Raw genomic sequence first — 123,640 nt, forward strand, 5'->3', positions numbered from 1 at the left:
TCGGTCTCATCTTTTGCAGATCCGAAGATGGTAATGGAGAACTGCCGAAACAGGTTATCTATATGAATAAATGATTTTAGCGATCTTGAAAATTTATTCAGTGTTCATAATACCGCAGATCGTCCGTCCCCCAAGCTGACGATGTCCGAAGCGTACAATGATTTTTCTGTAACTATTTGACACGTTTGTTGTCCACACTGCTAGGAGTAGAGAGCTCCCCCATTTTTCTGCAGCCTGCCCAGAGCTGCTGCGAGCTGGGTCGGCTATCTGGAGTTATCCAATCTTTCCGTGTTACTATCTCTAGAAGTGTGTTATCTAACAGAAATCGTCTCTTCTGGTGTTTACTCGAGGCTGTGGGCAAAGAATAAACTTCCGAGAAGTGTCAGTTACAGGGAACGCTTTCACCTGCTCCGAGGTCAGTTCGTGAACGGAGCGACAGATGCTCGTGTGAGCGTACCGGCGACAATGCGTCTGTGTTGTTGCTGCAGGAGAAATTCTGACGAAGTCGACAAGGGCTCTGCTATCGAGCTCCGTGTTGGACCAGAGGTTGAAGAAATTCCGCTGCGGTCTAGTAATGAATCGCACGTGAGTATATGTCTTTAAAATTTTTTCCGATAATGTTAAGTACCAGAGAAATTTCGATGGTGTTCAGTACATTAAATTGTGAACCTTATTTACGTAATTTTTTGTTTGGCCAATAGCATCCCTCTTGTACACTAGTTGCGGGACAAAAAGTGATCTGTAGTTTAACTATACTGGTTATTTTACATTAACAAATTTTTAAAACCTTTTACTATTCATAGAGACTTTGTAGAGATAATTGGTGAACATAAACGCTACACTTAGGGCATAGTTGTATGGCAGCAAGACTAAAGATTCTATGAACCCTACTCTGCAATTAGTGTCCTGTCACAAAAAAAAGGAGAATGTAGTTTTCTTTCCAAGTAATACGTACTTTTATTGAAAAAATGCGTAGCAGTAGTATGTAGTTTGTATCCATATCCGGGATACCCCACCCGACCCTGGCATCTTTCAGAATCTTGGTCATTTTGATGTGACAGGGAATTGGTTGATACACAACCGAAAAACCGATTGACTAATATAATTTAAAAAACAGCAATTAAAAATTAAAGTACGGTCTGCTAATTTTTTCTATCAGAAAAACATCAGACGAGTCATTTACTTGGTTAATCAGTTACTGAGTTACTTGTGTCATAGATTATACGTATCACAAACACCATTATGACACCAAACATGTCCCCCATATATATATATATATATATATATATATATATATAGGGTGAGTCACCTAACATGACCGCTGGATATATTTCGTAAACCACATCAAATACTGACGAACCGATTCCACAGACCGAACGTGAGGAGAAGGGCTAGTGTAATTGATTAATACAAACCATACAAAAATGCACGGAAGTATGTTTTTTAACACAAACCTACGTTTTTTTTAAAATAGAATCCCGTTAGTTTTGTTAGCACATCTGAACATATAAACAAATACGTAATCAGTGCCGTTTGTTGCATTGTAAAATGTTAATTACATCCGGAGATATTGTAACCTAAATTTGACGCTTGAGAACCACTCCTCCGCTGTTCGATCGTGTGTATCGGAGAGCCCTGCAACATACATCGCGTTTCTACAGAATGTTCTGCCAACGTCACCCGAAAATGTCCCACTGGAAACGCGTCGACGTATGTGGTATCAGCATGATGGTGCACCTGCACATTCCGCAATTAACACTAGGCTGACCCTTGACAGGATGTTCGACGGGCGTTTCATAGGACGTGGAGGACGCATAAATTGGCCAGCCCGTTCTCCTGATCTTACACCTCTGGACTTCTTTCTGTGGGGTACGTTAAAGGAGAATGTGTACCGTGATGTGCCTACAACACCAGAGGATATGAAACAACGTATTGTGGCAGCCTGCGGCGGCATTACACCAGATCTACTGCGACGTGTACGACATTCATTACGCCAGAGATTGTAATTGTGTGCAGCAAATGATGGCCACCACATTGAACATCTATTGGCCTGACATGTCGGGACACACTCTATTCCACTCCGTAATTGAAAACGGAAACCACGTGTGTATGTGTACCTCACCCCTCATGGTAATGTACATGTGCGTCAGTGAAAAAGACCAATAAAAAGGTGTTAGAATGTGGACGTAATGTGCTGTTCCAGTCTCTTCTGTACCTAAGGTCCATCACCGTTCCCTTTGGATCCTTACGTAATTGGGTGGTCTCCGATACACACGATCGAACAGTGGAGAAGTGGTACTCAAGCGTCAACTTTAGGTTACAATATCTCCGGATGTAATTAACATTTTACAATGCAACAAACGGCACTGATTACGTATTTGTTTATATTTTCAGATGTGCTAACAAAACTAACGGGGTTACATTTAAAAAAACGTAGATTTGTGTTAAGAAACATACTTCCGTGCATTTTTGTATGGTTTGTATTAAACAATTACACTAGCCCCTCTCTTCACGTTCGGTCTGTGGAATCGGTTCGTCAGTATTTGATGTGGTTTACGAAATATGTCCAGCTGTCACGTTAGGTGACTCTCCCTATATATATATATATATATATATATATATATATATATATATATATATACTGCTGGCCACCGTAAATGCAACACCCTGAAGGAAGCATCCGAATCAAGTGAAAATTACACCATGAGTTTGCAGCGATGAGATATGCAACTGATTAGAATTTCAGCACAGACGCACATCACGCGCGCCTGTGGCGCCACCTCATAGCGCCATTTAAGGCTTGGCGATTTCGACGAGTGTACGTTCGGCACGTGGGTTTACCTTGTGGTTGTTTCACAAGACGATCAGTTATGCCTCGTAGACAACAGCGAACATCTTTTGATCAAGTATCCGAGTTCGACAGAGGAAGGATAGTGGCTTACCGAGATTGTGGATTATCATACAGAGAAATCGCTAGGCGTGTTGGACGAAACCAAACAACTGTAATGCGGATATGTGACCGTTGGATGCAGGAGGGTACGACGGACCGACGTGGTCGATCGCATTCACCTCGGTGCACCACTGCACGTGCTGATAGGAAAATTGTGCGAATGGCAGTGACGGATCGCTCAGTGACATCCCGAACCATAGCACAGCACATTGCGTCTGTAACGCATCATCCAGTGTCTGCGCGTACCATTCGACGCCGTTTACAGCAGAGTGGTCTGTCCGCAAGACGTCCATTGCTTCGTCTACCATTGACGCAGAACTACAGACGTCTCCGTCGCCAATGGTGTGATGACAGACGGATGTGGACGGCAGAATGGAATGACGTTGTCTTTACTGACGAGGCACGCTTCTGTCTGCAGCACCACGATGGTCGGATTCGAGTGTGGAGACACCGTGGAGAGAGGATGCTGGACAGCTGCATTATGCACCGCCACACTGGTCTTGCACCGGGTATTATGGTATGGGGCGGTATTGCATATTACTCTCGCACGCCTCTAGTACGCATTGCCGGTACTTTAAATAGCCGGCGCTACATATCCGAGGTGCTGGAGCCAGTTGTCCTTCCTTACCTTCAGGGCTCGGCCACAGCCATATTTCAACAGGATAATGCGCGACCACACGTGGCACGCATTGTCCAAAGGTTCTTCGTCAATAACCAGATTGAATTGCTTCCCTGGCCGGCTCGCTCTCCGGATCTTTCACCGATAGAAAACATGTGGTCCATGGTTGCTGAACGAGTGACCAAGATTACATCCCCAGCTGCCACACCAGATGATCTTTGGCAACGTGTGGAAGCTGCTTGGGCTGCTGTACCCCAGGAACACATCCAACGTCTCTTTGACTCAATGCCGAGACGTGTGGCAGCGGTGATCTCCAACAATGGCGGCTACTCTGGCTACTGATTCTGGCAGGAACCACATGTCACAGACGTCTGTGAACGTAATCATTTGATACTTGGTCAACATGTTATCTACAAAATAAATTTTGTTGTGCTACCTCTTATCTTTCTTGGTGTTGGATTTACGGTGACCAGCAGTATATATATATATATATATATATATATATATATATATATATATATATATATATATATATGTGTGTGTGTGTGTGTGTCTGTGTGTGTAGTTTGGTTCTTATTAACGTTAAAAACCTTCAAAGCGACGAAGGTGACGCTGAAACAATTAATTTAACATTAGGCAAATGAGACCGCAAATATCGGGAAATTCCCCAAAAATGAATGACAAACGTTGACCATGTGACGTCACTAGATGACGCACCTCGTCGCACATGCAGCGATTGGGCTTGGGAGTGGGGTGTGAAAGATTCAGCGATGCAATAGTTGGATTCATACAAACTGCACAAATTGCGAACAACTTTTGTAAATGTGTCATGCTGTGAACGTAAAAGCTACATAATTGTAGTCCTCGCTGTAACCAAGTAAAAGCGGTTGTTATTTTGTATTAGTTTCCTTTTGACCCTTCTTCTTTTGCTTACAGACGCTGTTTAGTAATGAAAAGGCGGGTCATTTACTGGTAATGACCCAGTTCCGAAGCTTATCCTCATTTACTTGTGAGGTAATACGGTAGGTTTTTGTTGTTGTGTAGTTTGCAATAAATCACAGGAGACCGATCAATACAATAATGAATATTACCTCAGGGTAAGCACATATTTGTCGAACGCAATGAAAAACGTACTGCCTGCCAGACGCAAGATTCGAACCCTGAGCCCTACGCGCAGGTGGGACCAGAGCCACACCGACGTAGATGGTTGCGATGATCAGGTGTCACAGAACAATAGACTCAGCTTTCGCACGGTACGTCAGCTGATGACGCCACATGCGCAACATTTGTCATCCACTTTTGGAATGTTTCCCGACATTTGCGGCCCGAAGTGTCTTAGATTAAATTACTTGTCTCAGTGTCATTTACGTCGCTTCGGAGGCTGTTAAACGTTAATAGGAATCGTCCGATATATATGGGGTATCCCATTTGACTTTACAAAAAGGTACGGCCACACTTTCAGGAAACATTCCTCTCACACAAAGAAAGAAAATATGTTATGTGGACATGTGTCCGGAAACGCGTACTTTCCATGTTAGAGCTCATTTTATTACTTCTCTTCAAATCACATTAATCATGGAATGGAAACACACAGCAACAGAACGTACCAGCGTGACTTCAAACACTTCGTTACAGGAAATGTTCAAAATGTCCTCCGTTAGCGAGGATACATGCATCCACCTTCCGTAGCATGGAATCCCTGATGCGCTGATGCAGCCATGGAGAATGGCGTATTGTATCACAGCCGTCCACAATACGAGCACGAAGAGTCTCTACATTTGGTACCGGGGTTGCGTAGACAAGAGCTTTCAAATGCCTCTATAAATGAAAGTCAAGAGGGTTGAGGTCAGGAGAGCGTGGAGGCCATGGAATTGGTCCGCCTCTACCAATCCATCGGTCACCGAATCTGTTGTTGAGATCGTGCGAACACTTTGACAGAAATGTTCAGGAGCTCCATCGTGCATGAACCACATGTTGTGTCGTACTTGTAAAGGCACATGTTCCAGCAGCACAGGTAGAGTATCCCGTACGAAATCGTGATAACGTGCTCCACTCAGCGTAGATGGAAGAACATGGGGCCCAATAGAGACATCACCAGCAATGCCTGCCCAAACGTTCACAGAAAATCTGTGTTGATGACGTGATTGCACAATTGCGTGTGGATTCTCGTCAGCCTGCATGGGGGCTTAATTAAAATGAAATGCAAATAATTTTAATTTTTTGCTTTAGTAGCTGTCTGTCCGTTTACGAAGTCTCGTAACGGTTGGCCCTGACTAGTATTATTACGCTATCTGACTGCATAGAACAACAACAAAGAATGAAATGGAAATTTTCATTAACACAATTAATTAATTAAGTCCCCAGCAACTATAAAACCTACGAAACCAAAGCACAAGTGTAACTGTTCTGCGTGTGGAAGTATGACTCAACGTACGCATCTGGCACGGTTCTTCTTCAATAACACAAGAAATTTTAAATATCATTTATACTGAATTAATTAAAGAAAATAAAAATACCATAATTACTCAAGAAAACCAGAAGTACACTCTAATACAAGAACACAAGCCAGATGCTTTGTTGACTGAACCTGTAATGACGCATTATTTAAAACATGGAAATAATGAAAAATAAATCAAGTTTCGTTACCTTCATATATTGACCAAAATCACTCTAATCATTACAATATATCTCCACACCGACTCGCTATTACCACATCTCAACAAGAACTTTTCAGTATCACATCTCAGCAAGCACTCCCTACTAGCACATCTGAACACGAACTGACTACTACGAGTCCTCGACAAGCACTGCCCACTACGAGTTCTCAATAATCACTGCCAGTGGAGGCGGCGGAACAATACTCTCTAGCGCGATCTCTGGCGCTGTGGCTCAGTGTAGCCACCTTTCATATGCCCTTCCTCCACGGGCTAGAATTTGATGGTATTTTTGCCAGCATTGGTGGTGAAAATACCACCAAATTCGTCAAAAAAATACAGACAAAAATAAAAGATAATATTAATACGTAAATATCACATACTAGATAAAATTTTGGCTTTGCACTGACCTTTCAATAAGCTAATATATAGAATACAGTAAGCAATACAAATTCTTTCATACATGTGACTTTACATAATAGTTTACACAAGTATTATGTGGTTAAACAGTTCAATCAATAGCGTCAGCAATGACGAATACGTGCAGGTAAGAGTCTCATAACTTTTCACAAACAGTAATACACAAAAAATCAGTTGATACAAATATTCACATAAACGCTTTCCATAGCTCAAGAATAAGCAGTTGACAGTTCCAGCAGTAGCACCCAGCAGTGGTCAACAGGTGCAAATACCAACAAGTAACATTATTTCAATAGAAGCAGTCCATCAGTGGCACCCAGCAATGTTAAACAGGTGCAGACACCAACAAGTAACACCATTTCAGTATAAGCAGTTCCATTAGTGGCACCAGCAATGTTGAATGGGTGCAGATATCAACAGGTGACATCTTTTCAGTAGAAGCAATCCATCAGTGGCACCCAGCAATGTAGAGCAGCTGCAGACACCAACAAGTGACACCATTTCAGTAGAAGCAGTCCATCAGTGGCACCCAGCAATGTTGAATAGGTGCAGACACCAACAAGTAACACCATTTCGGTAGAAGCAGTCCATCAGTGGCACCCAGCAATGTTGAGCAGGTGCAGACACCAACAGGTGACATCTTTTCAGTAGAAGCAGTCCATCAGTGGCACCAGCAATGTTGAACAGGTGCAGATATCAACAGGTGACATCTTTTCAGTAGAAGCAGTCCATCAGTGGCACCCAGCAATGTTGAGCAGGTACACACAGCAACAAGTCACATTTCTCAGCAGAAGCAGTTCCATAAAATTCACTATCACTGATCACACTGTTCATCAGAGTTTATAAGCAGAAATTAAACATGTCCTAGTGGCACCAATCATGTAGAAAAGGTACAAGTAACAGTCCATAATTTTTACAATCACTGATCACACAGTTCATCAGCAGAAATTAAACATGACTAAATGTCACACATCATGTTGAAAAGTGCAGCAACATCACTAATCAGACAGTTCAGGCATGAACAATAGTTTGAATACACATACAATGCTTTTACACTAAACATACAAATCATAACAAACACACAAATGATATCAGATAATTGTCCTATTAACTATTACAATACACAAATACCAGTAAACCTATAACATTTATGGGTGTCAGTGCAAGCCACTACCAACAAATAAAATAATATTTAGGAGATAGGTGGGTAGGATTAGGAAAGGAAAACACACAAAACACACTCACTCATCTTTCATCCACATTAAGTACTACTGTGTAATTGAATAGTGTTAACTGTGTAAATGTAGCTCTGTCCAAGATTTGATGTTCATCATGTGTACCAAGTAGTAGTGGCAGCAATGTATAACAGTCAATAATAGTTAAGTCAACGTCATAGTCATCATGTCAAGACCAATGTTTGCCAAGCCAGATCAAAATGTACGGTTGCTGAACAACTGTCAGTGTACCAAGATATGCAAATGCTTCCTCTCTCAAAAAAAAAGTATATACTGCTTAGTGATTTGACAAAGTGTGTGTGTAGACAATCTTCCTGCTACTTTAGTGTTCTAGTCTGCCATCTTTATCCTCCTTGTTCCATATAGACCAACGAAAAAAAAAATATGCTCCTCACTTACTTCACCTCTTATCCACCAAAACTCCAATAATCATCAGCATCACATAATCTCAATACTTCAATAATACCTCTTCAATACGTCGATCATCAATATCATTTACCTTACCTCTTGTCCACGAAAACTCCAATAATCATCAACTTCACATAATCTCAATACCTCTATAATACCTCTTCAATACGTTGATACATATAAACCTCAGCACCAATATCATGTCACTTCCATAAGAACTCTTTCCCCTAGTCAGTCTCCTCGAACAAGTACAGACAAAATCCTAGTGCAAACTTTAATTCAGCATCCCATACAATCCGCAGACACAGTGTCCACACACAACCTCTGTGTAATCCATCTGACCCAAATTTTCTACTCATTATAAATTATAAGATACATTTTGGTTCCTTGTCCATCATTAAATAAAAGAAATGCATACATGACCTCTAACAGCCTTTAGTTTGAATAACTTTCAGTAAGTAAGTACGATTACGAAGTGTTAATGATCATAATATTTCACAGTGTGTACACCACTTCAAGAATTATGGCAAACAGAAGCAAACATGTGGAGTATTTCTTGTGTCAAGTGTCACTTCCTATTTCAATTACTCACGAAAAATGCAGTGTAATAACTGTCAATGGTCTAACCTAGTGTTGGTATGTCATGTCGTTAGCTTCCTTCCTATTAGCATAAATTTATACAGCTTCCATAAAACCTCCATTTCATGTGACTTCTATGAAGTTTCTTGTACTAATGTCGTTCGTAGCATTATAGCAGTTCATTTTCTTATCTTAAAAATATCAGGCACTGAGCGTAAGCAAAACATGCAATAGCGAGTAAATATACCAGTAGAGAACAGAATGTCAACAAATGGATACAGCACAATTCCTACAACGAGGCTCTGCCAAGCGAACAATCTATAATTAATACCACAGTGTAACCTAAACTCTATGTACGTACACAGTATATCAGCATTGCTATATTCTAAATTGAAGAGTAGTTGTGACAACAAACAGAAGTGTGTAAATATGCAATCCATACGCACAGCAGCAAACATATATCTTACGTAATAAACAAGTCATTAGCATCATATCAGCATAAGCAAATAAATGTTCATATGTAATCTTAATAAGTAAACATGAAGGCGCAAGCAGATAAATCACAAAGTATAACTTACATACGTAACCATATCAGCACAATTAATCAGGTGACAATTAAAATGTAAATAAATAAGCACAGCAGGCACATAATAAAAAAATATGACATCAGTGAAAAAGGCATAGCAGCCAAGCGATGCATAATATACATAAGTAATAACACTGTTCATTAATAAAACATTGTCAAAATCAGTTAATGTACGCAAGCACGTCGCTTCACAGGTAAATTCATAGAACATGAAATTTAGCACAAAGTATGAGTCACGTAATCGCAAGCAGCAAATTACGTCTAAAGTACGTACCTAAGTGGAAATATGTTACCTGAAAAATAAACTCAATTAACAGTTACCTTTTTTAGTTTATTACTTTTTTCTTCGAAATTACATTCTTCCTGAAATTTTCTCCATAGCAAGTCGTCTTAACGTCGAACACGCACAGAATTTACCTGAAGGTCTTAAATATTTTACACAACCGTATCCTGAAAAATACTGAACGTTAATAACATAATTTATAAAGTCACCATAGCTTTATACTGAATTTAATGCGAGAAATTAGACTGTGTATTTGTTTACGTCTGTCAGTGCATTCGCACTGAGCGCTCGATCAGCTGTAGGCGCGTGACGTAGAAGGTGATTGTTTGCGGTCAACGACAGCTTTGTGCGGCGCGCAGACTGACTGTTGCTTTGAGTATGTGCCGCCGCCAAAACACAGCGCGGTATCCTTGTACTCTCCGCATGTTTACATGTAGCTGTTGATTTCTCAAAAGTATGTCATTCCACAAAAATTTTAACGTTGCCTGTTGACATAATTTGCATTTGGCAAGAACAGATCGAATACGTTTTTCCATATTACTGAAGTAGCAATTTTCTCGTAATTTATAAAAGCATTTTCTGGGACCAAAGTGTGCATAACTGAAATGTATAAACGAGGTGTGGCCAAATCATTCAATCTAACAAAGCGTCTAAGAAAATTACAGACACCAAGGAAACTACGAACATCACGTTTTGTGGTAGGAACAACATAATTACGAATAGCATCTAGTTTCTCTGGATCGGGAAGAATACCTTCTGTAGAAATAATGTGACCGAGAAATTTCACCTGAGAACGACCAAATTCAGATTTTTCCAAGTTCACTGTCATGCCAACTCGTGCAAAAATACGTAATAATGAATGCAAAATTTTGTTATGCTCACTCCAAGAACGTTTAGCAATAAGAATATCGTCAACATATGAAGTAATATTGTCACGAAGATAATCAAATAAAATTTCGTTTAAATTACGAATGAATGCTGCAGAAAATATAGTAAGTCCAAACGGTAATTTCCAAAGTCACTTTTGGGTAAAACAGTCAATTCCGGTTATTCTTTACCTACTGTCTAGATAGATGGATAGTAGAAGAATTGTTTTTATAGATGCAAAGAATAGTGAAAGAGTCGGCAGCGGTGCAGAAAACTAAAAGGGAAATAGCACCACTACAGCTCGGGGCCCTGTGAACGCTACGGCACATATTCACTTAGTGTAGTGAATCCCCTGAGGACTTTAATAACTGCACATAAATTTCAGTTTGTGACTTATTGGCAAACTTGACGGAAGTGCGTACGTAAATTGATCTAACCATGCACATGGATGTATGTCATTCTTAGAATTGCGAAATATCTTAATCTTCCGAACAGTCAAGAAGTGTTTATAGTCAAAGTTTTCGCCTCGTGGCGACAAAGACCTACCGCGTCTGTCCCAGTCACAATGACGATTATTGTCAAGTTCCCGCGCCTGGCGCTCTCTTGTTACATCCCGTAAATGAAACAAATTACTTTCTTCAAAGCCCTCTGCTATCTGTGATACTAAAATTCGTCTGCTGTCTTTTCCTGCGATTTCGCTTTCAATATATTTGTCTTGCTTTTGTAATGCCTCAGATTCCCTTCATTAACTTTTCCCTGATTTTCAACATGCTTATTTATGTTCTGGTACTCTTCGGTTTCTGCAAATGGCAATGGTGCTGTATCATCTGAATCTCTGCCCCCATGTAAACTAAGACTTGTCAATTTATCTGGAATCTCCTCAACTCTTTCCGATAAGTTTACGTCTTCCGTCAGTGTCGCAACTCGGGTTTCGGTATTGTCACATTTAGTAGTTGACTGTTCACACTGTTGCGTTAAGTCATTTGTTACGGATTCCTCGATTCTCTCAAATATTTCTTCCTTATCATGTGCAAGTTGTAAATTTAACTCTGAAAATTTTTGAACTATCACGCAATCTTTTTCTTCCCGTTCTCTGTCCTGTTCCTCTTGTCTGATTTCTGTTGAAATTAAGCTATTATTGTGAGCATTCAAAACCAGTTGTACTTCTTCTCTAATTTCTTTGTTTGATTCATCATTCGTATTTTTGAAACATGTCCCTATTCGTGAGTCTAACCGTGTTGTCATTGCTTTCATCTCAGTTTTTAATTCAGATCTCAAAGTTCCCATCTCTGTTTTTAATTCTGATCCTAAATGTGATCCCAGTGAGTCTAACCGTGTTTCCATTGTTCCCATCTCAGTTGTAATTGTTCCTATCTCTGTTTTAATTGTTCCTATTTGTGAGTCTAACCGTGTTGCCAAAGTTCCAATCTCTGTTTTTAATTCAGATCGTAACTGTGATCCCATTGTTCCCATCTCAGTTTTAAATTCAGATCGAAAATTTAATATTGCACTCATCAACTGCTCCATATTAACTTGTTCGAAATTCTTTTCGCCCCTAACATTTCCCGCAAAACCAGTTTCCTTCGTCATAGCTGTAAAGCTATCTGTGTTCGATACTATTCCAGAATCTTCTATCGTTAATCTCGTATTCTGTGAATTTTCTGATTGAGAAAAATTTTGAAATGGTTCCGGACTATTTTCCCGACTTATTACATTGTTTTCAACCCCATTATTCATCATACTGTTGTCCTGTGTTGGCGAGTTCGCCATGTCAACAATTTCGTCATTCTCACTGTCCATCATTTTTGCCTTTTTCATTGATCGCGTAATCATTTACAAAACATACAAAACTCGTCACTATACGGAAATTATACACAATGACTCTTTATCTCCAACAATACCATTCACTCGAAATGTTTCCCTCAAACACGATTAACGAACAATTGAAATAATTGCACTAAATCGTCAAACGCGTATACAAGACAACAAATCAAATTCAGAGAAAAAAATACCATTAGAAGAATGACAATTACCAAATCTACACATGCAAAATAGACTACAATTACTAAACTACAAATTACTACAACAATACTACTGTCTACTATTTTTACAATCAGAAGAATTCCAAGGGACGATCCGAAGCAGCGGTCGCCACGTGCATGGGAGCTTAATTATAATAAAATGCAAATAATTTTAATTTTTTGCTTTAGTAGCTGTCTGTCCGTTTACGAAGTCTCGTAACGGTTGGCCCTGACTAGTATTATTACGCTATCTGACTGCATAGAACAACAACAAAGAATGAAATGGAAATTTTCATTAACACAATTAATTAATTAAGTCCCCAGCAACTATAAAACCTACGAAACCAAAGCACAAGTGTAACTGTTCTGCGTGTGGAAGTATGACTCAACGTACGCATCTGGCACGGTTCTTCTTCAATAACACAAGAAATTTTAAATATCATTTATACTGAATTAATTAAAGAAAATGAAAATACCATAATTACTCAAGAAAACCAGAAGTACACTCTAATACAAGAACACAAGCCAGATGCTTTGTTGACTGAACCTGTAATGACGCATTATTTAAAACATGGAAATAATGAAAAATAAATCAAGTTTCGTTACCTTCATATATTGACCAAAATCACTCTAATCATTACAATATATCTCCACACCGACTCGCTATTACCACATCTCAACAAGAACTTTTCAGTATCACATCTCAGCAAGCACTCCCTACTAGCACATCTGAACACGAACTGACTACTACGAGTCCTCGACAAGCACTGCCCACTACGAGTTCTCAATAATCACTGCCAGTGGAGGCGGCGGAACAATACTCTCTAGCGCGATCTCTGGCGCTGTGGCTCAGTGTAGCCACCTTTCAAGCCCACACATGTTGATTGTGAAAATTTATAATTTGGTCACGTGAATCGAGGAAGTACAGTACATACTGATGAAAGTCAGTTAAAACTAGTTTGAACTAGGCAAAACTCATTTTGACGAAGTGGCTCAGTAAAAACTAGTTTTAACTAGTAAGAACGCGTTCTAAATAAAAACGGGTTTTGACTGTAATATATATGCTCTGAAGTTTTGAGAGAGCAATTGAGCTTGAGTAGTCATGATTTCTTCTTCTTTCTTCATTCTACCCAGATTCTCTTCATACATTCACTGTGTTCTCTCTTGCATTCTTCCGACCATCTTTTTCCCATTCTGTTCTCCGTATGTTGTTGTTAAGCGTGTGTTTCTGTATGATGTTTCTAAAGTGTTCTCTATTGTTTATGTTGTCTTGTGTGATCCCCAGTTCTTTAATGTCTTCTTCTGCTTCAGTGACCCACTTTGTCTTGTGTTTGCTCTTGTTTACTATCTCAAAGATTTGTCTTGTGAGCCTGCTTTCATTCATCCTGCTGATATGTCCATAAAAATTCTTCTCATTCTAATATGTGTCTGTTATTGTTTTATGTCTTTGCAAATTTCTCTAGTTGGTCCCTTCATCCAAATTCCTTCCCGAAACACAGGTCTATACATTTTCCTCAGAATTTTTCTTTCCTGCTTTTCAATCTCTCTGATTTTCATATGGCCATGAATCACTGTAGTTTCTGCAACATACACTCCTGGAAATGGAAAAAAGAACACATTGACACCGGTGTGTCAGACCCACCATACTTGCTCCGGACACTGCGAGAGGGCTAGGGCTGTACAAGCAATGATCACACGCACGGCACAGCGGACACACCAGGAACCGCGTTGTTGGCCGTCGAATGGCGCTAGCTGCGCAGCATTTGTGTACCGCCGCCGTCAGTGTCAGCCAGTTTTCCGTGGCATACGGAGCTCCATCGCAGTCTTTAACACTGGTAGCATGCCGCGACAGCGTGGACGTGAACCGTATGTGCAGTTGACGGACTTTGAGCGAGGGCGTATAGCGGGCATGCGGGAGGCCGGGTGGACGTACCGCCGAATTGCTCAACACGTGGGGCGTGAGGTCTCTACAGTACATCGATGTTGTCTCCAGTGGTCGGCGGAAGGTGCACGTGCCCGTCGACCTGGGACCGGACCGCAGCGACGCACGGATGCACGCCAAGACCGTAGGATCCTACGCAGTGCCGTAGAGGACCGCACCGCCACTTCCCAGCAAATTAGGGACACTGTTGCTCCTGGGGTATCGGCGAGGACCATTCGCAACCATCTCCATGAAGCTGGGCTACGGTCCCGCACACCGTTAGGCCGTCTTCCGCTCACGCCCCAACATCGTGCAGCCCGCCTCCAGTGGTGTCGCGACAGGCGTGAATGGAGGGACGAATGGGGACGTGTCGTCTTCAGCGATGAGAGTCGCTTCTGCCTTGGTGCCAATGATGGTCGTATGCGTGTTTGGCGCCGTGCAGGTGAGCGCCACAATCAGGACTGCATACGACCGAGGCACACAGGGCCAACACCCGGCATCATGGTGTGGGGAGCGATCTCCTACACTGGCCGTACACCACTGGTGATCGTCGAGGGGACACTGAATAGTGCACGGTACATCCAAACCGTCATCGAACCCATCGTTCTACCATTCCTAGACCGGCGAGGGAACTTGCTGTTCCAACAGGACAATGCACGTCCGCATGTATCCCGTGCCACCCAACGTGCTCTAGAAGGTGTAAGTCAACTACCCTGGCCAGCAAGATCTCCGGATCTGTCCCCCATTGAGCATGTTTGGGACTGGATGAAGCGTCGTCTCACGCGGTCTGCACGTCCAGCACGAACGCTGGTCCAACTGAGGCGCCAGGTGGAAGTGGCATGGCAAGCCGTTCCACAGGACTACATCCAGCATCTCTACTTCGTCTCCATGGGAGAATAGCAGCCTGCATTGCTGCGAAAGGTGGATATACACTGTACTAGTGCCGACATTGTGCATGCTCTGTTGCCTGTGTCTATGTGCCTGTGGTTCTGTCAGTGTGATCATGTGATGTATCTGACCCCAGGAATGTGTCAATAAAGTTTCCCCTTCCTGGGACAATGAATTCACGGTGTTCTTATTTCAATTTCCAGGAGTGTATATATATATAAGTTATAACCTACGTATATATCAACACTGCTGTGGAGACACTATGATATGGAATCTACTATTGTCGCTGATAGCACACGTTGTTGTCATTCCTACCTTACCTCCTAGCAAATGGACTCGCCCGTCCAACATCACCGGCGTGCACACAATCGAGGGAAAAACAGGCACTTGTGAGAGAGCGGTCTGACTTAACGGTGTCACCATGTTTTTGAAACAGGAACAACGGAGGTGGATCGAGATTGAATGTGCCACAGGTCGTACAGCACGACAGTGTCATCAAGGGGCACGGGGAATTGGCATTGCTGTATAGCACAGTGGCACTTTGGGTAAAAGCCTTCAACGAAGGTCGGAAAACTGTGGCAGACATGCATCGGCAGGTTGTCCTAGCGTCTCTGAAGAAGAAGTGCATGCTGTTGCCGCGTTAGTGGACAGTGATCGACGCCACACGGGTCGTGAGCTCGCCCTCGAAACCGGATTAGCACATACGACTGTGCTTCGCATCCTGAAGGAACGCCTGGGCATGTGAAAAATTGCATCACGATGGGTTCCGCATGAAATTCAGAAAAGGATGCGTTGCGACGCTGCTCAGACGCACTTGGAGCGCTATGAGAGCGAAGGACAGGCTTTCTTACGCCGTAACGTGATACTGGATGAGACATGGGCCACATTGAAAGAGCCAAAACTGAAACGGCAGTCCAACGAATGGCGTCATTATGGGTCGGAAGTGCGTCAGAGCCCCAGTATGGTGGAAGTTATGGTGATTCTCGTGTACGACTGTGATGGTGTTGTCCTATCGCATTACGTTCCTCCACGGCAGACCGCCAAAGCGCAATATTACTGTTAGTTTTTGGAGCATCACCTGCAACCAGCTTTGCGAAAGAAGCGGCGACACTTTCTGCGCAACCGACCCATCATTTTGCACGACAATGCGCGGGGGCATACAGCGCAAGCTGTGGCTGCTCTGTTCGGTCGATGGCACTGGGAAGTTCTGTACCATCCACCATACTCCCAGAGCTTAGGTGCTTGTGACTTTGATTTGATTCGGAAGATGAAGGTACCAGTTCGTGGCATTCGCTTCAGAACTGTTCCAGAGATTCGACAGGCAGTAGACCGCTCCAGTCGCACCATCAACAGAACAGGCTCTGTTAACGGTATACTACGCCTTCCACATCGCTGGCAACGGGTCCTACACAACGCTGGTGACTACTTTGAAGGACAGTAACAGGTGCAAACATGTAACTCTTTTCTATCGGTCATGAATAAGTAACTGCCACTATGTAAGTTCCAACTCTCATATATGTTGTTGTGATCTTTAGTACAGAGACTGGTTTGATGCAGCTCACCAAGCTATCCTATCCTGTGTGTAAGTAACTACTGCAACCTACATCCTTCTGAATCTGTTTAGTATATTCATCTCTTGCTCTCCCTCTACGATTTTTACCGTCCACGCTGCCCTCCAATACTAAATTGGTGATCCCTGGATGCCTCAGAATATTGCCTACCAAGTGATCACTTCTCCTAGTCAAGTTGTGCCTCCAATTTCTCTACTCCCAGATTCTATTCAATACCTCCTCATTAGTTATATGATCTACCCATCTAATCTTCAGCATTCTTCTGTAGCACCACATTTCGAAAGCTTCTATTCTCTTCTTGTCCAAACAATTTATCGTACACGTTTCACTTCCATACATGGCTACACTCCATACAAATACTTTCAGAAGCGACTTCCTGACGCTTAAATCTATACTCGGACTTCATGAGAGAATTTAACCCTGCCGGCCGCTGTGGTCGAGCGGCGCGGAGAGGCTTTCTTACGCCGTATCGTAACCCGTTGCCAGCGATGTGGAAGGCGTAGTATACCGTTAACAGAGCGTCTTCTGTTGATGGTGCGAATGGAGCGGTCTACTGCCGGTTCTAGGCGCTTCAGTCCGGAACCACGCAGCTGCTACGATCGCAGGTTCGACTCCCGCCTCGGGCACGTACGTGTGCGATGTCGTCAGGTTAGTTAGGTTTGGGTAGTTCTATGGGACTGATGACCTCAGATTTAAGTCCCATAGTGATTAGAGCCATTTGAACCGTTTTGAACCATTTAACCCGCGATTAATAATCTTCATAAGTGATCAGAGGTATGCCACTTCACTGAAAGGCGTACTGTAGTCTCTATAGTGTCTAGCATACTATTGATACTTTGGTAACCAATTCTAGGACGACAAGACTGCAAGTCGAATTACCTCCTAACGAAGCAAATTCCTGTGCACTCTGACGTGTAGTTTGTGAATCTCACAGACGTGCCTCTTATCTGGCTAATATTTGATGTGTTATCAGTATGGTCTGAGAAAAGACAGCAAGTATAGATAAGATAATACCAAAAGCGCCTGCTGCACTGGGAAAACGTACCGGTAGAGCTATACTTACAAATGCCGTACTTTTTACGGATTTTTGAGGCCATATTTTAATGGCAACAGTTAGCATGCAGAGGAGCCACAGTTTGAATCACACACTGGTGACGCAGAGGTTATGTAGGAGGGATTAACACAACCATCACGATGATAAAGGTGATTGGATGAGGTCATATCTGATTACGGGACGCTACATTTCGTTATGTTACTTCAGAACTATGTCATTTACAACTCAAGCAGTCTCACGGGGAGCGTGCAAGGGATAAGTTCCTGCAGACGCACTATCCTCTGTGCCCGCGGTGGCTCAGATGGATAGAGCATCTGCCATGTAAGCAGGAGGTCCCGGGTTAGAGTCCCGGTCGGGGCACACATTTTCAACATGTACCCAATAAAGTGTATCAACGCCTGCTTGCAGCTAGGGTGTCTATTTAATTATCATTTCATTTCGAGCAAAGCTGCATGGTCATCGACGGTAACTGTTCTTTCGGGAACAGATACTACCGTCATATAAAGTTAAAAATATGGGTTCCCGGCCTTTGACCTTCTTGTGCGAACGCACACGCTATGCCCGAACTCGTACGGGACTTGGTAGATTAATCTGCCACGAGTAATGAGTATGATGGGCAAACATCTATTAAGCGCACTACAAATGTAGTGTTGTGGACATGTTGGGAATGTGGATCTCACGGGGAGCGTGCAAGGGATAAGTCCCTGCAGACGCACTATCCTCTGTGCCCGCGGTGGCTCAGATGGATAGAGCGTCTGCCATGTAAGCAGGAGATCCCGGGTTCGAGTCCCGGTCGGGGCACACATTTTCAACATGTCCCCAATGAAGTGTATCAACGCCTGCTTGCAGCTAGGGTGTCTATTTAATTATCATTTCATTTCAAGCAGTTTGTACGATTTGAACTTCCACTGCTATGAGTGTCAATCCTGAATCCATCCTGGTCATGCTAACCAAGTTTTATGAATTTATGTGTAAAAGTATAGACTGTGCTAATTTAAATGCCCTATGGTGCCTCTCCTGCTCGAAGTGGGCCCGTTTGACATCCTACCCCCCTCCTCCCCTAAATGTGTATAAATATATAAATTAAAATTACACCATTCCTTGACTACCGCGGTGGAAATGGTACAGAAAACGTAATAGATTTTTAAACAAACATCTTTGGATATAATGAAGCGTATCTTTAAATGAGCTTGCCACCTACGTTACACTACTGGCCATTAAAATTGCTACACCAAGAAGAAATGCAGATGATAAACGGGCATTCATTGGACAAATATATTATACTAGAACTGACATGTGATTACATTTTCACCCACTTTGGGTGCATAGATCCTGAGAAATCAGTATCCAGAACAACCACCTCTGGCAGTAATAACGGCCTTGATACGCCTGGGCATTGAGTCAAACAGAGCTTGGATGGCGTGTACAGGTACAGCTGCCCATGCAGCTTCAACGCGATACCACAGTTCATCAAGAGTAGTGACTGGCGTATTGTGATGAGCCAGTTGCTCGGCCACCATTAACCAGACGCTTTCAATTGGTGGGAGATCTGGAGAATGTGCTGGCCAGGGCAGCAGTCGAACATTTTCTGTATCCAGAAAGGCCCATACACGACCTGCAACATGCGGTCGTGCATTATCCTGCTGAAATGTAGGATTTCGCAGGGATCGAATGAAGGGTAGAGCCACGAGTCGTAACACATCTGAAATGTAACGTCCTCTGTTCAAAGTGCCGTCAATGCGAACAAGAGGTGACCGAGATGTGTAACCAATCGCACCCCATACCACCACGCAAGGTGATACGCCAGTACGACGATGGCGAATACACGCTTCCAATGTGCGTTCACCGCGATGTCGCCAAACACGGATGCGACCATCATGATGCTGTAAACAGAACCTGGATTCATCCGAAAAAAAAAAATGACGTTTTGCCATTCGTGTACCGAGGTTCGTCGTTGAGTACACCATCGCAGGCGCTCCTGTCTGTGATGCGGCGTCAACGGTAACCGCAGCCACGGCCTCCGAGCTGCACGATCCGTTACAGCCATGAGGATAAGATGCCTGTCATCTCGACTGCTAGTGATACGAGGCCGTTTGGGTCCAGCACGGCTTTCCGTATTACCCTCCTAAACCCACCGATTCCATATTCTGCTAACAGTCATTGGATCTCGACCAACGCGAGCAGCAATGTCGCGATATGATAAACCACAACCACAATCGCGATAGGCTACAATCCGACCATTATCAAAGTCGGAAACGTGATGGTACGTATTTCTCCTCCTTACATGAGGCATCATAACAACGTTTCACCAGGAAACGCCGGTCAACTGCTGTTTGTCTATGAGAAATCGGTTGGAAACTTTCCTCATGTCAGTACGTTGTAGGTGTCGCCACCGGCGCCAACCTTGTGTGAATGCTCTGAAAAGCTAATCATTTGCATATCACAGCATCTTCTTCCTATCGGTTAAATTTCGCGTCTGTAGCACGTCATCTTTGTGGTGTAGTAATTTTAACGGCCTGCAGTGTACTTACTGAATATTTTTGTTTAAGCCTTAGAAATCGGCTAGTTAAGTTGTAGCGCGCCACCTGCTGAGATTTTCCTCCATAAAGCTCCACGGGACTTCGCCACTTGCTTGCCAGTCTAATTGTTGGCATGAGAGGATGTGCTCAAAGTGTTACAAACAGGCCCGATTTGTGTTCACGGGGCGGTTTCTTCATGGGTAAGTTATTATCGTTACTGTCATTTTTCCGGTTTAACGTTGCTTATGGCCCCCTTGCTTCACATGTTACTAAATTTTTTTTGCTGTTTTTCTGTCATTAGAGTCCACTCACTTTCCAAAGGCGTATCAGCCTAGCCATTACATGGGTGTATTTTGCACTTTCTGCTCACTGAATTTTACCATTTTCCAAAGTTAGGTAACCCTTGGTCACCTTAGGAGCTTTCTTCTTCCTACTGACATTACCACCTGTAACGGTTACACCGACCACGTCAAACGGCAATCGATGCTAACGTTAAACATCTGCGAGGAATTTTTGAGAAGTTGTGGCCGTGAGATAACCTAATGGAAACATAACGATCAAACCGGGATTCGTTTCCGTAACACTTGTAATATTAGCAATTTTCGCCTCACAAACGTTAATATACGCTCAATAGTAAACGCCTGATGGCCTAAAGTTATCGAACAATTGTAAAGTACAAGAAATGAACCATCGCATAGCAGCGACAGAATCTATTATTCTGTATCTTTGCCGTTCTTGCGCGGTGCCTGTAAATCTCTATGTACATGTATCGATTTATGATATAAAAAGAATTCTGTTGTTTAAAGACAAATGAGGCATTGGGCGCCTCACCTTTTACTGTTTGTATTCCATGAAAGGCGGACGCGGACTTGCTGCGTTCTGCATCGGTATTTTATATTTTATGTGAAAATATTCAGTAAATATGTTAATTATTTTTACAATCAGAAAACATGTAGTTACTTGTAATTGATTACGAACAGACAGCATCAAGAGGACATTTTGACTGTTATGTATAAAGTATTTAACCACAATGGTCATCTATTGTAATTTAATATGAAAGGGTCGTAGCATTAAAAAACGTATGTTAAAGATAAGTGTGCTTATTTTAGTAAATTAACCTTGATGATTTCCATCGCCTCATTTACTTGAATGTTAATTATTTTGTGTTAGGTCATCACCAGAAACTGCAATCACGCTGATGGGCCGAACGCAACATGAAGCAGAAGGAACATTATCATTTTCCTATTATTTCTGAATCAGCTCTTTTTTTAATTGTGTAGTAATGCATTTCTTTTAAAGTCTATAAATCTTCTGGTCCCGTAGTATTGTTCCGGGTATGACGACATCGCGACTATAAAAATGCACAGAAATGATAATGTTTCTTCCGAACGGTCTCAAATAAATCAATCTGGTGCTCTTGCTCAAAATATGCCAACCAGGTATTTAATGCCCAACGTATGTTATTATAATAGAGTAATCAATCCCTGATTCTGTTGCCAAGTGACCCACCAAAATATTCACTTTTTCGACATTTTTCACAAAATATAAAATAACAATTATTTTACTTTTCGCCCCCCAAGAGCAACGCTACACACTTCGTCAGAGTATGACTAACACTAACTAAGTGGGTCAGGGAACAAACGTTCTCCCAGAACGCCGGCCGCTGTGGCCGAGCGGTTCTACGCGCTTCAGTCCAGAACCGCGCTGCTGCCACAGTCGCAGGTTCGAATCGTGCTTCGGGCATGGATGTGTGTGATGTCCTTAGGTTAGTTGGGGTTAAGTAGTTCTAAGTTCTACGTGACTGATGACCTCAGATGTTAAGTCCCATAGTGCTTAGAGCCATTTGAACCATTTTTTCTCCCAGCACAAGTTGTAACATCGCATATTAATAACGGTCGCCAGCCTGATTACGCATTCTTGTGTCAAGCAATGTAATAAAGCAGAAAGCAGTGCTGTGGCTAACCTAACCTTCCTTGACACACACTTAAGTCTTTCTTATATCTGTTCACACTACAACACAGTAACCTATCCTTATAGATAAATGTGCTACTAAATAGTAAGTCAGACAAATGGCCAATAAGATAGCAAACAGTAACATATGCCTCTCAACAATATGTAACTTGAATGAACTATGTGCAGCAGCTTACAGAACCAATCGTCAACCCGCCTGAAAACAACTAGCAATACTAAAGAGGGAAAAGTATGAAATGATTTAAATCAGGAGATCTGTTAATGATCATACTATATAACTTCATTGCTTAGTACACAGTCTCTATACCTGTGCATTAACCAACTTAGAATAGAATAGCTAACACAGTAAATATTTCTTTTTTAAACTCGGTTTCAACCAATTAAACAGAATACAAATCTAACTACAGTGGCTCTGACGGAAGCTTTGCATTGCTTCATTGCCTAACTAGCCTAGTAAATTTAATTACATTAAAATCGCTCAAAAGAGGAAAGGTCGCTGGACCTGATGGGATACCAGTTCGATTTTACACAGAGTACGCGAAGGAACTTGCCCCCCTTCTTACAGCGGTGTACCGTAGGTCTCTAGAAGAGCGTAGCGTTCCAAAAGATTGGAAAAGGGCACAGGTCATCCCCGTTTTCAAGAAGGGACGTCGAACAGATGTGCAGAACTATAGACCTATATCTCTAACGTCGATCAGATGTAGAATTTTGGAACACGTTTTATGTTCGAGTATAATGACTTTTCTGGAGACTAGAAATCTACTCTGTAGGAATCAGCATGGGTTTCGAAAAAGACGATCGTGTGAAACCCAGCTCGCGCTATTCGTCCACGAGACTCAGAGGGCCATAGACACGGGTTCCCATGTAGATGCTGTGTTTCTTGACTTCCGCAGGGCATTCGATACAGTTCCCCACAGTCGTTTAATGAACAAAGTAAGAGCATATGGACTATCAGACCAATTGTATGATTGGATTGAAGAGTTCCTAGAGAAAAGAACGCAGCATGTCATTCTCAATGGAGAGAAGTCTTCCGAAGTAAGAATGATTTCAGGTGTGCCGCAGGGGAGTGTCGTAGGACCGTTGCTATTCACAGCATATATAAATGACCTTTTGGATAGCATCGGAAGTTCACTGAGGCTTTTTGCGGATGATGCTGTAGTATATCGAGAGGTTGTATCAATGGAACATTGTACTGAAATGCAGGAGGATCTGCAACGAATTGACGCATGGTTCAGGGAATGGCAGTTGAATCTCAATTTAGACAAGTGTAATGTGCTGCGAATACATAGAAAGAAAGATCCTTTATCAATTAATACGTGAGCAAATGGAAGCAGTTAATTCCATAAATTATCTGAGAGTAGGCATTAGGAGTGATTTAAAATAGAACGACCATATAAAGTTGATGGTCGGTAAAGCAGATGCCAGACTGAGATTCAATGGAAGACACCTAAGGAAATGCAGTCCGAAAACAAAGGAAGTAGGTTACAGTTCACTTGTTCGCCCACTGCTTGAATACTGCTCAGCAGTGTGGGATCCGTACCAGATAGTGTTGATAGAAGAGATAGAGAAGATCCAACGGAGAGCAGCGCGCTTCGTTACAGGATCATTTAGTAATCGCGAAAGCGTTACGGAGATGATGGATAAACTCCAGTGGAAGACTCTGCAAGAGAGACGCTCAGTAGCTCGGTACGGGCTTTTGTTGAAGTTTCAACATTCCTTCACCGAGGAGTCAAGCAGTATATTGCTCCCTCCTACATATATCTCGCGAAGAGACCATGAGGATAAAATCAGAGGGATTATACCCGACACAGAGGCATACCGACATTCTTTCTTTCCACGAACAATACGAGACTGGAATAGAAGGGAGAACCGATAGAGGTACTCAAGGTACCCTCCGCCACACACCGTCGGGTGGCTTGCGGAGTATGGATGTAGATATAGAGGTAGATGTACATGAGGACCCTTAAACTTTCATGGTTTGAAGAACCATGTTCATTAAGAAAACTACACAAGTATGTAAGAGGAATGGTAAGTATTCTCATCAATAATTGTTAATTAAGTAAACTACAAAAAACTATAACCCTTTAAATTACAAATGTGCTTTGATAAGCAGTCTTTTAATATACGCAAAACATAATTTGATGTGCAAATGGCAACACAACACTAAATTCAATTCCAAATACTTCCTCATGAAATGAATGCTGATAAAACTTCGCAATTCTGATCAAAGTGCATAAATGCAACAGTTAAAATCGTTTAAGGAAATAACTACCGACTGGCTTAAAAATGCACTGGAAGTGGAGTATTTCCCAAACTATAAAACTGAACTGTATAACTGCACACAACAGAAAGCTATCACAACTATTTCTACAGCTGCCGAATAAGTCTTTTCATAATAATTTATGACACTCGCAATTACATTCGCTAGGATAGAACTCCTGTCCAAGTTCGTGAATTGGGATAATCATGGATGCAAGACAGAGTTCTTAGCTAACCGCAATTATTATAAAAATTAACAAAATTTCACAAATACCGGGTCCATTTACAGTGTGGCAAATGTAAACAATTTAGTGGAAGTCAGGTGGTACTGGGGGCGTAATTTGCAGTGGCTGTTAGCCTGGTGGCGTTGCAACCATGGCAGTGCTGTTGGGCTCGCCATGTTACAGTTCTTATAGGCGTTGGAATTACATTTTTACAAGGCGAAAAACCATTCCAGGCTAATAATATCATCAAATACAGAATCCAACGCCCGTAAATACTCCTCTCAAGCTCTTCTGGCCTCAAAACTCCACGAATATGAGCCACAACGAACCACTGCTGATAGGGAGATGTTAACCACAGCACTGCTCAGCCCAGCCTCCTTACCCGTCACAAAGGACGAGTTTCCACTTGCGCGCCAAACACACCTTTTCCACTCCACCAGGCTACTTCCGTAACTGCTGGGCTTCCCTACATCTTTTACATTTAACGCCACTTCCCCTAACTATGGACTAAGTCATTTATACACTCCTGGAAATGGAAAAAATAACACATTGACACCGGTGTGTCAGACCCACCATACTTGCTCCGGACACTGCGAGAGGGCTGTACAAGCAATGATCACACGCACGGCACAGCGGACACACCAGGACCCGCGGTGTTGGCCGTCGAATGGCGCTAGCTGCGCAGCATTTGTGCACCGCCGCCGTCAGTGTCAGCCAGTTTGCCGTGGCATACGGAGCTCCATCGCAGTCTTTAACACTGGTAGCATGCCGCGACAGCGTGGACGTGAACCGTATGTGCAGTTGACGGACTTTGAGCGAGGGCGTGTAGTGGGCATGCGGAAGGCCGGGTGGACGTACCGCCGAATTGCTCAACACGTGGGGCGTGAGGTCTCCACAGTACATCGATGTTGTCGCCAGTGGTCGGCGGAAGGTGCACGTGCCCGTCGACCTGGGACCGGACCGCAGCGACGCACGGATGCACGCCAAGACCGTAGGATCCTACGCAGTGCCGTAGGGGACCGCACCGCCACTTCCCAGCAAATTAGGGACACTGTTGCTCCTGGGGTATCGGCGAGGACCATTCGCAACCGTCTCCATGAAGCTGGGCTACGGTCCTGCACACCGTTAGGCCGTCTTCCGCTCACGCCCCAACATCGTGCAGCCCGCCTCCAGTGGTGTCGCGACAGGCGTGAATGGAGGGACGAATGGAGACGTGTCGCCTTCAGCGATGAGAGTCGCTTCTGCCTTGGTGCCAATGATGGTCGTATGCGTGTTTGGCGCCACAATCAGGACTGCATACGACCGAGGCACACAGGGCCAACACCCGGCATCATGGTGTGGGGAGCGATCTCCTACACTGGCTGTACACCACTGGTGATCGTCGAGGGGACACTGAATAGTGCACGGTACATCCAAACCGTCATCGAACCCATCGTTCTACCATTCCTAGACCGGCAAGGGAACTTGCTGTTCCAACAGGACAATGCACGTCCGCATGTATCCCGTGCCACCCAACGTGCTCTAGAAGGTGTAAGTCAACTACCCTGGCCAACAAGATCTCCGGATCTGTCCGCCATTGAGCATGTTTGGGACTGGATGAAGCGTCGTCTCACGCGGTCTGCACGTCCAGCACGAACGCTGGTCCAACTGAGGCGCCAGGTGGAAATGGCATGGCAAGCCGTTCCACAGGACTACATCCAGCATCTCTACGATCGTCTCCATGGGAGAATAGCAGCCTGCATTGCTGCGAAAGGTGGATATACACTGTACTAGTGCCGACATTGTGCATGCTCTGTTGCCTGTGTCTATGTGCCTGTGGTTCTGTCAGTGTGATCATGTGATGTATCTGACCCCAGGAATGTGTCAATAAAGTTTCCCCATCCTGGGACAATGAATTCACGGTGTTCTTATTTCAATTTCCAGGAGTGTAGTACATTATATACTAATCATCGCAGTAGTTATTTAAACCCGCAGGCATAATTTAAACAACATAGTTCAAAAGTTCACATAACTGAATACATAGTCAAAGAATTTCCATGCTAGATACAACATTCTGTATAAGCAACGCTACGAATTGACGTAGAAATATCGATACAGATAGAAAAATAAGTCGAAAATAGATGTTACACATCGAGCGAAGTGGTGCAGTCGTTAGCACACTGGACTCGCATTCGCGAGGTCGACGGTTCAAACCCGCGTCCGGCCATCTTGATTTAGGTTTTTCGTGATTTCCCTGAATGGTTTCGGGCAAATGCTGGGATCGTTCCTTTGACAGAGCACGGTCTACTTCCTTCCCCATCTTTCCCTAATCCTATGGGACCTTTGGAGAAAAGAGAACCACTTGCATGAATATCAAAAGCTCAGATAGAAACCCAGTTCTAAGCAAAGAAGGGAAAGCAGAAAGGTGGAAGGAGTATATAGACGGTCTATAAAAGGGCGATGTTCTTGAGGACAATTTTATGGAACTGGAAAAGAATGTAGATGAAGATAAAATAAGAGATATGATTCTGCGTGAAGAGTTTGACAGAGCACTCAAAGACCTAAGTCGAAACAAGGCCCCAGGAGTAGACAACATTCCATTAGACCTACTGAAAGCCTTGGCAGAGCCAGGCCTAACAAAACTCTACCATCTGGTGAGCAAGATGTATGAGACAGGCGAAATACCCTCAGACTTCAAGAAGAATATAATAATTCCAATCCCAAAGAAAGCAGACGCTGACAGATGTGAAAATTACCAAACTATCAGTTTAATAAGTCACAGCTGCAAAATACTAACGCGAATCATTTACAGAGGAATCGAAAAACTCGTAGAATCCCTTATGGAAGATGAGTTTGGATTCCGGAGAAATACAGGAACACGCGAGGCAATAATGACCCTACGACTTCTCACTGAAGACAGGTCAAGGAAAGGCAAACCAACGTTTATAGCATCTGTAGACTTAGAGAAAGCTTTTGACAATGTTGAATGGAAAACTCTCTTTCAAATTCTAAAGGTGACAGGGGTAAAATACAGGGAGCAAACGGCTACTTACAATTTGTACAGAAACAAGAGGGCAGTTATAAGAGTCGAGGGGCACGAAAGGGAAGCAGTGGTTGAGAAGGGAGTAAGACACGGTTGTAGCCTATCTCCCATGTTATTCAATCTGTATATTGAGCAAGCAGTAAAGGAAACAAAAGAAAAATTTGGAGTAGGGTTTAAAATCCATGGAGAAGAAATAAAATCTTTGAGGTTTGCCAATGACATTCTAATTCTGTCAGAGACAGCAAAGGATCTAGAACAGCAGCTGAACGGAATGGACAGTGTCCTGAAGGGAGGATCTAAGATGAACACTAACAAAAGCAAAACGAGGATAATGGAATTTAATAGAATTAAATCAGATGACGCTGAGGGAATTAGATTAGGAAATGAGACACTTAAAGTAGTAGAGGATATTGCTATTTGGGGAGCAAAATAACTGATGATGGTCGAAGTAGAGAGGATATAAAATGTAGACTGGCAATGGCAAGGCAAGCGTTTCTGAAGAAGGCAAATTTGTTAATATCGAGTATAGATTTAAGTGTCAGGAAGTCTTTTCAAAAAGTATTTGTATGGAGTGTAGCCATGTATGGAAGTGAACCGTGGACGATAAATAGTTTAGACAAGAAGAGAATAGAAGCTTTCGAAATGTGGTGCTACAGAAGAATGCTGAAGATTAAATGGGTAGATCACATAACTAATGAGGAGGTACTGAATGGAATTGAAGAGAAATTTGTGGCACAACTTGACAAGAAGAAGGGATCGGTTGGTGGGGCATATTTTGAGGCATCAAGGGATCACCAATTTGGTATTGGAGAGCAGCGTGGAGGGTAAAAATCGTAGAGGGAAACCAAGAGATGAATACACTAAACAGATTCAGAAGAATGTAGGTTGCAGTAGGTACTGGGAGATGAAGAAGCTTGCACAGGATACAGTAGCATGAAGAGTTGCATCAAACCAGTCTCCGGACTGAAGACCACAATAACAATAACAATGGGATTGGTGACCTCGCTGTTTGGTCCCCTCCCCGCAAATCAACCAACCAACTGTCACGACCCTTTATTTATGCTGCTTCTAGGTAATATAAAGAAGCATTGGCAGTGGTTATCTGGCTGTTTTCTCCCAGTTCTTTGGGACTTTCAACCACGTTCGACGCCTCGAGTATGAATAGGAAGAATTGTATCGGTGGTGTAATGAAGCATCGACTGCGGCTACCTGGCTGCCACCTCCCGATTCTACGGGACTTTTAATCACTTTTGACGCCTCGATCACATTAGCAAGAGGTTTCATTATTCGGTAAGCTCAGTCGTGGCGGAATACTTTATGAGTGGAAATTTATATCCCTCACTACTCCCTGAAACACTGATGTGACCCTGTACTCTATTTTCCAATGGATGTTTATCTTCCTGCTGTTATTTTTAACCTATTCATTTACACTACTGGCTGTTAAAATTGATACACCAAGAAGAAATGCAGACGATAAACGGGTATTCATTGGACAAATATATTATACTAGATCTGATATGTGATTACATTTTCTCGCAATTTGGGAGCATAGACCCTGAGAAATCAGTACCCAGAACAACAACCTCTGGCCGTAATAACGGCCTTGATACGCCTGGGCATTGAGTCAAACAGAGCTTGGATGGCGTGCACAGGTAGAGCTGCCCAAGCAGGCTCAACACGATACCACAGTTCATCAAGAGTAGTGACTGGCGTATTGTGACGAGCCAGTTGCTCGGCCACCATTGACCAGACGTTTTCAGTTCGTGAGAGATCTGGAGAATGTGCTGGCCAGGGCAGCAGTCGTACATTTTCTGTATCCAGAAAGGCCCGTACAGAACCTGCAACATGCGGTCGTGCATTATCCTGCTGAAATGTAAGGTTTCGCAGGGATCTAATGAAGGGTAGAGCTACGGGTCGTAACACATCTGAAATGTAACGTCCACTGTTCAAAGTGCCGTCAATGCGAACAAGAGGTGACCGAGACATGTAGCCAATGACACCCCATACCATCACGCCTGGTGATACGCCAGTATGGCGATGACGAATACACGCTTCCAATATGCGTTCACCGCGATGTCGCCAAACACGGATGCGACCATCACGACGCTGTAAACAGGACCTGGATTCATCCGAAAAAATGACGTTTTGCCATTCGTGCACCCAGGTTCGTCGCCGAGTACACTATCGCAGGCGCTCCTGTGATGCAACGTCAAGGGTAACCGCAGCCACGGTCTCCGAGCTGATAGTCCGTGCTGCTGCAAACGTCGTCGAACTTTCGTGAAGACGGTTGTTGTCTTGCAAACGTCCCCGATTGCTGACTCAGGGATCGAGACGTGGCTGCACGATCCGTTACAGCCATGCGGATAAGATGCCTGTCATCTCGACTGCTAGTGATACGAGGCCCTTGGGATCGAGCACGGCGTTCCGTCTTACCCTCCTGAACCCACCGATTCCATATTCTGCTAACAGTGATTGGATCTCGACCACCGCGAGCAGCAATGTCGCGATACGATAAACAGCAATCGCGATAGGCTACAATCCGATCTTTATCAAAGTCGGAAACGTGATGGTACGCATTTCTCCTCCTTACACTAGGATTCACAACAACGTTTCACCAGGCAACGACAGTCAACTGCTGTTTGTGTATGAGAATTCCGTTGGAAACTTTCCTCATGTCAGCACGTTGTACGTGTCGCCACCGGCGCCATGTGTGAATGCTCTGAAAAGCCAATCATTTACATATCACATCTTTTTCCTGTCGGTTAAATTTCGCGTCTGTACCACGTCATCTTCGTGGTGTAGCAATTTTAATGGCCAGTAATGTAATTTGCGTAACATCTGAGACTGCATTACTGTACAGTACTGTACAGTGTCACCTATGTGTGATTGGATTGAAGAGTTCCTAGATAACAGAACGCAGCATGTCATTCTCAATGGAGGGAAGTCTTCCGAAGTAAGAGTGATTTCAGGTGTGCCGCAGGGGAGTGTCATAGGACCGTTGCTATTCACAATATACATAAATGACCTTGTGGATGATGCTGTGGTATATCGAGAGGTTGTAACAATGGAAAATTGTACTGAAATGCAGGAGGATCTGCAGCGAATTGACGCGTGGTGCAGGGAATGGCAATTGAACCTCAATGTAGACAAGTGTAATGTGCTGCGAATACATAGAAAGATAGATCCCTTATCATTTAGCTACAAAATAGCAGGTCAGCAACTGGAAGCAGTTAATTCCATAAATTATCTATGAGTACGCATTAGGAGTGATTTAAAATGGAATGATCATATAAAGTTGATCGTCGGTAAAGCAGATGCCAGACTGAGATTCATTGGAAGAATCCTAAGGGAATGCAATCCGAAAACAAAGGAAGTAGTTTACAGTACGCTTGTTCGCCCACTGCTTGAATACTGCTCCGCAGTGAGGGATCCGTACCAGATAGGGTTGATAGAAGAGATAGAGAAGATCCAACGGAGAGCAGCGTGCTTCGTTACAGGATCATTTAGTAATCGCGAAAGCGTTACAGAGATGATAGATAGACTCCAGTGGAAGACTCTGCAGGAGAGACGCTCAGTAGCTCGGTACTGGCTTTTGTTGAAGTTTCGAGAACATACCTTCGCCGAGGAGTCAAGGAGTATATGGTTCAAATGGCTCTGAGCACTATGGGACTCAACTGCTGTGGTCATAAGTCCCCTAGAACTTAGAACTACTTAAACCTAACTAAGCTAAGGACATCACACACATCCATGCCCGAGGCAGGATTCGAACCTGCGACCGTAGCGGTCGTGCGGTTCCAGACTTCAAGGAGTATATTGCTCCCTCCTACGTATATCTCGCGAAGAGACCATGAGGATAAAATCAGAGAGATTAGAGCCCACACAGAGGCATATCGACAATCCTTCTTTTCACGAACAATACGAGACTGAAATAGAAGGGAGAACCGATCGAGGTACTCAAAGCACCCTCCGCGACACATAGGTGGCTCGTGGAGTATGGATGTAGATGTAGATGTATGAAAGCAGTTTATTTACTAGAGACTATGTGCGCGACAATGCAGGTACTTGTATGCCGCCGATAGGATTTTAATTTCGACAGCTCGCGTTCATACTATTGAGAATATCGACCACCCCCCAGAAATGTGAAAAGCAAAGGGATTGTAGTAGAAGAGGTTTGTTTCACAGTGTCAATGATGAAGTGCTCATACCTCTTAAGCATCTTAGAGTCCATATTTACTAGCTGTGGACATAAAAAATAGACTAGCACACGAAAGAGGGCATTCTTGGCCAAGAAAAGTCTACTACTGTGAAACATCGGTCTTCATCTGAGGAAATAATTTGTGAGAATGCACTTTTGCAGTACATCCTTGAATGGAGGTGAAATACAGATTGTGTGAAAACTGGTAAAGCAGGGAATCGAAGAGTTTTCAATGTAATGTTACAGAAAAATGTTGGAAGATTGGTGGATTGATAAGGAGTGAGAAGGTCCCCCGCAGTATCAGCGAAGGGAGAAATATGTGGAAAAAAGATTGAAAACAGGAAGGGGCAGGATAATAGGACATGTGTCAAAGCATCACGGAATTACTTTCAGGGTACCGGAGGGAGCTGTAGGGGTTAGAAAGTGTAGAGGGAGACAGAGATTTGAATACATCAAGCAAATAATTGAGAACATTAGGCGCAAGTGCTACTCTGAGATGTCTACACAGGTGAGGAAGACGTGGTGTGCAGTATCAAGCCCCTGGGAAGACAGTTGACCTACCTACTCCCTCCTCCCTCCCTCTGCCCCAAAAAAGAACTCAGTGCAGGACAACACCCAACTGGCTTGATGGTCGAGAACCTGGAACTTTAGAACACCATCCAACTAGAGTGTTCACGTCGAGTGGCGATTGAAAGTGAGTGGAACGTTCTAGATGCAAAGACTGTGTGTAATTTCGCAGTTTTTCAGTCATCGGTTCAACAACCAAAATTAATTTTGTATCTACAGAGCGTCCAGAAAAGGGCTCCCTGATTTTAAAATTAAATATCTCGAAAACAAAGATCGATAGAGGAATGCAGTAAACGGTATGTTTATTGTGAAAGCTGTAAGAAGTTTATACAGCAGTTTGAAATAATAGTTACAAAAGCTGCGAACAGATGGCGCTGTACGCTGTACAGCTCATATCATCATGCATAAGTGAAATAATCGTATAAAAACAATCTTTGCAAACAATCACATCACAATGTTTTCAAAATGTTTACCTTTGGCACTACAGAGGTGGCGCAAACGAAGAATGAAATTCGCCATCACTTTTCGTAGTGTCTCAACCGAAATGGATTCACATGCCACAGAGATCGCCGATTCAATCTCGTCCAGCGAGCCGGGATGCTTCGGGTAGACCATGTCTTTCTCTGTGTCCCACAAAAAAAAGTCACAGGGAGTCAAATCCGGCGAATATGGAGGCCAATCCATTCCTGCACCAGTAAATTTGGGATATTCCAAAGCAATGACTCGATTCCCGAAGTATTCCTCAAGAAAGCGAAACACTTGTTCGGTCCGATGTGGTCGGGCTCCATCTTGCATAAACCATTCAGTACCTGGCCGATCCTCTAACGCTTGCTGTGTCGCGACAAATTGTTCCAAAATTGCAACGTAACGTGCACCAGTGACCGTTTCTCGAATGAAAAAAGGGCCAATAATGCCTCTGCTGCATACTGCATCCCACACAGTAACTTTAGGAGAATACAGGGGTTTCGCTTCGCACCAATATGGCTTTTCGGAACCCCAAAATCGCCAGTTCTGCTTATTCACGTATCCATTCAGGTGGAAGTGTGCTTCATCTGTAAACCAGATGCAGCCAACATCAAATCCTTCACTATCAATCATTGTGAGCATCTGATTAGCAAAGGCAACCCTTTGTTGCACAGCTCGTGCGGGTATGGCCTGGTGCGTTTGAATTTTGAGTGGAAACATGTGTAGGCTCTTTCTCAATATTTTCTGCGTGCTGGAACGCTTCAAACCAGTCTCAGATGCAGTTCTACGGACGGATGACATTGGATTTCGCTGAATAATTCCAGAAACTGTGGCGATATTTTCAGGCGTAACTGCGGTTTGCTTCCGGCCAACATGCCCCACTAGATCATCAGTTACGCTGCCTGTTCGTTGAAATTTTGCGAAGAGCGTACGAATGGTTTTCGCATCGGGTCCTTTTGGAACATTAAATCGTGCTTGAAAACTTCGCCTTGTTGCCGTAGGACTCTCGTCTAACCTGTGGTACTCTAGCACCAGAAAAACGCGTTGTTCAATGGAGTACATGGTTTTAATCTCTTCTTTCGGTACGCTAACCACCTTTCACGTTTCAATAGTAGAGCTTATCGCTGTGGGCTTCGGATCACTATTTATACTAGGCATTACGTATGGCGATTACAGCACCATCTGTTAGCAGCTTTTGTAACTATTGTTTCAAACTGCTGTATAAACTTCTTACAGCTTTCAAAATAAACATACCGTTTACTGCATTCCTCTATCGATATTCGTTTTCGAGGTATTTAATTTTGAAATCAGGGAGTCCTTTTCTGGACATCCTGTAAGATTGCTGAAGGTGTAAGAGATGAAATACAGACAGCGAAAAGTTATCTGCAACTTATGTAGAGAGCAGGCAGCAGTTACAACAGTTGAAGGGTCCGCAGCTCGTGGTCTCGCGGTAGCGTTCTCGCTTCCCGAGCACGGGGTCCCGGGTTCGATTCCCGGCGGGGTCAGGGATTTTCTCTGCCTCGTGATGACTGGGTGTTGTGTGTTGTCCTTAGGTTAGTTAGGTTTAAGTAGTTCTAAGTTCTAGGGGACTGATGACCATAGCTGTTAAGTCCCATAGTGCTCAGAGCCATTTGAACCAACAGTTGAAGGATGTGGAAGGGAAGCAGTAGTTGAGAAGGCAGTGATACTGTCCCCTGTGTTATACGCTCTGTATTGTTTGTTGGTGGTAGAGCAAACCAGGAGCAAACGGGAAAGGGTGTTCAACTGCAGGGAGAAGGAACATTAAGATTCAGGTTTGCCGATGCTACTGTAAGTCTGTTAGAGGTGGCAAAGGATTTTGAAGATCAGTTAGTCCACGAACCCATGCGAATTGTAAATGGTTGCGAAAACACACTTGATCTCTTAGAGAGCACCATGACTGATACAGGGATTAGTGATCACAAGGTCGTTGTAGCTAGGCTCAATACCGTTTCTTCCAAATCCACCAGAAACAAACGCAACATAATTTTATTTAAAAATGCGGATAAAGTGTCACTAGAAGCCTTCCTAAGAGACAATCTCCATTCCTTCCGAATTGACTATGCAAATGTAGACGAGATGTGGCTGAAATTCAAAGATATAGTAGCAACAGCAATTGAGAGATTCATACCTCATACATTGGTAAGAGATGGAACCGATCCCCTATGGTACACAAAACAGGTCCGAACGCTGTTGCAGAGGCAACGGAAAAAGCATGTGAAGTTCAGAAGAACTCTAAATCCCGAAGATTGGCTAAAATTTACAGGCGCGCGAAATTTGGCACGGACTTCAATGCGAGATGCCTTTAATAGATTCCACAACGAAACATTGTCTGGAAATTTGGTAGAAAATCCGAAGAAATTCTGGTCGTATGTAAAGTACACAAGCGGCAAGACGCAGTCAATACCTTCGCTGCGCAGTGCCGATGGTACTGTTACCGACGACTGTAAGGGACTAATGACCTCAGCAGTTGAGTCCCATAGTGCTCAGAACCATTTGAACCGACGACTGTGCCGCTAAAGCGGAGTTATTGAACGCAGTTTTCCGAAATTCCTTCACCAGGGAAGACGAATGGAATATTCCAGAATTTGAAACACGAACAGCTGATACGGGCAAGTCTTCAGGTCCAGATTGTATACCGATTAGGTTCCTTTCAGATTACGCTGATACAATAGCTCCCTACTTAGCACTCATATACAACCGCTCGCTCACCGACAGATCTGTACCTACAGATTGGAAAATTGCGCAAGTCGCACCAGTGATTAAGAAAGGTAGTAGGAGTAATCCATCGAACTACAGACCTATATCATTGACGTCGGTTTGCAGTAGGGTTTTGGAGCATATACTGTATTCAAACATTATGAATCACCTCGAAGGGAACGATCTATTGATACGTAATCAGCATGGTTTCAGAAAACATCGTTCTTGTGCAACGCAGCTAGCTCTTTATTCGCACGAAGTAATGGCCGCTATCGACAGGGGATCTCAAGTTGATTCCGTATTTCTAGATTACCGGAAAGCTTTTGACACCGTTCCTCACAAGCGACTTCTAATCAAGCTCCGGGCCTATGGGGTATCGTCTCAGTTGTGCGACTGGATTCGTGATTTCCTGTCAGGAAGGTCGCAGTTCGTAGTAATAGACGGCAAATCATCGAGTAAAACTGAAGTGATATCAGGTGTTCCCCAGGGAAGCGTCCCGGGACCTCTGCTGTACCTGACCTATATAAATGACCTGGCTGACAATCTGAGCAGTTCTCTTAGGTTGTTCGCAGATGATGCTGTAATTTACCGTCCAGTAAGGTCATCCGAAGACCAGTATCAGCTGCAAAGCGATTTAGAAAAGATTGCTGTATGGTGTGGCAGGTGGCAGTTGACGCTAAATAACGAAAAGTGTGAGGTGATACACATGAGTTCCAAAAGAAATCCGTTGGATTTCGATTACTCGATAAATAGTACAATTCTCAAGGCTGTCAATTCAACTAAGTACCTGGGTGTTAAAATTGCGAACAACTTCAGTTGGAAAGACCACATAGATAATATTGTGGGGAAGGCGAGCCAAAGGTTGCGTTTCATTGGCAGAACACTTAGAAGATGCAACAAGTCCACTAAAGAGACAGCTTACATTACACTCGTTCGTCCTCTGTTAGAATATTGCTGCGCGATGTGGGATCCTTACCAGGTGGGATTGACGGAGGACATCGAAAGGGTGCAAAAAAGAGCAGCTCGTTTTGTATTATCACGTAATAGGGGAGAGAGTGTGGCAGATATGATACGCGAGTTGGGATGGAAGTCATTACAGCAAAGACGTTTTTCGTCGCGGCGAGATCTATTTACGAAATTTCCGTCACCAACTTTCTCTTCCGAATGCGAAAATATTTTGTTGAGCCCAACCTACATAGGTAGGAATGATCATCAAAATAAAATAAGATAAATCAGAGCGCGAACAGAAAGGTTTAGGTGTTCGTTTTTCCCGCGTGCTGTTCGAGAGTGGGATGGTAGAGAGATAGTATGATTGTGGTTCGATGAACCCTCTGCCAAGCACTTAAATGTGAATTGCAGAGTAATGATGTAGATGTAGATGTAGATGTAGTGAACAATGCCTTGGAAAAATGTTACAAGATGAATATCAGCAGGAATAAAACAAGTGGGATCTAGTCGAACTAAATTAGGTGATACTCAAGAAAAAAGGTTAGGAAATGAGATATTAAACGTACTAGGTGGTTTTCGCTATTTGGTCAGGAAGATAGCTCACAGTTTATGAAATAGAGAGATTATGATATATATGGATTGGCAGTACAATGAAAAGCATTACCAAAATAGTAATTTGTTAACATCGAAGATAAATGTAAGTCATTACTAAAGCTATTGTCTGAAGTGTACAGAAGTGAAACGTCTACAGTAAATACGAGGGCTATCCACAAAGTACATTACGTTTTCGTTTGTGTCCCTTAGGGGCGGGGCTAGCGCGGCCATCTTGGTGTCATGGCATTCCGCCGCTCAGTCGGCATCCTGCCGTGCTAGTGAGAGGTTCGTGCTGTACTCCGTTGAGATCCTGTGACAGTTTGAAATGTCAGCGTTAATTGAAAATGCCGCGAAGTTTGAAGTGCGTGCTGTAATAAGGTTTCTGACTGCAAAAAACTGTACACCGATAGAAATCTATCGGCAGCTTTGTGAAGTGTATGGGGACAACATAATCACTGAAGGTGGAGTGCGTCAATGGGTCATAAAATTTAAAAATGGCCGAACTAACGCTCACGACGAAGAGCCAAGTGGAAGACCCAGCATAGTGACTGCCGAACTTGTCGAAAAAGTCGATGCCCCAGTCCGTCAAAACCGTAATTTCACAATAACGGAACTCTCTACGAGTTTTCCACAAATTTCACGAAGTTTGTTGCACGAAATCATTACCGAAAAGCTAGGTTACCCCAAGTTTTGTGCAAGATGGATACCAAAAATCTTGACAGAGATTCACAAAAATCAGCGAATGGCTGCAGCGTTAACGTTTTTGGACGCTTACGAGAAAGATGGCGACTCATTACTCGATCGCATCGTTACTGGTGACGAAACATGGGTTAAGCATGTGATCTGCGAGACAAAATTGCAGTGAATGCAGTGGGGGCACACAAATTCCCTCCGAAAACCCAAGAAATGCATGCAGACAATGTCGGCAAGGAAGGTGATGGCGACTGTCTTTTGGGACAAAAAAGGTGTGATTTTTGTGGATTTCCTGGAAAGAGACACTACAATAAACTCTCAAAGGTATTGCCAAACTCTGCACAACCTCAGAAAAGCAATACAAAACAAGCGCAGGGGAAAGTTGGGCTCAAAGATCTTGCTGATTCACGACAACGCCTGGGCTCACACGGCAAATGCCACTCGTGGAGTTCTCGAATCTTTTCAGTGGGAGTTGTTTCCCAATCCGCTGTACATTGCCGACCTGGCACCGAGCGACTTCCTTTTATTCCCAGCAATGAAGAAGTGGTTGGCTATGCAGCTTCAAGAAGAGGTAACCACGTGGTTGAAGGCGCAGGCGGCCGAATTTTACGACGAAGGAATTTCCAAGCTCGTCCATCGCTACGATAAGTGCCTTAATTTAAATGGCAACTATGTAGAAAAGTAGTATTTAAGTGTGGCTTTCATCTGTATATAATAAAAAAAATTTCCAATACTTTATTTATTTTTAATTCCAAAACATAATGTGCTTTGAGGATAGCCCTCGTAGTTCAGGAAGAGAACATAAGCTTTTGATATGTGGTGCTGTAAAAGAACGCTGAAGATTAGGTGGGTGTATGGAATAAATAATGAGGAGGTACTGAATCGAATAGGGGAAAAAAGAAATTTGTGGTACAACTTTACTAAAAAAAAGGATCAGTAAACAGGACATGTCATGACGCATCGAAGAATCTTCAGTTTGTTAATGGAAGGTGGCGGGGTGGTGGGGGTGGGGAGTGCGAAGAGCAGAGTTAAAAATTGTACATGGGTACCAATGTGCGAATACAGTAAGCAGTACAAATGGGTGTAGGTTGCAGTAGATATGTAAGATAAAGAGGCTTGCAAGGGATAGAATAGCATGGAGAGCTGCACCAAGCCAGAAGACCACAACAACAGCAATAAGCGACAGCGTAGCGGATGTGAAACACGTAAAAGAAATTAATTGTGCACAGTTGGAGTACATTTAATTACATAGTATCTTTTTCTTTTTTGGGCTTAGTATGCAAATAGCTGCGGTTATTAATGCCCAACTATTGACTGAGTGATGGTTCTTTTGTAGTTATCTAAATTAATCTTCGTTGCTAGGATTGCGTACCTCAATCGATTAAAAACGGACCCCTTATACGATCAATTTGTTATATGTCTGTCTGTCTGTCTCTCATGCTTTTCAGAACACTTTTTCTCATGAACAGCTTGACGTACCAAATTGAAATTTGTGTCACGTACTAAGGTCTATGGTCCGTTGGTGGTAAAATAAACATTAGGTTCAAAGTCACTTCACTCAAAAGATACGGCCATTTATGGCACATTTTTACTAATTGATTCATCAAAAACTGTAGGGTTATGTTGTGTGATGTTAACCAGGGACCTAGAAACGACGGAGAGGCTCCGTCCCCGCTGCAGCCGAAGTGGTCCAGAACCCCACGACGACTACCGCAGTCCACTTCACCCCTCCTCCGTCCCACACTGAAACCAGGGTTATTGTGCGGTTCGGCTCCCGATGGACCCACCAGGGAACACCAGACGAGTGTAACCCTTATGTCTGCGTGGTAGAGTAATGGCGGTGTACGCGTACGTGGAGAATTTGTTTGCACAGTGTTGTGTACATAGTTCCGCGTAGTCAGCGCGTACACAACTTTCCCACTAGAGCGCGCCCCGCTAAGCACAACAGTGCAGTCGCAGCGCTCGTCTGTCTCCGCACTACGAGATGGCGCTGTCTTAGAGACGGGCCAAATTCTGCTTCCACTGATCCGCGTATTAATATGTAACGCAGCCAATGAGATTGCTGCTAACATAGAACCTTTTCTACTCGCGGATCACTCTCCCTCAGTGATACCTGAACGCGCGAGGTATTATAACGAGTGTACAGTCCTCCGATCAGTCAGTCTGCATCAGTCTGCACTAGTCTGTAGTCAAGTTTCAGTCTGCGCCTAATAAGATCATCATATTCCTGTACATAGCCAAGAAGAGAAATGTATAGACACTTTGTCAAGTATCAGAGATATGTGAGAATGAGATTAATGTACCAAGACCAAACGAACTACAGATTGTCAGTTGTAAATAGCATCCAGAATCAAGTTAAGTAAGGTCTATTCTTTTTATTATTTTTAATAAATGTGTGTGAAAATCAATCAAGTTCTGTTTATAGTTGGTCACCTTCAATCTGCTACTGTAAGCGTGCAAGTGGTATTTCTATCGTCTGACCTAATGGCAGAAGATAGACACGCCACGATAAGACCACGAGACATATTGCTGACACTCGCCTACTTCGTTAGAGCGACAAGTCAAATAATCTGATGGTGTGTGTACCAAAGGTCTTACAGCACGCACACCACACACAGCAATCACCGACATAGTGTAGCTGAGACGGAATAAGGGGAACCAGCCCGCATTTGCGGAGGCAGATGAAAAACCGCCTAAAAACAATCCACAGACTGGTCGGCTCACCGTACCTCGACACAAATCCGCCGGGTGGATTCGTGCCGGGGCCAGGCGCTCCTTCCCGCCCGGAAAGCCATGCGTTAGACCGCACGACCAACCGGGCGGGCCAACTGTATGGTACTCTCCGTTAGTCTAGAACCTTGAAATTTACCACGAAGCAAAGTTTTATTCTGTAAAGAAACTGAAACACCCTAAAAATGTAAATTTGTAATTATATCCCATGCAAAAAAAATGTCATTTGCTGACTGACTGTTTGTGCAAGCAGAGGATCCAGTCTGTTTCATGTAGACGCAGCCCACACCATTATGGAGCCACCACAAGCTTGCACAGTGCCTTGTTTGCAACTCCGGTTCGTGGCTTCTCGGGCTCACTGACAACTCTACGCAAACGCCACTGCTCTCGGTCGTTACGTAAAGGCCGTAGGCCATTGCCTTTTCCACAGTGAGAGGTTGTTGTTGTTGTGGTCTTCAGTCCTGAGACTGGTTTGATGCAGCTCTCCATGCTACTGTGCAAGCTTCTTCATCTCCCAGTAACTACTGCAACCTACATCCTTCTGAATCTGCTTAGTGTATTCATCTCTTGGTCTGCCTCTACGATTTTTACCCTCCACGCTGCCCTCCAATACTAAATTGGTGATCCCTTGATGCCTCAGAACATGTCCTACCAACCGATCCCTTCTTCTAGTCAAGTTCCACAACTTTCTCTTCTCCCCAATCCTATTCAATACCTCCTCATTAGTTATGTGATCTACCCATCTAATCTTCAGCACTCTTCTGTAGCACCACATTTCAAGAGCTTCTATTCTCTTCTTGTTCAACAGTGAGAGGTAATGCCTGAAATTTAATATTCTCGGCGCACACTCCTGTCATTGTGTATCCCGGAATATTGAATTCCCTAATGATTTCCGAAATGGCATGTCCCATGCATCTACTTCCAACTACTATTCTGCATTCAAAGTCTTAATTCCCATCGTCTAGCCATAATCAGATCAGAAACGTTTCCACATGAGTCACCTGAGTAGAAATGACAGCTTTGCAAATGCACGGCCCTTTTATTCTTACTGTACCTATACTCTCGCCATCTGTATATGTGCATATCGTTATCACATCACTTCTGTAACCTCAGTGTTAAAAACCAATTCGACAATTATAACCGTTAGAAAGTACTTGCATACGTCAGAATATCTGATAACTCCTGACCAAAAGTAATTCTGGAGACGAAACTGTGAACAATATTTTTACAACGAACTGTCTGTGTAGCGTGCTGTTCGCATGGATTAGATTCTATTCTATAATTTAACGTTAGAAGTGGACCAGCAATCAAGGCCGGCAGTCGTTCACTAGAATAGTCAAGCTCCTGCGCTGAACCGCCGATCCTGTCGCAGCAACTCAGCAACGATGTCTGCAGCAGGGGAAAGAAAGGCAATCTACAAGGTGTTTCAAAAATGACCGGTATATTTGAAACGGCAATAAAAACTAAACGAGCAGCGATAGAAATACACCGTTTGTTGCAATATGCTTGGGACAACAGTACATTTTCAGGCGGACAAACTTTCGAAATTACAGTAGTTACAATTTTCAACAACAGATGGCGCTGCGGTCTGGGAAACTCTATAGTACGATATTTTCCACATATCCACCATGCGTAGCAATAATATGGCGTAGTCTCTGAATGAAATTACCCGAAACCTTTGACAACGTGTCTGGCGGAATGGCTTCACATGCAGATGAGATGTACTGCTTCAGCTGTTCAATTGTTTCTGGATTCTGGCGGTACACCTGGTCTTTCAAGTGTCCCCACAGAAAGAAGTCACAGGGGTTCATGTCTGGCGAATAGGGAGGCCAATCCACGCCGCCTCCTGTATGTTTCGGATAGCCCAAAGCAATCACACGATCATCGAAATATTCATTCAGGAAATTAAAGACGTCGGCCGTGCGATGTGGCCGGGCACCGTCTTGCATAAACCACGAGGTGTTCGCAGTGTCGTCTAAGGCAGTTTGTACCGCCACAAATTCACGAAGAATGTCCAGATAGCGTGATGCAGTAATCGTTTCGGATCTGAAAAATGGGCCAATGATTCCTTTGGAAGACATGGCGGCCCAGACCAGTACTTTTTGAGGATGCAGGGACGATGGGACTGCAACATGGGGCTTTTCGGTTGCCCATATGCGCCAGTTCTGTTTATTGACGAAGCCGTCCAGGTAAAAGTAAGCTTCGTCAGTAAACCAAATGCTGCCCACATGCATATCGCCGTCATCAATCCTGTGCACTATATCATTAGCGAATGTCTCTCGTGCAGCAATGGTAGCGGCGCTGAGGGGTTGCCGCGTTTGAATTTTGTATGGATAGAGGTGTAAAGTCTGGCGCATGAGACGATACGTGGACGTTGGCGTCATTTGGACCGCAGCTGCAACACGGCGAACGGAAACCCGAGGCCGCTGTTGGATCACCTGCTGCACTAGCTGCGCATTGCCCTCTGTGGTTGCCGTACGCGGTCGCCCTACCTTTCCAGCACGTTCATCCGTCACGTTCCCAGTCTGTTGAAATTTTTCAAACAGATCCTTTATTGTATCGCTTTTCGGTCCTTTGGTTACATTAAACCTCCGTTGAAAACTTCGTGTTGTTGCAACAACACTGTGTTCTAGGCGGTGGAATTCCAACACCAGAAAAATCCTCTGTTCTAAGGAATAAACCATGTTGTCTACAGCACACTTGCACGTTGTGAACAGCACACGCTTACAGCAGAAAGACGACGTACAGAATGGCGCACCCACAGACTGCGTTGTCTTCTATATCTTTCACATCACTTGCAGCGCCATCTGTTGTTGAAAATTGTAACTACTGTAATTTCGAAAGTTTGTCCGCCTGAAAATGTACTGTTGTCGCAAGCATATTGCAACAAACGGTGTATTTCTATCGCTGCTCGTTTAGTTTTTATTGCCGTTTCAAATATACCGGTCATTTTTGAAACACCCTGTACAAACCAACACGCTTCACAACAGCCTAACCGTGTACCCAATATCGACGGTCCGCCGCAGATCAAATTACAAGTTCTTTTCCGAGTTACTTGAAAAATCCATAAAGAAGAACGTTAAGCTGTAGCAGATTCAACCTAGAAGATAAGGATAGACGCAGAAAAATTCACCAGTCCCTGTTGTAGAAAGGTTTTATCGTAAAAAAATTGACAGTTCCACAAAGTCACAGAGTTTCTATATGTTCGTTGTGCGGTCTGACACTCCTTGATAACTTTTCCAGAATAAATTGAAATTCTCCTGATTTTTCCTTAAATAATTAATTAATGTCACTAAAGAATCAATCTTGTTCTCATTTAACGAAACATTCCACTTTAAAACCGATCTCCTTGACCGCAATCGCCGATAAAGTTTTAAAACATAATTTTAATACACTTCACAGTATCGATTACTTTCAAAATGTCAATACGTGTCGACTTCTCATTAATAAAACCACAGTCTAACATAACAGTCGCGACACTCACTGCTGTAAAAGTTGTTGCCGTTTGACAGTTGGAGCGACACTAGCGCTTCAAGCGGCAGGTAAGGTGAACGTCAGACGCGTCGTATGCATAATGTGTGTTTGCATCCATTTCCTACGTAATTTCCGAATTATTCGAGTTAGTTTCTTGCCTCCAAGAGTTTGTGTAGTATCAGAAAGCATATATGTTTCTAAAACTGATTCTAAAATAAGCACAAGTATGGACAAAAACCATGAATAGAGTGACAAGCTACAACACATTCGTGAAGAAACACTTGTGACATTGGACAGAATTGCAGCTTACCACGTTGATATCAAAAGAATACAAACACACAGATTCACATGTAAGAAGCACGGACGTGTACCTCTACATGCAAAAGCGATGGACAGCTCGTTTATCGTTCTGTAGGCCTACTGTGTTTGTCACTGTCGCTTGTTGCCACAAGTACGACCTTCATCTTTATATTATTCTAAGTAGGACAAGCAACTGACAAATAGTGGAAGAAATATGCTGAAAACATTATAATGAGCTGATTACATTACATTTCACGAAAAACCAAATATTTGAATAATTTTCAAACAATCTGCCTGTAGGAACTTTCCTTGTCCCATAATAGTTTCGCTCGATCTGAACGTTCTGACACTTCACACGCTTTTGTAAGACACGAACAGCTGCACATAATCTAACCACTTCATCGTCAAAGCAGGTCTGTGTTGATGATTCTCACGAATCTGGCACTAATACATGGAGAGTTGAACTGGCTGCTTCTGTGTCATAGGACTGTTTTACACCTTTAGATTGACTGTCGAATCTTTGTGGCAGTTTCCTCTTCGTCAGTTGAGGTGGCTTATTTGGAATGTCAAACAGTGTGGGTACTGCATTCCACACGAGTTTTTATTGTCTGCGTTCATGAACTGGTTTTGTTCGAAATGTAGCGAACAAAACCTAATATTATTATACAGGTAAACCGGGTCTTTCTTCAAAAGGTCTTCTCTTCTGCTATTAACTAGCCATTATTTTGCTCCTAAAACGAAACATTCATCATTTATACACATACATTTGCAAGTGAATCCTGACGATACAGTTTAGTAACATGCTGGTATATACCTCTCAGGATCCTTAGGAAACCTAAAAAAGACAGCTGTGGTGTCTTCTTCCTATTGCTGCTGCAATTTATTGCGCTACAAACGCTCCCGATGGTAAAAACCATTGTATAAATCAAAATAAACACTCACTATTCGCTTTCACGATCGCGCCGAACTCACAGTTCAACCTACCGGCCGCTTGGAGCGCTGCTGGCGCTGAAGGCAACAAAATCGAGGCGAAGTGTCGCGACTGTTATGTTAGACTGTGATAAAACTCTAAACTAGTTAATTATTGAAGTCTGAATTTTAATAAAATTTGCAAATTTCACACGTAAGTAATATTTACTATGTATGTCGTAACAACAGAGTCAACTGACTGTTTTAACTTCCAACTCGAAGTTTATTTAACAGTCGATAACCAATTGATTAGGTAAAAATCGTAGAGGGAGACCAAGAGATGAATACACTAAGCAGATTCAGAACGATATAGGTTACAGTAGGTACTGGGAGATGAAGAAGCTTGCACAGGATAGAGTAGCATGGAGAGCTGCATCAAACCAGTCTCAGGACTGAAGACCACAACAACACAACAACAACCAATTGACATCCAATTACAGACTTTATCATTCCACATTCAACATTGAACTCCTTTTCATTTTATAAAAAAAAACAGAAAACATATTTCAATAATGGTTAGCATGATGTTTCAACGGTTCTTCCAGCCGCCGGCCGTCGACTACGATGCAGTAGTGGATAGCTCTCGTCGTCTGCCGCGTCTGGAGTCCCCACTCGATCATCCTGCTGCTACGCTCGAAATGAAAGAAAAGAAACAAAATCTTTTTTAAATAACAAGTCTCCACTTAACATACTATATATATATATATATATATATATATATATATATATATATATATATATATATATAACTTCTAACCTGGCGTCGCTCAAGCGGTAAAGAAACGCGATGTTTCCTGATTAGACTATTGAAACACCACACTCCATAGCGTCTAAGATTATGGTCCTTGTTTTCCATGGTATAAAACAGATTCTTCTTCCTTATTGCCTTGCAGTGAAAGAACGACTATTTTATTTAATCATACGTTTTTCGTTCTTCCACTCCATTGCCAATATCCAGCTTGAAGTTATTGTCACATAAAAAATGTACATGAAAAATATTTCGAGTCCAGTGAAGATGGCAGAGCAGATGTAGATGGCTGTTTTCCAGACTTCCCAACATAGCATCTCACTGGAAAACATGTTGGACTTCTTTGGTTAAACTAACAGGAGACTACATAAAAAAGTACTAACATTTTTCATCTAGAAGCACAGTTATGCACTGACAGCTTCAAATTTTTGGTTAAAGTTTGCAAAGAAACTTTCCTGGCTATTTGACGTATGAGCACCTCCATTCTTTTAATGTGTAAGGTTTCGTTTGTCTGAAACCTTGCTACGCTACCTTGGACAGACTATGATGCAATAGTGGCATCTGAATTACACGGAACTCAGTATGAAAACAATAGGACACAGTATTAAACGCCGTGCCATGCCAGTGGAAGGTAGTCTCTTAGACCGCATTGCACGGAACTGAGTATGAACACAATAGGACACAGAATGAGATTTTCACTCTGCAGCGGAGTGTGCCCCGATATGAAACTTTCTGGTAGATTAAAACTGTGTGCCGGACCGAGACTCGAGACTTTTGCCTTTTGCGGGCAAGTGCTCTGTCAACTGAGCTACCCAAGCACGACTCACGCCCCGTCCTCACAGCTTTACTTCTGCCAGTACCTCGTCTCCTACCTTCCAAACTTTACAGAAGCTGTCCTGTGAACCTTGCAGAAGTTTTATGAAGTTATTTCTATTTTTTAAATTTTAAATTTTCATGGTCATACTATCATTAATGGTATATGAACGAAACTAACTTTTGTGAATGTCGGTAGCTTTATTTTCTAACTTGGAAGCGATGGATTTAATCATATGGGGGAGATGTAAATTCATACTGTCAAATCGAAAAGATGTATTATACATTCATATTTTTAATACAAAACATATAGTTTGGATGTACACTGACGGAAAAAAGAGCAACACCAAAAAATATTTAATGTAGAATAATGAAATTCCAGGAATGGATTTGTCTACGTAACATACGAGGGTTCCCCATAAAGTCACGCAACGAATGGGAAACGTTACCTATGTATTATTTGATGTCTCCTGAGTGAACGCGCCAAGTTTCCGCCACTTCCGACAGATAGCGCAGCTGCAGGACAGTTTCAAAATGGCGTCTGTAGGTGATGTACGTTACAAGCAACGTGCCGTCATTGAATTTCCCACTGCAGAGAAAGGAACTGTGGGGAAGATTCATATACGCTTCTGGAAAGGCTAAGGAGCATCTGCTGTTGACGGAAGTACAGTTAGTCTCTGGGCACGGAGGGTGAGGTCATCAGAAGGCGGTTCGGCGCAGCTCCAAGATTTTCAGCAGTCTGGGAGAGCATCCACGGCTTTCACAAATGACATGTTGCTGCCATTAAAGGAAGCCATTAGTGGAAGACATTTTGAGGACGATAAGCAGGTGATTCTCACAGTGAAGCATTGGCTCCGCCACCAGGAATAGGACTGTTACTGACGGTGCATACACGCCCTTGTTTCGCGTTGAGGAAGGCCATACAACGGGATGGAGGTTATGTGGAAATATAGGGTGTGTAGATAAAACACCATTCTTTTGTGTGTGTAATTCTCATTACGTTCAATAAAGAATTGTTGAAGAGAAAAACGCGGTGCTTGACTTTCTGGGCAACCCTCGTATTTAAGTGATTAACATTGCAAGATTATAGGTTAATAAACTACTGGCCATTACAATTGCTACACCACGAAGATGACGTGCTACAGACGCGAAAATTAAATGACAGGCAGAAAATGCTGTGATATGCAAATGATTAGCTTTTCAGAGCATTCACACAAGGTTGGCGCCAATGGTGACATGTACAACGTGCTGACATGAGGAAAGTTTCCGACCCATATCTCATACGCAAACAGCAGTTGACCGGCGTTGCCTGGTGAAACGTTGTTGTGATGCCTCGTGTAAGGAGGAGAAATGCGTGCCATCACGTTTCCGACTTTGATAAAGGTCGGATTGTAGCCTATCGCGATTTCGGTTTATCGTATCGCGACATTGCTGCTCGCGTTGGTCGACATCCAATGACTGTTAGTAGAATATGGAATCGGTGGGTTCAGGAGGGTAATACGGAACTCCGTGCTGGATCCCAACGGCCTCGTATCACTAGCATTCGAAATGTCAGGCATCTTATATGCATGACTGTAAAGGATAGTGCAGCCACGTCTCGATCCCTGAGTCAACAGATGGGGACGTTTGCAAGACAACAACCATCTGCACGAACAGTTCGAGGACGTTTGCAGCAGCATGGACTGTCAGCTCGGAGACCGTGGCTGCGATTACCCTTGACGCTGCATCACAGGCTGGAGCGCCTATGATGCTGTTCTCAACGACGAACCTGGGTGCACGAATGGAAAAACGTCATTTTTTCGGATGAATCCAGGTTCTGTTTACAGCATCGTGACGGTCACATCCGTGTTTGGCGACATCACGGTGAACGCACATTGGAAGCGTGTATTCCTCATCGCCATACTGGCGTATCACCCGGCGTGATGGTATGGGGTGCCATTGGTTACACGTCTTGGTCAACTCTTGTTCGCATTGACAGCACTTTAAACAGTGGACGTTACATTTCAGATGTGTTACGACCAGTGGCTCTACCCTTCATTCGATCCCTGTGAAATCCTACATTTCAGCGGGATAATGCATGTTGCAGGTCCTGTACGGGCCTGTCAGAATACAGAAAATGTTCGACTGCTGCCCTGGTCAGCACATTCTCCAAATCTCCCACCAATTGAAAACGTCTGGTCAATGGTGGCCGAGCAACTGGCTCGTCACAATACGCCAGTCACTACTCTTGATGAACTGTGGTATCGTGTTGAAGTTGTATGGGCAGCTGTACCTGTACACGCCATCCAAGTTCTGCTTGACTCAATGCCCAGACGTATCAAGGCCGTTATTAAGGTCAGAGGTGGTTGTTCTGGGTACTGATTTCTCAGGATCTATGCACCCAAATTTCGTGAAAATGTAATGTCAGTTCTAGTATAATATATTTGTCCAATGAATACCCGTTTATCATCTGCATTTCTTCATGGTGTAGCAATTTTAATGGCCAGTGCTGTATAAGTTGCATATGCGGAATGCTGGTACGTTTAAGACTTAAGTAACCAACCGAATGCTGAATGCAAGCATGCAAACCAACATGCACTGTGTTGTACAGGTGCTGAATGTCAGTTTGTAGGATGGAGTTTCCTGATTTTGCTTTTGGACTGTTTGTGGATGACACCAGAGTTGTCGTCCGATGATGTCCCATATGTGCTCGATTGTTGACAGATTGGTGATTGAGCAGGCCAAGGCAACATGTCGACACTTAGCAGGACAACTCCAGTATGTGGGCGAGCGTTATCCTGTTGGAAAACAAAAAATTGTCAAATGTGTATGAAATCTTACGGGATTTAACTGCTAATGTCATCAGTCCGTAAGCCTACACACTACTTAACCTAAATTATCCGAAGAACAAACACACGCATCCATGCCTGAGGGAGGACTCGAACCTCCGCTGGGATCAACAGCACAATCCATGACTTCAGCGCCTTAGACCGCTCGGTTAACAGCGCGCGGCTGTTGGAAAACACCCCAGAATGCTGTTCATGAATGGCAGCGCAGATTTAATCATGAGACTGAAGTACAAATTTGCACTCAGGGACGTGGGTTGACCACGCGATCGCTACGGTCGCAGGTTCGAATCCTGCCTCAGGCATGGATGTGTGTGATGGCTTTAGCTTAGTTAGGTTTAAGTAGTTCTAAGTTCTAGGGGACTGATGACCTCAGATGTTAAGTCCCATAGTGCTCAGAGCCATTTGAACCATTTTTGGCGTGGGTTAATCACAGGAGTGTTCCTTCTGACATATGAAATCGTGCTGGAGACTATAACTCCAGGTGTAGGTCCAGTCCGTCTTGTAAGCAGACAGGTTGTTGGCAGGCCCTCAGTTGACCCTAAACAGACCTCCACCCTGTCCTCCAGTGAGCTCCTGGTTGACACTGCTAATGTCACAAATGGTGGTGACCTGGGGTCAGTGTAATGTACACTACAGGACGTCTGGCTCGGAGCTGTCCTTGAAGTAGAGGATTTGTAACAGTTCTTTGTGTCTCTGTGGTACCAACTGCTGGTCAGATTGCTGGTGCAGCTGCAGTATGATGCACCTGGCCATACGCCGAACACGATGGTGTTCTGTCTCGGTAGTGCCACGTGGTCGTCGAGAGCTCAGTCGTCTTGCACCTGAACGTTCTCCTGACCACCTCTCCAGCAATCATGTACAGCGGATACATTCAGGCCAAGTCTTCCTGGAATATTGCACAAGGAGCTTGCACCTTCTTGTAGTCCTGTTACAAGAGCCAATCCTAGGTCAGTGAGTCGTTTACACTGGCATCTTTAACGCCTTAAAATGATTGTTCTAATATCAACGCACCACGTCGATTCCCAAAGGTAGCTAGCGCTCACGACCGTTGCAGTTTTCATTTAAAGCAAACATGACTTGCTTCGTCACAGTGGCGATACTAGTGCAACTCTAACACAGCTGGCGCGAAATCTGAATAGACAGCATCTTTCAGATATAGAAACACACCTACCAACATTCGTTTATCTGGCACAGCTCCTTCTTCATATTACGATTTCTGTTCCATCAGTGTGTTAACGATTTATGCTTACTTTTTAGGGATCAAAGTAATCTACCTTCAAAAACCATTGAGCTGAAACTAGCAATGGTTTGACTCAAATACGTTTAGTATCCTTTCTGTCAGATTTGGTTCTGAAACTAAATGGGTTAAATGAAACATGGCAATTTTGGAATGCCCCCCCCCCCGCCCCCCCCCCGAGATGAATTGCTGCGGAACCCTCTAAAATAATGCAGGGATCTACATAATTGAAACACATTGGATAAAAAAATAATGTGTGGATGCCATACTGAAACCTGTGGTACTGCAGTAGGATTGCCTACAGCAGAAAGGAGATTCCACAGACCAATAGACAGAGATAATAATGTGTGGACACAACACTGAAACCTGTGGTACTCCAGAAGGTCTGTTTGCCACAGGGGGGAGATTCCTCATAACAATCAATAGAGAAAATAACGTGTGGACGCAAAACTGAGTCCTGTGGTACAACAGTGGCAGATTAAAAGTGTGTGCCGGGCCGAGACTCGAACTCGGCTGGTCCTTTTATATCAGCGCACACTCTGCTGCAGAGTGAAAATCTCATTCTGGAAACATCCCCCAGGCTGTGGCTGAGCCATGTGTCCGCTATATCCTTTCTTTCAGGAGTGCTAGTCCTGCAAGGTTAGCAGGAGAGCTCCTGTGAAGTTTGAAAGGTAGGAGACGAGATACAGGCAGAAGTAAAGCTGTAAGGACGGGGTGTGAGTCGTGCTTGGGTAGCTCAGTTGGTAGAGCACTTGCCTGCGAAAGGCAAAGGTCCCGAGTTCGAGTCTTGGTCCGGCACACAGTTTTAATCTGCCAGGAAGTTTCATATCAGAGCACATTCCGCTGCAGAGTGAAAATCTCATCCTGGAAACATCCCCCAGGCTGTGGCTAAGCCATGTCTCCGCAATATCCTTTCTTTCAGGAGTGCTAGTTCTGCAAGGTTAGTAGGAGAGCTCCTGTAAAGTTTGTAAGGTAGGAGACGAGGTACTGGCAGAAGTAAAACTATGAGGACGGGGCGTGAGTCGTGCTTGGGTAGCTCAGTTGGTAGAGCACTTGCCCATGAAGGGCAAAGGTCCCGAGTTCGAGTCTCTGTCCGGCACACAGTTTTAATCTGCCAGGAAGTTTTCCTCCGATAGTTTCGTCTGCAGCAGGAAGGAGGTCCCATATCCCAATCGGTAAAGATAATAATGTGTGGACAGAACACTGAACCCTGTGGTACTCCAGTAAGTGAGTGTGCAGCAGGAAGGGGGTTCCACATTCCAGTTGATGGAGATGAATTTGCTGTTTTCTGCCAGTGCGATGTATAGCGAAAAAGTGTTGGTGTCGCTTTGTAGACTGGTGTGTTTTTCTCCCACAGGTGGAGGAGGATCTACAAGGGAAGCTGTGGTACCACGGAAGGCTGACCCGCGAGCTGGCGGAGCCGTTGCTCTGTGCAGACGGCGACTTCCTGGTGAGGGAGTCGTCCGTCAAGAACACGCCCCGACTCACTCTGTCCGTGCGGTGGCAGCGGGAAGTCAAGCACATCATACTGCTGCGCAGCCACGAGGTGAGTGCAAAGGCTGCACTCTGTGCAAATGGGATTGTTGGTTAGTTGATTGGTTGGTTTATTTGGGGGGGGGGGTACCAAACAGAGAGGTCATTGGTCCCATCGGATTAGGGAAGGATACGGCATGAAGTCGGCCATGCCTTTTCAAAGGAACCATCCTGGCATTTGCCTGAAGTGATTTAGGGAAAGCATTGAAAAACTGAATCAGGATGACCTGATGCGGGTTTGAACAGCCACCATCCCGAATGTGAGTCCAGTGTGCTAACCACTGCTGTAGCTCGCTCGGTTTGGGGCTGTCGTGTACGACTTTGTACACAGTGCTAAGGAGAGGTAGGCTACATAGTGGTGCGGGAACCGTCCTTTCAGGGAAGCCAGACGGAAGCAACAATGGTTAGTGAACAAGTAACGAAAAACAGAAGATTTACTTATATTTCTCCAAGCGTGCGAAGACTCATTACAAATAATGCAGCAAGAAATGGAGCCCAGTTCACAAAGTCAACTTAGCCGTGGTAAATTTGCTGTTTTGAAGAGCGCACAGCAGCGCGTAGTGTAAAGCAGTCGCCCTCCGTTTCTGGCAGTGTCGCCACTGTGGCAATCGCAGCTTTGGTGTCTCCCTCTGGTGGGAAAGGGGAAGAGTTGCCTGTTCACGTGCATTTAAGGGCTGCTATGAGCTCGCCAAGGTCAGTTTGTCACTCTCGGCGAGTCTGGTCAGTTGGTCAGCCAGGTCAGTGTGGGGCAGTCATTGCCTGTCTGTCGTCCGGAGTGCTAGTATGTGTTAGGCCGCCAGTCTGATCGAGTTCGTTCAGGCAATGGTCATTGGCAGTTGGATCGATCGGTTGGTCGGTCGCGCACCGAGACACAAGATGACTTGTCCGTCTTGAGCGTCGGCGCATGTGAGGTCGCCACGTGAGTCCAGTGGGCCGCGCCGTACAGCGACAGGTAGTGGCTTCGCGGCCGACACGAGAGTAACAGGAGTCAACCCACGACATCGGTCTGGCCGGGGCGAGCTGCGACGCCGTGAGACGGGAGATCGGCGCGCCTTCCTGCGTCCGTTGAAGCGGCTGGCAGCGGACGGTTCGGGAGAGCGTTTTCGGGGTGCTGCGCCAGGTTTTCGCCAGACATCGCAGTTTACTGAAAGTTAAGTGATTCGTGATATGTTGTTTGATTTACTCTTGTTAAATTCTACTTCTGTTCTTGGTCAGTCTCTCGTCTCCAGCTTGCTCGTCTGTGTTTCGGCCGCATTTGTTAGGCAGTTAGTGTCTATCTGTCGGTCTGCCGTACGTTAATAGATGCCTGTTATCTTTGTCGGATTCGGTGTTAATGAATTTATTGCTTAAGGTGTAAAGACCGAATTCCTGAAATATGTTTTTATCTTGCCTATCATCTTGCGAGGTGGTATACGTGTAATGTAGAGCATGTTGTACATTTTATGTAAGTCTGAATTTCGTGATTTTTTATTTAAATTGTCATTTTAGTATAGATATTTTTCCACCCTTCCACCGTAAGAGTTCTTTTAAAAACAAGTTGCACTTTCGGTGGCAAATAATTTTTTTTATATTTTTAAATCCTTATCGAAATGACTTTGGTTATCATTTTTGTTCAATTAATTGATTTAAAAGTAATTTCTTATAGCCACTCGTTTGTCACATTTTGATCCTAATATCAACTTCTTTATTTGCTTTCATTCTTATTCCCATCATTGTTTTTCCACTTGAAATCTTTGTTTATATGTTTTAATTAAATTTATGTGTTAATTTGGATTTAATTTCTTTTGTATTATAATTCTGTTTTTTGGTCCAGATTATTGCGTACATTGTATCTTTTTGTAATTTCGTTTGAATTTTTTATGTTGACAAACCCTTCTTCCATTTAAATCTTCATCTGCATTGCTTTCTCCATAGTGCAATACATATTTAGATTGTATTTTAAACCTCTGTATGGCGATTGCCATTCCAAAGTTATTCCACATCTGGTAACGAAACATATCTTCACATCACTCTACAGTCAATGTACAGTGAAGCGCCAAAAAAACTTATATAGGCACACGTATTCTAATACAGAGATATGTAAACACGCAGAATACGGTGCCGGCAACTCCTATATAAGACATCAAGTGTCTTGCGCAGTTGTTGGAATGGGTTACTGCTACTGTAATGGCATGCATCGAGATTGAAGTGAATCTGGTGTTATAATCGGCGCACGAACAAAGGGACACAGCATCTTCGAGGTAGCGATGAAGTGGCGATTTTCCCGAACGACAATTTCACGAGTGTACCGTGAATGTCAGGAAGTCGGTAAAACATCAAATCTCTGACGTCACTGCGGCTGAAAAAAGATCCTGCAAGAACGGGACCAACGACCACTGAAGAGAATAGTTCAACGTGACAGAAGGGCAAGCCTTCCGGAAAATTGCTGCAGATTCCAATGCTGGGCCATCAACAATTGTCGGCGTGTGAACCATTTGACGAAACATTATCGATATGGGCTTTCGGAGCCGAAGGCCCACTCGTGTACCATTGATGACTGCACGACATTAAGCTTTACGCCTAGACTGGGCCCGTCAACATCGATAGTGGACTGTTGATGACTGGAATCATGTTGCCTCATCGAAAGAGTCTCGTTTCAAATCGTATCGAGCTGATGGACATGTACGGGTATGAAGATAACCTCGTGAACCCATGGCCATGCATGTCAGTAGAGGACTGTTCAAGCTGGTGGAGGCTCTTTAATGGTGCGGGCGTGTGCAGTTGGACTGATATGGGATCCTTTATACGTCTAGATACGACATGTACGTAAGAATCCTGTCTGATCACCTGCATCCATTCATGTCCATTGTGCATACCGAGGGGCTTGGGCAATTTCAGCAGGACTATGCGATACACCACACATCCAGAACTGCTACAGAGTGGCTCCAGGAATACTCTTCTCAGTTTAAACACTTCCACTGGCCACCATACTTCCCAGACATGAACATTATTGAGGACATCTGGGATGCCTCGCAACGTATTGTTTAGGAGAGATCTCGACCCCTCGTACTGTTACGTATTTGTGGACAGCCATGCTGGATTCATGGTGTCAATTGCCTCCAGCAGTACTTTAGTATCAGGGGCATTGAAATGAAACTCGGTCACTAGTGTCAAGTAACGGTAACGATTTTATTAACTCAAAAATTTAGTTGTACACAGTACTCAAAAATAGCCGCCGAAGCTGTTAGCACATTATCCCATTGCGACACTAGCCGGTCGATTCCATCCTTTAGTAGGCTGCTGTCGGCTCCAGATCTGGACCCAGTCACACACTCCGTCGTCCGTTGCCAATCGATGTCCGCGAATAGCTTGTTTTAGAGGGCCCAACACGTGGAAGTCACACGGTGAAAGGTCGGGACTGTACGGTGGATGTTCCAGCGTTTCCCACCGAAACTGCTGCAAAGTCGTCTTCACCGCATTCGCCGTGTGTGGGCGGGCATTATCATGCAGGAGGATAACACCATTGGACAAGATGCCTCAGCGTTTCGACTTGATGGCTCATCTAAGGTTCTGTAAAACGGCTTGATAACGCTGGGCGTTGATTGGGGTTCCCCTTTACAGGAACTCGAAAAGCAGTGGGTCCTTGTGGTCAAAAAAGAAGGACATCTAAACCTTACCAGAACTGGTGTGCACAGCCTTTGATTTCTTTGGAGGTGGTGAAGCAGCATGTTTCCACTGCTTGCTCTGACGCTTGCTTTCCGGTTCAAAATGGGGACACAATGTCTCGTCACCTGTGAGAATACGCGATACAAAAGCAGTATTCCTCCTCGTGATAACGTTGCAGATGCCTCAAAGAGAGCGCCATTTGAGTATTGCGCTGTTAGGCGGTCAGTTGGTGGGGAACCCACTGCGTACAGATTTTTCGAAAGTTCAAGTGTTAATGGATTATGATGTGGGCGGTGCCCAAGCTAATACAGGACTAAAGTGTTCACTTCCGCAACCATTTCCGGTGTGATGTCACGATGAGCCTGTCCAGGACGAGCATCGTCTTCCACTGGCTGGCGCCCCTCATGGAATCGTTTGTGCCATTCAACAACACTTGAACGACTCAGACTGTACTCACTGTACACAGCCTTCACCCGTCGATACATTTCACGGTCTGCCTTCAACCACCAAAAATCGAATCACTCCTCATTGTTCCTGCTTACTTGCCTGCTTGTTCGGTAGTGGACGATAACTTCTCTTCGCTATGAAACCACACTGGCGCCATGTAACATCAAACGGTGCACATGCTTCAGTCTCTCTACCAATAGATGGCGTTACCATACCCGCACTTATGTGGTGCAACCTTACGTGTAAGGCAAAGGTAAACGCATTCACCTGGTGTTGTGTACATAGTTCCGCGTAGTCAGCTTGTACACAACTAACCCACTAGAGCGCGCCCCGCTAAGCACAACAGCGCAGGCGCAGCGCTCGTCCGTCTCCACATTACGAGATGGCGCTGCCATAGAGACGGACCAAATTCTGCTTCCGCCGATCCGCGTATTAATATGTAAGGCAGCCAATGAGATTGCTGCTAACGTAGAAACTTTTCTCCTCGTGGATCACACTCGTGCAGTGATATCTGAACGTGCAAAGTATTATAACGAGTGTACAGACCTCCGATTAGTCAGTCAGCATTTGTCTGCTCCAGTCTGTACCAGTCTACATTTGTCTGTACCAGTCTATAGTCAAGTTTCAGTCTGCACATAATAAGATTATCATATTCCTGTACATAGCCATGAAGATAAATGTATAGACACTTTGTCAAGTATGAGAGATATGTGAGAATAAGATTAACGTACCAAGACCAAAGGAACTTCAGATTGTCAATTGTAAATAGCATCCAGAATCAAGTTACGTAAGGTTTATGCTTGTTACTATGTTAATAAATGTGTGTGAAAATTAATCAAGTTCTGTTTAAAGTTAGTCACCATCAATCTGCTACTCTAAGCGTGCAAGTGGCATTTCTATCATCTGACATAACGGCAGAAGATAAACACGCCACGATAAGACCACGACATATATTGCTGACACTCGCCTACTTCGTTAGAGCGACAAGTCAAATAATCTGATGGTGTGTGTACCGAAGGTCTTACAGTACGCACACCACACCAGGTTTCATTTGAGTGAACCTCATACATTAGTCGAGTCCATGCCACGTCGTGTTGCGGCACTTCTGTGTGCTCACGGAGGTCGCCGTGGACGATATTAGTCAGGTGTACCAGATTGTTTGGCTCTGCAGTGTAAATAGACTATTTGGTCTTTTGATTATAAACTCATAGATCGTTATTTTAAAATACTTTAGTACACTAATAGATAAATATAATGAAATTCATATCCACAAAAATTCCAATTGGAAAAAGAGTAATATAAATTAAAAAATGGAACAAATGAAAAATGTTCATACGGTGATTAAAATAATGTGATAATGGAGGATGAATACAGGGTGGTCCATTCATAGTGACCGGGCCCAATATCTCACGAAATAAGCGATAACGAAAAAACTACGAAGAACGAAACCCATCTAGCTTGAAGGGGGAAACCAGATGGCGCTACGGTTGGCCCGGTAGATGGCGCTGCCATAGGTCAAACGGATATCAACTGCGGTTTTTTAAATAGGAACCCCCAATTCTTTTTAAATATTCGTGTAGTACGTAAAGAAATATGAATTTTTGTTCATTGAACTGTGGATGAATCCCGACAAACAGGTATTACATGCATTGATCGAAAATGATAGTGGTATGTAATATATAAACCATATGAGTTAACAGAATGAGATTTTCACTCTGCAGCGGAGTGTGCACTGATATGAAACTTCCTGTCAGATTAAAACTGTGTGCCGGACCGAGACTCGAACTCGGGACCTTTGCCTTTTGCGGGCAAGTGCTCTACCAACTGAGCTACCCAAGCACGACTCACGCCCCGTCCTCACAGCTTTACTTCTGCCATTATCTCGTCTCCTACCTTCCAAACTTAACAGAAGCTCTACTGTGTGCTTTGGTAGCTCAGATGGTAGAGCACTTGCCCGCGAAAGGCAAAGGTCCCGAGTTCGAGTCTTGGTCCGGCACACAGTTTTAATCTGCCGGGAAGTTTCATATGATTTAAGCCATTAATTGCAACTTTTTTATGACATAATCTAACTATGTACCTGTTGTATTCTTAACATTGAGAATGGCTAGTTTCTAGCTGAAATCTAGATCTGCCAATAAAAATTCCAAAGGACGACTGACAGCTGAAACCTGTTATTTACAATCATCTTTGGCACTCATGGCCGGTAATACACATAGCAATCACTTCATTTCTGACAGGTTACGCCCGGTGGCTGTGCATTATCTTTGAAGATTCCACCAATCATCTTTCAACAAGATAATGCACGGCAGGATGTTTCCCATGCTGTTCTCATCTACCTCGAGACAGGATATGTTCGACTCTTATCCAGGCCAGCAGGTCATCTAGATCTGCCACATGACACCACTTGCCAGAAGCTACGATTCAGAAAACATGATATATAGGACCGGAGCAGTGTGGAATGGCGAACCCACAACTCACATCCGAGCTCAGTTTGACTCAGTGTCCTGCCAGGGGAGAGCCATTGTTGCCGTCAGAGTTGGCACCTGTGCTCCACATGCCCCCGAATCGCCAACAAATTTAATAGTCTATTCTTACTGATATGAGGTTGACCTACTCTGTAGTTGTATCAGTTAGGTGAAGTCTTCATGTTACGAGGGACATTTAATAAATAAGGCACACCAATTTTTTATGTACATGTTTTTTTTTCAATATCTCTATACAGTACTTCAGTATAGTCCCCCAGCATCTGTATGACTGAATCCCAACGGCACAGAAGCTCTATTATTCCATCCAGTACACCACTTCCGTTCGTATGTCGAATGGCTAAGGTAATGATGGTAGAAAGCTCTTCCAGAGAAAGGTAACGACGTCAACGCACAGGTTTTTTCAACTTTGGAAACAAGTCGAAGTCTGGTCGACTCATGTCAGGGCTATAGGGAGGATGTGGCTACATTTCCCATCCGTATTCGCCCAATTTTTGGGCTACCACATTGCCGATATGCAGATGATATGCATTGTCGTGGAGAAAGAGTGAACCAGTCTCAAGCAACTGAGGTCGGATTTTGCGCATTTTTCTTTGCAGGTTTTGCGTGATGTTACAATGATACACTGGTGTGACACTTGTTCCACATGGGACTCTGTCTGTCATGGTGATTCCTTGGTGGTCATAAGCAAAAAATCATTATTTACTTGGGCTTTGTTTGAGCGTGCCGAAATTTTTTTGGACGTGGAGAATCCGAACTTCCCCACTCATTGGACTGTGATTCTAATTCTGGTTCAAAGTCCCTAATCTACCCTTCATCAGTAGCGTGAATTCGACCCAAGAATCCTAGACTTTGACGGTCGAATCATTGTTTCAGCAAGGATGCAGTGTCCAGGCGTTACTGCTTCTCTTCAGCAGTCAAACAGTGTGGGATCCATCTTGTAGAAATTTTTTTCTCTTATTCAAATCACTTGTCAGGATACTCAATGCTGGTACTGGCGGATTTCCCGTGGTTCCAGAGAGTTCCCCACAAGTTGCACTGCGATCTTCTTCAAGATCATCAGCCACATGGTTAACATTTCGTTCATCCGTTGACGCTTTTGGTCTTCTGGGTCTTGAATTATCGTCTGTGCTCATATGCCCACCACGCAAAATATTAACCCAAAGTGAAAATGTTCTGTGGACCACTGTAAACTCACCACGAACTTCGCTTAACTCACAGTGAATTTCTGTCCTCTTTTTGCCACCTAAATGTTCGAACTTGATGTAGGACTCCGATTTTCGACAGTCACAGTGCCTGAGACGTCTGTAGCGTCCATTTCTACCTTTAGCAAATATTATATTAGAGTACCCATCGAAGTTCATAATTTCATCTGACATACCCTATGTGATAAAAAGTATCCGCACACCCCCAGAAACATACGTTTTTCCATATTAGATGCATTGTGCTGCCAACTACCGCCAGGTACTCCATACCAGCGATCTCAGTAGTCATTAGACACCGTGAGAGGGCAGGATGGGGAGCTCCTCAGAAATCGCGGACTTCGAACGTGATCAGGTGACTGGGTGTCACTTGTGTCATACGCCTGTACGCGAGATTATCACACACCTTAATATCCCTAGGTCCACTGTTTCCGATGTGATAGTGATGTGGAAACGTGGACACGTAAAGCACAAAAGCGCACAGGCCGACCTCGTCTGACAGAGACCGCCGACTGTGAAGAGGGTCGTCATGTGTAATAGGCAGACATCTATCCAGATCATCACGCAGGAATTCCAAACTGCATTAGGATCCACTTCAAGTACTATGAATTAGGCGGGAGGCGAGAAAACTTGTATTTCATGGTCGAGCGGTTGCTAATAAGCCACACATCACGCCGTTAAATGCCAAACGACGCCTGGCTTGGCGTAAGGAGCGTAAACATTGGACGACTGAACAGTAGAAAAACGTTGTGGGGGGTGACGAATCACGGTACACAATGTGGCGATCCGATGGCGGTGTGTGGGTAAGGCGAATGGCCGGTTAACGTCATCTTCCAGCGTGTGTAGTGCCAACAGTAAAATTCGGAGGCCGTGATGTCATGGTGTGGTCGTGTTTTTCATGGAGGGGGCTAGCACGCCTTGTTTTGCGTGATACTATCACAGCAAAGGCCTAAATTGATGTTTTAAGTACCTTCTTGCTTCCCACTGTTGAAGAGCTATTCGAGGATGGCAATTCTATCTTACATTACGATCTAGCACCTATTCATAGTGCACGGCCTGTGGCGGAGTGGTTACACGGCAATAACATCCCTGTAATGGACTGGCCTGCTCAGAATGCTGACCTGAACCCTACAGAACACCTTTGGGGTGCTTTGGAACGTCGACTTCGTCCCAGGCCTCAGCGACTTACATCGATACCTCTCCTCAGTGCAGCACTCCGTGAACAATGGGCTGGCATTCCCCAATGAAACCTTCCAGCACCTGATTGAACGTATTGGCTGCGAGAGTGGAAGCTGTCATCAAGGATAAGTGTGGGCCAACACCATATTGAATTCTAGCATGGAGGGCGCCAGGGACTTGTAAGCCATTTTCAGCCAGGTGTTCGGATACTTTTGATCACATACTGTAGATTTCATTCTTGTTGCATCAAGCAATCCACAGTAATACGAACCTCTGACTCATTTATAAAACGCGCCTTGTGCTATTGGGCAGGAGATCAGTGATGTACGAGAGTATTTCGGAAAGTAAAGATACACCGTATGCCAGAGGAACAGAAGAGTTTTGGCGAGCAAGTTGGCAACACTGGTGTTAACCTTGAACCGTTAGCTTTCTCCTGGCTGTCGTTCGGCAGTCGAATGTTGCTTCTGGTTGGAGTAGGTCGTGTTTAAAATGGCTGCGCCGATTCAGAATCCCGCCAAATGCGAAGTGCGCTCCGTCATACGTTTTCTTCATGCAAAAGGTCAGCAACCAGCGGATATTCACAAAGAAATTGTTTCTGTTTATGGGAACATTATGAACCGTCAAAATGTAACGAAATGGTGTCGTCATTTCTCTGAAGGTAGGACCGATGTTCATGACGAACAAAGAACAGGTCGGCCATCTGTGATCTCTGATGCCCTTCTTCGGAGAACGGAGGAAGCAATTCGTGTGAATAGACGTCTCACATTGAAAGAATTGCTTCAGATCATATTGGACGTGTCAATGACAACTCTTTATGACGTTGTTACTGTCAAGGTAGGGTGCAGGAAATTGTGTGCACGCTGGGTTCCAAAACTGTTAACGGAAGAACACAAAAAGAAAAGGATGGGCTTTGCACTCGAATTCCTCACACGCTATGCTGATGCAGGTGACGAGCTCCTTGATCACATTGTGACAGGTGACGAGATGTGGGTTTATCACCATACACCTGAATCCAAGCAACAATCAATGCAATGGCGCCATTCGAATTCACCAAAAGCCAAGAAACGCAAAACGTCGATTTCAGCGAAGAAAATCGTGGCTTTTGTTTTTTGCGACAGACAAGGCATTCTTCTGTTGGAATTTATGCCTCATGGAACGACAATTAATGCTGCTGCATATTGCCAGACTTTCTAACGTCTTCGAACGGCAATTCAAAACAAACGCAGGGGAATGCTGACAAGTAGAATCCGCTTGCTTCATGACAACGCTCGGCCTCACACAGCGCTCGTAACCAAAGCACTAATCAAACAATTAAAATGGGACGTATTGGACCATCCGCCATACAGCCCGGACATTGCGCCCACCGACTTTCGTGTCTTCCGTTAACTGAAATCACATCTTGGTGGAAAATCATTCCACGACAATGAAGAGATCAAAGCTGAAGTTGAAATGTGGTTCCGACAACAGGCGGCAACCTTCTATGACTGTTGGATACAAAAGCTTGTGCACCGACTTAACAAATGTTTGGATAACGGGGGTGATTATGTCGAAAAATAACAAATAATCCAGTTAATAAGATGGAACTGACGTTTTCTAAATAAATGTTCTATTTAAGGACGGCGAGCCATTGTATCTATACTTTTATTTATTTATTGTTCCGTGGGACCATATTAAGGAGAAGTCTCCATGGTCATGGAACGAGTCAATACATGAAATTATAACACGATAGTAGAAACAGATAAAATGAAATATAAGAAACGTATTCAGGTGTCAATTAGTAAGTTTAAATAAAGAAAATAAACAATGTAACACTGGAATCCGCTTAATGTTTCAGCTCTTCCAGGAGCTCCTCGACAGAACAGAAGGAGTGAGCCATGAGGAAACTCTTCAGTTTGGACTTAAAAGTGTTTGGGCTACTGCTAAGATTTTTGAGTTCTTGTGGTAGCTTATTGAAAATGGATGCAGCAGAATACTGCACTCTTTTCTGGACAAGAGTCAAGGAAGTGCTTTCCACATGCAGATTTGATTTCTGCCTAGTATTAACTGAGTGAAAGCTGCTAACTCTTGGGAATAAGCTAATATTGCTAACAACAAACGACATTAAAGAAAATATATACTGTGAGGGCAATGTCAGAATTCCCAGAGTATTGAATTGAGGTCGACAAGAGGTTCTCGAACTTACACCACATATAGCTCGAACAGCCCTTTTTTGAGCCAAAAATACCCTTTTTGAATCAGAAGAATTACCCCAAAAAATAATACCATACGACATAAGCGTATGAAAATATGCGAAGTAGACTACTTTTCGTGTTGAACTGTCACTTATTTCAGATACTGTTCTAATGGTAAATAAAACAGCATTTAGTTTCTGAACAAGATCCTGAACATGGGCTTTCCACAACAGCTTACTATCTATCCGAACTCCTAGGAACTTGAACTGTTCCATATCGCTTATAATATGCCCGTTCTGCAAAATACTAACGCGAATTCTTTACAGACGAATGGAAAAACTAGTAGAAGCCGATCTTGGGCAAGATCAGTTTGGATTCCGTAGAAATATTGGAACATGTGAGGCAATATTGACCTTACGACTTATGGTAGAAGAAAGATTAAGGAATGACAAACCTACGTTTCTAGCATTCGTAGACTTAGAGAAAGCTTTTGACAATGTTGACTGGAATACTCTCTTTCAAATTATAAAGGTGGCAGGGGTAAAATACAGGGAGCGAAAGGCTATTTACAATTTGTACAGAAACCAGATGGCAGTTATGAGTCGAGGGACATGAAGGGGAAGCAGTGGTTGGGAAGGGAGTGAGACAGGGTTGTAGCCTCTCCCCAATGTTGTTCAATCTGTATATTGAGCAAGCAGTAAAGGAAACAAAAGAAAAATTCCGAGTAGGTATTAAAATCCATGGAGAAGAAATAAAAACTTTGAGGTTCGCTGATGACGTTGTAATTCTGTCAGAGACAGAGCAGTTGAACGGAAAGGACTATGTCTTGAAAGTAGGATATAAGACGAACATCAACAAAAGCAAAACGAGGATAATGGAATGTAGTCGAATTAAGTCGGGTGATGCTGAGGGAATTAGATTAGGAAATGAGACCCTTAAAGTAGTAAAGGAGTTTTGCTATTTGGGGAGCAAAATAACTGATGGTGGTCGAAGTAGAGACGATATAAAATGTACACTCGCCATGGCAAGGAAAGCGTTTCTGAAGAAGAGAAATCTGTTAACATCGAATATAGATTTAAGTGTCAGGAAGTCGTTTCTGAAAGTATTTGCGTTGAGTGTAGCCATGTATGGAAGTGAAACATGGACGATAAATAGTTTGGACAAGAAGACAATAGAAGCTCTTGAAATGTGGTGCTACAGAAGAATGCTGAAGATTAGATGGGTAGATCACATAACTAATGAGGAGGTATTGAATAGGACTGGGGAGAAGAGAAGTTTATGGCACAACTTGACTAGAAGAAGGTATCGGTTGGTAGGACATGTTCTAAGGCATCAAGGGATCACAAATTTAGCATTGGAGGGCAGCGTGGAGGGTAAAAATCGTAGAGGGAGACCAAGAGATGAATACACTAAGCAGATTCAGAGGAATGTAGGTTGCAGTAGGTACTGGGAGATGAAGAAACTTGCACAGGATAGAGTAGCGTGGAGAGCTGCATGAAACCAGTCTCAGGACTGAAGACCACAACAACAACAACATTCTGTCTGATCAAAATATCGGTTCTTGTTGAATTGTGACTTAGAAACTGTAAAATCTGAGTCTTACTGTGATTTAGCATCAAATTATTTTCCACAAGCCTCGAACGTATTTCATGAACTGCATTATTTGATAATGTTTCAATATTACACACAAGATCCTTCACTACCAAGCTGGTGTCATCAGCAAACAGAAATATTTTTGAATCACCTGTAATCCTAGAAGGCATATCATATAAATGAGAAACAGCATTGGCCCCAGCACTGACCCTTGGGGAACGCCCACGTAACAGTGCCCCATTGGGACTGAACGTCACTACTACTCTGAATATTGCGGAGAATTACCTTCTGCTTTCTGTTCTTAAAGTAAGAGGCGAACCAATTGTAAGCTACTCCCCTTACTCCATAATGGTCCAACTTCTGCAGTAATATTTTCTGATCAACACAGTCGAAAACCTGGACTTTTCGAAATGCCCTAGTAGCTGCAGGCCCCGGTGGAACCTTCGGCATGATGGATGAAGTGCCCATGTGTTGCAGGGCTGGTACTGCAGGCCGGGAGTTTTCTTCGGCAGCGTGGAGCAGCTGGTGTCGGGTTACCAGACGTCTGGGCAGCTGTTGCTGGAGGGATGGGGCGGGCGTCTCCTGAGGCCCGTGCAGAACGTCACCTGCGACCTCACCAGCCAGGACGTCACCCTCATCAAGAGGATCGGGGAGGTAAGTTCGGTTCGTCTGTGCTGCTGTACACTGTCGGATATCTGGGACGGTTCTGAGGTGTCAGTTGGGCTGTTTAGTATATGCCTAAGATGCTGCATGTCAGATCCCCGATGCATTTATCGTCAATCACTCCCTCCAGTACCAAGTCACAAGCGACTGGAGAAAGGCGCAGGTGACTCCAGTATATTCCAGGTGATCAAATAGTCAGTATAAATTTGAAAACTTAATAAACCACGGAAAAATGTAGATAGAGAGGTAAAAATTGACACACATGCTTGGAATGGCATGGGGTTTTATTAGAACGAAAAAAAAAAGTTCACAAAATGTCCGACATATGACGCTGGACAGCAAAACGTCAGTGACTGTGCTTGACAATCGTGTATAAAAGGAGCTGTAATGAGAGAGAGAATCAGATGCGCAAGTAGTCGCAGCATGTTGACGTTACCTGAAAAGGCGCTTTTAGTGAAGCTGTATTATCAGAATGGGGAATGTGCTAGTTCAGCGTTACGATCCTATCGCCATAGGACTGAAAGAAGTCTTCCGAAGTAAGAGTGATTTCAGGTGTGCCACAGGGGTGTGTCGTAGGACCGTTGCTATTCACAATATACATAAATGATCTTGTGGATGACAGCGGAAGTTCACTGAGGCTTTTTGCGGATGATGCCGTGGTATATCGAGAGGTTGTAACAATGGAAAATTGTACTGAAATGCAGGAGGATCTGCAGCGAATTGGCGCATGGCGCAGGGAATGGCAATTTAATCTCAATGTAGACAAGTGTAATGTGCTGCGAATACACAGAAAGAAAGATCCCTTATAATTTAGCTACCAGCCGGCCGCGGTGGTCTCGCGGTTCTAGGCGCGCAGTCCGGAACCGTGCGACTGCTACGGTCGCAGGTTCGAATCCTGCCTCGGGCATGGATGTGTGTGATGTCCTTAGGTTGGTTAGGTTTAAGTAGTTCTAAGTTCTAGGGGACTTATGACCACAGCAGTTGAGTCCCATAGTGCTGACAGCCATTTAGCTACCATATAGCAGGTCAGCATCTGGAAGCAGTTAATTCCATAAATTACCTGGGAGTACGCGTTAGGAGTGATTTAAAATGGAATTATCATACAAAGTTGATCGTCGGTAAAGCAGATGCCAGACAGATTCATTGGAAGAATCCTAAGGAAATGCAATCCGGAAACAAAGGAAGTAGGTTACAGTACGCTTGTTCGCCCACTGCTTGAATACTGCTCAGCAGTGTGGGACCTGTTCCAGATGGGGTTGATAGAAGAGATAGAGAAGATCCAACGGAGAGCAGCGCGCTTCGTTACAGGATCATTTAGTAATCGCGAAAGCGTTACAGAGATGATAGATAAACTCCAGTGGAAGACTCTGCAGGAGAGACGCTCAGTAGCTCGGTACGGGCTTTTATTGAAGTTTCCAGAACATACCTTCACCTAGGAGTCAAGCAGTATATTACTCCCTCCTACATATATCTCGCGAAGAGACCGTGAGGATAAAATCAGAAAGATTAGAGCCCACAAGAGGCATACCGACAATCCTTCTTTCCACGAACAATACGAGACTGGAATAGAAGGGAGGTACCCTCCGCCACACACCGTCAGGTGGCTTGCGGAGTATGGATGTAGATGTAGATGTAGATGAAGGGGATTCGAACGGGTAAAGGTCCGTTGACAAATGCAGCTGTGGCAAGAATGATTTCGAAGTTCGAAGCCACGGGTTGTTTAGACGGTAGACCCCGTAGTGGCCGACCGAGCACAAGGCGTAATGCTGCTGAGACAGTTCAGGAAGAAATGGAGACTGTAGCGGGTCCGGCTATGCACGGGGAAGTCAGCGCTCGTGCAGTCGCACGTCGCACCGGCATTCCATCCACTACTGTTTGGTTGGCACTTAGGTGTACCCTCCGATGCTATCCGTACAAAATCCATCGGCATCGCGAACTGTTACCTGACGATTTAGTGAATCGGAGGGCATTTGCGGTGTGGGCGTTTCAAAAGATGGCGGAAGATGACGATTGATTGAGTAACGTGTTCTGGACCGACGAAACACATTTCACGCTCCGAGGGTCTGTCAACGCCCACAACTGCAGAATTTGGTCTACCAAAAATCCTAGAACTGTCGTGGAAGCTCTATTGCACGAAGAGAAAGTCACGGTTTGGCTTGGATTTACCACATCTACCGATATCGGGCCTGTTTTCTTCGAGGAAATGCGTGATTCTGGTTTTGTAACTACTACCGTGACGGGTGAGAGGTACGTTGATATGTTACAGAATCGCATCGTCCCCAGCCTGGCTGATAAACACCTGCTGGAACGTACGATGTTTATGCAGGATGGCGCTCCACCCCATATTGCTAGACACGTGAAAGATCTCTTGCTCGCGTCGTTTGGTGGTGATCGTGTGCTCAGCCGCCACTTTCGTAATGCTTGACCTCCCAGGTCCCCAGACCTCAGTCCGTGTGATTATTGGCTTCGGGGTTACCTGAAGTCGCAAGTGTATCGTGATCGACCGACATCTCTAGGGATGAACATCCGACGCCAATGCCTCACCATAACTCCAGACATGCTTTACAGTGCTGTTCACAACATTGTTACTCGACTACAGCTATTGTTGAGGAACGATAGTGGACGTATTGAGCAATTCCTATAAAGAACATCATCTTTGCTTTGTCTTACTTTGTTATGCTAATTATTGCTATTCTGATCAGATGAAGCGCCATCTGTCGGACATTTTTTGAACATTGGTATGTCATTCCAAGCATATGTGTCAATTTGTACCTCTATCTACATTATTCCGTGGTTTATTCAGTTTTCAAATTTGTACTGACTTTTTGATCACTCAGCTTTGGCATGCTGGGTCGGTGAACCACGAAGCTCGTAGCGAGCAGACAGCTCCACACACGCTCCGACACCGCTCAGGGACTGCCAGCGGAGCCAGGCGACTGCACAGGCTGGAGATAAGTTCCCTGGTCCGCAGCAACCGACCGACCCTACCCAGACCCCCCTCGCCGGAACGGCGCAAATATCAATACACATTACTGCTGCCACACGTAGGAGGAAGAAGAACCACGGCGAAACCGCGACAAGGGCGCGAAACGAAACACAGATAGGCAGCGAAGTGACTTGACGCCGCTGGATTTTTTCTTGTGGGGATTCGTCCAAGACACTGTTAATAAAGACGTTCCAACTACACCTGAAGATATGCCAGAGAGAATTCTTAGAGCGTGTGCTTCGATAAGTTCCGATGTGACAAGGAGTACTCAATCCATGATAAGAAGATTGCAGCACTGCATTGATTCCTATGGTCTTCACTTCGAACACCTTCTGTAAATGGACGTTCGTGCCACCTTTGTGACCTTCGTTGACCTTCAAAGACCTTACTGTTAACAAATCATTGGATTCGTCTCGACAGCCGCTATCAAAAAATAATTACCAAACTGTAGCATCCCATTAAAAAAAACAAACAAAGTTGACCTTCATATCTCTTACGCGACCCCACCTAGCAACAAAAAACCAACGTCATATTATGGCCCCCATTGTCCCATGCAACTTTTGTCCCACAAACTTTACACGCATCGCGGACCTTCACCGGGAATACCGACTTGAAACTCTCACGGAGGTAATCCACAAACTCACCACAAGACTATACAGAAACTCCAGACATTCGCAGAACCCGTTTATTCTGAATCTGGGGAACTACGACCATAACCATAGATGGAAACATAAAAGACCAAAAGACATACTTGTAAGGGCATAACATCTACGGCCAAGCATACGCAAACATAACGGCACAGGCGAGCCCCTGTTAATCAGACGCTATTACTGGATATCCAGCTGAAATACACTGCCGAATAACTGGCACCACACAGGGAAGCCGTACCGTACACCGCATGCAAACAAGCTCCACACATCCCCCACACAGTGAGACGATCTATGGCCGATCTCCCACTACTGTATAACGATCTTGATTGTTCCAGGAATGTAGCAGCTGCAGCCACTGGGATACATCGCCATCGCTTGTCACGGTAATGATGCATGATACCCATACTAACAAATCCAACCTTGCATGAGCTATCGCAGCTAGTAAGCCACTACTGCTCTTACTACCCATCCCACTGTCGCAGAGGTTTTTTTCCCACGGCACGAGCCATGGCACTTTTTTCCCTCTGCTCTTCAAATCGCTACCCTCACTCGCGTTTCGTCCACTATCTATCACCTTATGGACCGTGTTAATGCGTAGCCTTACCCAGACGCACGGACAACATCACAGCCCAGCATCCTGTGATCCACTTACTAGATAACTAACATGTTTTACGGAGGTGACAGTAGAACTTTTGGTTTGGTCACCACGTTGGTGCGGGCGTGGAGGGGCCCCATCTCTATTTTAAAAACAGCTCCTCTTAAACTTTCGGAGTCATTCTTGGTGACAATAGTTAGTGACTCATACTCTATTTACGACGCAAAGTGGTACATATTGCACGACTTGGGAAAGCAGGAAAACAGACAAAAAATATCGTTCATGCTTGACACAAGTCAGACCCCCCATATTAAGTCGATATCGGTCTCTCAGGAAGGAATACGTCCTCCTCGGGCATTAATGCGAATTTGCACCTGTTATCCATGTTGGCTACCAGAGTGTTGAGGAGTCCTTCGGGGATACTCTCACACCCCTCTCTGAAGGCGGTTTTCAGTCCTTGCGCGGTTTGGGGAGGGGGTGTTCTTCCAAGAGCATCCCAGGCTTGTCCTGTAGGGTTTGTCCCAGGAGAATGCAGGCCATTTCATAGATTCAATATCTTCACGTTCCAGGGTGTCAGGGAACTCAGTTGTCCTGTGTGGATTGCATTGTCGCTCCGTGAAACTCACGGACTTCGAACGTGGTCAGGTAATTGGGTGTAACTTGTGTCATACGTCTGTATGCGAGATTTCCAAACTCATAAACATCCCTAGGTCCACTGTTTCCGATGTGGTAGTAAAGTGGAAACATGAAGAGACACGTACAGCACAAAAGCGTACAGGCCGACCTCGTCTGTTGACTGACAGAGACCGCCGACAGTTGAAGAGGGTCGTAATGTGTAGTAGGCAGACATCTATACAGACCACCACACAGAAATAATCCAAACTGCATCACGATCCACTGCTACTACTATGACAGTTAGGCGGGAGGTGAGAAAGCTTGGATTTCATGGTCGAGTGGCTGCTCATAAGCCACACATCACGCAGGTAAATGACAAACGACGCCTCGCTTGGTGTAAGAAGCGTAAACATTGGACGATTGAACAGTGGGAAAACATTGTGTAGAGTGACGAATCACGGTACAGAATGTGGCGATCCGATGGCAGGGTGTGGGTATGGCGAATACCCGGTGAACGTCATCTGCCAGTGTGTGTAGTGCCAACAGTAAAATTCGGAGGCTGTGGCGTTATGGTGTGGTCGTGTTTTCATGGGGGGGGGGGGGGGGGGCTTGCACCCCTTGTTGCTTTGCGTCGCACTATCACAGCACAGGTCCACATTAAGTACCTTCTTTCTTCCCACTGTTGAAGAGCATTTCGGGAATGGCGATTGCATCTTTCAACAGATCGAGCACCTGTTCATAATGCACGGCCTGTGTGGGAGTGGTTACACGATGCGAGCGTGGGGTTCATCTGCTATTCTGTTATTCTGCGCAACGGATTAATCTGACAAGGGAACCTCCCCATCGCACCCCCCTCAGATTTAGTTATAAGTTGGCACAGTGGATAGGCCTTGAAAAACTGAACACAGATCAATCGAGAAAACAGGAAGAAGTTGCGTGGAACTATGAAAAAAATTAGTAAAATATGCAAACTGAGTAGTCGATGCGTAAGATATGCAACATCAAGAATAGTGCGAGCCCAGGAGCGCCGTGGTCCCATGTTTAGCGTGAGTAGCTGCGGAACGAGAGGTCCTTGGATCAAATCTTCCCTCCAGTGAAAAGTTTAGTTTTTTATTTTCAGTTTATGTGACAAACTCTTATGTTTTCATCACTTTTTTGGGAGTGATTATCACATCCACAAGAAAACCTAAATCGGGCAAGGTAGAAGAATCTTTTTACCCATTCGCTAAGTGTACAAGTTAGGTGGGTCGACAACATATTCCTGTCATGTGACGCACATGCCGTCACAAGTGTCGTATAGAATATATCAGATGTGTTTTCCTGTGGAGGAATCGGTTGACCTATGACCCTGCAATCAAATGTTTTCGGTTCCCATTGGAGAGGCACGTCCTTTCGTCTACCAATCGCACGGTTTTGCGGTGCGGTCGCAAAACACAGACACTAAACTTATTACAGTGAACAGAGACGTCAATGAACGAACGGACAGATCATAACTTTGCGAAAATAAAGAAAGTAAAATTTTCAGTTGAGGGAAGACTTGAACCAAGGACCTCTCGTTCAGCAGCTACTCATGCTAACCACGGGACCACGGGGCTCCGAATCTTAAGTGTTCCTTGATGTTGCCTATCTTGCGCATGGACTATTACGTTTGTATACTTTACTAATTTTTTTCATAGTTCCACACAACTTCTCCCTGATTTCTCGATTGATCTGTGTTCCGTTCTTCAAGGCCTATCCACTGTGACAACTTATAACTAAATCTGAGGGGGGTGCGATGGGGAGGTTCCCTTGTGAGATGTACCCTTTACCCTGTGGCTCCTGCAAGATGCAATTTCCACCCCCACACTACTACAGAAGTCAGACAGACGCTCCTAACATTCTAAAGAGAAATGTCTGAAAAACTTGCAGCAATAAATATCTTCTGGTGTCGTCCGCTGTAAGGAAATGACACCAAAATTCACAAAATTTCTTACATAAATAGTGGGATACTTGGGTACTGGAGTAGTGCTAGTTAGTGTAAGAAAAACATGAAACTAACGAGAATTATTATTTAGTTTGCAAAAATTCTGTGGAATCACAATGGCACTTTTAGTTATGGGCTGAACAAGTTATATCCTGGTTCTTTTCGGAATGTGAAGTTACCTCTCAAGGATAGGATTCGCTAATGAAATTTCTATACAAAGTTTGTTATTGACTTGGCAGAATGGCTGAGAGGCGCGCCTACTCAACTTGAATAATTATCCTTTAGAATGTTGCTAGGTACGGTCAAAGCTGTCACGTGTGAAATGCAGTGAAGTGTACTGTTGTGGAGGAAATATGGGGCTCGCAAGAGCTGTAGCACCCAATACCGTAAGCTGCGATGACTGCTGTCTGCGCCGCTCGCTGCTGACAAATAAGACAACTCTTGTTCTATCTGGATTGACCTTCGCCAATCAAACTCTCCCTACGCCTTGATGAAATCAAGGATTCCTATTCGCCCCTAGTCTAACTATTGGCGTGGTACACCGGTCAGATAACCAGTCCACCGCGATGCCACTCAAAAATTCGCTCGCAGGCGTTAGCTATAACTCTGTCCGTTCACACCACACAATAAGTGTGTCGGCCAACACAGTGAACAACGCTTAATTGCAAGGACTCAATATAGAGAGTCGCACTTCGGTTCGCTCTTGACAGAGGTGCTCTCCCAGTAAAGTACTAAGGAGAGACTTGTTCCTCGCTCCAAGAGCGACAACGGAACGGCCCCTCTCCACGCCAGACGTGAAGGGGTATATCTTTCGGTCTCTTCCATTACTCCTTCAGCTCAAGGCGTCAGAAATATCGTCTGCCAATCAGCACTGCTCTTCTAAAACGGGAGAATGACGTTTCATTTATGGTGACCAATCTGGAAATCTGTAGTATCGGCGTTTGGCGTTTGCTGTCTACCTGTGAAAATCTCTGGAACTGCATGCTATGTGTAAAGAATGCGTAGGCTGGCTGCTCCCACACAATGTGTCAGAATTTGCTTTTAAGCCGAACACAGGTTCGTTCCTTCTTTCCCTCGAGTGAACGCTGTCTGCTCCACGGGCGTCCACCAGCCGACGTAAATGGGTTGGGACTGGCCTCCTGGCGTACGGTTGCCTCTCTCGAACTAAAAGTTCCTGTGACCGTCATGTCTGGAATGTATGTGTGTATGCCAGCTTCGAGTATTTCAACCACAGTGCGCACTTGCGATTTATTAGTTATTTGCATATCGTTTACATCAATGCATACAACATTGACATTATCTTATCGAGTTTGGGTTCGAATGAAGCGTCTTGATGTGCGGAATATGATGTGAGGGCGGAGTATGTAACCAATGAAGGTCAGGAGACCATGACATCTTACAACATCTATACAGACTACCACACAGGAATAATCCAAACTGCATCACGACCCACTGCTACTACTATGGCAGTTAGGCGGGAGGTGAAAAGCTTGGATTTCATGGTCTAGTGCTGGCCGGTGTGGCCGTGTGGTTCTAGGCACTTCAGTCTGGAACCACGTGACCGCTACGGTCGCAGGTTCGAATCCTGTCTCGGGCATGGATGTGTGTGATGTCCTTAGGTTAGTTAGGTTTAAGTAGTTCTAAGTTCTAGGGGACTGATGTCCCATTGTGCACAGAGCCATTTGAACCATTTGAATTTACCCTTTCAATGGCTCATAATGAAGTAAGGAAATCGTCATGACGTTCTTCAGATGCGGTCCAGTTGCAACAGACTGTAGATTCTTTTAAATAGCGGTGAGATGGGATGGCTTTGGGCGTCGACAGCATTCGGAGTTCCCCAGGCTACGCCTAGAACACGAACTACGAATACGAACAAAATCTTCTATTAAGTTCAGAAAGGACTGCGTAGATTCCAGACAGGTTTCAACTTCGCTTTGTAGCGTGAACTGGTACGACATCTGTATTTGTACACTACTGCCCATTAAAATTGCTACACCAAGAAAAAATGCAGATGATAAACGGGTGTTCATTTGACAAATATATTATACTAGAACTGACATGTGATTACATTTTCACGCAGTTTGGGTGCTGGGATCCTGAGAAATCAGTACCCAGAACAACCACCTCTGGCCGTAATAACGGCCTCGATACGCCTGGGCATTGAGTCAAACAGAGCTTGGATGGCGTGTACAGGTACAGCTGCCCATGCAGCTTCAACACGATACCACAGTTCATCAAGAGTAGTGACTGGCGTATTGTGACAAGCCAGTTGCTCGGCCACCATTGACCAGACGTTTTCAATTGGTGCGAGATCTGGAGAATGTGCTGGCCAGGGCAGCAGTCGAACATTTTCTGTATCCAGAAAGGCCTGTACAGTTCGTGCATTATCCTGCTGAAATGTAGGGTGACACAGCGATCGAACGAAGGGTAAAGCCACGGGTCGTAACACATCTGAAATGTAACGTCCACTGTTCAAAGTGCCGTCAATGCGAACAAGAGGTGACCGAGATGTGTAACCAATGGCACCCCATACCATAACGCCGGGTGATACGCCAGTATGGCGATGACGAATACACGCTTCGAATGTGCGTTCACCGCGATGTCGCCAAACACGTATGCGACCATCGTGATGCTGTAAACAGAACCTGGATTCATCCGAAAAAATGACGTTTTGCCATTCGTGCACCCAGGTTCGTCGTTGAGTACACCATCTCAGGCGCTCCTGTCTGTGATGCAGCGTCAAGGGTAACCGCAGCCGTCGTCTCCGAGCTGATAGTCCGTGCTGCTCAAACTTCGTCGAACTGTTCGTGCAGATGGTTGTTGTCTTGCAAACGTCCCCATCTGCTGACTCAGGGAGCGAAACGTGGCTGCACGATCCGTTACAGCCATGCGGATAAGATGCCTGTCATCTCGACTGCTAGTGATGCGAGGCCGTTGGGATCCAGCACGGCGTTCCGTATTACCCTCCTGAAACCACCGATTCCATATTCTGCTAACAGTCATTGGAGCTCGACCAACGCAAGCAGCAATGTCGCGATACCATAACCCGCAATCGCGATAGGATACAATCCGACCTGCATCAAAGTCGGAAACGTGATGGTACGCATTTCTCCTCCTTACACGAGGCATCACAACAACGTCTCACCAGGCAACGCCGGTCAACTGCTGTTTGTGTATGAGAAATAGGTTGGAAACTTTCCACATGTCAGCACGTTGTGTGAATGCTCTGAAAAGCTAATCATTTGCATATCACAGCATCCTCTTCCTGTCTATTAAATTTCGCGTCTGTAGCACGTCATCTTCGTGGTGTAGGAAATTTAATGGCCATGACCATGAACGAGATGAGACAACTTGCATTCGAAACAGCCGAGAAAAGCAAAGAGAAAACTTACTTTTGGAAAAGAAATATTGTATCAAAAAGGCCTTTTTGGCGACAACAGTGATGCGTCCGAAGACTTTCACTGTTTGTACTGCCTGGAACTTTACTCCCATTCAAAACGCGGACACTCTCGTTACGGTTTCAGAATGCTATTTTGTAGGTACAAATTGCATGTGCTGGAATAAGCCACAGAAAAAACTTCATTTGTGATTTCTTTAACTAGATAGGACTGTTGAGGATCATTTTCTCAAAAACGGAACTAATTTTGTCTCTTCATGGATTCACATTCGTAATTCTATTTTCCGTCTCCGCTTTTTGTACGGCTGAAGTGAGAAACATTAATTGATACTGTTGCAGAATTGTTTCAAGCGAAGTCTTTTATTTGTTAACTACGAGTCTGTTAGACATATGGGCTCAAAATGGTTCTAATGACTCTGAGCACTATGGGACTCAACATCTGAGGTCATCAGTCCCCTAGACCTTAGAACCACTTAAACCTAACTAACCTAAGGATATCACACACATCCATGCCCGAGCCACGATTCGAACCGGTTACCGTAGCGGTCGCGCGGTTCCGGACTGAAGCGCCTAGAACCGCTCGGTCACAACGGCCGGCTATTTAATGTATCAAATATGTAATGTTTATCTGATTTTTTTACTTTTTTTTTTTGCTCGTATGTTATTTTAGACTGACATCGGACTCAAATGACATATTATGCACTTTTTACAAGAACGTCAAAACTGGATGGTTTATATTAATTTACAGACATGACACCAAGATAGCGAAACCTACAAACGAATCAGGCACGGTCCTGATACAAATTTTATTTAACATCATGGTTTATGAAGCAGTGATGACTTAAAAACAAAATGGTATATCATTTTAGCTAGACTTCGCCTGATAGGTTAATGTCTTAACTTATTAACGACATGAAGTGAGATTGCGTTGTAATGGTACTCTCAAGGGTCAATATTCCCAGACACAAATGAGTAGTTCGATCAGGGCAGTTTTCTGTACGGATTTCTGTATGCACACAGGTTGACTTAGCTCAGAGGTGAACGGTGATTCTCAAGATGTGGTGGGTGAAATGCACTACTGGCCATTAAAATTGCTACACCACGAAAATGACGTGCTAAAGACGAGACATTTAACAGACAGGAAGAAGATGGTGTGATATGCAAGTGATTAGCTTTTCAGAGCATTCACACAAGATTGGCGCCGGTGGCGACACCTACAACGTGCTGACATGAGGAAAGTTTCCAACCGATTTCTCATACACAAACAGCAGTTGACCGGCGTTGCCTGGTGAAACGTTGTTGTGATGCCTCGTGTAAGGAGGAGAAATGCGTACCATCACGTTTCCGACTTTGATGCAGGTCGGATTGTAGCCTATAGCGATTGCTGTTTATTGTATCGCGATAATGTTGCTCGCGTTGGTTGAGATCCAATGAGTGTTAGCAGAATATGGAATCGGTCGGTTCAGGAGGGTAATACGGAACGCCGTGCTGGATCCCAACTGCCTCGTATCACTAGCAGTCGAGATGACAGGCACCTTATCGGCATGGCTGTAACGGATCGTGCAGCCACGTCTGAGTCAACAGATGGGGACGTTTCCAAGACAACAACCATCTGCAGGAGCAGTTCGACGACGTTTGCAGCAGCACGGACTATCAGCTCGGAGACCGTGGCTGCGGTTACCCTGGACGCTGCATCACAGACAGGAGCGACTTCGATGGTGTACTCAACGACGAACCTGGGTGCTCGAATGGCAAAACGTCATTTTTTCGGATGAATCCAGGTTCTGTTTACAGCATCATAATGGTCGCATCCGTGTTTGACGACATCGCATGAACGTATATTGGAAACGTGTACTCGTCATCGCCATAATGGTGGCGTGATGGTATGGGGTTCCATTGGTTACACATCTCGGTTACCTCTTGTTCGCATTGGCGGCACTTTGAACAGTGGACGTTAAATTTCAGATGTGTTGCGACCCGTGGCTCTACCCTTAATTCGATCCCTGCGAAACCCTACATTTCAGCAGGAAAATGCACGACCGCATGTTGCAGGTCCTGCACGGGCCTCTCTGGATACAGAAAATGTCCGACTGCTGCTCTGGCCAGCACATTCTCCAGATCTCTCACCAACTGAAAACGTCTGGTGAATGGTGGTCGATCAACTGGCTCGTCACAATACGCCAGTCACTGCTCTTGATGAACTGTGGTACCGTGTTGAAGCTGCTTGGGCAGCTGTACCTGCACACGCCATGCAAGCTCTGTTTGACTCAATACCCAGGCGTATTAAGGCCGTTATTACGGCCAGAGGTGGTTGTTCAGGGTACTGATTTCTCAGGATCTATGCACCCAAATCGCGTGAAAATGTAATCACATGTCAGTTCTAGTATGATATATTTTTCGAATGAATACCCGTTGATCATGTGCATTTCTTCTTCGTGTAACAATTTTAATGGCCAGTAGTGTATGAGCACAGTTGTGGATGTAGCTGACGATCTTTGGTTTGAGGGGCGCTCAACTGTGCTGTCATCAGAGCCCATACAAAGTCCCAATTTTTACACACTCAAATTTTTTTCGCTGTCCAATCTAGCCAGTGTCAGGAATGATGTTGATGAAATGATGAGGACAACACAAACACTCAGTCCCCGGGTAGCGAAAATACCCAGCCCGGCCGTGAATTGAACCCCAGACATCAAAATCCAGAGGGTGCAATGCTAGCCACTAGATCAATAGCTGCGGCTGCGGATGTAGATGTGTGTACACCTGTGTTACAGGGCTACTTTGGGGAGGTGTTCCTAGGGCTGCTGAGGAGTTCTGGGGAGAAGGTGGCGGTCAAGATGTCCAAGGTGGACCTTCCCGACGAACGCCGGCGTGACATCATTGACGAGGGCCGGCTGCTCCACCGCTACAGACACCGCCACGTCGTCGGCTTCGTCGGCATGTGCCTCTACCACAGCACCATCATGGTCGTCATGGAGTTTGTCCCAGGTGGGTCCTCACCGTACTTCTCTCAAAGGCTCCGTGCCGTGTCAAAAACCAAATTGTTGTGTACATAGTTATGCTTAGTCAGCGCGTACACAACTTCCCCACTAGAGCGCGCCCCGCTAAGCACAACAGCGCAGGCGCAGCGCTCGTCCATCTCCGCACTACGAGATGGCGCTGCCTTAGAGATGGACCAAATTCTGCTTCCGCCAATCCGCGTATTAATATGTCACGCAGCTAATGAGACTGCTGCTAATGTAGAACCTTTTCTCCTCGCGGATCACAATCGCGCAGTGATACCAGAACGCGCGAGGTATTATAACGAGTGTACAGACCTCCGATTAGTTAGTATGCATTAGTCTGTATTTATCTGCACCTGTCTGTACCAGTCTACATTAGTCTGTACCAATCCATAGTCAAGTTTCAGTCTGCACCTAATAAGATTATCATATTCCTGTACATGGCCATTAAGATAAATGTATAGACGCTTTGTCAAGTATCAGAGATATGTGAGAATAAGATTAACGTACCAAGACCAAAGGAACTTCAGACTGTCAATTGTAAATAGCATCGAGAATAAAGTTAAGTAATTTTATGCTTGTTATTATTTTAATAAATGTGTGTGAAAATTAATCAAGTTCTGTTTAATGTTGGTCACCGTCAATCTGCTACTCTAAGTGTGCAAGCGGCATTTCTATCGACTGACCTAACGGCAGAAGATAAACACGCCACGATAAGACCACGAGACATATTGCTGACACTCGCCTACTTCGTTAGAGCGACAAGTCAAATAATCTGGTGGTGTGTGTACCGAAGGTCTTACAGTACGCACACAACACGAATGAACCTCTCTTACCATACTTTTGATAACGTTTCAGGAAGAGTACGAGAGTCGTTCAATAAGTAATGTCCACATTTTTTTCCTCAGAACATTTTTACTGTTGAGTCAGATTTTGGTAACAATATACATTAGCATGTCCTTTTTTGTATGTAGTCTCCGTTCTATGCCCGCACACCAACATTGTGGAAGAGTATGTATTCTGTGCTGGTGAAAGCTCACGTCCTGTAGGCGTAGCCATGTTTCCACTGCACGACTGATTCTCTCGTCATCATCAAAGTGTGTTCCCCGTAGAGAATCTTTAAGCGGTGCAAAGAGATGGAAGTCTGAGGGTGCCAGGTCTGCACAGTAGGGTGGACGAGGCAATGAAGTCCAACCCAAATTGGCGATGTGTTCCCAGATTCTCAGATTTGCGTGTGGGCACGCATTATCGTGTTGGTGCACGCTATCTGCTGCATTCTTGTCTGATCGAATACGTCGGAAACGGTTGAGTTTATTCAGAGTCTTCACATATGCTTCTGAATTGGTGGTTGACCCCCTTGGCATCACATCCACGAGAACGACACCATCACGATCCCAAAAGACTGTCACCATTTTTCTGGCAGAGGGGGTTGTCCCGAATTTCTTTTTTTGTAGTGAATGAGGATGATGTCACTCCATGGACTGCCTTTTTGTTTCCGGCGCTAAGTGGTGCACCCAGCTTTCATCCTCCCATAACGATCCCTGACAGAAAGGCCTCTCTGTCGGTCTCAAAACACTCCAACAATTGAGTTAAATGGCCTGTTTTAGAATCTTGTGGTCCGTTGTGAGCGTTTGTGGTTCCCGTGGTGAGCACCTCTTTGAATATCCGAGAGTGTCGATCACTGCAGACTCGCTTCCAATGCTGACCGACAACTGTAGAGCCCATTGTCGAGTTGTGATGCGCCGGTCGGCACGAATAGTGGCATCCGCACGATTCAGCATGTCCGAAGCAGTGGCTGTGTCAGGACGTCCCGAAAGTGGCTGATCGTGGAGCTCTGTTTCTGCATTTCCTGCGGCTGTAACTTTCTTTACACATCGCCAAACTGTACTCCTATCAACTGCAGCATCGCCATACACTGCACACGAACTTTTGTGGATGTTCTTTTTCTGCACAAAATAATTCAATAACAGGACGCGGCTTGTAACGTAAGTCATATGTAGACGCCATTTTGACGTTGTACTACTGCCACATCGGCAAAAGCAGGATGTTTTGCTGTTGCACTGCAATGCACAGCCACATGTCAGTCAAAAACCCATGGAAGCGATCACAAAACTCGGATGGAAAACACTGAAACACCTACCTTACTGTCCTGACTTGGCTCCATGTGACTATCATCTCTTTGGGAAACTGAAAGACTCTCTTCGTGGAACAAGGTTTGAAGATGATGACTCCCTTGTGCACGCTGCCAAACAGTGACTCCAACAGGTTGGTCCAGAATTTTACCGTGCGGGTATACAGGCGCTGGTTCCAAGATGGCGTAAGGCAGTTGAGAGGGATGGAAATTATGTGGAGAAATGAATATATTGTTTCTAAAGGATGTATCAACACACTTTAAAACTTTCAAACATGTAGAATAAACGATGGATTTAAAAAAAATTGTGTGCATTTCGTTTGACCCTCGTATCTAAAAAATGATTCGTCTTCTAATGGCATATTTTCAAACTGCGCCAATATGAAAAAAAAATGGCACCTGAGCGTTGTAAACTGTTTTCCCATACAACATCTACTCTGTTGACTCTGTGACTTTTTATTTACTTATTTATGTATTTTTGTGGCATCAGTCCCCTGACGGATTTGATGCAGCCTGTCACGAATTCCTCACCTGTGCCAACCTCTTCATCTCAGAGTAGCACTTGCAATGACATAGTCAATTATGTATTCCAATCTCTGTTTTACTCTACAGTTTTTACCCTTACCATTCCGTCTAGTACCATGGAAGTCATTCCCTGATGTTTTAACATCCTGTCCCTTCTCCTTGTCAGTGTTTTCGACGTATTTCTTTCCTCTCCGATTCTGCACAGAACCTCCCTATTGCTTACCTTTTCAGTCCACCTAATTTTCAACATTCCGCTGTAGTGTATAGCGTCCCCAGTGCTATATTACGAAAAGACTTAAAAAACAGTATTTATAAATTGAATAATATATTTTTATCATGTAGCCGTAAAGTAATAATCTCTCTGTCCAAGTTTCAAATGCAAAGAAATAATTTATGACAAAATGATCTAAAGAGACGACAAGATACGCTCTTTTGTTAATTTTTTCCTTCCTCTTTTGTCTTGAATGTGTATAGAGGGACATCTTGCGAGTGCTGGCAAATGTAAGCATATTTGTATGAGTTAAGCATATAATATACTGATTTAATATTATTGTGCACTTTTAATTTGTAAGAGGTGATCCCGATTTCATGTCCGCCTTCCTTGAATTAACCTGCATTCAAGTAATTTACAGTTCAACAATCGCAGCGGCCGATGCAGCCAACGACGCCATTACGTGGCGATATTAACTTATGAAAAATTAGCGGAAGCGGAAAACTCGCCCGCTATTAACATAATATTAATTTTTCTCCACAGCCGCCCGACGTTGCAGAAAATACTTAGCTTTAAGATTCTTATTTTCAGTACCATAGCCGAGACCCAGAGCCAGGACTCTGACTACAATACAATGGTTAACGGTGGTAAGAAAAATACTCTCGCGCGTGTGTGGGCCGCAACTTTAATTAATAACTAAAGATCTTATGCTTTAAAGTGAACTGACTAGCCGAGGAAATTAATATGAAAAGTTTATTACATTGTACAGCTTATATGCTCATGTTTTAAGATTCAGCAAGTCTAACATTCATTAACGTAACAAATAATTTAAGATTAATATTGCTAAAATGGAGAACTTCAGGAAAGCATTTAATCGTAAAATCAAAATTAAATGAAATATCATTTTTATTAAGGCCCACCACGTAAGTCGGCAACAATCAAAAAATAATAATAACAATAATAATATATATATTAAATTACGACGGCCGACGGACGCCCCACGTTGGGCGCCAATCTCGCGTCCGTGCTGCTATTTAGTAGGTGGGTCCCCTGCTGTGGTTCCTGTAGTAGCACAGGCCGACATTTTCCACAGAGGCGCCGAAGGCACTGACCCACCTGGGAGCCACAAAGTGTGTGCTAGGTTAGTCACTGGCAGGTCCAACCAGTACACCAGTTTTACAGAAACGCTATGTGAACTCAAACGGGAATCGCTGGAGGGATGAAGACGCTCTTTTTGTGAACTGCTGTGGAGAAAGTCTAAGGACCCAGCTCTGGTGACAGACTGCAGCGTGATAGTACTGCTATGAACGGTAATCATGCCTAGGGACAACGAAGACAAGATAAGAGAAGTCTGGGCTCATACAGAAGCATACAGACAGTCGTTTTTGCCTTGCACCATTTTCGAGATGATCGAGAACGTGAATGAGTAGAGTGGACATCACGAAACTAGACATCTCAAGGTCACAGCTTCGCCCTGCAGTCTGCCAGCGCTAAGTGCCCTGTTGCCATATGTACACTTAACGGCACTGTAGGTCAGCGTCGTGTGTATGTCCTGTGTTTCTGTGCAACACTGTGTGTTCATGTGTGGCTTCAGTCTTCCATGGAATGGTAAACTGACACGTGTTTGGTAGTGAGTGAAAGGCAGGAGCAGGCCGACATGTAGTGCTGCTCCAGTCGGTGTGTGTAAAGAGCAAAAATGCATTTGAAAACCTTCTAAAATTGTCGTCTCGAACGTATCCAATGATTTGTTACTGATCTGGTCGACAGTGAGCAGGCCAGTAATAATAAAAATTTCGCGGTAGTTCATAAAATAACAACTAAACTTTGTAGTCTTTCTGAATCAGCTGTGTTTCATGTTAACAGAACAATACCATAGGCAGGCTCTCTAGAAGTGAACACGAGTTTCGATTCTCCAAGAAAGGGATGTACACGGAAGCACCAAAGAAACTGGTATAGGCATGCTTATTCAAATACAGAGAAAGCAGAAAATGGCGCTGTGGTCAGCAAAGCCTCTACAAGTGTCTGGTGCTGTTGTTAGATTGGTTACTGCTGCTACACTGGCAGGTTATCAAGATTTAAGTGTGTAGGTAGCGACAAAGTGGGGATTTTCGTGTACAAACATTTCACGCATGTACTGTGAATATCAGGAATCTGGTATAACATCAAATCTCCAACATCACTGCAGCCAGAAAAAGGTCCGGCAAGAACGGGACTGACGATGATTGAAGAGAATCGTTCAACGTGACAAAAGTGCAAATTGCTGAAGATTCCAATGCTGGGCTATCAACAAGTGTCAGAGTGCGAAGCATTCAACGAAACATCATCGCTATAGGCTTTTGGAACTGAAGGCCCACTCACGTACCCTTGACACAAGGCTAGAAGCAACCTATTCTTGAGTACTGTTCGAGCCTTTGGGATCTCTATCAGGTCGGATTGAGGGAGGACTTAGAAGCAATTCAGAGGCAGGTTGCTAGATTTGTTATTGTTAGGTTTGATCATCACGCGAGTGTTACTGAAATGCTTCAGAAACTCGGGTAGGAGTCTCTAGAGGAAAGGAGGCGTTCTTTTCGTGAATCGCTACTGACAAAATTTTGAGAACCAGCATTTGAAGCTGACTGCAGTACAATTTTACTGCCGCCAACTTACATTTTGCGGAAAGACCACAAAGATAAGATAAGAGAGATAAAGGCCCGTACAGAGGCATATAGGCAGTCATTTTTCCCTCTTTCTGTTTGGGAGTGGAACAGGGAGAGAAGATGCTAGTTGTGATACGAGGTACCCTCCGCCACGCACCGTATGGTGGATTGCCGTGTATGTATCTAGATGTAGATGTAATCAGATACACATCAGTGTGGATAAGGTATTCAGTATTCTTAGAATAGTGTATAGCCACTTAAATATTAAATATAGACACTAAAAATTAATTATCTTGGTGCCAAGTCTCATATGGGATTCACTGCTCTCTGTCGACACTTTTAGCAGAACTCAGCATGTTCTCCGACCATTTCAGTGCTTACTGGCTAACTGTTAGTTGTTGAGTTGGTAGGATGCACACAGAATACAGTGGCCAATAGACGCGCAGTCAGCGGAGCGAGAAGGCAGTCAGTGCAATGCGGGGGAAATGCTGAGCACTGGAGGGGAAGCACCATTCTGAAATGAAGCATGCGATCACATGTTTTTTTTTCTTTTTCTTTTTTTAAATATTAAGTGGAGCCGCTCCATGCTCACACTTGCATGGTGACCATCCAAAAGGACCTATTGTCACCTCAGCCTTGCCTAGTAAGTAGAAAGAATTTCGCTGAAATTGCAACAAAAGCGGCGACTTATCTTTGCCTAACTTTTAACCATTTGTAAGAGAAGCGTCACGAGTGGCGAATTTTGTTGCAATGCTAAAATTTGCTTCTTTTGCCAAAACACAGCGGAGTTTACACGAGTCACCTCACTAAAATATGAAACTTCCTGGCAGATTAAAACTATGTGCTGGGCCGAGACTCGAACTCGGGACCTTTGCCTTTCGCCGGCAAGTCCTCTACCAACTGAGCTACCCAAGCACGACTCACGCCCCGTCCTCAGTTTTACTTCTGCCAGTACCTCGTCTCCTACCTTCCAAACTTCACAGAAGCTCTCCTGCGAACCTTGCAGAACTAGCACTCCTGAAAGAAAGGATATTGCGGAGACATGGCTTAGCCACAGCCTGGGGAATGTTTCCAGGATGAGATTCTCACTCTGCAGCGGAGTGTGCGCTGATATGAAACTTCCTGGCAGAGTTAAACTGTGTGCCGGGCCGAGACTCGAACCCGGGTCCTTTGCCTTTCGCGGGCAAGTGCTCTACCAACTGAGCTACCCAGGCACGACTCACACCCCGTCCTCATAGCTTTACTTCTGCCAGTACCTCGTCTCCTACCTTCCAAACTTTACAGCTCTCCTGCGAACCTTGGAGAACTAGCACTCCTGAAAGAAAGGACATTGTGGAGACATGGCTTAGCCGCAGCCTGGGGGATGTTTCCAGAATGACATTTTCACTCTGCAGCGGAGTGTGCGCTGATACGAAACTTCCTAGAAGATTAAAACTGTGTGCTAGGCCGAGACTCGAAGCACTTGCCTGCGAAAGGCAAAGGTCCCGAGTTCGAGTCTCGGTCCGGCACACAGTTTTAATCTGCCAGGAAGTTTCATATCAGCGCACAGTTCGCTGCAGAGTGAAAATCTTATTCTGGATCACTAAAACATGCTGTGCAGTCGCAGTTGCGTGAGATTTTTGAAACAGTGCTTTATTAAATGACGAGTTGAGGACAAATAAGTTCAGTAGCTTATGCAGAAGAACCTCCTCAGTAGAAAAAGAAAAGTGTAATGTCTTCACTTATGTTGTTCCAAAACCCACAGCATTTCTCGTTTCATCAGTTATCGATGGCCATTAAAAATTACATTCTTTCATCAAAAAGGTCTGCAATTGCTGGAATAGTGGGGTAGATAATCAAGTTCCCTATAGCAGCCATGTGGCAGAATGCTCTCGTCTTTGTGTGGTATCACTTGACAAAATCTCCTTTCGATATCTCAAACCGTTTAAGAAATGTGGGGAATGTTATGGATATTTGAGTCTGGTTTTCTCGCTGGTGCAAGAGATTGCATATAAGTGTGCTACCAAAGATCACTCTTCTCAAGATTGCTGACAGATAGAGACCTCCACCCAAGTCTAACGAGTAATTCAACATAAAATTTGTACGCAGCAACATATTACACAATATGCACCAAACACAAAATCTCAGAAACTCCTATTTGTCATTGCAAACTTATTCAAATTTATATTAGAGCAAATAAGCCCTCGGTCACAAATATTAAGTCAAAATTGACCAGGTTTCGACGCTACTATGAGCGTCGTCTTCAGAATTAGACTAACTGTTCTAAAACATATTAGGTATATTATACATTTAAAAAATTAAAGTTTGTACTGACTGGAAAAAGATGCAATACTTACGAGTCACATATTAAAAAAGGTCTAAGCCGGAAAGGCGACGTCATGAATAGTTGTAAGTAAGATGGCGAGTCGCTAAGGGCTGTTCGTACTTTAGTGAACAAGGGTTGCAACAAGACTGAGGTGCCCACGTTAGAAAGTGTGGGCAAGTAAACACGGTGTTGCTACGAGCGCCATCTAGTAGCCGCAGAAACAACTAGGCTACTGTGCATCTGTACATTCAAAATTAGACACTTGAAATTGTGATGCAGCTGATTCAGGCATAACGTAAGCACTAATAATAATAGGATGAAGTTACATATTTATCTGCTTGAAACAGAGATACTTTTTGTAACGTAAAAAAACGTTAGTTATGACATACAAGAAAACAGCAAAGATGTAACAGGAAAACAACATTTCGGTAAACTGCATGAGGAAATCTGAATCAAAGCCAAGCAATGGCTTTATACAGTCGAAAAAGTTTTTATTTCACAGCTGCTGCTGTTCGTTGAGAATGAGGCCATCATGACGAGAGAGATGTTTGAAAATCTCCAATTCCTCTAAGACATCTAACCTACGCCCCTTCTTTTCGGTATGCAGAATATTGTTATCGCCTATGGCTTTAGGCACGTGTCCAGTAATTAAGAGATGATCGGCAAAGGATGCATTTAGGGGACTGGTGCCGTTCTTTCTCAAAAGATGTTCTTTATATCTGATGGTGAAAGCACGTCCAGTTTGCCCCATATAACAGGAGAAGCAGGTATCGCAGATGATCTTATAAACGCCAGAACTTTCTGTAGGGGAGCGAAAGGATTTCAAAAATGGCTCTGAGCACTATGGGACTTAACTGCTGAGGTCATTAGTCGAAAGGATTTCAAATTATGAATGAAGTTTCTCTTTAGATTATTATTAGTAGAGAAGGCAACATTGCAGTTGTATTTGTTGCGAAGCATGCGCTGAATCTGATAGGAAATGCGTCCGATGAAAGGAATATAAAAACTTTTTTTGGGTTAATTTCAGTGCATGAGGTTCTTGCAGGTTTTTTTTAGGATATCGTCCACTATGTTAGGTGTATGTTCATTATTGACTACTATGGTTTTAAGTAAATTAATCTGTTCATTAAACTTTTCTGTTGAAAGTGGTATGGAGGTGGCTCGGTGGACGGCAGAGTGCAAAAAGGCCATTTTTTGAGACTGTGGGTGAAAAGAGGAAGCAGGCACGATTTGGTCAGTACTTGTAAGTACTGTATCTTTTTCCAGTCAGTACAAACTTTAATTTTATTAATGTATTATATACCTAATATGTTTTAGAACAGTCAGTGTAATTCTAAAGACGACGCTCACAGTAGCGTCGAAACCTGGTCAATTTTGACTTAATATTTGTGACCGAGGGCTTATTTGTTCTAATATAACTCTGACACGGTCAATGAACCTTAGCAGCTATGTCCAAAGTTTTGTGGTATTCAAATTTCTTGCAGAGTCTTACTTAATGGCAAACAACACAATAACTATGACCATTATGGAAATGGTGCGCACATCATCCTAAAGGTGCGGCAAAAATGAATTTTTTTGCACAGTGGTATCTGTAAATTGTTTGAGAAAGGTTGCAGGACGTGCTCTTCGAATTATCACAGTGTGCCATCAATTGGCCAAAAGCTGGTAAACACAACTGGCATCCCATAGAGCAAACAAATGAACTCGCCCAGTGCTCTGGACGACAAATGGGATACGTGCATCGTCCATCATCGCCTGCACGAACTCTAATTTCCTGTTCTTGCCTGCTCGCAAAATTGCAGCACCACAAGCATTCAGATAAGGCGCCATTAAACGTGGCTCTAAATGTGACGTAAATACAGAAGTTAAGCGCTGTCGAGCTGGGCTAGCACTTGGATGGGTGACCAAAAAAAATGGTTCAAATGGCTCTGAGCACTATGGGACTCAACATCTTAGGTCATAAGTCCCCTAGAACTTAGAACTACTTAAACCTAACTAACCTAAGGACATCACACACACCCATGCCCGAGGCAGGATTCGAACCTGCGACCGTAGCAGTCCCGCGGTTCCGGACTGCAGCGCCAGAACCGCTAGACCACCGCGGCCGGCGGATGGGTGACCATCCGGTCAGCCGAGTGCTGTTGGCAAGTGGGGTGCACGCAGCCGTTGTGAGGCAAACTGAGGAGCTACTTTATTGAGAAGTTGCGGCTCCGGTCTCGGAAACTGACATATCGCCTGAAGAGTGGTGTGTTGACCACATGCTCCTCTGTATAAGCATCCAGTAACGCCTGTGGTCAGAGGATGACACGGCGGCCGGTCGGCACCATCGGGCCTTCATGGATTGTTCTGGCGTGGTTTAGTTTAGTAGTTACAAATGTGACATAAACACCACAAAATGGTAATGGCGACGTGTCGATACGTGGCAGATGGCATGGCCTCCCTGGATGCCAGTGCGACTTAAAAGTGCGCGTCATTTACGACGGCGGCCGAGTTTAGGTTCGTTCTGCGCATCTGACGTCACAAAACACATTCAGCCAATGAACAGAGAACGACGTTGCCAGAGCTCCACTGAAGCGCAGAGCACGGACGAGTGTCTTCAGTTTTAGAAACGTTCAGTCATAAATAAATAAACAAAAGCAATGTCTTGATAGCAGACTTTCTTTTATAGAAAGTTTGGAAAAAGCATTCTTTATACCAATTCTAGATTTCCGGAAAGCTTTTGACACCGTTCCTCACAAGTGACTTCTAATCAAGCTGCGGGCCTATGGGGTATCGTCTCAGTTGTGCGACTGAATTCGTGATTTCCTGTCAGGAAGGTCGCAGTTCGTAGTAATAGACAGCAAATCATCGAGTAAAACTGAAGTGATATAAGGTGTTCCCCAGGGAAGCGTCCTAGGACATCTGCTGTTCCTGATCTATATAAATGACCTGGGTGACAATCTGAGCAGTTTTCTTAGGTTGTTCGCAGATGATGCTGTAATTTACCGTCTAGTAAGGTCATCCGAACACCAGTATCAGTTGCAAAGCGATTTAGAAAAGATTGCTGTATGGTGTGGCAGGTGGCAGTTGACGCCAAATAACGAAAAGTGTGAGGTGATCCACATGAGTTCCAAAAGAGATCTGTTGTAATTCGATTACTCGATAAATAGTACAATTCTCAAGGCTGTCAATTCAACTAAGTACCTGGCTGTTAAAATTACGAACAACTTCAGTTGGAAAGACCACATAGATAATATTGTGGGGAAGGCGAGCCAAAGGTTGCGTTTCATTGGCAGGACACTTAGAAGATGCAACAAGTCCACTAAAGAGACAGCTTACACTACACTCGTTCGTCCTCTGTTAGAATATTGCTGCGTGGTGTGGGATCCTTACCATGTGGGATTGACGGAGGACATCGAAAGGGTGCAAAAAAGGGCAGCTCGTTTTGTATTATCACGTAATAGGGCAGAGAGTGTGGCAGATATGATACGCGAATTGGGATGGAAGTCATTACAGCAAAGACGTTTTTCGTCGCGGCGAGATCTATTTACGAAATTTCAGTCACCAACTTTCTCTTCCGAATGCGAAAATATTTTGTTGAGCCCAACCTACATAGGTAGGAATGATCATCAAAATAAATAAGAGAAATCAGAGCTCGAACAGAAAGGTTTAGGTGTTCGTTTTCCCGCGCGCTGTTCGGGAGTGGAATTGTAGAGAGATAGTATGATTGTGGTTCGATGAACCCTCTGCCAAGCACTTAAATGTGAATTTCAGAGTAGTCATGTAGATGTAGATGTAGATGTGTCATATTCAATTAATTAATTAAACCAAACAAGCAATAAGCCTCCTAATTCAGGCGATAGCAAGGAAAGGTGTTTGTATCATTCTCATGAACCGCTTTTTCGCAATAAAGAACAGCGGTAATTGTTAATTTCCTATTATACTTCGATGAAACGTGAGTAATTCATAGTCATACGAACATTGTTTATCGGTATTTTGCGTGATACCTTAGAGCCTCCAGAAAATTAATTGAACGACGAGCTGCGTTAGCGTGATGGTTAGGTGTTTGACTATTAAGCAAAAGGTTGTGAGTTATAGCCTTGTTCGGTGCTTATTATTTTCTTTATTCAAAAACAATATGAAGTGTCGCACTTCGTGTATTTCATTCGTTTGAATGTAATTTTTTGAAATTTCTAGTTCTTTGTCTCTTCATTATAGCCATAATAATTTTCTGTTTTTCTAATTTTGTCCTCCAATATTTCTTTTCACAGCAATTAAAAACAATGAAAAGGCACACGTACAATATTCATGTTATCAGTTCTGTTTGTATATCTTCTCTTTTGCAGTCGCTATTTAACTATTCATATTGAGCTATATTCTTTTGCGACAGTATTAAAAGTATTATTTAGAGCTGAATTTGAAATATATTCCCCTTCAGCCACTGTAATAAGCGTCTCACTTAGACCAGACGCGTTTTTCTCTTTTGAAGCATCTTCAGTGGACAGTATTTGTCTCCTCCATTGCCAAGTCACCTTTGATAGTTTTGTGCTGTGGTAACACAATATTCAACGTTTGTGTCGGCTGATCGGTGTTTTAGAAAATGAATGCTGTTTGTGTGCTATACACAAAAATTATATTTGACATAGCTCAGAGCACTTCAGTGATACACAGTATATTCAAGTCCTAATGTTTTTGTAAGTTTACAGTTTTGTTTAACGTATTTTGTCTACTTCCTTTTGATTGATTGAAGTGCTTTAAAATAAAACCAAACGCGCCCGGTGTAAGTAAAACTTTTATTATAGTCGCGAAAGACGGAATATTTCTCAATACTACATACGACACCTATCTGGTACTTAGATTAAATGAGATATTGTTAGAAAGTAAATTTTATATGAAATTTAGGTATCTTGTCCACATTTCATTCTCAACATTGTGGCAACTAAAATCGACCATACGGAAAGTATACGCAATGGACTTTTACCCTGCAAACTCTTCAATATTTCGTGCAATGGTTTACTACATTTAATGCTGCACAATAACTGCATTGAACATCGAAACAAAATTAAGTCATTTATGGGGGGAAGGTATCAGTCAAGAATGTTGAGTTGGTAGAAGAGCCAACACTGTGTTACTAGAGGGGGCCGAAATGCACGCGTTTTAGCTCACGCAGGCTGCCGTGAGGAGGGAAGGACTATACTGACGTGAGGTCTGGAACATGACAAGGAATTAGAATTCAGAGAGCGGACGTAATTAGTTTGATACTTAACTTTAATCCATTAATGATGAACGTCGCTCTTGACGGTACATGATTCACAATATTGTCTGTTCAGAATTCATTCTAATTACTGAATATGGCTCCTTGTTAGGTCGTAGCAAATGACGTAGCTGAAGGCTATGCTAAACTGTCGTCTCGGCAAATGAGACCGTAATTTGTCAGTGAACCATCGCTAGCAAAGTCGGCTGTACAACTGGGGCGAGTGCTAGGAAGTCTCTATAGACCTGCCGTGTGGCGGCGCTCGGTCTGCAATCACTGATAGTGGCGACACGCGGGTCCGACGTATACTAACGGACCGCGGCCGATTTAAAGGCTACCACCTAGCAAGTGTGGTGCCTGGCGGTGACACCACAAAGAAGATGTGTAAAATCAAATTTTTGGGCCAAATAATTTTTGTGAAATCGAATGATGAGTGTGTCAAAGCAGTCGGAACACCGTGTGTCTGCACAGGCGAGCAGTGCAGTGATGACAAAATCGCGCACAGCGCGGAATGCTGGGAGCACGTCTCTGTAGCAGCGATAGGCCGGTATTACACTATCAAATTTCTTTGTCAAAGATTTGATCAAAGATGTGATCAAATATTCCGTCAAATATATTTGACAAAGATCTTTGATGTAGCGCTAGAAGGGATATTACACTGCCATCAAATTTTTCGTCAAAGTTCAAGATGGCTGACAAAAACTTATTAACCGCAGCAGTTGTACGTACCGCAATTACATTGTGTGCACACGCGGGAAAGAAGTGGGGGAAAAAAAGGAACCATACATACGAGGTTGACAGTCTTAAATTCCTGGGATTACAACTTGATAATAAATTCAGTTGGGAGGAGCACACCACAGAACTACAGAAACGCCTTAACAAATCTGTATTTGCAATTCGAGTGTTAGCAGACATAGGCAACATAAAAATGAAAAAGCTTGCATACTTTGCCTACTTTCATTCCATAATGTCATATGGTATAATATTTTGGGGTAACTCTTCAAGTCACACAAAAGTTTTCAGAGTCCAAAAGTGTGTAATACGTATTATTTGTGGAGTAAATTCACGGACGTCCTGTAGAAACCTCTTCAAAGAACTGGGTATACTAACTACTGCCTCTCTATATTTACTTCTTAATGAAATTTGTCCTAAATAATATATCTCTTTTTCCAACAAACAGCTCAGTTCATACATACAATACCAGGAACAAAAATGATCTGCACAAGGACTTAAAAGCACTTACTTTAGTTCAAAGAGGGGTCCACTACTCAGGAACACTCATCTTCAATAATTTGCCAGTAAACATAAAAAATTTAGTTACAAATAAAGATCAGTTTAAAAGGAGCCTGAAAGACTTACTAGTGGCCAACTCCTACTCCATTGACGAAATTTTTAATAGAAACAAATGATGTATTGTATATATTCATACTATTAGTATTGTTATTTCAGCTTTAAAAAAAATGACATGTTCCACATCCACTAGGATCTATGGAGGGAAAAACTAATCTAATCTGTGTGAAGCCGTGGGTTTTACACGATAAAAGCATTCAACAAAACTTGTGACGTGAGCTTACAGTTGAAGACGTCAAGTCGTACATCAATTACTTAAGAATGGATGAGCATACATTTCTGTATGTGCTCAGTGAGGTGTATCCTCATATCACAAAGCACAATATTCACTTAAGAACTGCTACATCTTCAGAAGACAGGCTCACTGTAACACTCCGATTCTTTGCTACAGGAGAGGGTTATGTTAGGTTATGTTAGGTTAGGTTAGGTCAGGTCAGGTCAGGTCAGGTCTCCAATCTTCTTAATCTATTTTTGTATTCAGGGTGCCTAACTTTGTAAAGCGCCTCATCAGCTTCATACATCTCTATTAATTTTGTAGTTGTCGGCACACACCAATTGTATTTACCGGCAATGTTTATAAAAACAGACGACAGAATGCAGCGATGCTAGCGCTCCATGCGGTAACATGTCACATTTCAGTGAACAGAAGACAAGCGATTTCTTTGATCAAATCTACAGCGAGGCCCTAGATTTCATCAAATATTGGACGACATTTGACAAAGTTCCTATTACACCATCAAATATCTTTGACAAAGATTTTTGACAAAGATATTTGACAAAGAAATTTGATAGTGTAATACCGGCCGAAGGGTTAATGCGGCCGTGGTGGCTTTACTTCATAAACTGCGTGCTCCCCGCTAAACATAAGTTTGCGAACTATACTATACTATGGCGCTGCTTCTCTTGGCGCGTGCGTCGTTTGCAACTGGCAACGCAGCAATCTCCCGCGTCTGGGCGGGCACGCGTGAGCCGCCAAGATAAAAGAATTGTAGCAGTGGTATTGTTTGACAGGTGGTTCGCTGCTTCAGCACCTGAAGGAGCACCGGCTGACGCTGTCCACAGAAGAGCTGACGGCCATGTGCCGTGACGCGGCTGAGGGGATGGCCTACCTGGAGGCTATGAAGTGTGTGCACCGCGACCTGGCCGCCCGCAACTGTCTACTGGGTGAGTCCCGACGGTCTCTTCTGCGAGCTATATGAGCTGATGTCTTGAACAAGATGAACAATTCTCAGACTGGTACAGCAAATGGTACTCGTTCGTCCTGTTGACTCATTTGCACTACATCCTCATTCAATGAAAAAGTATGCGGTAATTTCCATTGTAAGGGATTCACTAAAGTCATGTTGTGTGTTTTTCACTCAAATTGGCAAGTTGGAGTATTGTGTTCTCATAGAATGCTTTGTTTCACACACGAACTCTAGTAAATGGTTACCCTTTTCATTAGTCTACCTCTGCACCGGCAAAAGTCAGGAGACATTTGCCTTAAGGGGGGGGGGGGGGGGTAGGACGTCAAACGAGCCGTCTTGGAGCAGGAGAGACACCACCGGACATTTTCATTTCCATTGTCTATACTTTTACGAATGCATTCATAAAACTTTGTCAGCATGACCAGGAAGGATTCAGGATTCACAATCATAGCAGTGCAAGTTCAAAAAAATAACAAAATAATTTTTTTTACATGTGAAAGTTATCCATTTTTTCCACTTCTATTGGCTGCGTTTGTTGCTGTAGATACACATTTCTTCATAAGTAAGAGAGACTCTTCGATGAATTTTGCACAGCATACAAACCATACGTACATGTGTATGAAACTCTAGAAATTATTTAATTTATGAACAAATGAATGTGCTGTTACATTTGAAACTTCATGTTTAGAAAAAACTCAGATTTTATAGTTAATTATCTCAATTTTTACCACAGTTTTTAATATATTCGGAAAATTCTAGAGTTTCATACACCTGTAAGTATGGTTTGTATGCTGTGCAAAATTCATCGAAGAATCTCCCTTACTTATGAAGAAAAGTTTACCTATAGCAACAAATGCAGCCAATGGCAAGTGAAAAAAAGGTGAAACAAATATAAAAAAATAAATTATTTTCTTATATTTTTCAACTTCCACCACTATAAGTGTAAATCCTGAATCGTTTCTGGTCATTCTGACAAAGTTTTAAGAGTTTATTTTTAAAATTATTGACAGTGGAATTTAAAAATTCCTGTGGTGTCTCTCCTGCTCCAAGTCGTCCCGTTTGACGTCCTGCCCCCCTTAACTGAACATGTCTACAATGATCAAACTCCTACAAATGTTTTTTTTTATTTCTCTCTTTTTCTACCTTTCCCTTTTTTCTCCTACCTACACCTCACAATTTAGACCTCTTCCACACTTTCTGCCTCTCCGATACCCACCTCTCTTCTTGCATCACTTCCTCTCCTCTCTCCATCATGCCATCTTTCCCATCTACCATATCTAGCAGCAGTGCTTGAAGAACAACTGAATATTTGCATGACAGATTAACGACATACTACTTCAGCCCAGAAACGCCACCTGGTAATACAAACTCTGCTGCAGTGTTTAGTGTACCCTTGAGCAATTTGGTTAGCCGGGCACTTTAGCCGAGCGGTTCTAGGCGCTTCAGTCCAGAACCGCGCTGCAGCTACAGACGAATCCTGCCTCGGGCATGAATGTCTGTGATGTCCTTAGGTTAGTTAGGTTTAAGTAGTTCTAAGTCTAGGGGACTGATGACCTCAGACTTTAAGTCCCATAATGCTCAGAGCCATTTGAACAATTTGAATCAACTTGTTTCATGTTGGCCCAGGAGAGAACAACCTGGTGAAGATATCGGACTTTGGCATGTCCCGCGAGGTGGAGGACTACTACATGGCCCACAACCTACGCCAGGTGCCGGTCAGGTGGACGGCTCCCGAGGCCCTCCAGATGGGTGAGTGGTGGTTTATTGTTCATGCAGCTGATAGTAACCTAGTAAAGATATCAGATATCGGCGGTTCCTTTGAGTTGGAGAACTGCTACACAGCTCACAGCCTGTGCTGGGTGCTGGTTAACTGGGTGCCTCCTGGGGCTCTTCAGGTAGGTGAATAATTTATTGTTAGCGCCGGAGTTAACAACCTGGTGGAGGTACCAGACTTTGCCATGTCCTGTGAAGTGGAGGACTACTTCTTCATGGTCCACAACAGCGCCAGGCGCCAGTCAGGTGGACAGACCCTGAGGCTCTTCAGATGGGTGAGTATCTGCTTATTTTTGGCGCAGGTGACAGTAACCTGATGAAGATATCAGACTTTGGCAGGTCTTACAAAGTGGAGAACTACTATATGGCCCGCAACCTGCGCAAGGTCCTGGTCAAGTGGACGGATATGAGGCTCTCTAGATGGGTGAGTAGTTTGTTGTTGGTGCAGAAGTTAACAATCTCATGAAGACATCGGACTTTGGCAAGGTGGAGGACTACTACACAGCTCACAACCTGTGCCAGGTGCTGGTTAACTGGATAGCTCGTGAGGCTCTCCAGATGGGTGAGTAGTTTGTTGTGAGTGCAGGAGTGAACAACCTGGTGAAGATATCAAAATTTGGCATGTCCCCCGAAGTGGAGGACTACTACATGGTCCACAAAGTGGACCATGTCCCAGTCACGTGGACAGTTCTGAGGCTATCCAGATGGGTGAGTAGATTGTTGTTAGTTCAGGGGTTAACAACCTGTGAAGATATCGGACTTTGGCATGTCCCATGAGGTGGAGAACTACCACATAGCTCACAACATGCACCAGTTGCTGCTGAACTGGATGGCTCTCGATGCGTTCCAGATAGGTGAGTAGTTTGTTGGTAGTGCAGTAGTTAACAACCTAGCGAAGATATCGGATTTTGGCATCTCCTGCAAAGTGGAGGACTACTACATGGGCCACCAACATGTGCCAGGTGCCTGTCAGGTGAACAGCCCCTGAGGCTCTCCAGATGGGTGAGTATTTGTTTATTGTTGGCGCAGGTGATAGTAATGTGATGAAGATATCTGACTTTGCCATGTATTGCAAAGTGGAGGACTACTACATGGCTCACAATGTGCTGGTCAAGTGAATGGCCCCCAAGGTGCTGTAGATGGGTGCATTGGCAGCCCATCTGACACTCCACTCTCTGCAGGTGTGGCAAGGTCAGGGGGGCATTGTCTTTTTGTTATTGTTTACTTTGTCACTTTGAATATTTTTATTTTTATTTATGGCGTTATGTTTGAATAGCTCTTCCTGTAGAGTGACCATTCTCTTTCTTTCGGTATTGTGACGTAAGACTACCATGCCTGTTTTCATTACAATGTGGTGTGTTTTTCATTGGTTAGATGTTCTGAATATCTAAGTGATGAACACAAGAGAAATACTGTGTTTTAACTATCCATAGAGCCTGTGATGGAGCATGCAAAACAACATAGTGTTTATCAGCTAACCATGAGCAAGCCAAAAGTAATCTTTCCTTAAAAACTCGAAAACAAGCAGATCCACAATCAAATTATTGCTAAATATTCCACCTAATACTACATTTCAGGAGGCAACAATGAACAAAGCACTAATTAAAATGTTTTTAAACAGGAGTGTTAAATACATTTTCGTCTCACTTCACCAAATGTAAGCAGACTAACATAAATAGTGGGTAGCTGAAGAGTAGAGTGATTGTGGGGATTCCAACACACTCCTTAGCCCTTGAATTGGATCTAGAGGATCTGGCAGGTTTGCTAGTAACTGCAGTTTGCCTAAATGAAGAGCAGGACAATGATGTCACAATCCGAGATGTGGAAATGCAAGATGATGGTGGTGCAAAATTTAAATAAAAGCAAAATAGACTGGTGCAGGATTCAAAAATTTTAGCAGCCATTAAGAAAAATGGTTCAAATGGCTCTGAGCACTGTGGGACTTAACATTTGAGGTCATCAGTCCCCTAGAACTTAGAAGTACTTAAACCTAACTAACCTAAGGACTTCACACACATCCACGCCCGAGGCAGGATTCAAACCTGTGGCAGCAGCAGAGCCGTGGTTCTGGACTGAAACGCCTAGAACCGCTCGGCCACAGTGGCCAGCTCTCCATCATAAACACACTACTTGTCATTGCCAGTCCACAGTTTATATCCTCTGTACTATACCATTATTTTACTGCCCAAATAGCAAAACTCATCTACTACTTAAAGAGTCTTATTTCCTAATCTAATTCCTCAAGCATCATCTGACTAAGTTCCAATATCCTTGTTTTGCTTTTGTTGGTGTTCATCTTATATCCTCCATTCAAGGAGCTCTCCATCCCATTCAACTGCTCTTTCAAGTCACTTGCTGTCTCTAACACAACTACAGTGCCATTGCAGACCTTGAAGTTTTTATTTCTTCTGCCTGAACTTTAATTTCTACTGCAAATTTCTCTCTCTTTGATTTCCTTACTGTGCAGATTGAATAACATTGGGGGTGGCTACAACCTTGTCTCACTCACCTTTCAATCACTGCTCACGGTTTCTGTACAAGTCGTAAATAGCCTTTCGCTCCCTGTATTTCACCCCTGCTACCTTCATAATTTCAATGACGGTATTCTACAAATGCTATAAACGTGGGTTTTTCCTTTCCTTAACCTCTCTTCTAAGATAAGTCGTAGGTTCAGTATCGCCTTATGTGGTCCTAGATTTCTCCGGAATCCAAACTGATCTCCAATATCGGCTTCTACAAGTTTTTCCTTTTTTATGCAAGGAATTCGTGTTAGTATTTTGCAACCTTGACTTATTAAATTGATAGTTTGGTAATGTTCACATCTGTCAGCACCTGCTCTCTTTGAAATTGGAGTTATCGGATTCTTCTTGAAGTATGAGGTTCCATCTGTCTCATACATATTGCACATTAGATGGAAGAGTTTTATCATGGTTAGCTCTCAAAAGGCCATCTGTAATTCTGTCGGAATATCGATTACCCTTGGGGCTTTGTTTCGACTTAGATATTTCAGAGTTCTGTCAAATCCATCTTGCAGTTTTACATTTCCATCTCTTCTTCATCTAGGTCCTCTTCCATTTCCATAATATTGCCCTCAGGTATATCTCCCTTGTATAGACCCTCTATATACTCCTTCCACCTTTCAACTTTCCCTTCTTTGCTGGGACCGATTACCATTGCAGTCTGGTCCCTTTAATCCCACAAACCAACCAACCTTCTTTGCTCAGAACTGGTTTTCTGTCTGAGCTTCTGATATTCCTATAGCTGCTTCTCTTTCACTCAAAGGCCTCTTTAATTTTCCTGCAGGCGAACTCTACCTTTCCTCTAGTGAAATATACTTCTAACTCCTTACATTTGTCATCACTTCCTGTCAATAAGATTTTTAAAAACGTTTCTATTCCCTTTCGCCTACTTCTGTAGCTGCCTTTTTCTATTTCCTCCTTTCATCAGTTAAATTCAATATCTGTTGTGTTACCCACGGGTTTCTACTAGGCCTTGTTTTTTTACCTACTTCATCCTCTGCTGTCTACACTATTTCTCAGAGCTACCCTTACGTCTTCTACTGTATTTCTTTTCCCTGTTCTAGTCAACCGCTGCTTAGTGCTCCCTCTGAAACTCTGGTTCTTTCAATTTATGTGGGTCGTATCTCCTTAATTTCCTAATAATCAAAATGATGGAACGCAATTTCAACAGTAAGCTGCTGGGTTGTTGTGTTATTTGTGGATGGCAGTCCAAGTGTGTGTTGTACAGAGCCACCCCACCAGAACTTATGCTGATTTAGCAAATCTTTCACAGCCGTGTGTGATATCTAATGCTGAACTAGCCCATGCCCTCTCTCTCTCATTCACGTAGCCACTACCTACACTCAACCCTGGAGATGTATGCATGATATCTTTTCTCAAATGCGTGTGCGTTAGTGCTCTTATGTATTTTTGATAAATAATACAGTTCGTTCAGATGCTTTTTGAATAGGGCGTTAAATTCAGATCGTCCCGCTCCATTCGCCTGATATCTTCTGTTTCAAGGTACTCGTCCTCGATGGGAGCTGAGTGGCGCCATGCGTTATCATCCATAAGGAGGAAGGTGGGATCCACTGCACCCCTGAAAAGGCGGACATACTGGTCCAAAATGACGTCCCAATACACCTGACTTGTTACAGTTCCTCTGTCAAAGACATGCATGGGTGTATGTGCACCAACCATAATCCCACCCCACATCCTCCAACGACGACCTCCATATAGGTCCCTTTCAAGGACATTAAAGTGTTGATATCTGGTTCGTGGTTCAGACCAGATGAAAACGCGGCGAGAATCACTGTTCAGACTATACCTGAACTCGTCTGTGAACATAACCTGGGACCACTGTTCCAATCACCATGTACTGTGTCCTTGACACCAGGCTTTACAGGCTGTCCTGTGACCAGGGGTCAGTGGAATGCACCTTGCAGGTCTCCGGGCGAATAAACCATGTCTGTTAAGACGTCTGTAGACTGTGTGTCTGGAGATAACTGTTGCAGCAGGGCTAGGTGCAGTACTCCATGGCCGTCTGCGGGCACTGATGGTGAGATATCGGTCTTCTTGTGGTGTTGCTACACTGTGGACGTCCCATACTGTAGCACCTGGACACGCTTCCTGACTGTAGGAATCGTTACCATAATCTCGAGATCAGACTTTGTGGCACACAGAGGGCCCGTTCTATGACCTGCTGTGTTTGACCAGCCTCCAGTCCCCCTCATAACGTCATCAATATGTGTTCTTTGAGCCATATTCAACACACAGTCACCATTAGCACGTCTGAAAGCGTGTGCACAGTTACTCACTGCACCGTACTCTGACATGCACCAACACACCTCTGCGTATGTGGACTGCTGCCAGCGCCACTGTGCAACGACCGCAGGTCAAATGCACCGCATGGTCATACTGCGAGGTGATTTAAACCTGAAAATCGCCCACCAGAGTGTTTTTTATCATGTACCAGCATTATCCTTAATTTATGAGCATGAGTCTAGTTAGCCCTTCCGTTTCAGTTTATAATATTAGAAGCCAAGATCCCTTGATGTGAAAAAGTTTATTTTATGACAAGATTCGACAGTAACTAACTATCGTGCTCTGATTCTTAGATCTTGTACAACAATTACACACCAGAAAACATATTATCCGAAAAATAAAAATTGTATACCGCCAAGAAACACATGCATGTTCAGAAAAAAGGGAACACCTTGAACGACTAGAGATAGGACGTTCATATTCATAGGACGTGTTCATTAGTGTGTTCTGCATTTGTGCCTTATATGCACTGATATCGTCATGCATGGAGCAAGTTTACCACGGCATGGGCTATGTGCCCGTCATCCACTTCTCCTCCTGCCTTTGACAAATGTGTAGAAACATGCTAGACGGCAATGGTGTATAGAACGGCATCATTGGGGACAGGAATGGCATCAGATACTGTTTCCAGATGAATCCAGGTTCTCTTTGATTGAAAATGATGACCACAGACAGGGGGAACGGCATCACAAGCACTGTGCGACTGTATTTGCACAAGATAGAGTGGCAGCTCAAGGGTTTATTGTGTGGGATGCTATTGAGTGCAACAACAAATCACAGTTGGTGCGTGTCCAGAGCACAGAAACCAGGGTGACCCATGTGAATGACATCCTGCGATCTACATCCATACCCTGTTTTTCACAATACCTCAGACACCATTTTTCAGCAAGGCAATGCATGACCATTTGTTGTGCACAAACATGTGCGTTCTTGGTGTCACAGGACGAGAGCCTTTTGCCCTCGCCAGCTGCATCAACCGGATTGTCGCCTGTCGAAAATGTGTGGGAAATGGTGAAACGATAGGTTCAGTGCAGTGACCCAGTGCCAGCCGCAACAGATGAACTATGGAACCAGGTGAATGCAGCATGGATGTCTATGCCATGGGACGCCATTTGTGCCTTATATGCATCGATGTCATCATGCATGGAACAAGTTATTAGGGCCCATGGTGGACTGTGTACCTACCTACTAGGCAACAGGACACATGCAGCAGTAAGGTGACTGAAATGCTAGTCATTTCTGCAGAACTTACTAATGTGCATGTCTTGTGAATGTGAACATTCTGTACAAGGTGTTCTGTTTTTCTGAAGATGAGTACAGAAACATTTTAAAGATAGATTGCAGTAAGGTGAATTTCTTGATACGAAAACACTGAAGCACTGTACATTCACTTAAAATCTGAAGGACCTGCACTCAGATGAGAAGTATTGGCACAGGAAAGAGTACATTTCATAGGGTTGAAGAATGTCTATAGACAGATGGGTGATTATTAGATAGCAAAACTATCGAGATGAGAAGTAGAAATGGAGGTGGTTAGTAGGAAATAGAGGTGGTGAGAAAGGCAGAGGGAGGAGTAGTAGGTCATGTGGGTCAGGCAGTGGTTGCAGTGGGAAAGGGATGGACAGAGAGGAAAAGACGAGAGGAGCTGTGATGTGGAGTGGGATAGGTGGGGAAGAGTTGAAGGTGGTAGGAGGGATAAGTATCAAGGCAGATCTCATTGTGTAAAAGAGAGAGAGTTGGTGGTAGTTGCTATGGGATAGGATACGCGGTGTGTGTAGGTATAGGGATGGAGGGATGCATTTGTGAAGGTGTGGCATTATACCAGGGTTGGTAATCAGAGGCAAGGCAATGGGGTGGTTAAAATCCAGTTTGTGAATAGTATTTGTATAGGAGATGCACAGATGGTTCAAATGGCTCTGAGCACTATGCAACTTAACTTCTGAGGTCATCAGTCGCCTACAACTTAGAGCTAATTAAACCTAACTAACCTAAGGACATCACACACATCCATGCCCGAGGCAGGATTCGAACCTGCAATCATAGCGGTCGCTCTGTTCCAGACTGTAGCGCCTAGAACCGCACGGCCACTCTGGCTGGCTGATGCAGAGATGTTCCATGTGGGTGAGATGGAGTGGGAATTTGATGAGATGGTAGAGGATCCAGATGGCTCGAAAGCAAATGGGAAAAAATTACATATCTCCCATAAATATAATTACACATAAGTCTCATTGATATACTAACATGCTCTAATAGTAATAATACAGCTTGGCACTGGTTTGTCAAATACCATAACATTTTCTAAATCAAATATCTATAGCACTAGTAATAGCAAAACCCGGTATATCGATGGAGATGATGCATCAACGACAACTAAGAAAGACTGAGGTAGTGAACTTTAGGGCCAGTGTTAAGTGCCTTCAAGATTGGTCGCCAGGTGGCACCACTGCGTAAAGGTAGTGATGTGTGCGTGATTATTATTAAACCATGTGACATAACAGATACATAGACAGGAATGTAGTTCCAGCTGGACTATAAACACTTACACATCTCACAGCAGAGAAGAAGTATGTAACCGGGCATAGTGTAAAATAGATTACAGGCATCTATGATCACTATACAGGGTGAACATTAAGAATAAGACGAGATTGGATTCATGAGAAAAATTATAAACAGAGAGACTGAAAATTTTAAGGTGTACACTGGACTGAGACAAGGGGATGCCATCTCACCTATTCTATTTAATATTATCTTAGAGAAGATTGATAGAGAATTCACCAAAACTAATCCACAAGGGATCCAACTGCAGGGACAGAACATTACTAGACTTGCTTATGCAGATGATGTAGCCTTAATAAGCACTTCAAAAGCTGAATTAATCAGGATGATGCAAAATTATTACAAAATAGCTGAGAAAGCTGGACTTCATGTGAATGAAGAAAAGACAGAATATCTAGTCATAAGTAAAAAACTCCAAAAGAATACACCATTGACCGTAAATGGTCTCACTTTCAAGGCAGTTGACCACTTCAAGTACTTAGGGAGTCTTTTTAGCAGAGACAATAGAGCAGAAATAGAAATAGACGCCTGTCTAGCAGCAGCTAATAGAAATTTTTACAGCTGTATCAAAATTTTAAGGATGAGATCACTTAGTACTGAATTCAAAATCCGTTTTTATCAGTCAACTATTGTACCAGTAGCATTATATGGATGTGAAGCTATTACATTCAGGAAAAAAGATGAAGAAAAACTGTTGATATTTGAAAGAAAAATACTAAGAAAAATATTTGGACCAATCTTCGACGAAAATGTCATGGAGTGGAGGATAAGGAAAAATGAAGAACTACGGGAGCTGTACAAACATAGTACCATTGTGGATATGTTAAAGAAAAGAAGACTGAACTGGGCTGGTCATGTAGCAAGGATGCCGGAGAACAGACTACCCAAAATAGCATCCACTAAGAAATTAGAAGGAAAGAGAAGAAGAGGAAGACCTCGAATTAGGTGGATGGAGAATATCCGGGAAGATGCAGCTAGGATGGGCATCAACTCTGATTGGACAACAATTTCCCTGGATAGAAATAATTCGAAGAGGCTCGTAGAGCAGGTGTATGGTCGATAAGGCCTTAGCCACGTGTAAAGTAAAGTAAAGTAAGTATTGTGCTTTCATAAAGTAAGTGACCTAAAAAACCAACAACTTAGGTGGAGTGGGAGGGATGGGGTGGAAAGGCATGGAGAGGGGAAGATGATGGAAGGTGGCAAAACGGGGTGGTAGAAACCAAATATAAGACAACAACTGACATAATAGAACTATAGACAGTAACAGTTCCAACTAAAAGATAAACATTGACATAGTTCAGAATATAATGTAAGTTGTCCATAAACAGATGTAGGCTGATATAGATATAGATAATGGCACAACCAGAGCAAAAGAGATTACTATGTTACATAATTGACAGCTAGTGCATGAAAACACATAAACGTGGGTAGTACTGGTGTTACAGCTAGATGAGTGATATAAGAAAACAGCTGGGTGAGACTGGATTCATGAGAACCTTAAACAGTGGGTGGTACTTTCCTTAGATAAGTGACCTAAAAAAACCTACTGAGGGTGGAATCGTGTTGAAGATGGGGAGGGGAAAGGAGGAGGAGGAGAGAGGGGAAGTGATGTGGAAGGGGCAGGGAGGGAATGAGGCGAGGGAAGAAGGATGGGAAAAAAATGGGGGAAGGTTTTGTTTTAATGCCCAGTAACATACTGAATTGTCATTGAATCTTGCATTTTAATGGCTCCTAAATTTTAGAATTCCCCATTAGTGCCATATTGCATTTTCTAACATTTATGCCAGCGCCATATTGGATTGTGATGTCATTGCTCTGCATCTATGCAACCCATAGATGCTGCCTAAATTGATCTCGCTGGGGCCTGTAGATATGAAACGGGAGCCGAAGAGTGTGTGTGTTGGAATCCCCACAGTCATTCTACTGTGGAGTGTAGCCATCACAAGCGTTCAAACAAGTGAAAGATTACTACCCTGTCATACGATACGTTTAGGAAGTTGTAACTACGTTGCCTTGCCGTCCTGTGTCATTTCAGTCCACTTTTGTCTACTATGCCTGTTCTGGCTGAGACGTAACCTGATTCGTTAAGTATCGTGATTTAATGTAAAGTTTAAATTATTTTCCTTGCTATATTTTGCCGTCGTTTAGAATTTCGCTTGAACATTTATATCTGTGTTGCCGCCCATGAGCTAGTAATATGTGAGAACTGAGATTTCAGATGTGCAGAACCCCCACGTAAGTCGACTTGAGCAGTCATGTAAATATCATGTGGCAGATTTTTGAAGTAATTACATCGATAGTACAGGCAGGTTCTGCCCAAAATATTATGTACGCTGACGAAAAAAATCGCAACACCTAAAAATAATTAATGTAGAGCGATGATATTTCTGAAATACGTTTGTCTGGGTATCTTATTTAAGCGCAACTTCCTGGCAGGAACTGTTTGCCAGACCGAGACTCGAACTCGGTACCTTTGCCTTTTGCGGGCAAGTGCTCTACCATCTGAGCTACCCAAGCACGACTTATGCCCCTCCCTCCGCTCATTTAAATGGTTAACATTGCAAGATCACAGGCTAAAGTAAGTGCGAGATAAGACATTGCAAATGTGGAATGCTGGTACATTAATAACTGTTGTAACTGGCAGAATTTTGAATGAAAGTGGACAAACGGGCATGCATTGCATTGTACAGGTGCCAGATGTCAGTTTGTGGGACAGAGTTCCATGTCTGCTGAACTTGGTTGGTCAATACTTGGTCGACTAATGCTGTTTGTGGATGGTGCTGTAGTTGTCGTCCTGTGATGTCCCATATGTGCTCAATCCGAGACAGATCTGGTGCTCCAGCAGAGCAAGGCAAAATGTGGACGCTCTGTAGAGCATGATGGGGCTACAACAGTGGTATGTGGTCGAGCGTTATCCTGTTGGAAAACATCCCCTGGAATGCTACTCACGAATGGTCGAATCACCAGACTGACAAATTTGGAGTCAGGGTGCATGGGACAACCACGAGAGCACCCCTGGGGTAATATGAAAGCGCGCCACAGTCCATAAATCAAGGTGTAGGTCCAGTGTGTCCAGCACGCAGACAAGTTGGTTGTAGGCCCCCAACTGGCCTCCTCCTAACCAACACACGGCCATCACTGGCATCGAGGCAGGACCAGCTTTGGTCAGAAAACACGGCAGACGTCCAACCTGTCCCTCCAGTGAGTTCTCGCTTGACACCACTGAAGTCGCCATCGGCGGTGGTTTGGGGTCAGTGTAATTCACGCTACGGTGACCGGACTTTGTGTTTCAGGCAAGTACTCGTGGATGAGCGACGTGTGGAGCTTCGGCGTGCTGATGTGGGAGGTGTTCTCGCGCGGAGCCAACCCCTACACGGGCTTCAGCAACCAGGAGGTGCGGGACAAGGTCGAAAACGGTGAGCACACGCACGCGCACACGCACACGCACACGCACATGCCCATGCACATCATACATACAATCCATCATTCAGACCTATAAAAACCGCCATTTTCAAACCTCGTTACTGCCATGCTTGAAGTCAAATGGGCACAGCCCTGTGGTGGTTCCGAGAAAAAATGACACAGTCAAAAACAGCCAGATGGGCGCCTGGGAGCCTGCATCTCGGGGACAGCGAAGCTGTTGACGTGCTGCTGTTGTGAGCGTCGATGGACAGTGGTTCAAGGACAGTGCAATTACGGTTGGGCGACACAGCATTGGACATTCACACCTCATCACAGGACGGCGAGGTCCAGACTTGCCCACTTTGTAAAGCAGGATAGACGGAGATCTGTGGCACATCTGACGCTGGAGTGAGGGGTGCCTATAAGTTAGTTATACAAAAACAACCTTTTATGTTTTCAAAAGGTAAATAAGTTACAACAACGTTTGATACAGCACTGAATGCAGTATGTCTTTTATTTCCGCCTAACACAGTTAGTTCCTGGCGTTCTCGCTATGTGGCAGGTGTGAATCAGTTATCTGAACAGTCATCATGGTGTATAGCAGTGCAGAGCGTGTGCAGAGTTGCCAATGGTTTCACGAATCCAAATCCGCCACCGGAGTTCACAGACACTTCAGGACTAAATATCACAAGCTACTGCGTCATGTAACTGAACATACATGGGACTCGACCGAGGTAAATATTTTTTGCACTGTAAGCTGTAACGCGATTTACGGTCCTTTCTTTTTTGCCGAGTCAGCAGTAACTGTCATACTGCACCTGGACATCCTTGAATATTACCTCATGTCTCGAGTAGAACCGTCTAGGGGCACCAAATTTATTTTCGAGCAAGATAACGTACCACCATATTATCATTATGAAGTTGCCGTGTATCACTGTAGGCATGTGCCGACTTGGATTTGATATAGCGGAACAATATCTGGCCACCAAAATCACCTAATGGACTTTTGTGCACGGGGTTACACTAAAGATGGAGAGCTTGTTCTTCTGCTTCTAGGAAACATCGATGAACTGCAGCAGTGGATAACACGAGCAGTCGCCACCGTACGTCAAGATTTGACAGGAAGTTTATTACTTATTGGACATTTGTCACATTACAAAACGTCGCCACATTTAACATTTATAAATAAAACTTGAAGACACACACTGCTTTATCAAACATTCCTGTAAGTTATTTACTTTTTTCACAATTAAAGGTTATTTTCACATAACTAATTTATAAACAACATGCAAAATGCATTCTGTGAACAAGTGTTTTGTAGCACATCGTTCAGTGCACATTGTTGAACATGGAGCTCCACAGCAGACGAACATTATGTGTTTCAATGTTGACCCACCGACGTCGTGAATGCAGTAGGTGCAGGATTATTGGGACTGGATTATGACCCAATGGAGATGTTGTGTACATAGTTCTGCATTGTCAGCGCGTACACAACTTTCAAAAAAATGGCTCTGAGCACTTTGGGACTTAACATCAGTCCTCTAGAACTTAGAACTACTTAAACCTAACTAACCTAAGGACATCAGACAACACCCAGTCATCATGAGGCAGAGAAAATCCCTGACCCCGCCGGAAATCGAACCCGGGAACCCGGGCGTGGGAAGCGAGAACGCTACCGCACGACCACGAGCTGCGGACACACAACTTTCCCAATAGTGCATGCACCGCAAGCTAAGCACAACAGCGCAGGCGCAGCGCTCATCCATCTCCGCACTACAAGATGGCGCTGTCTTAGATATGGACCAAATTCTGCTTCCGCCGATCCGCGTATTAATATGTAACGCAGCCAATGAGATTGTTGCTAATGTAGAACCTTTTCTCCTCGCGGATCACACTCGCACAGTGATACCTTAACGCTCGAGGTATTATAACGAATGTACAGACCTTCGATTAGTCAGTCTGTACGGGTCTGCGTCAGTCTGCATTAGTCTGCATTAGTCTGTACCAGTCTATAGTCAAGTTTGTCTGCGCCTAATAAGATTATCATATTCCTGTACATAGCCATGAAGAGAAATGTATAGACACTTTGTCAAGTATCAGAGATATGTGAGAATAAGATTAACGTGCCAAGACGAAAGGAACTTCAGATTGTCAATTGTAAATAGCATCCAGAACCAAGTTAAGTTATTTTTATGCTTGTTATTATTTTAATAAATGTGTGTGAAAATTAATGAAGTTCTGTTAAAAGTTGGTCACCGTCAATCTGCAACTCTAAGAGTGCAAGTGGAATTTCTATCGTCTGGCATAACGGCAGAAGATAGACACGCCACGATAAGACCACGAGACATATTTCTGACACTCACCTACTTCGTTAGAGCGACAAGTCAAATAATCTGATGGTGTGTGTACCGAAGGTCTTACAGTACGCACACCACAGGAGACATGTCGAGTGATCAAATGGATCCTGTTTGTTGTTACACCAGGTCGATAGTGGTGTCTGGATGTGCATTCATTCAGGCAAACAGCAGCTCCAAACATCGACTGTTCCACAGATGCCAGCTGGTTGGGCTATGGTGGACATTCACTTGGACTGCCCCGAGATCTGTGGTAGTGATCAGAGGCACCACGACAGCGCTGGAGTACATAAACACTACTGTGGACCACCAGCATCCCTTGATCCTTGATGAATTCTACAACAGGAATTGTGTCCTCAAGAAAGGTATATGTCCGTGTTACAAGGCCAGAATCTCGCGCTGGATTGAGGAGTCTGTTAATGGGGCCAAATTCGCCTGATCCGAACACTATGGGACACATCAGAAATGGTATGGGGCACCAGATACATACCTTAAAACCATTTCTGGGAATTCTGTAATCTGGTGCTACACACCTCTGGAAACCTACTAGGGACATGTCGAATCCATGGCACCCAGAGTCGGTGGCATACTGTGTTGCAGTGGTCGACTAACACACTACAATGAAGCTGGTCATCATGTTTAGGCTCATCGGTGCACATCAGATTGCCAGTGAATCCTGTCAGGAGGGTTCATCCACCGTCATCTTTACATTACTTCATGCATTCATGACAATGCTATAACTGGATTAGCCACGTCTGAAGATGGGAATGAGTTGCCATCACCAGTAATAAGAACACTCTAATTATTAAGTAATCTTGATGAAGAAATTATTATACAAAAATTTGAGAACTCCCACACTTGCATTTGGCAACACGTCAGTTTTGTAAAACAGAATGTACTGAAGAGCTGCCTCAGTTGTACCACATTCGAGATTTTACTTATTACAGCCTAAACAGTAATTAACAAAATTATCTACACATTTGCATTTTCCACTGCAGCATGTTACTCTTTGTATCACCGAGTGAGGTTGTGCAGTGGTCAGCACATTGGACTTATATTCAGGAGGACAACGATTCAAACCCGTGTCTGGCCGTCCTGATTTTGGTTTTCAAAGATTTCCCTAAATCGCTTTAGGCAAATTCCGGGATGGTCCCTTTGAAAAGTGCATGGCCGATTTCCTTCTCCAGCCTCCCCTCATCCGATGGAACCAATGACCTCACTGTTTGGTCCCCTCTCCCAAATCGACCAACCAGCCAACTCTGTATCAGATTTAGGTAAAGGATATTCTCTGAAACACACACACCTATATACATTTAATTTTCTAAAAAAATGTGGTACAAATTAAGGATCTGGTTTTTTCCAATTTGTATCAGTGAGTGCATAAATTGTGCCATCCTTACAATATACTAGTCTAAGTTCAAAGAAATGTCCCATAATTAAGTTGTTCCATCACTTTTTGCAGGTATTGCAATATAATCTTTTCACCCCTTTCCCCAACCCTGCACACTTCGCATCAATACACATTTTTCGTTTCATGTACTTGGTCATTTCTTCCATTTACCATTCCACAGGCAACACGTTGCAGCATTCCTCTGAATTATGAATGAGTTTCTTTGTTGGCTTCCCCACAGCGTCTCCAAAACACTTTCTTTTTACAAGTCTAACTGTAGCTCTGAATTTCTTCTCCTGTGCTTCGATTAGCTGTTTTTTTCTGAATGGGCTGTTCGCTGGTCACAGGCTTCTTGGTCGGGTCTTGAAGTTTGCCTTAAATGAATCCTTTCAGATCTGCTGATATGTCTTTGATGGACACATTTAGTCATCTTTTTTCCTGCCATGGCGGCTTCTGCACTGGAAATATGTATGGCAGAATCTGTTTCTCCACTATCAAAATTTTCTTATGGACATACTTAAACAGAAGATCATCTCTTCAGATGTGAGAATTTGCAATTCCAATTTATTTCCATCAGCGTTGGAAAACACTTTACTTTGGCTAAAAGTTCTGTATACCCTATCTGAATCTGAATTTTTATTTTCAGTGTGCCTGTTAATCGTTGATTTAACTGCATTTTATATGTGTGCTCATTATTTAATCCACAAAGCTCATTTTGGTATACTCGTACAGCTAAATACAAGTAATCGCTGCTCCACTTTCTATAACGTTTTACTGCTACCGTACTGAAATACAAAATATTTTCTTTTGTAATAAAGAACTTAGAATAAAAAATGCATTGCAGAATTCCCCATTTCATTTCCGCATATTAAGCTGCATTAATGGTGCCAAATGCATATTTGAAAGATCATTATATGAGCACGTTTATTAACTTGTACAGGTATAAAATGAGGAATGTAAAGGGGTATATTACAGCCAACATCGACATTCTTTGTTCGTTAATTTCCTGCAAACGAAACACATCGAATACAGTCTGTCCGAAAACGTGGGTTGCCCCATCGGGACCATTCGACCGCCATGTCATCTTCAGCTGAGGATGCAGATAAGAGGGGTGCGTGGTCAGCACACCACTCTCCCGGTTTTGTGTGACCGGTGCCGCTACTATTGGGTCGAGTAGCTCCTCAATTGGCATCACGAGGCTGAGTGAACCCCAAAAAATGGCAACAGCGCATGGCGGCCCAGATGGTCACACATTCAAGTGCCGGCCACGCCCGACACCTCTTGACATTGGTGGTCTGATGGGAACTGGTGTATCCACTGTGGCAAGGCAGTTGCCCTTATTTCATATATACCGACCCATAAATAAAGTGTTATATCGCCACATATGTAAAAAGTTAGCTGAAAACCATGGCGAGATCAACATCGTCTGCAGACGATCTGTTGTTCAAAACACAGAAGTCATAGCTGACAGTATGGACCTAACAACGGAACCTCCCCATCGCACCCCCCTCAGATTTAGTTATAATTTGGCACAGTGGATAGGCCTTGAAAAACTAAACACAGATCAATCGAGAAAACAGGAAGAAGTTGTGTGGAACTATGAAAAAAATAAGCAAAATATACAAACTGAGTAGTCCATGGGAAACATAAGCAACATCAAGGATCATGTCAGCACAGGAGCGCCGTGGTCCCGTGGTTAGCGTGAGCAGCTGTGGAGCCAGACGTCCTTGGTTCAAGTCTTCCCTCGAGCGAAAAGTTTACTTACTTTATTTTTACAAAGTTATCATCTGTCCGTTCGTTCATTGACGTCTCTGTTCACTGTAATAAGTTTAGTGTCTGTGTTTTGCGACCGCACCGCAAAACCGTGCGATTAGTAGACGAAAGGACATGCCTCTCCAATGGGAACCGAAAACATTTGATCCAGGAAAACACGTCTGATATATTCTATACGACACTGGTGACGGCATGTGCGTCACTTGACAGGAATATGTTGTAGACCCACCTAACTTGCACACTTGGCGAATAGGTAAAAAGCTTCTTCTACCTTGTCCGATTTAGGTTTTCTTGTGGATGTGATAATCACTCCCAAAAAAGTGATGAAAACATAGGAGTGTGTCACATAAACTGCAACAGATGAATGCAACAGTTTCACAGTCGCACAGTTTTCTCTGTGCTCTGTCAAAACATATGTTTTTAACGTTTTCAAATTTTTCCGTGTGTAGACCGTCAAATCCTGCATATGTACAAGCAAATCTGAACATGTCCTGGAATTTTGGAGAGCAAAGTTGATTATGTGTGAGTGCCTGAACTCTGATAATTGTCTGAAAATAAAAAATTAAAACTTTTCACTTGAGGGAAGACTTGAACCAAGGACCTCTCGTTCCGCAACTGCTCACGCTAACCACGGGACTACGGCGCTGCTGAGTTCACATACTCTTAAATGTTGCCTATCTTGCACATGGACAACTCAGTTTGTATATTTTGCTAATTTTTTCATAGTTTCACACAACTTCTTCCTGTCTTAAATGTTGCCTATCTTGCACATGGACAACTCAGTTTGTATATTTTGCTAATTTTTTCATAGTTTCACACAACTTCTTCCTGTTTTCTCGATTGACCTGTGTTCAGTTTTTCAAGGTCTATCCACTGTGCCAACTTATAACTAAATCTGAGGGGGCTGTGATGGGGAGGTTTCCTTGTAAGAAGCATATAGTTCACGCTAATCTAACTAAGTTTTGGATAGCACAAGAGCTCCGAATTTTATAGTAGTGGTACAGATTAGGAGCCGGTACAATAGGGGCCACTCTCCACAATGATGTTAAAGGACATTGTATGCATCAGCTGGTGAATGCTTCATTGCGTGTGTAGAGTCTACGTGGGACGTGATGGCTGGCGTGCAGTGACCAGTTTTCGTCCAACGCGCTGGATTGGCTCTGAGCACTATGGGACATTAACATCTGAGGTCATCAGTCCCCTAGAACGTAGAACTACTTAAACCTAACTAACCTAAGGACATCACACACATACATGCCCGAGGCAAGATTCGAACCTGCGACCGTAGCTATCGCGCGGTTCCGGACTGAAGCGCCTAGAAGCGCTCGGCCACCGAGGCCGGCGCGCTGGATTGAATTCATTCGTTTGTTTGCAAGTGGAAGCCAACTGTGTTTGCCCCCTTCCAACCAGTTGCGATGACAGAAATCGAGGCGCACGCCCTGCAGTCTTTCTAAAACTATTCTACAGAAACTATGCGGTAAAAAAATTTAATTTTTTCCTTACTTGTAGCTTTATACGTCAGCTTCATGATGATGTGAGCATCATTTCGTTAATGGTCGTAGTTATTGTGATATTCGCACTGCCTGAAATTCGAAAAGTTTGCAATGAAAAATAGGGGTGGCTATGATTTTGCGTTTGGAGCATATTATATAATGCACTACTGCCCATTAAAATTGCTACACCAAGAAGAAATGCAGATGATAAACGAGTATTCATTGGACAAAGATATTATACTAGAACTGATATGTGATTACATTTTCACGCGATTTGGGTGCATAGATCCTGAGAAATCAGTACCCAGAACAACCACCTCTGACCGTAATAACGGCCTTGGTACGCCTGGGCATTGAGTCAAACAGATCTTGGATGGCGTGTACAGGTACAGCTGCCCATGCAGCTTCAACACGATACCACAGTTAATCAAGAGTAGTGACTGGCGTATTGTGACGAGCCAGTTGCTCGGCCACCATTGACCAGACGTTTTCAATTGGTGAGAGATCTGGAGAATGTGCTGGCCAGGGCAGCAGTCGAACATTTTCTGCATCCAGGAAGGCCCGTACAGGACCTGCAACATGTGGTCGTGCATTTTCCTGCTGAAATGTAGGGTTTGGCAGGGATCGAATGAAGGGTAGAGCCACGGGTCGTAACACATCTGAAATGTAACGTCCACTGTTAAAAGTGCCGTCAATGCGAACAAGAGGTGACTGAGGCGTATAACCAATGCCACCCCATACCATCAAACCGGGTGAGAATACACGCTTCCAATGTGCGTTCACTGCGATGTCGCCAAACACGGATGCGACCGTAATGATGCTGTAAACAGAACCCGGATTCATCCGAAAACATGACGTTTTGCCATTCGTGCACCCAGGTTCGTCGTTGTGTACACTATCGCAGGCGCTCCTGTCTGTGATGCAGCGTCAAGGGTGGTGTAGGGTACCCTGAGCCACGGTGTGTACAGGAAGAAAATGCACACTGACCTGTACCTGCATGCAGACAGCTGCCACCACCCTTCTCAGGGGAGTGGAGTACTAAAAACACTAAAAACACTAAAAACACTAAAAACACTGATACACAGGGCGCGCAGCATCTCAGACGCAGAGAATCTGCCCCAGGAATTGGAACACCTCAAAACCGTGTTCCGAAAAAACGGGTACTCGGTATGGCAGATTAGACGCGCGCTCCATCCCACCACCACAGCACAACCTGTGGAGACGGATGAAGTCACGGAAGAAGAGGTAGTTACTGCCTTTATTCCGTACAATGGCGCATTATCGGGGAAAATTTGCCGTATATTAAACACTGAGCTAGAACCGTCTTTTGCCCGCCCAATAAAACACGGGCATTACTGGGAAGTGTGAAAGATGACCTCGGTTTGAGGAAGGTCGGCATATACCAAATTCCCTGTGAATGTGGGAAGACTTATATCGGACAAAAAGTACGCACCATCGAAGATCATTGCCGAGAACATCAAAGGCACACTCGACTGAAATATCCAAATAAGTCGGCGGTAGCAGAGCACTGTTTGTCCGAGAAACACGAGATGGATTATGAGCGTACCGAGATCCTGACTCAGACCTCTATAAATATTGGGACAGCGTTATAAGGGAGGCTATGGAAATTCGCACCAGGGAAGATCTTATCAAACGAGATTGCGGCTACTATCTCAGCAAGGCTTGGGATCCGGCATTGAAAATAATTAATAAGACTCTCAGCAAGAAGTACGAACTGGCGACCAGGGCAGACGTAGCAAGCACATCGACGCTACGACAGATTCCGACGCCCACGTCTTCGCGACCGCCGGCGCGTGGGCGCGGACGGTGAAGAGAGCGGCTCGCCGGGGGAGGGGATTTAAGATGGCCGCCCGCCCTCAGGAGCTCAGTTCGTCAGCGCACCTGACGATGGCGACATGTCTGATCGCCGAAATATTGTGCACGTTGGACACTATGGACCGGCAGTATATGTGTGGACTGTTCGAGCAACAAATGCGCCGGGAGAAACTGAAGAATCACATCACTATAACTGCTTGCTGTATATAGATGGAAGATTGTTTACATATATGAGAAACAATAGTGAACCTAACACTGAGCCTCGAGGAACGCCATACGTGATTTGTCCCCATTCAGAAAAATGGCTCCGTCTATATTGGTTGAATTACTCAATACAACTTTCTGCATTCTTTTGGTTAGATACAGGGTGTCCAGAAAAGGACTCCCTGGTTTCAAAATTAAATATCTCGAAACAAAGATCGATAGAGGAATGCAGTAAACGGTATGTTTATTGTGAAAGCTGTAAGAAGTTTATACAGCAGTTTTAAATAATAGTTACAAAAGCTGCTAACAGATGGCGCTGTAATCGCCATACGTAATGCCTAGTATAAATAGTGATCCGAAGCCCACAGCGATCAGTTCTACTATTGAAACGTGAAAGGAGGTTAGCGTACCGAAGAGATTAAAACCATGTACTCCATTGAACAACGCGTTTTTCTGGTGCTAGAGTACCACAGGTTAGAAGAGAGTCCTACGGCAACAAGGCGAAGTTTTCAAGCACGATTTAATGTTCCAAAAGGACCCGATGCGAAAACCATTCGTACGCTCTTTGCAAAATTTCAACGAACAGGCAGCGTAACTGATGTTCTAATGGGGCATGTTGGCCGCAAGCAAACCGCAGTTACGCCTGAAAATATCACCACAGTTTCTGGAATTATTCAGCGAAATACAATGTCATCCGTCCGTAGAATTGCATCTGAGACTGGTTTGAAGCGTTCCAGCACGCAGAAAATACTGAGAAAGAGCCTACACATGTTTCCATTCAAAATTCAAACGCAAACCCGTACGAGCTGTGCAACAAAGGGTTGCCTTTGCTAATCAGATGCTCACAATCATTGATAGTGAAGGATTTGATGTTGGCTGCATCTGGTTTACAAATGAAGCACACTTCCACCTGAATGGATACGTGAATAAGCAGAACTGGCGATTTAGGGGTTCCGAAAAGCCATATCGGTGTGAAGCGAAACCCCTGTATTCCCCTAAAGTTACTGTGTTGGCTGCAGTATGCAGCAGAGGCACTATTGGCCATTTTTTCATTCGAGAAACGGTCACTGCTACACGTTACGTTGCAATTTTGGAACAATTTGTCGCCACGCACCAAGCGTTAGAGGATCGACCAGGTACTGAATGGTTTATGCAAGATGGAGCCCGACCACATCGGACCGAACAAGTTTTTCGCTTTGGAATATCCCAAATTTACTGGTGCAGGCATGGATTGACCTCCATATTTGCCGGATTTGACTCCCTGTGACTTTTTTTGTGGGGCACAGTGAAAGACATGGTCTACCCGAAGCATCCCGCCACGCTGGACGAGCTTGAATCGGTAATCTCTGTGGCATGTGAATCCATTTCGGTTGAGACACTACGAAATATGATGGCGAATTTGATTCTTCGTTTGCGCCACCTCTGTAGTGCCAATGGTGAACATTTTGAAAACATTGTGACGTGATTGTTTGCAGAGATTGTTGTCGTACGATTATTTCACTTATGTATGCTGATATGAGCTGTACAGCGTACAGCGCCATCTGTTAGCAGCTTTTGTAACTATTATTTCAAATTGCTGTATAAACTTCTTACAGCTTTCACAATAAACATACCGTTTACTGCATTCTTCTATCGATCTTTGTTTTCGAGATATTTAATTTTGAAATCAGGGAGCCCTTTTCTGGACACCCTGTATGACATTATCCACAGTTGGCTATATCATGAATCACGTGAAACTTCAATTTATCTACCAGAAATGTGTGTACCAACTTTGCTCTTCCTCTGCACAGGTTTCCGCATGCGCCCCCCAGCTGGGACACCGGTCGCCATGGCGACGCTGATGTCTCGCTGCTGGGAAGCGGAGCGCAGGCAGAGGCCGCACTTCTCAGAGATCCTGCAGGCCATCGAGGACTTCCAGACGCGGAGCGCACCTGTCCAGTAGCTTGCCGGACTGGGAAGCCCTCCTCATCACCTTGCTGTACTTCCGTACCAGCGGCGCTAATCTCATGTTGACATTCTCTGTACCTGCGACATGGACAACAAGGCACAGAGGGCTTCATATCTACTGGACCGACGACCAGGTGTTTTCAGTGGGTGAGCGTCCACAAGCACATCCTGATCAAATCAGAAGTCATAAAACACCCCATATACCGACGCAGACCAGGACAGCACCAGCACCGCGTGGTCACGAATTGTGTTGTTGGAAGATAATGTGACAGAGATCTCAAAGACAGCGTCAAATCAAGTGCCTTGTTTTATCAGTGTTCTGACCACTTTGATGCATCCCATGACGACTTTCTCTGCTATGACAAACTCTTCTTCTCAGAGCACCACATGTACCAAAATGCGCAGTTACTCTAAAAGCATGGTTTGGTAAGTCTGGTAGAAAAACAACATAAAATGTTTGTTTCGTAAACAACTCACTTTACTTCTCACCATAGCCTCCTTTGAGAGATATATACTTGGTTCAGCGGTCCTCCAGCCTCTTAATCCCATAAATAAAAAAAAAAACTCTGCAAAATACTCATTGACGTTTAGTACCACTTCCGCATCCGATGAAAATTTCTTCCCAGAAAGCCAAAGTTTCGAGTTAGCGAACAGGAAGAAGTCACTTGAGGCTAAGTCTGCTGAATAGGGTGGACAAGGAAAAAATTCAAGCCTAGTTCATGCCCTTTACCCATTTTTATCGATGCTGTGTGGGATGGCGAATTATCCTGGTGAAAGATATCTTTTTTGCGTACCAAAGTTGCTCTTTCTCCAGCCAACACAAGTTTGAAACGATCCAACAACGAAGTATAATAGGGTCCAGTTACGGTTCTGTTTTGTTCCATGTAATCTATCAGTATTGTTCCTTGGGAATCCTGCCCCCCCCCCTCCCCAGAAAAACAGTGACCATCACCTTGCCAGCTGACAAAACGGTCTTTGAATGCTTTGGTGCGGTTTCACCAGCTTTTATTCACTTTTTCGACTCTGGTGAGTAACGATGGATCGAGGTTTCATGGAAAGTCACAAAACGGAGCCAAAGGTCTTGCTCACTGCAATTAAACAAGGCCATAGATTGTGTCAAAATGATGCACTCTCAGTCGACTGCGAGGAATTACGGCACCCATCATGTGCACAACTTTCATAGCCCGTTCTCCCTGCTGGATATTATACACTCGCTCAGTTGAGATGCCTGCAGTCTCAGCAACCTCACCAATTTTTATTCGGCTGCCTTGCATTACCACATCATGGATGTTGTCAGTGGTTTCCTTGGTGGTGACCTCAGCTGGATCGCCGGAGGGGGCTTTGTCTTCGGTGCTGGTTTGAAAACTTTAAACTTCATCAATACAAAAGTAGGTGGTCTTCTGTGAAGTACTGAGTAAGCTTTAACTTTACCCAATTCTGCTTTGATCTGTGCAGCAGCCGAACCCTTCAAATAAAAATATTTAATAACACTCGGTTTTCTCCATTTTCAATTACAGTCGACATGCTGACCGTTTCAGACAGCTGTCAACAATGAACTGTGCGCTGTACAGTGTTGAAATCCTTCTTGCGATCCTTGAAATAATCAGATTTACCAACCCTGAAGGCGTAGGAAAAATGTTTCATTATTTCATGGAAATTTACCAGACTTGTCAAACAACCCTCTATTTGTCTGATGTATTCCAGTATCTGTCTTCTCCTACAGTTTGTACCTACTACAAACACCTCTAGTAACATGGCAGTTGTTCGCTGGTGTCTTAACGTATTTGCTATTGTGGCGAAATTTTTCTGGTCTGTTATATATATATATATATATATATATATATATATATATATATATATATATATATGCGCTCATGTTCAGAAAAAACAGATCACCTTGAACAACTAGAGATAGGATGTTGACATTCACAGGACATGTACATCTCTGTGTTCTCATGTGTCCTGTTGCCTAGCAGGCACACAGCCTACGATGGGCCTTGATAACTTCTACCATGCGTGATGGCATCGACACGAATGGCATCGTGTGCTATAGGCATCCATGCTGCATTCACCTGGTTCCACAGTTCATCTGTGCTGATTGGCATTGGGTCACAACGCTGCACCTATCGTTTCGCCATATCCCACACAATTTCGATTGGTAACAAACGTGGTGAACCGGCGGGCAAGGGTAAAGGGCTGATATCCCCTGACACTAAGAAGGCGCGTGTGGTCGTGCATTGTCTTGCTGAAAAATGGCGTTGAGGTGTTGCGTAGGTAGGGTGTGGCTACGGGTTATAGGATGTCATTCACATACGAGGTGCGACAATAAAGTAATGAGACTGATGTGAAAAAAATTGTTGCTTACCGTTTTAGTCAAGTTTAATGTTGTCTCCTTCAGAGTAGTTCCCTTCTGATTGCACACACTTTTTAGAGCGCTTCTGCCATTGATGGTAACAGTTGTGTAACTCACCTTCTGTAATATCCAAGACCCTCGCACAGCTTTTAGGACATCTTGTGTTGTTTGAAAATGGTGTCCCTTGACTTCCGTGTTGACTCTTGGAAATAGAAAACAGTCGCGTGGACCGATATCTTGTGAATAAGGTGGCTATGGTAGTACTGAAATGTGTTTGGAGGTTAAAAATTGCTGTACTGACAGAGCAGTATGGCACGGCGCACTATCGTAATGCAGAATCCAACTATCAGCAATATTGGCACAGACACGAAGAACTCTTTTACAAAGTCTTTCTAAAATTTCTTCGTAGTAATATCGGTTAACTGTTTGTGTACAAGGCACCCACCGTTTATGAACAATTCCCTTAGAAGCAAAGAAGCACACAAGCATGCATTTCATTTTTGACTACGACATGCGAGCTTTTTTTGGTGTGAGTGATGCCTTTGAGACTGAAAAAACCAACTCTCATCACCAGTGATAACACGGCTCAACAACTCTGAATTGATTTCCGTTTGCTCCAACAGATCGGCTGCCACATTTTTCCGTGTTTGTCGCTGTTGTGGTGTGAGATTTTTGGGAACCATTTTTGCACAAATCTTTCTCATACCAAGATCTTCAGTTATTATTAGACGAACCGTTTCTCGATTCTACATTTACATCTACATCCATACGCCGCAAGCCACCTGACGGTGTGTGGCGGAGGGTACTTTGAGTACCTCTATCGGTTCTCCCTTCTATTCCAGTCTCCTATTGTTCGTGGAAAGAAAGATTGTCGGTATGCCTCTGCATGGACTCAAATCTCTCTGATTTTATCCTCATGGTCTCTTCGCGAGATATATGTAGTAGGCGTGTTCTCGAAACTTCAACAGAAGCCCGTACCGAGCTACTGAGCGTCTCTCCTGCAGAGTCTTCCACTGGAGTTTATCTATCATCTCCGTAACGCTTTCGCAATTACTAAATGATCCTGTAACGAAGCGCGCTGCTCTCCGTTGGATCTTCTCTACCTCTTCTATCGACCCTCTCTGGTACGGATCCACACTGGTGAGCAATATTCAAGCAGTGGGCGAACAAGTGTACTGTAAGCTACTTCCTTCGTTTTCGGATTGTATTTCCTTAGGATTCTTCCAATGAATCTCAGTCCGGCATCTGCTTTACCGACGATTAATTTTATATCGTCATTCCATTTTAAATCACTCCTAATGCCTACTCCCAGATAATTTATGGAATTAACTGCTTCCAGTTGCTGACCTGCTATATTGTAGCTAAATGATAAACAATTTTTCTTTCTGTGTATTCACAGCACATTACACTTGTCGACATTGAGATTGAATTGCCATTCCCTGCACCATGCGGCAATTCGTTGCAGATCCTCCTGCATTTTAGTACAATTTTCCATTGTTACAACCTCTAGATATACCACAACGTCATCCGCAAAAAGCCTCAGTGAACTTCCGATGCTACCCACAAGGTCATTTATGTATATTGTGAATAGCAACGGTCCTACGACACTCCCCTGCGGCACGCCCGAAATCACTCTCACTTCGGAAGACTTCTCTCCATGGAGAATGACATGCTGCGTTCTTCTGCAATCATTTTTGGCAGATAATCTTCGACCGGAGCGTACGAGTTCATGCACCCTGGCCAAGTTGACATCTGTCCGTGAGGTTGATGGTCGTCCACTGCGGTCTTCATCTTCAACATTCGTTCTGCCTTCACTAAACATTTTATGCCAACGGAAAACTTGAGCTCTTTACATAACCTCCTCTCCAAAAGTCTTCTGAAGCTTACTGTAAGTTGTCGTCGCGTTTACACCCAATTTAAGGGGGGTAGGACGTCAAACGGGCCGACTTGGAGCAGGAGAGGCAGCACAGGAGATTTTAATTTGCACTGTCTATACTTTTACAACTAAATTCATAAAATTTTGTCAGCATCACCAGGAAGGATTCAGGAGTCACAAAATTGCAGTGGAAGTTCGAAAACATAACAAAATAGTTCTTTTACATGTGAAATTTCATCATTTTTTCAGTTACTAGTGGCTGCATTTGTTGCTATAGGTAAACTTTTCTTCATAAGTTAGAGAGATTCTTCTGTGAATTTTGCACAGCATACATACCATACTTACAGGTGTATGAAACTATAGAATTTATGTAATTTATGAAAAAGCGAATGTCTCTTGTATTTTAAACTTAATGTTTAGAAAAAACACAAATTTTGTAGTTAATTTTTTACCACAGTTTTTAATAGATTTGGAAAATTCTAGAGTCTCATACACCTTTAAGTATGGTTTGTATGCTGTGCAAAATTCATCGAACCATCTCTCCTACCAAGGTGTACGTATAGCAACAAATGCTGCCATTAGTAAGTGAAAAAAATGATGAAATTTCACATGTAAAAACAATTACTTCGTTATGTTTTCGAAGTTCCACTGCTATATGTGTGAATTCTGATCTTTCCTGGTCGTGCTGACAAACTTTTATGAATTTAGTTCGAAAGTATAGACAGTGGAAATTAAAATGTATTGTGGTGCCTCTCCTGCTCCAAGTTGGCCCGTTTGATGTCCTACCCCCCTTAACGCGAAAAGAAATGGCATACCATTGCAGAATAATAC

General features: G+C 43.8%; 1 protein-coding gene and 2 non-coding genes across 3 annotated transcripts; 2 read left to right on the top strand and 1 right to left on the bottom strand.

Annotated features, from left to right (window-relative positions):
- The first annotated feature begins 465 nt into the window (after positions 1-465).
- LOC126214952 (tyrosine-protein kinase Fer-like) lies at positions 466-119,219 on the top strand. The gene is made up of 8 exons (XM_049941588.1): positions 466-585; positions 52,688-52,876; positions 66,061-66,237; positions 79,224-79,437; positions 94,854-95,006; positions 96,656-96,778; positions 107,475-107,597; positions 118,424-119,219. The coding sequence occupies exons 1-8, from the start codon at positions 466-468 to the stop codon at positions 118,573-118,575; spliced, it is 1,251 nt and encodes a 416-aa protein (XP_049797545.1). The 3' UTR covers positions 118,576-119,219.
- Positions 18,783-18,857, top strand: Trnat-ugu (transfer RNA threonine (anticodon UGU)). The gene has a single exon. It is a non-coding gene; the product is annotated as a tRNA-Thr (tRNA).
- On the bottom strand, positions 58,721-58,795 carry Trnal-caa (transfer RNA leucine (anticodon CAA)). The gene has a single exon. It is a non-coding gene; the product is annotated as a tRNA-Leu (tRNA).
- Positions 119,220-123,640: the final 4,421 nt, after the last annotated feature.

The sequence above is a fragment of the Schistocerca nitens genome, chromosome 12 (assembly GCF_023898315.1).
Source record: "Schistocerca nitens isolate TAMUIC-IGC-003100 chromosome 12, iqSchNite1.1, whole genome shotgun sequence".
Lineage (NCBI taxonomy): Eukaryota > Metazoa > Arthropoda > Insecta > Orthoptera > Acrididae > Schistocerca > Schistocerca nitens.

Coding starts and splice junctions, on each gene's coding strand:
- LOC126214952 (XM_049941588.1), top strand. CDS start 466: ATGCGTCTGTGTTGTTGCTGCAGGAGAAATTCTGACGAAGTCGACAAG. Junction 96,779..107,474: donor TCCCGAGGCCCTCCAGATGG/GTGAGTGGTGGT, acceptor TTTGTGTTTCAG/GCAAGTACTCGTGGATGAGC. Junction 107,598..118,423: donor GCGGGACAAGGTCGAAAACG/GTGAGCACACGC, acceptor TCCTCTGCACAG/GTTTCCGCATGCGCCCCCCA.